A 144,179-nucleotide genomic window follows, 5' to 3' on the forward strand; every position below is an offset into this window, starting at 1 on the left:
ACCTGTTGGAAGCAAGGGTTAACAAACAAATATTAGTTGATGTGCATGCATTAAAGATTCAACAATGAAATAAAACTAACAAACATTTGCTTGAGTTTTGCAACTCAAAGCAACCAAAAACTCAAGTCCTCAAGCAACCTCAAACAGCTCAACAAAGGCACCCATTACAGGCCTTGTTGGTGTATTGGATTGGAGGGATGTTTGGTGTGCTCTCCCAAACACAACTATGTTTGAACCTCTTGATGTGAATGTGCAAGTGTGATTGACGAAACTATGAAACTATGCTATATGAGATGAAGAACACCTCAAAAAATGGCTATGGAGGAAGCCATGTTTGAAAGCATTCAAGGATGTGGAGATGGAATGCAATAGAAAAAACTAAGCTAATTGTGCAAACTAAGCTAGTATGCAAGTGAAATGAAGATCTAAATGCATGAATAAGCTAAATATAACAATGGAAATGCAATTTAAAATCAGCTACCAAGGGTTAGTATGCAACATGAAAATCACTATGAAAGCTCTAAACTCAAACTAGCATGAAATCACTATGAAAGCTCAAAACTCAAAGTAACATGATAACAATGCATGTGGAGGAGATTAAAATGCTTGAGACAAGGGCTCTATTTATAGGCTTGAGAGAGGCCCTGGTGAGGTGGCATCTATATGGCATCCACATAGGTGCCACAAGGAGACACATAAGCAAGACATGCAAGTGGTCAACATTCAAAGTTTGCTCACACATGTGTGAGCAAACTTGGAGAGAGGAGTGGGGGACAAAGTTACAAGAGGTGTGAGAAGTGGGAGTGGTCCTCACAGATGTGTGAGCACATACTTAGGCTTAAGAAGGGATTTAGCAAGATGATTAAGGTAATTAAGTAGGATTAAATGGTGGATAGCCTTAGGAGGATGAAAGTGATGGGTGTAGACTAGGTTTTAGGCTAGGTTTAAGATTAAATTAAATAGGATTTAATTTAATCAAGGTTTAGAGAATTAATGAGATGGAGGGGATTTAAATAAATAAGATTTATTTAAAAGGGGATTTATGGAGGATCATGTATTAAATAAATTTAACACATTAGGGATGGAAATATTTAAATTAACTTTAAATACCTTAGGAAAATGAACTTATTTAATTAAATAAGTAGAAGAATATGACAAATATAATTAATTAATTATAATGTCAAGGGCAATATTAAATAAATTAATATAGTCTTTGGGATGATTTAAAGCGTCTACACTCAGCCTATCATATATATCTCCAACAACTTTCAACAAGGTTAACCCATTTATTATTAATCTAGTAATTATCCACAAGAATACCAAAAGTCTATTTACATCTATCAACAAGAGTTCTATCCTCAAAATCCTCAATCAGAGGATGATCTACACATCATCCCAAAACTTGACCTTCTGCCCATTACCCACTTTCCAGATACATCCTTTGATTAAAACAATTTTAGCTCCCTGAACAACTCCCCAAATAGCAGAAGGAAATAAAACATTAGGATAAGAAAGAAAATTAGACAAAGAAGGAGCATCAAAGAGGTATTTATGTTTTCAAATAGTACTCCACTCTTTATTGTCATGATAAACTCTCCAACCTTGCTTAGCAAGAAGAGCTTTATTCATACTCCTAATAGACCTAATCCCCAAACCACCATCCAGCTTAGGCTTACACATTTGATCCCAAGCAATTAAAGCCATTCTCTTCTCATCCTTAGAACTAGACTAGATGAAGTTCCTTTGGATTTTGTCAATAGTATCAACATATTTAGCTGGAATACTAAAGAGATTCAAATCATATGTAGGAATACTTTGGAGACTAACCTTAAGAAGAGTAATTTTTCCAACTTGACTCAATAAATTACCTTTCCAGCTTGCCAATTTCTTATTGAATTTCTTAATAAGATCTTCCCAAAAAAGAATCTAAAGGATTTGGCCCTAAAGGGAGTCCTAAATAAATACAAGGAAAAGACCCTATGGAGCAACCAAGAATATTAGCAATCTTACTCTATCTCGAAACATGGGTATTGATAAAATACAATGAACTCTTATTCCCATTGATCAATTGACTTGAAGTAGAAGAATAGAGATTAAGGGCCTTTTTGAGGTTCCTCACTTCCCTGACCTCAACTTTTCCCAAGAAAATTGTATCGTCCACAAATTGTTCATGGGAACAAATAAGAGGATGAGAAGAGGGCCATAAACCTTTGATTTCCCCTAAAGAAACCAGTTTCCCAATATATTTGCCCAAGAAATCGGCCATAATAGTGAAGATGATAGGAGATAAAGGATCTCCCTATCTCAACCCCCTAGATGGTTTAAAGAAATCTGAGGAACACACATTAACCAAAACAACAACTGTAGTAGTTGAGATCATTTGCATAATTATCTTAACCATGTTGACACTATAACCAAAATATAATAAGATCTTATGAAGAAAGGACCATTCTACTTTATCATAGGCTCTAGCAATATCAACTTTCATTATAAAGCCCTAATTTTTAGAAAGAGATAAAGAGTGGATATTCTCATGCATAGAGATAGTAGAATTGATGATTTGTCTACTAGGAATAAAACCATTCTATTGCCTAGAAATAAGAGATGAAAGTAGAAGAAATAATCTCAAAGTTAGAACTTTTGAAATAATTTTATAAAATGAATTGCAAAGGCTGATTAGCCTGAATTGATCTGGAGAATCTGCACCAACCTTCTTTGGAATAAGGCATAGGAAAGTTGAGTTAATTTCCTTCAACATCCTCTTAGCCCCAAAAAATTATTTAACAACATCACACACATCTTTCCCAACCAGATTCCATTCTTTCTGAAGAAACAACATGCAAAAACCATCTGACCCTAGTGACTTATCCCCTCCTAATGAGAAAACAACTTTATAAATTTCCCCTTAGGGATAGCACGCAACATTTTATTTTGCTCATCAATAACCAAAGAAGGAATAACATCCAACAACTTTGCTTGTTGAGTAAAGTCAACACTAGGATCTGAGGTCATCAAAGAAGAGAAACAAGAGACCATTTCCTCTAAAATTTTGTTTTCCTCAGTTAACTTCGTACTGCCTTTATTAAGACTTGAAATTCAAGATTTAGCTCTATGTTGTAAATTAGATAAATGATTTTTTTTTGTATTTTTGTCACCTTCATCTAGCCAAATAGATCTGGATCTCTGTCTCAAATAAATCACTTCTTCAGTAACAATATCATGATACTCCACCATCTTCTCATTTTCTTCCATCACTAAATCCATAGAGTACCCTTCCCGCTAAATTCTTTCTTGGATCATTTGCAAATCCTCTTTAATTTTAGATTTGTTATAAAAAATGTTACCAAAACATATTTTATTACAAACTTTTACTTTCTTTTTAACATTTCTAAGTTTAGAAGCCACATGAAATAGAGCTCTTCCTTCAATATTTATGTTCCACCATTTAGCCAACTGATCTTCAAACTGTGGATGCTGCAACCACATTTTCTCAAATCTAAAAGGAAAATTCTTTCTATTATGGATTGTCTTAGCTATAAAAATCAAAGGAAAATGGTCTGAACCAATCAATTGGATAAACTTTAGATTACACACGAAATCTTTAGTCCAATCTGGAGATATAAGAACTCTATCCAAGCTAGCTTGGATACATTCATCACCAACCCTTTTGTTACTCCAAGTGAAATCAATCCCAAGAAGATCTAAATCCATTAAACTTTCCTTGTTTATAAAATCCATAAAATCCAGTCTACCATCTAGCTAACTGACATTTCCCCCTTTTTTTCATGCTCATAAAGTGGAAGATTAAAATCCCCCCAAAAAATCCATCTTCCATAGTAATCATTACTCTTATTGTTAGAAAGAGTAGCCCACAACTTTTTTCTTGCACTCTTGATGTTAGGTGCATACATATTAACAATATATCATTCATTATTCTGGACAACACTCTTTATCTTGACCACCATAAAATGTTTATTAGCATTCAACAAGGTACTTGAGAATAAAGATAGCTTCCACATAATCATTCTCCCCCCCTAAGACTCCTTCTGAGCTACTAGCCATAATACATTAATTATTAAAAGATTTAAGCTTTTCAGCTTTCTCTTTATCCATTTTGGTTTCCTGGAGCACTAAAATATCCAGTTTGTGCTCTCTAACAAAATTTCGAACAATATCCAATTTATGAATACTATTCAACCACCTAATATTCCAAGTAATAATATTCATCATATTTTTTTAGGGGTAAAATCCAAAATAGTTGCCTATTTCCCATCAACAATAATTTGTAAACTTTTACTTTCTCTGGTTTTTTTGGATGTTTTCCTTGTAGGTTTCTCTTGAGTACCAACATTTAGCTTCAGTTTTGGAAAACACATTTCCAATTTACTACTTCGAATCTCCACTCCTTTAGATAAAGTGTTACCTTTCTTCTTTGTTTTCTTTCTTCGAGTATGTTTATGTTTAGGTTCCTTCTTATTTGAATTCACATCCATTCCTTTGGATTCAAGGACATTCTCTAAGGAAATAATTTCTTGACAATAGGGGGGTTCTTGAAACTAAGGTTCATCAACTTGTATATTCTCTAAAGCCAGAGTACTACTCCTTTCCTCAAGAATTTCTCCTTCCTTTGACTCTTCTAATTCTTCTAAATCTTCCCATTCTAACTCATTTTTCTTATAGATAACCAACTGATTCATTGGATCTACAATATTCTCTTTTCCCTGCACATTAAAAATCTCTTCTATTTCCATCTGCTCACTTGAATCTTGATTATCAAGGATATCTTTATCCTCAATCACCTTCTTAGGCATTGCTTTAGGTTTCCATACCCTTTTTTGGATCTTAGATTCTTTCTTTTTCTCCACATTAGCCAACTTGGGTTGATTTTTACTTTTCAAAGGGCAATTTTTTGCCTAATGACCCTATTTTTTACAAACAAAACAAACATTTGAAAGATATTCAAAGATGATCTCTTGCATCCTTTTACCAAGTTTTGAATTCAATTCCACCTTCTAGGGAAGGTTCTTCAAATGAGCAACTTTCACATAGATTCTAGCACACTGAAGTTTTGATATCAAAGCCATGACATTGTCAATAGCAACAAGTTCACTAAAAGATCCAACTATTCCTTTGAAGATATCTTCATGCTAGAACTCTAAGGGTAAATTAGGAAGTCTTACCCATAACAAAGTGGTAAGGAAGAAGGCATTAGATAGATCCATATTTGGCTCCCATTTTTTAATTGTAAGAGTACCATTACCAAACAACCAAGGTCCACCACAAAGCACCATGTTTAAATCTTCCTTATAGGTTAAAAAAAAGGAAAAGAAACCATTCATCATAGGTGCGATGTCAACTTGACCACGAATAACCCATTTTCTTTTGATCATATTTCTCAAAGCATCAATATCAGGCCTGGCCCCTAAAATTTTTCCAACTAGAGTAAAATCCATAGTCGGGACAAAAAATCAATAAATGAATATGGAATAAAGATTTGAAACTCAACTTTCTCCTAGTAGGATTTCAATGTAAATGGAGGAAAAGATGATTTTCCTCCAAGTCTTCTCCCAAACAAAGACGACTACTTCCATTGATCACCTACCAACTCCTCCTTCATCTGGTCCTCTGCCCTACATACATTTGCATTCTTATCCACATTCTCCACAAAATTCCTTTCTTGTAACAGGTTCCTTTTGAGCACGTGACAGTCAGGTAGGGGAACAAAAAGAACATTCTCATCCCCACATCTTGTGGAGCAGGATCCCAATAGTTTGTCTTTTTCTTCTAGGGATCAATCAAACCCTGCAAAACTTGTCGAAATCCTTACTTTCCGATTCCATGTCCCTATAGGGTCAATCCCTACTGCTAAGTTTCCTCCTTCTAGATTCTCGCCTACCAGAGCCCTAACCATTTCAAAATCAAATCAAAGTATTTCATATTTTTGTTTCAGTGGCCCAACATTGTTATAGTATTTTGTTTTACCAAAAAATGATGGCTGATTGTTTAGGTTTGCAATAAATTTCACATTTTTTGCTGACAAAACCATTTTTTAGTGTTCTCCTTACAATTTGATTTTGTTTACATATTTTATTTAAATGTCTAAATTATACATTTAATATTTTAATAGATAGTATATAATCATAAATTTAATATACTTATGTTTTTATTATTATATTTATCATAAGAAATTAAACAATACTATAACTATTAAATGATATGCTTATTTAGGCCATTTATAATACTACTTTAACTATTCTTAATAAAATATTAAAAATAATTAAATTAATTATTATATAATAAATATATTTTATTATTATTATTTTTTGATCGATAAACGATCAAAGCCTTTATATTAAATTTAGATGTTAAAAAGATAGTTACAACGTTCTCCGTTCAAACAGGCATTGGTAGGAAAGAACGAAGTAAGAAAACCTCTAGTCTCGCCCGAGACTGAGGTCCTAAATTATACATAGTTTAAAAGGGGCATTCCCTAGTATATTCCTAATTAATGAGATCTTACAGTGACCAATTATTAGATCTAATATTGATGGTAATAATTTCCTTTGCATTATTCAACTTGTCTTCCAAATTCAGTCTTATGATGCTATTTATGACTGCTTATACCTTCTAAGATAATCTTTCTAGTAAGTTTCATATCAAAGATGCCTTTCTTTCCACAAGTATTAGTAGTATTAGACCAACAAGAATAAATGAAGAGATTCAACAAGATTAGATAGAACCTTTTTCTATAAAAAGTTTAACTCTTTTCTCCTTAGCTATATGTAGTTTATTATGAGTTGGTAGACTACCATTTGATTTATCAATGTTTTAATGTTCGTGTTCTTTTCATATTTGTACGCGCTTGTAGTGTCTAGATTAGTGAATAATCCATGAATGTTATAATGTACTATATTGGGAAAGATTAGGAGAGATATAAATTTTCTATTAAATTATTTTATTGCCTTTTTTATGTTGCTTACTATAGATGGTTGATTTACTTCTTTATATGTTTCCATCACATTTTGAACTTAATTTAAATCTGAGTGTTCCTACATGAATTGCAGTGTGTGGAATGTAAACTTGAAGATTAATATTACCAATTTTTGAAGTTACTACCAAGATTCTGACATTATTCATACATTTATAATAAGACCGAGTTACAGAGCCTAAAATCATCATACAAATATTGAAAAAACTAAAAGAATAGATTTTCAAGGATTAGATCTAGGTATAAGGAAATTTATAAGATTCAAAAATATGTTCCCACATAGCCTTATTGAATTCCTTTCATATTTGAAAGTACTATTGTCTTAACTCTTTTAATTTTAAATTCAAAAACCTTTATTCTTATTATTTTTTAAAATTATATTTTAAATTTGTCAAAGTCTTGATTCATCCCTAAAATGTTCCTCTGTCTTGTTTGCTATGAGAAGCCAATGCTTTCAAGTTCACACACACACACACACACACACACACACACAAAACTTTTCATGTATTTATATACATATATAGGAACGTATGCATATATATTTAAAATTATGAAGATATTATAATTTTTTGTATCCTTATTATCTAAATTATCCATTAGGGCTAATTTAGCTAATAAGATTAAGAGTTACATAATCCATTTTTTTATTAAGATGACTCTTCAATTTCTGGTTAATTTACTAATAATTATAGATTAAGATATTTTCACCATCAACACCCTTATTTGCTAACTGATCTGCCTCTTTATTAGCTTCCCGAAAAATATGCATAATATGAATATCTTTAAAGAGGTCCAGGGGATTTAGGACTTCTTCCAATTTAGAATTTAAAACCAATTTGGTGTCTCCCTTTTCCTAATGGCATTTAGGACAATCTACAAATCTCCTTCAATAATAAGTTTAGATATACTTAGATCCCAACAAATTTGAATACCTTCTTGAAGGGCTTCTAATTTAGTGAGGTTGTTAGTGGTTGACCCTATAGATTTAGCCCTTTTAGTGATCTAATTGCTAGAATCATTATTAACGATACATAATATTTCGACAATACTTGGAATGCCTCTCGAGGCTCCATCAAAATTCAATTTGGTCCATCCAATAAGGGGTGGAATCCAACTACATTTGTTCCTTGCCTCTTTTTTCTTTTTTTTTTATACATAAGCAAGGGGATAATTAGGTTTTTCCAACTTTTTTTCATTAGACCATCCCATTCTGAAAATGATCCTTCCTCTTTTGGTATTTTCCTAAGGTGAGAGTTTAAGGTTTCAACAATACATGCCTCAATTTTATTAGTAATCTCACATACCGTCATATCCTGATCATGAAATATCCTTCTGTTCCTCCTGATCGTGGAATATTCTTCTATTCCTTTCTTTCCATACTTTCCAAAAAAGGATAAATGGACAAATATTCCAAAGTTTACCATAGATACATCTACTATTATTAGTTGGCCAACCCCTAAGTAGATCATCTAGAGATTCTGGCAAGGGTGCAGTCCAGTCTAGGATATGTCGGAGCCATTCCCAACAATATTGTGTATATGAACACTTATACAATAGATGTAATCAATATCTTCATTGTCATTCTTACATAGCACACTTCTTGAAGGTCCCTCAATGCCCATCTTTCTCAATCTATCAACAGTTAGAATCCTATTCTTCGAGGCCGTCCATAGAAAGAAGCTTGCCTTTGGTAGGCAAGAGGAATCCCAACAAAGTTTTAGAGGAGTATTAACTTGTTCCCACCTTTGTGAATGAGTGATTACTCTATATCCATTTTTTACGTTATACCTGCCATCTTTTGATGCTACCCATACAAGTTTGTCATTTCTCACTAATTGCTTTATTTTCCTCTTATGAAACATAATATCTTCATAATTTTAAATATATATGCATATATTCCTATATATGTATATAAATACATGAAAAGCTATATATATATATTTGTGTGTGTGTGTGTGTGTGTAAACTTGAAAACATTGGCTTCTCGTAGCAAACAAGATAGAGGAAAATTTTAGGGATGAATCAAGACTTTGACAAATTTTAAATATAATTAAAAAAAAATAAGAATAAAGATTTCTAATAAGATTAAGAGTTACATTATCCATTTTTTTATTAAGACAACTATTCAATTTCTGACTAATTTACTAATAATTATAGATTAAGATATTTTCACGATCAACACCCTTATTTGCTAATTGATCTGCCTTTTTATTACCTTCCTGAAAAAATATGCATAATATGAATATCTTCGAAGAGGTCTAGGGGATTTAGAACTTCTTCCAATTTATAATTTAAAACCCAATTTGGTGTCTCCCTTTTCTTAATGGCATTTAGGACAATCTATGAATCTCCTTCAATAATAAGTTTAGATATATTTAGATCCCGACAAATTTGAATACCTTCTTGAAGGGCTTCTAATTCAGTGAGGTTGTTAGTGGTTGACCCTATAGATTTAGCCCTTTTAGTGATCCAATTGCTAGAATCATTGTTAATGATGCATCCTATTGCGACAGTACCAGGAATGCCTCTTGAGGCTCCATCAAAATTCAATTTGGTCCATCCAATAAGGGGTGGAATCCAACTACATTTGTTCCTTGCCTCTTTTTTCTTTTTTTTATACATAAGTGAGGAGTTAATTAGGTTTTTTCAACTTTTTTCCATTAGACCATCCCATTTTGAAAATGATCCTTCCTCTTTTGGTATTTTCTTAAGGTGAGAGGTTAGGTTTCAACAACACATGCCTTGATTTTATTAGTAAGCTCACATACCGTCATATCTTGATCGTGAAATATTCTTCTGTTCTTTTCTTTCTATACTTCCCAAACAAGGATAAATGGACAAATATTCCAAAGTTTACCATAGATACATCTACTATTATTAGTTGGCCAACCCCTAAGTAGATCGTTTAGAGATTCTGGCAAGGGTGCAGTCCAATCCAACATATGTCGAAGCCATTCCCAACAATATTGTATATATGAACACTTATATAATAGATATAATCAATATCTTCATTGTCATCCTTACATAGCACACTTCTTAAAGGTTCCTCAATGCCCATTTTTCTCAATTTGTCAGCAGTTAGAATCCTATTCTTCAAGGCCGTCCACAAAAAGAAACCTACCTTTGGTAGGCAAGAGGAATCCCAACAAAGTTTTAGAGGAGTATTAACTTCTTCCCATCTTTGTGAATGAGTGATTACTCTATATCCATCTTTTATGTTATACCTGCCATCTTTTGATGCTACCCACATGAGTTTGTCATTTCTTACTAATTGCTTTATTTTCCTCTTATGAATGATGTTTTCATACACCTTTTTTACTATTGGTTCCACGCCAATATTATCCAAGGTTTTCCATTCCCAACTTATACTGTCATTAATATCTTTTTTGATTTTGTAATTGCTAACTTTACACCCCTAGAGTTTGACTAATTGGTCTTTAAGACTAGTTGGTATACCCATTTTATCTAATGGGGGGTGACCATCCCAATAGTCCTCCCAGAATAGAGCTTCATCATCATTACCAACATTCCAAGTGAGATATTTACTAATCAGGGCTCTGCTTTGAACTATAAAATTCCATCTCTCGTATCCTTTAGGAAGGATCCTCATTCTAAACAAGGAGTAAGGATCGATTGCATTTAGGTATTTGTTATACACAATTTTTACCCATTTTTTATTTCTTTCTATGAATAGTCTCCATGTTAGTTTGGCCCCTAATACTTTATTTTGCCAACTTAAGTTTTTGATACCAAGACCTCTTAATTCCTTTGGTTTACATACTTTCTCCCATTTTATAAGAGCCAATTTTTCCTGATCTTCAAAATCATTTCAAAAGACGCTTTTGAGTTTTGCCTCAGTCTTCTTATTAAGACTTTTCAATAGAGATAAACAAGAAAGATGGTAGGTTGGAAGGGTTGATAAGACTGCTTTGATTTTTATCACTTTATTGGATTTTGTTAGCCATTTATCTTTCCAACCTCCTATCTTCTTATCCATTTTATCAAGAATATTATGCCATCGCTTGTTAGTTTTACTACCTTTTTCTAACTCTATTTCCAAGTATTTACATGAGAATGTTCCTCTCTTATATCCCAAAATATTACAAATCTATTTTTTTCTTTTAGGTTTAGTGTTAATGAAAAAAGTTTCTAATTTTTCAAAATTCACTTTTTGCCCTAAAGCTTCCATATATTGTTGAATGATTGACTTGAAGTTTAGGGCCTCCTTCATTGAACTTTCTCCTGACAGAATGGTATCATCTGCATATTGTTGATGTGTTATATTAGGAACATTCTTAGTTACTGTAATTTCACTAATTTTATTATCAGAGTGGGCTTTGGAAATTGCTCTAGTGAAGGTTTCTGCCATGATGATGTATAAGAACGAAGATAGGAGATCTCCTTGTTTTATACCACTTGATGTGTCAAAGAAGCCTTCGGGAGTTCCATTAATAAGAATTGAATATTTATTTATTGAGATGCATTGGTATATAAGGTTAATTCATTGGTGCAAGAATTCGAAGGCTTCTAATGTTTTGCATAGAAACCTCTAATCAACTATGTCATATGTTTTTTGAATATCCAATTTCATGAACATGCTTGCCATTTTATTCTTATTGGTTGTGTGTAATGTTTCTTGTATAATGAGTATCCTATCTAGAATTGATCTTCTTGGTACAAAACTGGTTTGCTCTTTTGATATTATCTTATGGAGAATTGGTTTCATTCGATTTGCTAAAATTTTGGATATGATTTTATAAGTGGTGTTGCAGAGAGCTATAGGTCTAAAATCCCCTGAGATTTCAAGATCATCTTTTTTGTGTATCAAAGTGAGAATGGTATTATTGATTTCTGAATGTAATGATCCACCATTTCTCGATGCTTCAATGACTTTCTAGAGATCAATTCCAATAATATCCCAATAATTTTGAAAAAAGAAAGCCTGAAATCCATTTGGACCTGGAGAACTATTAGGATTCATGTTGAATAGCACAAATCTAATTTCTTCCAATGATCTGGGTGAATTTAATGCTTTATTTTCTTCTATAGACACCACTTTTGGTATGTTTTCAAGCATTTTTGCTTGTGCTATCATATTCAAACTATCAAAATTATTTAATAGTTTATTTAAATGATCTACAAAAATCTTTGCTATATTCTCAGGATTTTCAATGATAGAGCCTGACACGTCTTTAATTTTTATAATTTTGCTTTTAGCTCTGTTGTACATAGTGCTATTATGGAAATACTTTGTATTACGGTTTCCTTCTTTTAGCCATCTTTCTCTTGATTTTTGCCTCCAAAAGACAATATATTTTATTATTATTATTTAATAAAATCTCATTCATATTATATTTGATCGGTAAATGGCCCAGGCCTAGATTAATTATTGTTATTTGTTGTAATTAATTATTATTTATGTGTTGAGCAAATTTGAACCCAAGACCTTCCACATAAGAGGCTCACAAGTTACCTATTGTGTTGTAGGCTTTTGTCTATCATATTTATTATTGTTAAGTAATAATTATCTGATGGGAAAAAATATTGTAATAGTTGAAAATTTATGTGTAATTTAAATTAAAAGATTTTCGCAAAAATAGAAGCAAATACATGCCCTTGCTAGGTACCGTTGCATTCTCTCCGGAGTAAGAACAGCAAATATCCGACAAAGCGCTCTTGAAACCAAATTCTTTTTGTTTCTTGAAATTTGAAGCGAAACCGCTAAAGACTGCCATAGATCTGACAGAGAAAAGCTGGGATAGGAAGTAGACAACAAATATCAGAATATCGCCATGTCTCGGCTCGTTCCAAGAGCAGGAGACGCAGTCTTTGCCAATGTTGAGCGAGTGGTAAGGAAATCCACCACCGCTGCGTATACTTCCATTGATTTAACAAAATACAATTAAAAATCTGGGCTTCACCATTTATAAAAATTAACGGATGTGTCATGTTCAGAACGCAGAGCTGTTCACCCTTACATACGGTGCCATTGTGCGCCAGTTGCTCACCGATTTTGAAGAAGTAGAAGAAGTAAACAAACAGCTCGATCAAATGTACGTAATTTACTTTTCACGGTTTTCATTGTCTCTGATTTCAGAAGTTTGAAAATAATACATGGTTATATTTGGCTCTGTTGACTGTTAATTGTGTCTAACCGACGAGTATTGATTAAATCAGACCAAACCCACTTCATGGCTAATGGCAGATGCATTTTGGGTTTTTTTTGATTTGCTAAATTTAGGTAATATTTATTATATCAGAGAATTGCCAAGTTATAAAGATTGTGGATCTGAATGTTCAATGTTAAAATGTCCTTCCAAATTCCTTTTCAATATCAATGCTTAAAGCGTTCGGTTATAGGTAATGTGATTTTTTAATAAAATTCTGTTCCATGAATTGTGAATAATTATCACATGAACGTTGACAGACCGTTATATCTGGTTACACCAGCTAAATCTGCACTACAGACTTGCATTCAAAATGGCAAAAAGATAATAAGCCTACCGCTGTTCCAAAGATCTCACAACATTTTCTCATGTTGAAGTTTTTCCTGTTAAATTTCGGTTGAGCTTTTGGCATGGGTTTAACGCAACGTAAGATAAACTTGTACTGTAATCCAGTGTGTGGAAAGCTTGGGCCATTCTCTTAAGATTTGTAAGCCTATGCCAGTCTGGAACGTATCCTATTAACACTGGGCTACGCTCTGATGTTCCTCATTAGACTTTTGTATCGCTCGAATATATGACGGATCACATTAGATTGTATCGCTGCAAAAGTGGTCTTGACTTGAATGTACCTCATAATTTGTACCCTCCCATGGAATTTCACACAAGTCTTGATGTGATACTTATGAAGTCTTGCAACATGTTAGTGCATGCTTACACCGTGAAAGGACATGATATACTTGATCACAATTACTGTAGCGAACTTTAATGTTTAAATTCTTGAATTTGCTCCTTGAATATTTTGGATTGATTATAATGGCTTGCTAAATAGGAATTAGAGTGCTTGCTAGAGTATTAGACCTTGAAATGAGAAAGCGAGTTGTATTCATATGCAACTCACATGTTTGGAAATGACTTTTTGGCAAAGGCTGACAAAGCAAAGTTGATTCTAGAAAATTGCAAGGCTGATTTTCATCTAGCCCATTTGCTAGAACAAGGGCACTGGGAATCCTAGTCCTAGCAAAATGTGCAAGCAAAAAGGCTAGGAACAGGGGGATAAAACAAGTTTGCAGAAACGGTCCTGAAATCAGGCACATTCACACATAAATCAGATACATCCCCAATGGATTCTAAGCATACTGTGAATTTGTTAACACCAACGATTTATGACACTACAAAAATTAACACAGTATATTCAATAATTAGTACTTTATAGTATTTTCAATTATTAGTACTTTTAGTGATTAAATAGATGATAATCAAATAACCTCAAAATGGATGGAAGACTAAGTACAGAACTGCAGTAGTAGTATAGAATTCTGAAGGATTTGCATTTTCCAAATATCAAACTCACCTCCACACTCTAAGCTAATCTCCTGGCTCTAACAATGTGTTGCTGTTGAAATTGAATGGATAGGTCAGAAGCCACAAATGGTCACACAATGAGCCCTCAAACTTAAGCTGAGCTGCACTAACAGGTCTGCAGTTTAGAACAGCGGGGAAAACTTTCAACAACCTTAAATCCAACCAGCATGATCCACCATTTAAATATGGCAATAGGCTGCATTGTTCACTAATTTCACTGACTACCATCACATGAGTTTATAGGCATTCAGCTATAGATGAGATTATTGATTCTAAGCATTTGTTTGGTCTTCCATGAACTGTTATGCTCACGAGTTATAAAAGCAGAATGAAACTTTCTAATTCTACTCTTTTGCATGCATAATCTCCATTTCAATCCCTTCCTCCACAACATTTTAACCCATCACTTGTTGGAACCTTGAACGATGGAGAAATGTTGATTTCAGGCCCTGAAAACACAGTAAGGCAAAGTCTGAAACTGAATTTCAGTCGTCTATACAGCTGAAAGTCACTTTAATCAACAGGGGCGGCACCTTCAAACATTCAAATCTGCATTTTCTGTCATCTACTCATGAATGAACCCTCCATCAATTGCTCACAAGGTCGAGGCATCTCCTTTTGTGAAGGGAAAGATCCTGCAAAACTTAGTGCTTGGCTGGCAGTGCTGATGCCATGCCAATGATTCTTGTATACAGCTTGAAAGGAGTTCAATCCTCATAGGAAAAATTCAAACCTTGCAAAGGTGCCTGAAAATTGCTTGGAAACTGGTTGCCCAGCCACTAGGAAACCATTGGGTTAATGCCCACAAAAAATTCATCAAACTCTCTAAGGACTCTCTAATGTTGATGTGGAAAAGTGTAAGGTATTGCCTAGCACAGGGATGCACAGCCAGACCAAAATACCTCCTGCAATCCACCTGAAAACAATGCCAAGATTGCCCCAAAACCAACAACAACAATCTCTTAAAACTATGATCAGTTTACCTTGAGAAACTTTAACTTGTTTGAAACTCTGAATTCTCAAAACTTCATGAAAAGCAATGTGTTTCTTGTGTGAAAAGTTAAAACACAAACCAACTAGGATGGATCTTTCACCAGAAACCAATTAATATTGATGATGGTTTGCTTCCTCAATCAACTTTGAGAGAATTTCTCTGTTCACTTCAGCAACATCTTGGTATGTGTGCAACTTTAAATAATGAAAATGAGAGCCAAATTCCCTTTACAGCTGGAGGGAAATAAGACTAAAATTCATAGTAAATTATTTTCCCTCAAAAGACTCTTCGATTTAAATTTTTCTTAAAGTCCCCCTTTTCCCTAGGAGTCTGCTTGAGGGTCACAAACATGATTTTAATCCCTCTTTTCCCTAGGAGTCTGCTTGAGGGTCACAAACATGATTTTAACAAATTAAAAAACTAAAGTACATATTTGAATGTTGATATGCAAGGCCCAAGTAAATTCCCATGCCACTTCAGTAAGTGATAGCTTTGATATGCAATGTAGCTAACCCAGTAATAAAGATGATAAGAGAGTCCATGTCTCATCCTCAAGGAAATCGCACTAGCTGTAAGCTTGAACGCTGCCCAGTAAGGATGAACGCAACACTTCAATCTGCCCTCCAGTGGCAGTAACAATGACCGCAAATCAGTAGAATAGTGGAACCCAACAATTCAGGAAAATTATCTTCAAACAACTCCATCTTCATAATAAATCTCACACACGAAACCCTGTCTTGGATGCCGAAATCAGATTGAAGTCACAAATCAATTTACTATGCAACAGCAGTGAATTAAATGCTCAATTCAGATTCAGAACACTGATTCAATTGCTTTACAACAGCAGCAATTGATGCCCAGATCAATAGTAATCAGTCGTCAAGAATTCTCAACCTCCAAACCATCAAGAAACTTCACAAGTCATTAAAAAGCAATATTGAAGAACGAATTCTTTTTCTCCCTGAAGTCTCTTTTATAATGCAACTTGGCATCTTCCTCACACTTTTCATTAAAGAGCCTTCATCAATACACCTTTCAATTAGAAGCTCCCATTTAATAATTTAATAATAATTTGGCCACTAGAATCTCAATAACTCCCAAAATACTTATCCTTTAAATATGCCATCTGAAACAAGAGTCACACGTATTATTTCCCTATGTGACCAAATGTACTTCTCTAAAATAGAAATGGCCCATCTCAATCATCGCCAAACTTGCCATAAATAACAGGTGCATGAAACTAAGCCCAAACGAAGTTCAATCTGAGTCAAACAAAGACCAAACAGGAACATATCGAATTGTGAAGAAGAGAACACCCTCCCATAGCCAAGCCTCTGCCTCAGAAGACCATCTATCCACAATAATTAGCCTACAAGGATCATCAGAATAGGCTAATTCCTCAAACTCTAATGCTGGCAAAAATGGGGACATTACAGAACCCTTGAATCCTTATATGTGTTGGCAGGGTTCGGTTATGATTGGGTTGGTGCCTTCCTTCAACTCAATGATGTGGTCCTTACCATTGTCTGGTGGCAGACTTTTTGGAATTCCTCTAAACACACCTGAAAACTGCCGCAATAAACCACATTGAGGCTTTGTATGTTCAAGTCTTTCTGTTTTGTTGGATTGATGTAGCCCTTTAAGGGCATTGGATGACGGACCACACCAGGGGTATTTCTTTTCATTTCTTTCTTCAACTTATATGCCGAAAGCAGCATTATTTTTGTAGGTCTGAACCTGGAAATTCAGTATTTTTTTAAACCTCACATGAACTTTATAGGCAATGAGCAAAAATTGATATTTCATATTACCAAGTAGTCTTAAATGTTGGATCCCTAAATTATACCAGCAGCATGTAATGGTACAATAGTGAAATGAGATTTCACAGAAATAGTCTCCATGCATAGGATGGCTCTTAAATGCATGTATGACAGTGAAGGTGGGACCCATCAACAACAGTAATGTCAAATGGAGGACACTGCATACTTGAAATCCAGGGCAGGGGATCAGCTTAAATTCAAGAAGTTACGAGTACTAGAGTCAAGCAGAACTACAAATTTTGTTCTTTAAATAAAGCCCTCCAGGGCCTCCAGTAATATGTGTGTGCTTTTGATTTTCAAGATCATGAAAAACAATGGTAAATTATATTAGATTATGTTGAAGTGTGAAAGTGAATTTTAATCCCAAAAGCAATGGTGACCAAACACACAAAAAGAAGAAAAGACAAACATAACTTGGAAAACTTCTATAAACAAACTCTTCTCCAGATAAGCTTGCCACCTATTAAAATAATATCTCCAATGTTATTTTATTTCTATTTTAGTGACCACTTCTTGATATTGTAAATATCCTGTATAATAGATTCGTTCTATTATTTGTATGTTTCTTTTTAGAAACATCTCGATCATAGTCTCTATAAGAACAATTTGTTCTTTGTAAATGTATGATTCAACTGTTTACCAATTACCTCTTGTAATACAAACCATAGAATTATTAGTTTTAAAATTTGTTTTTTTGACTTGCAAGAGACATCATTTTCAATACTTTTAAGTTAGTTGCCAAAGATCAAAGTCCTGGACACACAATTTGCTGCAAGGACAGCACATTAGAAATGGAATATAAATTCCTTAGAATTAGAAACAATTGTTAGCAAATAGAAAAATAGATGTCTATCACATCATTTCTCATGCTTTCCAATGCCATTTAAAAAACAAAATCTCATTCAATTTCATTGTTTGCAAAAGTTATGAGCATTTAAAGATTAATAATAAAGGTGGACTTTGAACAATTACTTTGGATAGAATTTACAAAAGATACCATAGAAAAGTTCTCTGACTCATGTTTTCAATGCTTGCAAAAAATTGAAAATCCGATAGACAATGAAACAGTTATTTAATTTTGAATCAACAATGTTGTTTTATGGGCTAAAAAAGCTTGGGGTGGGGGGTGATGATCTTAGCTAGGCAGTTAAGCTTCTATGAATAATATATTTAATAATATCAAGGGAAGTGATTTTTTTATTAAAAAAAACTAAAATGTGCTTAAATCATAGTTTGAAAAGTAAAAAATCTATACAAATGTACAAATTACTAAAGAAAGAGTCCAATATTTTGTTTTGGCTAAAAGTGTTTTCTTGCACCAAAACATGTCATATTATTCATAATTTTGTTTCAGGCCTTACAGACTCAACTTTGACGTCATTTTAGAGCTACAAGCTCCTTGTATGATATCACTTTCAAATCTCTCCAATAAGGTGTAAGACCTATAAGATGAAACCACCAAAGAGTCACAAACACCCAGATTAGATGAAGACAATTTTGTGTTCCCATGAGGTTCACTAAAATGTATGCAGTATTTTTTTTTTTTGAAATATTAAATAAGAATATTAAATGAAAATATAAAATATGAATTTAAATTCCTATTTCATATTTGACTTCAAGCCTTAGATTGAGTGTATTGAAGCAATTTTCTCTTGAATAATGTGGATGTACAACATAATATCATACCATTAATGATTTTTGAGTGAGAAAAATGGGAGTTATTTTGTGTAAAGATTTGTGGTTCCAAATTTTATGTGTGAATGGATGGATTTATACTTTTTTATAAAAAGATTGGATGGAGAGTAGAGATTACATCAAAGATCAATAGTAAAATGCACTAGTCGTGGAGTTAGTTTGGGAAGATAGATTAGTGAACTTAAGTTGGTGAGATAAATTTGTATTTTGACCTTTTGAGAGGATAATAATGAATTTATTATTTCACTAAAGGGAGAAATTTACAAGGAAGTTGCTAATTTGAACAATGAGTTGAATTGTAAGGAGATAATTAGGAGTTTTATTAATTTGTATAAAATGGACATTTAACCCCCACTAATTAAATAATAAAGAATTATTCAATTAAATCATAGAAATGAATAACTACAATAATTAATATTAATATTGGATAATTAATAATGAATTTTAATGTGAATAATCAATAATATGATTATTGTTAATGAATAATGATAAGATAATTATGTTAGACAATGTCAATAGTCAATATGATTATAAGAGGAATTATTTTAGCGTTCCATAAACTTTCCATTTATCTTCTTTTTGTTGTTTCTTATTCATGCCATCCTTTTTTTTGCACATATACTCTGAATATTTTGCTACCTTTTACATTTTGCAGTCTAATAAACTTCATTATCTGATGTCTTTATTGAGACGTTGACAATACATTGTTGAATAGTTTACTTATAGTAATTTCTGTTGACATGTTACACTGTAGGGGTTATAATATTGGAATCCGTCTAATTGATGAATTCTTAGCGAAAGCAAATGTTACAAGATGTGTGGACTTCAAAGAAACAACAGATGTTATTGCAAAGGTATCTTCTGAACTTTTTTTGATTGGCGATCTTAAAGAAACAGTAGCCACAGAGCTCTGTTTTCAGGAAATGAGTACAACTTAGAACTCTTAGATAGTGACAAATGATAAAACCGAGGGAACAAATTGCAGGACTTTGATAAACAAGGCATTTTCCAAATATTCTGCAAGTAAACCATAGTCAATATTTCACAGAGATTAGAAGCTATTTCTATTATTACAGAGCTTGGGAAGTACATATGGAGATCTTTCTACTATTCTATTCTTTTTGCCATTGTTTAGAGGGTGTCTCACATGAGACAAATATACAGACTGCTACCACCATACTCATGGCAAACACCATCCAGTTCCGACCCTAGATTAACACTGCTTGACAGGAGGATGCAGTTGAGTCTGCTATCTCTTCACAGTTCCAGGCGTAAAACTCTAATCTTTTAAAAATCTGCCTGGAAGCCATTTTATGTGCATCTGAGAAGTGCACATCGCAAAATACCAAAATTGCTTGTAAGCATTGCCATCTTGGAATACAAAGAAGTAAAACATTATACCATGCATATGATCCAGGAATTTGTACATTAAAATATGGCTTTAGGTCTCAATTTGCACAATACATCTCTTCTGAAAGAAAACCTGGGGAAGGTAGATCAACTGCAAATGCTTCCTCTAGATCCAATATTTCTGTACAGGCTGCAGCCTGAAACAGTTACTGTCCTCCCAATACAAATGAATCCAACAAAAACCATTGAACCAATAAGTCTCAGAAGGGTACTTTTTTATAAGCTACCTCCAACATTGTATGTCAAATAATGATTGAAGCTAAAGAGGAGCACTGGAAAACAAAAATGGAAATGAGAGAATATTGATAGTTGGACTTTGACAATTCCCAGTAGACCAAGATTGAGTGCTAGGGGAAGTGAATCTATCCAGGAGAGTGGGATTGGCTGTTATCAATATCACTGTCTTGACTCTTAAATAAGCTCTTCTGAACTTGGCGACATCCATTCATCAGGGATAGTCTAGCACTATTCTCTTCATAATGCCTGTAAGATACGGTCATCACACTGGACGTCAACTTGCATTTCTGCAGAGTCCACATGTTGTCCAGCTGATGATGAACACCCCCATCTATTTATGAATATCTTCTTGCATTGTGAATTTGCTACTTGAGTTTTACATCACTTATTGTGTGCGTTGTTGAGATAGCAAAAGCAACTACTAGTGTCATGTCCATCTAACAGAGACTGCAGCAGATTGGAAATCACCCACTTCAGCAGTTTAGGGTCCTGGATACCCTATTTTGATGATATTGATCCAAGAAGACATGAGTGTGGCATCAAAGTGATATGCCAAATTAAGTGCATTTCAAAACATGTTAACAAAAACATGGTCGAGACTTGAAACCATTGAGCCTAACTTGTCATATGCAATATCATGGAATATTCATAGCACCATTCTTTTCTGGAAACTTGTTCAGTGGTACTGCCATGAAAATCAACTGGCGTAAGGTGAGGAAACATGCCTCCCTTTATATCTACCACACATGTATAATTTTGCACAACAGCATTTAATTGAAAACACTTTTAGTTGCTGAGTTAGTTTCTGTTTTGGATGATTAATCATTTGATTTCTCATATCAGTATACAGAACTTGCATAGTCTAAGGTATATAATCTTTCAATATTGTTCTAGCTTGTTTTTTCATTTTTTATTGTCTTCTACATCTTTCTTGCTCAATAGATGTTGGAACTCTGTATTATTGTGTTGTTTCCTAAATCACCCCAGGGCTCCAAGTCAAGTTTCCCGTCAAGTGTTGAGGGAAATTTCAACATTGAATTGGGTGCCTTCTTTTGTCTCTATCTTTTCTTCTTTCATGTCCCCTCCTATTGGACCCCACTAGCAACCTCCATTTTGTGAGGTCCATTTGATCACCATGGACGATTAGTTTGCATTGCAAAGGGATAATTTCTTGGGCTGAGTTTGTAGCTGCATGCTTAGGTCCATCCTATCTGCTTGTAGCTTGTGGCACCAACTTTCTGCCACCCTTTTGATTTAAAATTATGAGACAACTTGCTTGTTCATGGAGGTAGCAGTCTTCTTGAAGCATTTGGACATCATTGATCAGCTTTGCATTTAGTTGTCTTGGTAATTCCAAATTGGAATTTATTGGGAGATTGCAGTTTTGGAGGTGAATTATCCCCACTATTATGAATTGGATTGGTAGTCTTTGCATCTTTATTGGCATTTCAATCATTCAAAAATTGGGAATTGGAACATCAGCGAGGACATCATTCAAGATCAGTGATCAGACCTTTCCTGGCTCTGTGATTTAAAGCTTATACATGTCAGCAATAACAACGTCAGCAATGCATACATTTGTGATATGATATCACAAAAATAGACATCTGTGGTGTACATCTCTGCAATAGCGGATAAAATCATTTATCCGTGGCATATACATCTGTGATACCAACAACATCATATCATACCCAGTGTATACATCTGCAGCATCAGCAATATTGCTTCATACTTCTGTGGAGTAATGACAATATCATTTCCTGCTTCTGCAAGAGCAAACTTTAGAGATATATATTATTATATACATTTGCATCAGCATCTGCCTCGGTGTTCTCATCTGACATAAATTCACAAGATGTAGAATTGTCAGCACACCAACTTCAGCATATTGGCTTCAACAGCTTGAACATATTGACATCATCAATCTGTGACTTCTAATGTGGAATAATCATTAGAAGACTAAGGTGCAATATCGCTTGAGCCTTTCATAACTCTAATAACACATATATTTGTATGAGAATTGATTGGAAATCACAGAATTGCAGTTCTATCATTGCATATCTTGTCTATTTGGTTCTTTGTATGCTCTGGGATATTTCAGTTGTTACATCCCAATTTCTGGCTCAATTTTAAATGTTCCTTTATAGTCATTGAGGCTTCATGCAAAGTTGAATGATTGGTTAAATTTTTTTGTTATGATATCATGGGAAATTGGAATAGCGGTTAATCATTATAATGATATATGAATTGGAAATGAATGGCTCATATGGTCATATGATCATTTTGATTTCTTCAAATGATGAGTGTTAATGTTTTAGCCCAGAAATAGAGATAAACAGCAATATAAGAGCATAAATAATATATGAAAGACACAAAACATTTATCCTGGGAAATCCCTTCCACTTGAAGGGAAAAACCCAGCCACACCAGCAAAAATTTATTTTATTGATCAAGAAATGTTCATATAACAAGACTTTCACTTGATTCATTTATAACATACCAAACAATCACTTAAATAGATTCCATAAGACTCTTCATCTTTCACACGAAGGTCTCTTTGAGTCCAAAAATAAGACCTTTCACATTTTCACATATACAACACTTCATATTTCCATACACATGCCTCTTCACATGACATATGACACATGTCTTCTTGCATAATATTAACTTAAATATAATCACATATATCTCTTTCAGCTGAAGATGACCATAACAGTCATAACAAACATATTCCTATCTCATAAAATCAGAGATAAAAATCTCTATCACAGCTACAAACACCAATACTCCCTCTTAGCAAGAGAGAGATCTTTATTCAGGTATGCACACATAGCTGCAACCAAAGATGTTATCTCAGCATAACATAATCCACCATAGTTACTTCATAAGCACATTGAATAGAGTCACTCACATGAATTTCACCATGCCTTCTTGTCGAGGGTAGAACAAAGACTTTTATCTCAAAACTTCTCCCTAAGAATGATACATCTCCACCATGCCTACTTGCAGAAGGTGGAACAAGGGCTTTCACCTTAGACTTCTCCTAGAGAAGAATGCATTTGCACCATGCCTACTTGCAGAGGGTGGAAACGAGGGTTTTCACCTCAAACTTCTCCTAGAGAAGAATGCATTAATAATCAAGAATTTCTCTTAATAAAGACTCCCTCTCAGTAGGGACAACTTTAATAATTGAGATTTTATCTTAACAAAGACTCGCTCTCAATATGGACAAATTTAGTAATTGAGATTTTCTCTTAAACATAAACTCCCTCTCAGCAGGGACATCTTTAATCAGCACGATAAGATGGCTGACTATTGCATAAACTTGCAAAGGGTTGGACGTTTCCCTCTGTCATGTAATCTCCCTTTGAAGCTGAATAGTCTCCCTATGAATATGTATTACCAAGGAAATATTCATCTCATTGCTTCTTTCTTGCACCCTACAACCATGAGAGATATTAATAACTCATAACCTAAGTTGCCGGTTCGGTTTCTAGTTCAGATGCGGGTTTGACATTTGGGTTCGAAATTCGATCAAAATTTTTTTGGGCTGGGTTCGGGTTCGTTTTGGGTTCATCTCTACAAGATTTTTTTAAAATAAAATAAAAAATATGTATGTAAAAATATGCTGTAGCATACCAGTTCATACACCATTATGCTAATCTAAAGCAATTTAGCAAATTCAACCACCACATATATTAATGATTTGTTCGATTGGCATGACAAAATGTCAAAATATACCACCATAATACCATATGAATGTTTCAGTTCAAAACTTTAGTCTTTAAAACAACAATGTCAACATTACTAATCATTGAATCAATAATCAGTAATCAGTCATAGACTCATATGTGATCAAATGACAAATATCAATGTATCATCAAAAATCATCAAAGAATTCATTATCATTAGGCAGTTGCTGATTAGAAGCACAATTAGTGCCACTAGCATCAGCAGTCTTAACCGTAGTCTTAGTCGTAGCCTCAAGATCGGCTCCATCAGTACTATGTATCTTAGGATCACCATCTTCAATCGCAAGTGCATCAAAGTGGACTTCCAACTCCACGGCCTTTGGTTTGACTTCCCATTGTTTTGCCTCCCGTTTTTTGTACGTATTCTCTTTGTGAGTTGTGAGCCTCAAGTTTGAATGCACAAACACCAAGTTCTCTGCTTTCTTGGAGTTTAGTCGGTTGCATTTTATCGAGTGGATTGAGTATGTGCTCCAATTCCTCTTAGATGACGATGAACTAGCAACCTATCAAGATTTGCAAATTTACCAACAATAAACTAAAAATTAGAGTTTTGAATATTTACCAACAAGAAACTAGTAATTAGAATGTTAAGATTAAAAAACTAACCTATGATAAAATTTTGATGGCAATGGGCTGCAAGTGTTGGTATTTTTGACCATGGAAGTACCACCATTTATGAGCATCGACATTGTTCTTGTCTTCAAGAGTCTCAATACCACAATCATCAGTGCTCGCAAAACTCATAAATTCAAACCTCATTGCAGGTTGTAGGTGCTTAGGAAAGAGTCTTTGAAGGGCTGCCTTGTACCTTTGAGCAACTTCAGGATCTCTTTATGGGGGAGATCTATTGGTACTCCCCTTGAGGACCGATTGGCTATAGAACCTGGGGTTCAATGCAAAGGCAAGTAGATGCAAAAGGGTAGTCATTTTGTTTCATCTCTCTATCATGATTAATTGTAGCTCCTTGAAGAACTTTTCATCAGGATCTTGCTCTTTCTCATTTATGATATTTCTAATGTCCTCAATCATGGAGTCAATGCCATCATATACCTTACCCAAACAAGGCCTATCTATGTCAGTGTATTGGATCATGCTCAATATAAGCTCGGTGATCTTCAGAAGGTACTCAACACGATCCCACCAAGATTCATTTAGTATCAATCCCCTTATGGCAGTTGCTTTATCACTATTAGATTGCCTCCATACAGTCCAATTAGCACTAGTTACCATTCTAGTCAATGCGTCTTTAACCTTGATAAGGCGCCTCAAAACAATGGTGTTGGAGGCAAAGCGAGTCTCAACAACCTATTCTAAAATCAAAACAGTAATAGATTAAAAATTTGAAAACATAGAAAGTTTACTAAAGTGGCTAGATTTCTAAAACATGTTTAAATTTTAAACAATTCAACTTACGTTCGAGAGCTCCAATTTCGAGAATTGTCTAAATATGGCTTGCGTCATATGGTGGTTTGTGACAAACATTTGGATCTCTTGTGCCTCTTCATACATTTTTTTAATCCACTCAACCTTAGTGCCATTTTTTTTCAGCATTAGGTTGAGTGAGTGCACCGCACAAGGTGTCTAAAAAATGTGTTCATACCGCTCCTTAACCAACAAGTCGGCAGCCCTACAATTCTTCGCATTGTCGGTTATTACTTGAACAACATTTTGAGGGCCAACTTGCTCGATAGCTTGGATGAGAATGTTTGCAATGAAAGAACCATCCTTTACCTCTCCTTCACAATCCACTGCTTTTAGAAACATTGCACCTCTTGTAGACACTGCAAGAACATTCACCATAGGATGGTTCCTTGCATCTTTCCATCCATTTGATACTACTGTCACACCTGTTTTGACCCATGCATCCTTGATGGGCAACATGGCATTTTCTACAAGGGCCACCTCATCATCCAATAAAGTGGTGCGTACCTTCTCATACCCAGGGCCCTTGAACACGTTTGGAGCCACATTAATTGCCCTCACCATCTATTGCCAATACGGTGAACGAACACCATTAAATGACAATCCATTTGCATAAATGCATCTGGCTATGGCTTGATCAACAATGTCTCTAGCTTCATTTTGGAATGATGATTCCAAGGGTCTCGCTACTCTTTTACTTACAATCTGTTGTTTAGGACGCAAGAATGGATGGCCTTGCAGGTGGTTCACTAGGAGCGGTAGTTGAAGACATAGATGATGTTTTTCCTTTATTTAAAGGCCTATCGCTTTCCAGTGGATGTGAAGAATTTGCCCTCCTAGTAGCTTCCTCAGCTTGCTTCTGTTCTTGAATATATTTGTTTACGATTTGATTTGGAAGGAAAGCTTTAAGTAGCACTCCATTTACTCTTGGCTTTCCAGTACAAAATTTGACGCCTTTTTGAGGAATACAACACAAATGTGCTTTTACTCTACTATAAGAGCTACTAAATTCCTCTCTGCAGTGGCTTCAAATCCACACATAACCTCCTCCACCTGGCATTTGTCGAATCATTTGCACATGTCTCCAAAGTGGGGAACATCTGTTGATTTTGAAGTTGGGGTTATTGACAACAGATGCACTTGCAGCCATGATAGAATCTATAATAAAATACACAACAGCCATGATAGAATCTACAAAAAAATAGACAACAAATAAAACATAACCAAAAAAAAAAAAAAAAAGAAAAAAAGAAAAAAAGAAAAAAACTATTGTCAAGTTGTAATGGATTCTTAGTATCTATCAGTAACTTCAAAATGAAAAAACTAAGACTAGTTCAAATCCAACAATCTCAAAACAAAAACAATGAACAATTTCTCTTAAATTTCTACTATCATAGATTCATAGTTAATCTCTCTTAAATTTAATATATATTATATGCTAAGATTCAAGAACAATTTAAGAGAAATAATAAATATCAAATATGAAACTATCATCCATAAACAACTATCAACTATCAACTATCAAATTGAAACTATGATGCATGAACAAGTCACTAGCAATATATTATATTTACCTCCTTTTTGATCTCAGGAGTTGGAAAAGAAATCGTTGACTCTGTTGTTTTATTGAGTGACTGGATGAAGGAGATGTGATTACCGCTGGCAGTAGCAAAAGTAATCACCTCAAATCACAAGTCTTCCACAGCCTCTGATGTTAGAAGAAATCGTTGCCTCAATGCTTTCCGCCTCAAATCACGGGTCTTCCTCTTCCTCTCCGTTTCAAAGTATACTGCCTCTCTGTTTCAAAGCAAAAATCTCTCCATATTGGCGACGGAAGTAAACACTGGCGTAGTCGTGTAAGGCATAATAAACCTTTAGGGTTGGGTTGATTATGCAAAGAAATGAAATTATAATCTTGAATTAACGAAACAAAGTTCAAACGCATTTTTTTGATTATTAAAATATTAAAAAAGTCAAAGTTTTTTGGTGCCTGCCCAAAGTTGTTCCAAAGTCGTTGACATTCTTCTCGGGCTCTTCCATCGACCACGGCATTTGCTGTAAATTCTCCAAAATTCCTCCAGGGTTCGAAATACAGAACTCGTAGGGAAGTCGATAGGAAAAGAACGAATTTGATATGAATGAGAATCGAGTTCGAATTTTGGCGAATCGAATGTCAACTTTCAGGTTTCCTGAGCAAATATGGTAACTTAGCAAGAGACTAAATGATGTTTCCTTAGGAAACAATCTTAAAGAATAGAAACATTCTATTAGAAACAAGAAACTAAATATTAGAAACTTTCTAATATTTACAGGAGATTACAATAGATACTAAATAGAGATGATAGAAACTATCTACTATTGTAATAATCTTAGGTATTTTAGCTGCTAAAATGAAAAAACTCTATTCAAAGCCCATACCCCAAATAAAAGTATCAAAAGATAAAAAAATTGCACCTAAAATTTGCCAATAAAAGTCTTGAACAGGGGACACAAAACTCTCCTAATAATACGGCAAAAAATTTGTGCTAAGAAAATTAGTTTTATTTATTGACAAAAATGCTAAAATATGTGCCCAATTTTAGTAATCTAGCAAAATGCCCCAAAAAAAGTTTTATTTGTAGTTCAGGTACACCATCGGTGTGCAAATTTAATACTCCCTCTTCACAGGGAAGCTGTTTTCCAGAAAACTCATCTTCGTTCTCAAGATTTAAAATTTCCTTTTGATGGGGGCTTTGTCAAAATGTCTGCAACACGCTCATTTGAAGGAACATATTGAAGAATAATTTTTCCCTTTTGAACTCTTATCAATCAGAAATTATAATGAATATCAACGTGCTTCGAATGATCACAAAACATTAAATTTTTCAGATAGTTCCATGCAACTCTGGTTGTCCTAGTACACTATGGTTGGGTCCAATGTTTGCAATCCATTTGTGAAGCCAATAGCCTTGCAACTAGCAAAAGCAGATTCTGTGTACTCTACTCCAGCTGAACTTAATGCAATTATTTCTCATTTCTTGCATAATCCATGATATCATACCTGAACCTTAGTTGAAATAAAACTCAAAAGTGCTCTTCTTATTAGTAGCATCACCTTTCTACTCCCTTCTAGAAAAGCAAGCAACATCATCACTTCATTTCCGACAAAGTTTAACCCAGAACGAGTTGTGCCCTTTAAGTATCTCAGTGCATGGTTTGGAGCAGTCCAGCAAACTTTTCTTGACTCCATAAATATCAGATATAGTATTTATCATTGATTTAATGTGTTAATTGTAAAACAAATACCAGATCTACTATTTACCAAGTACATCAGAGAACCAATCAGCTGCCATTTAATACAAATGGATCCACTAGATCAGATTGCATAAAAATGTCAACTCAAAGTTGAAATCATTGGATTAGCAAGGCACTTGCAATCCATCATATGAAATCATTTTATAATTTCCATTATGCACTTCCCTTGACTTAGAAAGACTTCCCCTGTAGCTTGGCACACTTCTATATCCAAGAAATAAAGCATAAAACTAGTATCTTTCTTTCCAAATTTGGGGGTCAACCTGCAAACTTCTCACTTCTACCTATAAAAAAGATCATCTACACACAAGATTACAAACAGCAGATCATATTTATGAAGCAGATAACACATGTTAGACTTATTTGCAGTTTCACTGTCCTAATGAAGCCCAATCTTTAATTACTTGTCAATCCAAAATTACAAAGCAGAAAGTGCTTGCTTCAGCCTATACATGGCCTCTTCAACTTAGATAAATGGGAATCCCACTCATGCACCTCAAAACCTCTATCTGATTTATATAGACATATTCTTCTATGTTGCCATTCAAAAACATTGTGTTTACATCCATCTAATATTCTGTCTTCACATCTTGGAGCTTCCCCTTTCATTTCCATGGCCACGAAAATAATTCTACTTTTCCACTTTGTGAAAAGCTTTCATCACTTATATATTAGCTATTATAATCTTCATTGAGCATATAAGGTCATCTTTTGTCTTAAAAAGCTCATCCTAGATTTTGCTTGATTTTGCTTCTTCTAACTATGATGATTTTTCTTGCCTTTTCTCCTGTCATAATATACTTTTTCTTTTCATTTTCAACTACATCTGGCAACATAGTTCCTATATTGCCACAATTAAAACATTTAAGAGTATACTTATCTTTGAGCTTGCTAGATCCTTTAATAAATATCTTTACAAAGTACGCTACTGCTTCATCTCTTGAGCTTTCACCTGATGTTGGAACTTTGTTTTCATCTTTTATAAGCTTAAAATCTGACTTCTTGCTTTGATTGTGTACCATTTTGGTCCTCATTTCATATGTCATAAGAATGCTGCGCAACTTGGTCATCTTCAAGGTATTCAAACTCTTCATTTCTTTGATAGCCGAAACTTTTGCATCAAATCTCATGGGGAAGAGATCTCAATATTTTTTGTACAATAATCTCATCTTCAATTGTTTCTTCAAGACCATGAGTAGTGTTCACAACTTATTCACACGAGGAAGGCATGTCAACAACTTTTTCTTCATCTTTAGGCTTTGATATTGCCTCCTGTGGGTTTGGAGCTTAGCCTTTTTCACCCTATTGTCTCTTTTATATGTCTTTTGAAGCGTTTTCCATATTTTTTTTTTGCAAGTGTGCACTGCATGACCACGACTAATTCATTTGCAAGTGTGCATTGCATGACCATGACTAAAAAAGAAATGTAAGTTCAAGAGCTTAAAATATTTTCATGAAAGAAAACTTCTTCAAAGGAGCTTTTAGCTTTGATCTTGAATTGGATTGGATTTCTTGAATTAGGATTTTGGAAGAAGGATGATTTTGGCATGATTTGCGATAGGAGTCGATGAGAGATTTGGGTGGATCATCATTCCTATGTTGTCATTGCTGGCAACCAGATGATCTACATGTCTCATATCAATTATGTCAGTGTTAGATTGATCAAATAGGTTAAATGTTTAAGTGTTGGAAGTAGTATTGAGATGAATGGTTTACAGGATATCGTCTACAAAGGTATTTGAATATAGATCTGAAGGAAAATCTACCAAAAATACATATAGGACGATGATATAATGTAATCTACAATGACACAGAGTGAGGAACAATAAACTGGCAAAGTTTATGGTTTTATATTAGTTAAACTTGTACATTTTATGATGGTGATCAGTAAAAGAAAGTGTTAGCTGTGAAGAGGCCGACATGAAAGCACGAAGTTCGAGTAGTTATCTCTTGCTTATGAGAATTGAAATGGTTTTGAGGTAGACTTGTGGAAACTTGTTTAGGGTTTTTCCATCGCCTTAAGAACAGTATAAATGTGATGAAAGATCAGTGTGCGATAGTTATTGTTGATGTCAAGTGTGACATTTGTGAAGAATATTGAAGTATATGTTGTTAGCATTGAAGGATCTGTCATGAAATAAGTGCAACTTTCAGATCAGCCAAGCTTGTTGATTTTAATAGGTTGACAAGAGAGTATCCTCTAACAAGTTCACTCCTAATAGGGTGTGTAGGATCTTAACAGGTTTGAAGAAGAAATCAGCTAACCAGGTGACACTTAGAAGGACTTCTGAATCCCTTAACAGGGTATATTCTAGTAGATATTATTTGTAAAACTTCTAACAAGGCTTAACACTCTTAACTGGGTGGGTGTAAACCTCCTAACAGGGCTTTATTACTACAGTATTGAAGATTTTTGGGTTACAATTCTCACCATGGTTTTTCCCTCAAAGAAAGGGTTTTCACATGGAAAATACTTGTGTCAAAGTGTCTCACGTGTGAATGTTTGAATTGCTTTGCTACTACTTGATTATTTCATTTGCATGTTTATATTTAGCAAGTTGGTGGTTAAATTTGTTAAATCTGTGGTTACATTGATTCACGCCCCAAACCCGGCCTCTCACTGTTGCCTAGTATTAACAATTGGTATCAGAGAGAAGCTCCCTTGAAAATGCCTACAATTGGGGAGAATCCATGAAGGAAACATGGAGACTGCTATATATGTGAAGAGTCTTGAGGAACAACTTAAAGAGGCAAATGAAGTAATCAAGAGGTTGAAAGAACATGTGATGCATGTTAAAATTTTAAACTAGAGATAATGAAAAGAAATTAACACAGATTAAATACAAAACAATCAGACAATAACAAAGTAATTATCCTAGGAAAATCCCTCCTCAATGAGGGAAACAACCCAACCCACTCAAAATCAGTTCCTTTAATGATATCTTTAAACAAATTCCAAAATCTTTGCTACTGAAGGAATCTTCAGAACTTTATGATCATACTTTGATCATTCTTACTAATACAAATATCTCTTCTATCAATCACAATACATAGGAGACAAGATCTCAGATCACAACATTTATTTACTCATACAAAGAAGACTATTAAACACAATAGGCTACTCATATGCAAGAGGAAACAACTCTAAACAAAACCAAAACAATACAGGTTGACCTATTTACAGATGTAGATGAGCATGCAAAAACTTCATATAGAAAGCTACAAAAACCATAAAACTTCCAATTTGCAGAGTGAAGGAGAATGCGATATTCATTTAGGAGCACACTGAAAACCACTTCAACGTCTTGCTAGAATGAAAAAGGAGTCACACAATAATGATCCCAAGATACAATAAGACAATTACTTTTCGGTTCCCATTCATTATTTCAGTTAGAAATCATCATTGACATACGAGAAGAAGAAAATGGACATAAATAAGATATTGTTATTAAATGAAGGAGAAGACTGCATTAGCGAAGGAAGACAAAAGTCCATGATGAAGTGTCGTCAGCTGGCAACAATAGAGTATGTGGCAAAATAAATTCAGTCATCAAATGGAGAAGACACAACATTGCTGCGAGGTAAAAATGAAACATGAAGAGATATTCCTGCCAACCAAGGAGCACATATGCAACATTGCACAGTAGTAACAAAAAATACATGAGAAGAATGAATAGAACCAGAAATGACATCATGACCACTTGTAGGGATGAGGACCACAACATGATTAAAATAAAGGTTATCACCGAATGACAAAATCAAAAGATCTATCTCATAGCTACAAAATTCAACAATGCACTCTAGGGAAAAGAGGAAAGAACTATGTAATCAATTGGAAGCTTACAACAAAAATGAATCCGATGATGCTGAAGCCCTAGAAGCCTTGTCTCAAGAAAATGAACGACTGCAAAAAGATAAGAACATCCAAAAGGAATTGGAAGCATTGTCTATCAAGATGGGCTAGGAAAAGAAAACAAGAAAAGTTGCAGATGAAACTGAGAAACTGACAAAGGAATCCCTACAAGCAAAAATGGATGAATTCTTCAAATATGACCAAGAGGTTGGTACCTTACATAAATATCTTCATCGAACCAATGAGAATATGTAGGAAATAAGAAGTGGGCTCAATCTTGTGATGATGAGCAATGCAAGTTTGGGCAAAGAGAATGAGAGATTGCAGAAAGAACTTGATGATGCAAACAAGTTATTAGGAAATTCAATGAGAGTTTTGCAAGGTTGGATGAGAAACTATGGAATCATACGATGCATGGTGAAACTCATGGTCTTGGGTATACCAATTATGAAGTTGGAGAATCATCTGGATCCAAGGCGCCTAAATAAGAAGCCAAATCTCCACCAAAGGTGAACAAGACAAGTTCTGGTAAGAAAGCTTACAAGCCTGTTTGTTTCAATTGTCATAAGATACGACATGTTGCAAGAGAATGCAAGTTTATACCTATTACGTCTACATGCTCAATGTTATGAGTTAGTTCATATTGCTAGAGTTTGTAGGAATAAGCCAAACATGTTTGTTGATGGTCATTGCTACAATTACAAGAAGTTTGGCCATAAAGCTAGTGAGGGCAGGACCAGATTAAATAACAGTCGAAGAACACTTATGAATTGGGTGAGTCCATATCAAAATGAGAATAGATGGGATGCTACTTGTTGACAGTCATAACAATGGTCATATGACAATCATTTACTTGACCTTGGAGTTCCACTGGTATGACATGTTTCCATTGTCGTAACATTGGTCATATTGCTAGGTTTTGTAAGACAAAGAATAATGGTAAGCAACTGGTAAATCAGGAAAAAGGACAGGAAAGACAAGCAAAGAGCAACAATTGAGGAAACAAGGAATCAGATGAATATGATTTGAGTCAAGAAGGATTAAAACAACCCAGAAGAGTTTGCATCTCTATCAGGTGCAGAGAATCCATCAACTAACTAAGCTATCATAAGCTTAGGGGAGCTTCATTAACAGATCCTAACATAAATCCTCAAGATGCATATGCAGTAAGCTCTATGTGCATGGTTAGATGCATGATGATGTGTTGTATCATGATATGAAATTTGGTTGCATGGTGTTATGGTCTTTCCTATGGGGTATAAGAATTTATTGCTTTACTGTGATTGGTTAGCTCAACCAGTGAAACAATTATTGCTGGTGAACATCGAGTTATAAAAGGTGGTTAAGTCTCATTTGTTATTTATGCGTTCAAAGAGCTAGAACAGAGATGACATAAGTGATTTACAAGGCGATTAAAGTCATTTCTGTTACTGGGCAAAGGATTTAACAACGAAATGGTAAAGGTTGAGAGTAGTGTTTAAAGAACTCATATAGGAGCCTTAGTTTCACGAAATTAAGAGGTATATCTATATCTAAAGGTTAAGTTTGTTATTGAAGATCAAGGCAATTCCAGGAGTAATTGATATTACTGAGAGACCCCGACCAGCATTTAAGAAACATCTGTTCAAATCTATGAAGGGTGATCTGCTGGGTGCCCTATCCAGTGCATCTTATAGAAATATGTGTAGCATGCTACAAATTTGGAACCTAATTATGCGATTAAATAAAGGAAAGTATCACAATCTTAACCAAATGAAAAGAGATATAGTTAAAGTGATTACTCTATTTCTTTCCCATGAAGGAAAAGCACATTTAACTTTTATCAACTAACAATCATTTCAGCTACTAACTACTATTCCATTTGCATATCATAATCTAGCTACTTGACAGAAGGAAATATACAAGTATACAAAAACAACATATTTATTGAATGAAATGCAATTACATAAAAAAAAGTTACTAGAGAATAAGCAATTGATGACCTTGAGTTGTGTAAGCCTTGGCATCTGGAAGAGAGGAGAAGCATTGCCATGGGCCTAACCTCCCAACTGCGGACCCTTAGTATCCCCACACAATCTCCATTGAGAAAGACCCTCCCTACCCTGGGAGTTGGCTTGTGACAACCCTTATCTAGCCACTGAGCATCCTGGTGTTAGAGTGTCGACTAGTCAGCTGACGAGGCTATGGACACTTTACAAATAGCCTATCTCACAACTGCTAGCAGTCTGACCTCTGGTGATCATGGTGGCTATCATGCCATTAACTACCTTGGCCAAGGATTTTAGATGGGCAACTTAAATGCTCGATCACCCACTGCTCGACTTGACAACAAGAATTTATACAAAGGATATCCATGAGTTAACTTAGTTACTGTGCTTGATCGTTATTACTGATTTTATGTTTTCTTTCATTTCAGGTTTATTCCCGCTTTCTCCTCCTTGATCTCGACCATGCTGGTCCTCTTTACTAAGCAGATTCATTATAAGATATCTGATTAATGACTTCTTATACATTTGCCATCCTTCATGCCAGTTCTGGCCAATGGCAATAAGAAGAATTAAGTCTTCATTCTGATTTTTATTTTACCATAGAGAGTAGTATCACACCTCAGAGATATATCAATCATATCTCCGTATGGGTCAGCACTCATGAAAAAGAGCAAGAAGTATTTTTGAATTACGAAGCTTATTACTGTGTGCTAAAATGTTGTCACACTTCTATGAATCATTACATGTAAGAAAACTCAAGAATGAGCCCTCACAAATCGATCCATAGCTCTCTACTCATAGAGTGCAAAGGTTTGCAATGGAGGCCCTTAGTTTGACCTATTTTTGTGCCCATGCAAGTACACCATGAGATGAGAGATTCAAAGAGGAAAAGCAAGAATGCTAGTCTCCATGATCTTCAAATATGCATGAAAATAAGATCTAATCTATGAAAGCAAAATCTAATCTATAAATGCAAGATCTAAGCTAAAAGCCCATGAGGGGCGCAAGAGAGAAAAAGACAAGAAAATAGAAGTTCTCCACAAAAAGCTTTTGTATTCAAACTCCTTCAAAAATTGGTCTTCAAACTTGCAGCATAACGATAGCATAATCATGGGTGTCTAACATGAGGAGAGGGCTCTCCCTTATAAAAGAAATTATGGAGGTGAGAGGCTTCTCACAACCAATATGGGATAACAGAGCTTGCTCCATGTGAGACAAAATTCCACCAATGAGAAAAGAGGAGTGGTTGAGAAGAAAGTGGTGATCCATGTGAGACAAGATTCCACCAATTAGAAAAGAGGAGTGGTTGAGGAGAAAGTGGAAAGATAAATCCCACTTAGATCACATTTTTAAGTGTAGAGAAATTAAATAAAAAGAATTTATTTTATTTCTTTTTTTCATCAAAAGAGATATTTAAGTGAGATTTTTATTTAATTAAAAGGGAGCAAGTTCTTTTTAATTAAATAGAAGATATTTAATTAAATTAAAAGAGAGGTTTTTCTCTTAATTAATTAAATGTGGATGAACTGTTTAATTAAAAGAGAGGTTTTCTTTTAATTAAATGGGGATTTTATTTTATTTAATTAAAAGAGAAGATTTTCTTTTAATTAAATAAGACTTGGAATAAAATGATCAATCTTAGAAATGAAATAAATCGAATTTGATCAAGGAAATTGATTTGAATTGATTTAATAAAATATTACAAACCATTGATTCAGAAAATTTGATAAATTGATAAATTGAATAATGGGGGCCCATAGTCTAGGCGACCATTTTTGGGTGCATACAATTACAGGTAAGCATTTTGACAACCATGGAATGCTTCAAATAAACACAACTGATTTTGGATTTTCAAACAAATATATGGGTCGGTTCTGAGAAGCAAATGACATAATTGGATTGTATGTAAAACGTAAAACATAACCTGTTTCAGTTCGCTCGATTGAGTAATACAGATAAAGCACCCGCCAGTGCTACCAAGCTTCCAAAAATGTTCAGGGAGAATTACTGAATTGTTTCACAAGCTTCAGCAAAATAGAACACGATTGCTGATATCAATCGCCCTCATACTTCGGATCGAATAGAGACAAGAAGCTTGAACAAGAATGGATTCTGTGGTGAGAATTGCAAGAATAATCTGAATGCCCAAGTGGGTGAGAGAGAGTATATAATACAACAAGAGAACGAGCAAGAGAGGTAAGGCTCACTCGCATGCATGCTTAGCTATGCCAAGACTGAGGTGGCAAGGAAAAGTTCCCACAACCTTTCAAATGCATAATTTAATAAGGGGAAGGACTATAGCCGATGCCATAAAGGTAACAAGAGAAATAAAAAGGGTGGCTGCTCAAGGTAATTAAATAATAAGAGAAATCATAGCCAAAGTTTGAAATAAAAGAGCAAGGGCGGCAACAACACTATTGATCAAGCCTTAGTCTATTAATGTCGCCTCTTTTATAGTCATGCTTGTTTGAGTAGTCTTAATACACACACACACACACACATATATATATATATATATATATATGCCAAATATTGAGATTTGCATACATATATATGTGTGTGTATATGTACGTACACATTTTATACCCACACAAGTATGAGTATAGACATGATACTATTGTACTAAGACATGATCGCCAATCAAGATACATTGTGACTCATCCATAAAAATGAAGGTAATATTTCTTATTGAGTTCTTATAAAGTTTTTAATTCAATTGGTTAGGTCATGGTTATCCTTTCTTGCTTGTCTAGCTGTTTCATCCTTGGTCCAGTTGGTTAGATTACATACTTGATGGTTAAGAGTGGATTCGGATGTCCCCTTCCTAACTCTCATTTTGGCAACATTTCCCTTTCGTCATGCTCCTGCAAAAATGGAAATGGTTCTGGTAATAACATATTTCCATAATTTGAAATAAAATGTCACAATCATTTTCTATTTTCTAAGATATTCATTTTTCAATTCTCATCATAAAGGCTAACTAACATGTCACATGAAAGCAATAACTAACAACCGAAATTCCTCTTCACAAGAATCAAAATATTTCAACAACTAAATCGTTAGATCAATTTCACATGAACAATTATTTCAACAAATTTACGGAACTAACTTCACATGAATTTCCAACGGCTAAAATATTATTTTCAAATGTAGCAAAATTTGGGATGTAACATTATGCATGTGGAAGACATAAGAGCCTACATACATTGTTCAACACACCAACAATATTTGATATGCACAGAGACCTAAGTGATGATAACCTTGATATTAAGGAGGAACACAATATATTGGAGACCAAGGGTTTGACGAACATGATTAATTTCCGAATGAACTTGGAAGATGAGCAAATTAGATATGTTCTAAGTCGAGCATGACCAATTTGTTAGTTGGATCAAACATACAAGATAATCAAGGAATCTATTCAACATTCAGGTTGTGACTAACTATAGAGCAACCAGTGAAATGCCTAGTTTTAGAACTGCTCAATTAGGTGTAGTTACCTGTATGACAAAATCCACCCATATGACACAATCCAAGTGGGATAAGAGGGCAATTACTGTAAACAACATCACTGACAAGATTGCCAGATTCACATTAATGGTCATTGGTTATAAGGTATTCTAGTCAAACAGATTGAATAGTATTCCGGCTAGTGCCTTACTCATTGCATATAAAATGGTAAAGGAGAATATCTCTCAACATTTTATGTGAAGCCCTGAGACAACAGATGAGTTGGCGAAGATAAAAACTAACAAGACAACCCTGTTTAAGTATGGTCTGGCGTTAATTGGGCAAATTTTTTTTTTTTTTTCAAAACTTGTAACGCCCTGCTAGGGAACTCAAGAGAAATTAAACTATAAAGTCACTAAGTTTGCTAAACACTTTTTTTAAAGATATAAAACAATCAAGAGATAACAAAGTGGAAGCAATAACTCACATACATACATAAGCAATACAATAACAGTAACATCTCTCAAGGGTTACATAATGTTGAATCACACATATAAGTTTAACTAAGATAAAATCTGATAAATATACAAAGTCCATGTCATAGAATAACCACATGTACAAAATCACATGAAAGGATATACAAGTACATAAGATGCCACATGGCATGACCAAAATGCATACTAATCCTTTGCACAAGTCTCAGGGTATGAAAAGCTAAAAGAATATACATCATGATAAGATACAACATCCCATAGGATCTCAAATAACCAACATACGAAATACCAAAGTATGACCATAGAACATAATAACAAGATAAGAAGATAGAAGAACTGCACAAGGTACATCTAGCATTGGCATCTAGCTGTCGGATCTCAATGGTATAAGAAACACTACCATCCGACCTCATGGAACCTAAATGGCCCATTGTCATTGTGATGAGGAGATAATCTCTAGTTCCATACGGATAACAATCCAAAAGCATAACGAGAATCTAGGTCAAGGAATCTTCATAACAGTTTATCTCAAAGCTACCAAGTACACAAGTAACATCTAATCCTAGAGGCAACAAAGACACGTTGGAAACCTAAGATGCATGTGGGCAAGTGTCATCACATGAGTTAACTCTAAGGATACCCTGGCAGTCTCTTTGGACTCCGGGCCCCTAGTGATTATGCAATATCAACATCCTTTCTTAAAGACAAGGCATACTAACAAGGCAAGGTCGCAACCAAGCATCCTCTCTACTTCCATCCTAGCCTGTACTAGCACTCGAGGCATGGGTGAGGTAATACACTAACTCTTTTTAATTCATTTAACCCCCTTAATGAAATGTTATCACTTGGTAATAGAATGTGTTGGGTGGATATTTTGCAAGCAATAGTTTTGGGTAAAATCTAGTCGCAAAATAAGATGACCAGCCATAGCATGCGAGATAGTCTCTCCTACCTTAAAGGGAAGGCTTCCCCTTCTCACCGTTCCTTGGATCAACTTAAGGTAAGCAAGAAGTTGAGAGATTTTGTAAAGGGGTGTTACCAATATTCTTTCCTCTTAACTTTTAGGAAAGAATCCATTTACTCGTGGAGCGAGTAATAGACAAGATGAAATCACTAACTACATTTCTATCTAATAGCTGGAAACAGTGATTCAGATAAACCAACACCACCTCAAAGGCTAGTTGAAAGTGTACCGATTTGGTTCTAAGTCGGGTCGTAATTTTATATGAATAAACTTTACTATTGGGGCACAAAGACTTCTAGAGGTAAAGATATCCTAATTATTTTGTGAATCAAGAAAGAGATATAAGCTACAGACAAAGTTTCTAGTCTATATATCTCTACAACCACTCCCAATCAAAGCTTCGGATCCAGTTGCTTTCTAACTCTTTTTTAAACTCAATTATCAAGAATGCAAAACAACATGTGAATCAAAGACAACAAATGCAAATCTTAGTCAAAGCTTCTAACTTGCCCAAGTAACAATCACTCAATCAAAGTTAAGTCTCAATTAATTCTTTGTATTCACTTTTCTTTCAAAATGACGCTACACAAACAAAGTTATGCTTTCACAATTTCTTCAAAGCTCTCTTGCATACAATAAAAGATAGATTTTACAATAAGAGAACACTCCTTTAGATAGGCAAAGTAGTTGAGAAAAAGATGGAGGAAAAAGTGGGCGCAACTCAACCAACTTTGATCGAGTCTAAATGAAAGAGAAATTATTGGATTACATGTCATTACACATGCAACTCGTATTACATGTAATTACATAATTGCATGCAATACATCCTCTTTGATCTATAAACATAAAAACAAAATAACAATCTTAAAGATTGTTCTTTAGTGCCTTGAATTTGATGATAACATCACGCACTGTAGGAAGATGAGAGATCTCCATTGTCTTTGATATGACTTCCATTCTAATTGCATCAACATATGCTGATTTCACAACCTTGGAATTTGCCACCAGAGAATCTTGCAAGTGCTTTACTAAAGATTTATACAAGGCAAACTTGTTCATTGTATGAGAACCAAAATCTTCAGAATTTAAATCAACATTGCTCTTGATTGTATATTCTGAAGTTATTCCTTCAACTGCAACCAAATTACCATGTTCATCAAAAATTTGGCATCCCATTTGTTCTAAGTCACACGTGATCCTAACTTCTATTGCCTGACAATCTTCTAAAGTGGCATGCAACTTTGTTACGAGCTTTCTCAGCATCTCTTCCTTGTAACCCATGAGTCCATGACATTTGTAGAACATTTCATAGGATGGAAGAACGTCACATGTGACCATGGCATCTAAATCAGATTTAGCTATCTCATCCGATTCATTTAGAATTTCTTTCAAAGTATTAGCCTCCTGAGCCAAAGATATTGACAAAATCATGTATCATTTTTTCAACATTTTTGATATGTCCAAGAACTTTGTTCATATCTGTAATGGCTTGTACTTCTTCAGAAATGACTTGTCCCATCAAAGGCTTCACAATTTCTACTATCCTTTTCTCCTTAGGTGTTTGAGATACACCAACTGCATGTTTTGAGGATTGTTGTTGAATAACCTCGTTTAAGTGAGCAACCTCTCGCTTGAGCTGATTTTTCTTCTCCCATAATTCATGATTGCTCGGTGACACATTAGCAAGTGTGTCTTGAGCATCCTGTAAGCAACCCAGTTGTGACTCTTTCCCAACTTCTACCTTGGTGAATTTGTAATCAAAACAAGTAAGTTCTTCAACTAGCTAGTTCACCAATGGCTCAACAATTTCAACAAACTTGGTCTTGTCATAATCCACTAAGATCCTTGAAACAATCTTATCTTTCAAAGATTTGGACTTAGTTTTCTTAATAGGAAGATCATTTGGGGGCACGACAACCTTTCTTCTCTTCATTGTGATCTTACTTAACCATGTGGGCAAACTGAAATTTTCATTTGTGGAAGCTGGTATGATGGAGACCATTGGCATTGATCCTGATTGTATCTCCGTTGTGACCAAGCAATATTTAGTTTGCATAGCTTAATTCATAGGTGCATGATAGGAGGAATTTATCATGAACAACTCAAAACCAATCAGGGATGTGTTAAGTTGAGAAACTTGACCTTCTGTAAGAGTTGGAAAATCCTTGAACACATTTTCTAAATGTTCACATTGTTCAGCTGTTAAAATGGAAGGGGCCTATGAAGATATAGGAAGAGCCAATTATTGACTTTTGAGGTCAGGATGAACGGTGTGAAAACAGTGGAAAATGAATCCACATCATCATCTATCGCACCCAGAAAAGGTGCTTCTTGAATGGATGGTTCCTAAGTTTGTGCAGGTCTTGGAGGAGATATGATCACGACTTCTCCTTCTTGCTCAGATTCTTCATCAAGTTCCTCCTCAGGTTCTTCTTTTGACTCATGAATTTGTTCAGGTGTCTGAGATAATTGAAATCCCTTTTCACCTTTTAATTTGAATTTGAGGAATTTCTTTATATCAGAAGAAAATGCTCCATCTTTACTGACAATTTTTAATTGCGACTTTCTTCCAGGAGGACCAAAACTTCCACAATCCAAACCCAAGTTTGGATTAACCCATTTAAGACCTTTGACTTCAATCACTTGTTAGTGTTTGCCAAAATGGATTGAAATATATCAAGGATAGATGTACCTTCCTTTTGCTACCATTAAATAGGGAAAGGGCATCGTTTATTAAAACCAACTTGATATTCCGGATCAAGAATATTACCATCATCTTCATCTTAGAAATCAGATGGGATCTCGAGCCTATTAAGATCAACGATCTGCTGTAAAGTCAACTTGTAGTAGTCCATTTTCATTATATCCAACTCCGTTTGCATGTCAATCCAAATATCTTTTATACGATGGACATGAGTAAATCCTCTCTTGATTTTTGAATTCATCTCTCTGTAATCAAATTTAAATTTGGCTTTGAACTTCTTCAATGTAACCAACTGGAGTTCTGCTTCCATGGCCTTTGCTTTGTGTACAAAATTTATCATGTAATGACCAATTACCAAGGGCTTAGCAGAAGAAATACCAAAGTTTGGTCTATGTAGAGCATGTTGATCAAATTGAACCTCCATGAGTTGTCTCGCTAATTCCATTAAAATAATATTATTGGTAGCATACCTAGGTAAGGTGTATGGTTCTCCTTTGAAATACCCAACCCTTAAATAAGTAAAAGTTGGAAACTGGATAAAGATGCAACCATACTGATTAACCTTGTCCCAAGCCCCATCTTACACCCTTTTGACAGACAACTGATTATCAAATAAACACCGAAAATGTCCAAAGAAAGCATCCAAAACTCTTTTGTAATGGTATTTACTATTAGTCAGAGTAATCTGATCATAGTATTCCCAAATTGGAATTTTAAGACAATCTCCTTTGCTTGAAAGCCCAAAAAATGATCCCATAGCAGCAACGATATCGGCAAGATAGGAATTCATGTAAAATGGTGCCGACGTTCCTACATTGAGCAATTGCTCACAAAGTGGAGTGCTAATAAGTTCTCCCCAAAAGATATGTTCCTTATTATCAATGATTTGGAGAATGAACTTATACATCCATGATTCAAAATCATTAGAATCCTTGAGACCACATATCCTGCTAAGAAGGATAATTAGGTCTTTGTATTCTAGCTTGAAACTAGATCTCTGAATGACGTTTGGCCATCTTGAGAAGTTGTTTCTCTTGGAATCCAACCAATATAGATTAACATACTTCTGATAATTTCCCTTATTCGCATTCCATATCTCCACGGATGTCTCTTTGGTCAAATCCACACACTTTGCACTCTGTGACACTTTGAAAATATGCTCAATAGCCTCAGGATCAAGGCTTATAGTAACATTACCATCAACATCCTTGATGGTTTTTGACTTTGGACTTAAACGCTTTGCACATCTGAGAACAAATTCCGGTTCTAGGGCAACCATAGGAAAAAGACACCAAATCAATATTACTTCTTATAATGCGTTTCATTTCATGACTAGTAGGAGCTTCTATCCGTCGCAACAAATTGGTCATACCTACATGCCAGATCTCTGTATCTAACACACTATCAAGAATAAATGTAACTTGGGATGGAGTTGCATGAGCCAACTCTTTATCATATTGATATTTCATTTTGCCTTTCGATTTTGCAGATGGGGGCATCCCTTGTGCTTGTGCTGCAACATGAAAATTCCAAAATGTGAACACATCATTAGAGGATATGGCTTCCATAAAAGCATCGATTATCAATCAACAACAAAGCTTCCGAGAATGGATTAGATACTTGAAAGATCTAATGTGATGATCATGAAAAGAGACAACATGCATAAGTGAATAGTTGGAGTACGATTTATAAGGATGAAAATATGAAGTGGAAGTGAGTGTTTATGAATATGTTTTAAGAAATGGAAGTGGAATGCATAGTAATGCGTGCAAATGTAAATTTTTGACTTAAAAAAAAAAAGTGACTTCATGTAAAAATGGGTTTTCAAGATGTCATTGCACGAAATTGAATTAGATGTATATGTGACATGCAATAAGGAATGAGAAGTGAGACTGCATGTAAATGCACATGAAAAGTGAGTTTACAGAGAATTGCATGCAAAAGATGAAATGCAATGTGTTGTGACATGAAATGGGGAATTACATGCAATTGCTCATGAAGTGTAATGGTGAATACAGAGCGAAATGATGCACTTGCATTCGTTGATGGAAGATGGAGTGAAATGAAATGTGATCAAGCTCTTGGGAAAGAACTTGCAACTTCTTCCAAATGAAGAAAAACAAGAAAACAAGCAAGCAAACAAGAAAACAAACACAAAAGAAACACATACCTTCAAACATGTCAACAAGCAAGATACCTCAACATGCAAACTCGAATTTGGAATTTGGGAAAAAACCAAAAGTATGAAAATGAGACTTTTAATCATTTTTAAAGGGAAAATGCACTTTTTATGGCATCTATATCAACAAGTGTGAAACATCAACCTAAAACATGCATCAAATCAGCAAGATAAGCATGAATTAATTAGCAAAAAGGAAAATGTTCACTTAATTGATGATTGTATGCAAAAAATGATGGAGAAAGAAACTCCAACTTTGACAAATTCTCAAACAAGCTTGGATCTCTTCAATATTTCAATGAGGAATTCGAAATGAGCATACAATGAGGCGTTTTTGGATGAGAATGCCCGAAATGTGCCTATAATCTCTCCCAACTTCAACGTTTTCCATGAATGCAAGATAATGGGATGTTTTTGCAGAAAAACGTGTTTCAAATCTGCCCCAAATGATTCATTTTTGCAAATGGAGGGCAAAAACGTGCTTTCAAATAGCAAGAATGTGTATGGAAACTCCAAAACACCCCTTCTTTGCCCCAAAATGTGATCTAAACACCTCCAAATCTGGACTTTTTCTCAAAAACGTGGGTCCAAAAGGCCATGAAGATCAATGCATTGTTGTAAGGAGATTCAATGTTTTTAGCATGAGAATGCTTGGATTTGCAAAAATGCCCCTAGAGGAGAAGATTTCAAGAGATTTCATAGAGAAATCTGAGATTGCTATGCAAAAACGTGTTATTAGGAAGCACATGCATGGGTTGATTTTGCCCTTGGAAGCAAAAATGGGTTTTGGGATGCAAAGACATATGTTATGAGCAAAACACACTTTAGAGATGCATATACATGTTTTAAAAAAACATGTCTTAAGTTTCCCTTTATCCAAACACACCTTTTGGGTGCATTGACACGTTTTAAAAATATGTATCTTGGTCAAAAATGAGTTTCCAAGATGCATACGCATGTCTTCTAAGCTAAATGCACCTTTTGGGTGCAATGACACACTTAAAAATATTCAAACATGACCTCTATAAGGAAAAACACAACTTTTTGGTGCAATGACATGTTTTGCAATTGGCCTCCAAGGCAAAACACACCTTTTTGGTGTCATTGCACATTTTGGCAATATGCATGTCTCAGCTTTTTGATGTGATTGCATGTTTTTGCAATATGCAATTGCATGTTTTTTATGCATTTACATGCATTTCCATTCAAAATCACACCTTTTAGATGCAATGGCATATTTTGAATTAAAATGTGCTTGTAGACATTTTTGCACAACTTAAGTGATGAATTAAGCACATTTTAATTTAATTTTTTAATGAATATTACTCAAATGGGACATAAATAATATTTACACTATATAGTTAATATAGTATATGCAAATATCATTTTAAAAGTAATATTTACTAAAGCATTTGATATAAAACTCAAAAATTGAATCAATTTATATAGGTAATCTAGTCACCTAAGTGAAAAACAAAAAGCAACTCAACTTAAAAATATAACATAAAGTGCACTATAGTTACTTTAAGTGAAAAATTCAAAAAGATATAAAGTAACTTAAAAACATAACATAGAATGAATTCATGTTATATTTTTCAAAAAGTGAATGTCAACTTAAAAATATAACATAGATCAACTCGAAAGGAAACCGAAAGCAATAACTTGAGTAAAACCAAAAAACCAAAAGCCAACAAAGACACACTCAAAAACGAGGAAAAAGGCCTAGAAGGCTTAAAAAATAGAGAAACTAAAAAGACTTGACGCAAGCCTCCAGTAAAAGGATTCATTATAATAATTGGAATTGATTGGTTGATCAATACTAACCAATTAAATAACAAACTAAACTCAAAGAAATGCGAACTAAGTTGAAAAAGTTTCGTACTGTTACTTGCATTTTGTAGTGACAAAATGTAGGACAACAACATGCTCTGTCTGGGGAATGTTACCCGTTTGTTCTTGAAAACAATGAGTGACATAGAATCCAGTTCTCCAAGTGCCTTTATCCACTCCATTGGGCAATAGAGGTAGGCGACAAAAGAAAAAATAAAAATAAAAACCTATGACCTAAAACAAAACTTATGTACAAGAAGTACTTATTTGATAATTATTGAAAGTAATGTTCCAGATGTTGTCCATTGTAGGGCAGTGGCATTGGTGTTCCATTACGATATGCAAGCTAGAAACTGTTTTCGACTACAATTTGATGAATTGTGAAAGGTCCTTGCGAAAGAGAATCAAGCTTGCCATGAATTCCTTTTGGTTCTCGCCTTTTGTCCCAAAGTAGAACAAGATCACCAATTTTAAACTCTTTGTATTTGGCCTTTTTATGAAAAAGAACTTTTACTTGTTGCGGACGAGCAACAAGTTTATCAACCACCTCTTTCCTCCGCTTCTCCAATTGTTGAAGAAAAATAATCCTCTTAACTAGTGCATCTGAATAAGTTTCATCTTCGATAGCTCGTACTAACTTGAGAGCAGGAATTTCTAATGTTATTGGAATCTCAACATTGATCCCATATAGCAACTGAAAAGGAGACATTCCATTTGCTCGTTTAGGAGTAATCTGATCTGCCCACAAAGCATCAAACAAAGCCTTGTGCCTGGTTCTTTGATTCGACTCAACCAACTTCTTAATGATAGTCACTAAATTCTTGTTGCTTGATTTTGCTTGACCATTGCCTTGTGGATAATAATTAGATACATGTGCCAAAGTTATTCCATGATTAAAACTCTAACAATTTGGTATAGCTATGATACCAAATAAGAATTTGCCTTAGGGCAAAATCACCCAAGATCAAGGAACTCAAGCACAAGCACAACAGTAGACCAACAAGGTGTGATCAGAATAACAATATCCAAAATTGATTTATTATCATTCAATGTTTAGTCATCTCCAAATACACTAAGAGTGCCTATATATAAAGGCCTCTGCAACACTTCTAGAATGTCTAGAAGTCAGCATACTGATAAGTCTTACAACCAAGCACATGTACACTAGGTGTGGATTATCCTCCATTTAACATAGGAGTAAGTGCGATGATGAGAGGATAAGCCTAGAAAGGTGTAGCAAGAAAGATTATGTTGTAGACACCATGTGCTAAATTAAGAGTGCAAATAACTGTGTTGTCTACATGACAACTCAGTTAATAATGCAAACTCTAGTGTTGTAAACACCATGTGCTGAATTAGAGTTGCTTACTTTTGTGTTGTCAACATGACAACTCATAAAAGTACCCAAACTCCTAGGTCTCAAACTAAGAAATAATAAAATAATGCATTGACCTAAGTAAACTTAAGTAAGTGTAAATAGTGAATATTTATTTACACCAACAAAAACAAAACTTAGTCACTTCCTTGGATGAGAAAGCAGCTATATTATCTGAAACAATCTTATTCGGAACACCAAAACGTGAAATGATGTTCTGCTTCAGAAAGCCACAAATTATTTCAGATGTAGAACCCTTCACCGGAATTGCTTCAACATATTTCGTGAAATAATTTGTTGCTGCTAAGATATGTGTATGACCCTCGCTTGACAATGGATTAATAGTACCAATGAAATCAATTCTCCATTGTTGAAATGGTTTATCGATCACGACTAGCTTTAATGGAAGAGCAACAAGTTTTTGCTTGCCAATGAATTGCTGACTCAATCAACATTTCTTTAGCCACTGATAAGCATCCTAAAAAAGTGGGCCAATAGTATTGTGCTCTTAAAATCTTATGTGTAGTGACAGGTGCTGAGAAGTGTCCACCACACGCCTGATTATGAAAAGAATTCAATAGTCCTACTTTCTGACTTTTATCAACACATCTAAGGAACGTTCCATCCATTGCACGCTTGTAAAGTCCATTTTTCCCAAAGAATGAAACTTGAAGCTTTTAACTTGAGATTCCTTTGTTCTTTGTATGTCAAATGTGGAGAACATTTGCCATAGCTCAAATAGTATGCCATATCAGAGTACCAATCATCTGTAGTGCTAATGAACAAACAATAGGAAGAGAAGAAGAATTCTCATTTTCTACCTGCAAGGGTTCATTTTCAGCCATAAGCCGACAGAGTCCTTTACCGCAATCTAATTCGGTAGGTCGTATCTCTATATCATTCTCCTGAATCTTAGCTATCCAATTTCCTCTTTTAGTACCAAAATCCTGCCGAGTCAGAATAATCTTGATAGTAGTATTGAGAACTCAAGCAATGATAAGAGAATTCAAAATATAGAACTTGAAATGCTTTACTGCTTTAACAATAGCATAATCATGTGTGCTGTAGCATGTGTTGCTTGCAGTGCACGGCCTTCGACTGTTGCAAGAAAAGAGAGGGAGAAAAGGGGGGTGGTGGCCCTTGCCACCCCCCCCCCCCCCAAATATATATCTTTTAAAATAACTTTTTTAAAGAAAAACTCCCAATTCTAAAATATTGATCATAACAATATTAACACAGTAATATTTATTACCGTGGTAATATATATAGTTTTCAATTTTGTTTTCACAAATTTTTCATCATTTAAGAACAATCAATTTTCAAACAAGGGTTTTAATTCAAGATAACTTTTTTCATAAACAAAATCAATATAATAGACACAAAGAAGACAAAGGTTTTCGAGAGGTCTCCCACGAGGGTGTTGGAAATATTTAGGACTAACAAGGTTACTGAGAGGGGAGGGGTGAATCAGTAAACTTTAAAAAATTTAAACCAATTCAGCATAATAACAAATTCACCATTCGTTCATCTACTTTATTGTACGCATGAAAAGATTAACACACTGATTTGGTGACCCAGAAACCTTTCAATTTGAAAGTAAAACTGGGGTGGGGATGATGCCCAGAAACTTCAATACTGCAGTATAAAGTTGGCCGGTTAAGGCTTACAATGATCACTTCTGGTGATCTGTCCTGTTAGGAGCAAGTAGGACTGCTAGATCCACCTTGTTAGAGGATTTACAAACATACAATGAAGTATGCACTCTGTTAGGAGATTTATAAAAGACTTTTAAGTCTACCCTGTTAAAGGATTTACAAACTGATTCATCTGTTAAGATGAAGCAGTGGATCTGCTTGCAACTGGCTTGCTGATTAGATCTTATGTACTGATCACTTGATGTGATGGATATATCTTTGCTGCTCCTTGATAACCTTTCTGAATACTCTGCTGCTGATTCTCTTTCAATTCGCTCAATTACATTCTTACTTGACTATATTGCAAATGGCACAATACATTACATATATACCATTCCAATATTTACAGCAACAAGGTCGGCTGATCACAAGCGGACAAAACATTACTGAGTCGGCCAGATAGTAGAAAACTCAGGTTCCTCAAACTCACTCGGTGACCTTCTGACACTCGGCATCCATTATATTACACGGCATCGTCATGCACTCGGTAGAGGTAGGGACTTGGTCCATACTAATCACTCTGAGTAGCTTGGAACTTGGTAACCATTGGTGACTCGGTAAACATTGTGTCACTCGGTAGAAACTAACTCCTTCGATTCACTTGGTAAACACTGAAACCCTTCGTTTACCTTCCTGACTCGGTAAACACTAAATCCTTCGTTTACCTTCCTGACTCGGTAAATACTAAATCCTTCGTTTACCTTCCTGACTCGGTAAACACTAAATCCTTCGTTTACCTTCCTGACTCGGTAAACACTACTGAACATACTTGGTAACCAACGAATGCTTGGTATGAACTGTAAGCTGAGTGATGAACTTGGTAAGCATTCAGAATCGAATAAGTGTTGTAACTAATGACAAATGTGTCATTATTCCAACAATCTCCCCCCTTGGCATTAGTGACAAAAACACTTATGAGCCAAAATTTATATACAAGATCTGACAAAACTGACTTGATTCTGCTATGCTGAATATACATGGGCTACCTTACATATAACTCCCCCATACATTATACACAAGGTTTTTATATGAGTTATATGTTTTTATTCATATTATCACCACAATCATTATTTCTTTATTACTTTATTACCTTCTCCCCTTTTGTGTCTGATTCTCCTCTATATATTACTTTCTCCCCCTTTTTGACAATAATGCCAAAGAATAAAGAATGTATTTACATGGAGACACCAAAATGTGTGATAAACTCAGAATGTACCTGAAGAATTAGTTGCAGAGTTTTATCCCAATTTGCTTGCAGGATTTTGCATGTGGAGAGAGCTACTTGAACTTTTGCAGAAAGTTCAATCACATGGTCTGCAACAGAGAAGTTATTGTCATGGATCAATGTTTTTGAATATGCAATGTGTTTCTGCATTGTGTTCATGATGGGAAGGATCATGTTCTGGATTTCCAGCAGTGTAGGCCTTATCCTTCCTTCCTCTTTGAGTAGCTCTGCCTGCTTCTCTGCCAAAAATTTGATCCTGAGGTGATGAGATGAGCTTGAGCTGGGGTCAAGCTTCAGCGATTGGGCACTTATCTTCAAATCCTTATCTTATTTAACTTTTCTCTTATTTCCTTTGTATACTCGGTAACATCACAAAGTTTTGGAAAAAGTGAGGTTACGTTATTAAAAGAATTTTCAATGTTAGACAAAATTGAGGTTAATTCATCTTGTTTTATTGCTAAGTGCTGAGCAATGTGCTCAAGCACCTTATTTTCAAATTTCCTTTTTGCTTTCTCCATTAACTTTTCTTGTCCTGAGATATCCTCATTAAATTTATTCACCGCTTCTTCTAGCTGCAACAAAATGTGTTGAGATGAATCCACATCAACACTTATAGACTCAGTTGTTATGTTTTTAGCACTCTCAATTATGTTGAATTCTCTGTCCCTTTCATTCCTTAGCTGCATTTGCTGTGCCTTTTGCTCTAGACGCTGACTAACCAATCTTAGTTCATTAACTATAGCGGTTTCTAGATTTATCTTTGGAATGACAATTTCTTCATCCAAATCTATATCACCATCTAATACTTTGCCTGTAAGCAACAGTTTCAATGGTGTCTTTGGTTTATCTGCAGTACTTACCTCTTTTCCTTTTGAAGTAGATACAATGGTTGATGATGCAGGACTAGCAGTCAAGACTGGAATGGGACCAACTAAAGGTAAACTAAGAGAAGTGCTAGCTGTATCAAAACTTGATATACTTCCCAAAAATGATGCACTACTAAAAAATGATGTACATACTAATATATTTTCAATTGGAGAACTGACTGGAGCAAAAATTGGGGCCAATGTGGCTGAGGAAGACAAAATTGATAAGAAACTTGGAAGACTTACTGTACAAGCTGCAGGTGGAAGAGATATACTCGGTGAAGTAACTGTTGCAGTGGATGACTCGGTGGCTGATGATGTGCTTTGAAGCTCAGTAACTGAAGAAGTGACTGCCAGCTCGGTAGATGAAGTGCTTGACACTTGCATTGCAAAAACCTGGAGCTGAGAGGAGACCGGAGGAAATTGAGCAATGGATGTCTCTGTTGTGCTCACAATCTTGCTTGAAGATCCTATCTCCATAGTAGATTTTATAGTCTTTGGTGGAGAGTGAGGAAGGGAGGCAATGACAGCTGCTGCAATTTTGACTACATCATCCTCTTCCTTAACATTTTCTTCCTCCTTTTCTTCTTCTTCCTTTTTTTTCATTACCTGTTCAAAGTCTTCATCAGTTACTTCCATGGAAATGGTGTTGCCACCATCCATATCCTCTTCATCGTCACCATTGTCATCATCATCCTTGATCTCTATGGGTTCCTCAGTTGTCTTATGCAGTTTATATGAATCACTCCAGACATCAGTTGCATTTTTAACAACTGGCTCAATGCTTTTTAGCAATATGAGACATGTATTAAATCTCATATTCATTCTGCCTTCATGATCCTTCAATGCCCTTTTGATTTCTGCATCTGTTAGGCTGGGGACCAATTCTCTTAACCTTTGCTCAAAAATGTCTTTAACTGTTTGCTCGGTGTTCTCCCATCTCACCTTTATTTTATCAAACAGTTCAGCAGGAATTTGGGAAACAAATTGGTCTGGGGAGAATTTCCAGGTTCCCAACTTCTCCATTATCAGATCTTCAATTTCTTTTTGCTCAGCAGGAGTTCTGGTTTCATATTTCAATGCTTTGAAATTGTTGATTCCTACACCAATCCTTAGTTGTTTCATCCTTTCTTCAAATGTTAGAGGAGGTTTGCTGAACACAACTTCTTTCTTGCCTCTCCTGGTTCTCCTTGTGAACACCGCCTGAGGTTTGGTAATGATTACCCTACCCTTTTTCTTTGCTGGCTCTGCTTCCTTTTCTGGCTCCTCTTCTTCTTTTTCCTTTTCTTCATCCTCACCGTTGCCCTCCGTAAGCATAAGAGATCCAGTATCAGCTTTCAGCTTTTCTATCTTTCTCTTGCCTTTAGAGATTGCTTGAGGAAGCTTGATTTCAAGCTCTATTCTAACCTTTGCCTCTTCATAGGTTCCAAATGCAGGTAACTTGGGATCCACTGGTTCATTTACCAATGCCTCAATGATATCTCTGGCATCATCAATATTTAGCTCATAGGGCAATGGTTTTACCCATGCCACTCGGGGTTTGATTGCCTGGATGCAGACTCTGTCACAGTCAACCATGAAACAGACATCATCCTTATAATCTTCAACAAGTTTCGGAGGTATCCTGAACCTGTTGTTCATCCTTTCCTTGAAATCTTCAAAATAATTATCCATTACCTTGTCAAAATTGATACCCATTTCTGCTATGAACTCGTTTATTTGATACAAAATTGGAGTATCTTTCCTCCATACAACTGCACCTTTAGATGGAAAGAATTTTTGTACATAGAAAAGTAAACAAAGTAGCAAAGAACCAAATTTACAGGGGTTTGTCTTTGCAGTCCTTATGCTATCCATGTTTTTATTCAATTGTCTTAATAGCACATCAGCTAGGTCAAACTCCATGTTTTTCTTCACAATCTTATATGCCAAATCTACAGCCTCACAGAGTACACTATTCAGCCTGCTGGAACTATACAGTTTGTATGCAATAACACAAATACCAAATTTCAGTTCTATATTTTAAACATTGTTAAGCTTTAAAACTCTGCCATCCCATACAGCTTGGGTTAATTTTTGAAGTTCATCTCGACCTAGGGTTTTGGTGGTTTTGGCTTTGCTCAACATTGGTAAACCCGTGATCTTGTGGATCATCTTCTTCGTTATGAGGATGGGTTGCTCTAACCACAATTGTCCATTATGCATACGGCTTAAGATATACCTTACCCATTTCACTTGGAAACTCCTTGGCAGATGCGGGATATGGGTTAAACCTTTGGTTTCCAAATATTTAAACTCAGGTTTTAGGGTTCCATCCACGCATAACTCGGCTAGGGTACTATCCATATCTAGTGTCCCTATTTCTTGCACAGTACACTTGAAATGAGTACGAATATCATTGATAAGAAGTACCTTTGGAGGGATCTGCGATTGAGCTCCATGCGGGTCGAGTGATTCAGCGATGGTAGGAACGATTTTGAAATTGGGCGCCTTCCATTCGACTCCCTTCACAAGCATTTCAAAACCTTTCTTCGCCTTGCTGCCACTGGTGCTTGCGGATGCCATTGCTGCTCGGTGAGAGAACGATTTCGTAACACAAATTCTTCGCTGGAAAATCGCTTCAAATCACTTGAACTCGCTTGGATGCACTTGAAAATATATTTGCTCTGTGAACTCTGAATTCGCGGTGAAAAATGAGATCAAATTCTGCCTTTTTGATCGAAATCCTGTCATTAATGCTCGGGTACGAAGGTAGCTGAGAATTAGGGTTTTACAAATAGTCACCGACTTACTCGGTAAACCTTGCAACTTGGTGAACACACAAAACCTTTCTTATTTTCCCGACCAAGCTCGGTAAAGTTTGAAAACCAACCTTACTCGGTAGATGCAACACTGTGAATTATGACTTGTATCTGCAATACTGATTTATCATTTCCACTCCTCCTTTCTGGAACTGCTTAGGATATGGCTTGAAGATGCAGTCCCTTATCCTTCTTGATAAGTCTAATTAGGAATGGTGGAGTCACCCACTTCTAGAGTGACATTTCCATCATTTGAATTTTCTTGCTTGGTAGACTTAGGAATCCACTGTTGTTTCATTTGCTTTCGAATATTATCAGCTCTAGTTTTCTTTTCATCTTCAACCTTTCCTATATTCATGCAATTCTTGTCTATATGACCAAGTTCAGTACAAGTATAGCATCTTATGGTTGTATCTTTCTTCCTTAGGTGATGCCTTCTACAGTTTGTTCCTATGTGTCCATATTCTCCACAATAGTGACATCTGCACCAAGTATTGTAATCCCAACCAAATATTTCTTTGACAATTTGTTCTGCTGGATTGAATGATTTTGATCTACATTCAGATGCCTTGTGTCCTTGTTTCTTGCATTTGTGACATTCGCCTTCAAACTTTGGTTTCTCCTTGCATTCATTGGCTTTGTGACCATGCTGATTGCAACTGAAACATTTGCCATTGAATTTACCTTTACCATTACTCCAACATTTGTTAGATGTATGACCTATCTTGCCACAATGATTACAAGTGGGTCTTTGATTCCTTTGGGTACCTTGTTCAGAAGATTCACCTTCTTCCTTGTATCCAAGACCAGCTTTACCTTTTTGCTTATAAAAATTCTGCTCATTTTGCTGATTCAATTGATTCATGTCTGCTTGAGATTTCATCATCCTTTCATTGACTTGTTTTTCAACATTTAGATCATTTTCCAAGCTTTCATTGATTTGCCTTTCAGATCTTAGGTCTCTTCTTAGACTTTCATTGATTTGTCTTTCAATATTCAATTCATTTCTCATTCTTTCACTTTGTGCTTTGAGAATCCTGATTTCTTCATTTGTTTTGGATAGTTGATCTGCTAGATCTTCATGTTCAAGGGATTGATTTTGAGTTTCATTGTCCCTTCTTTCTATTTCTTCTTGCATCATGTTTCTTTGCTCCATAATTTCACAAAATCTTATTGATTGAGTTTCTTGTTCCAATCTTAGCATCCTTACTTCTTCTTGCAAAGATCCATTCTTTTGTAGAAGTTCTTTGATTGCCTTGTCTGCCTCATTAGCTTCATTTGAACTACTTGATGGGATGAGATCTTCAATTTTTGTTTCAGTATACTGATGACCATTCATTTCTTTTGCAAGATCTTTCCTTCTTTTTAGGGATAGAGAAAGATGCTCTTTTGCTTTTTTGAGTTGTATCATGGCCATTTCCAAATCTAGCTTCTCATTCTCAATAGTTTTGTCAAGTCTGAATATCTCCATTGTCCTTGATCTTTGCTCAAGTTGTTTAAACTTTATCCTGAGAACCACAAAGCTCTGATACCAATTGTTGGAAATATTCAGGACTAACAAGGTTACTGAGAGGGGAGGGGTGAATCAGTAAACTTTAAAAAATTTAAACCAATTCAGCATAATAACAAATTCACCATTCATTCATCTACTTTACTGTACGCATGAAAAGATTAACACACTAATTTGGTGACCCAGAAACCTTTCAATTTGAAAGTAAAACTGGGGTGGGGATGATGCCCACGAAACTTCAATACTGCAGTATAAAGTTGGCCGGTTAAGGCTTACAATGATCACTTCTGGTGATCTGCCCTGTTAGGAGCAAGTAGGACTACTAGATCCACCTTGTTAGAGGATTTACAAACATACAATGAAGTATGCACTCTGTTAGGAGATTTACAAAAGACTTTTAAGTCTACTCTGTTAAAGGATTTACAAACTGATTCACCTGTTAAGATGAAGCAGTGGATCTGCTTGCAACTGGCTTGCTGATTAGATCTTATGTACTGATCACTTGATGTGATGGATATATCTTTGCTGCTCCTTGATAACCTTGCTGAATACTCTGCTGTTGATTCTCTTTCAATTAGCTCAATTACATTCTTACTTGACTATATTGCAAATGGCACAATACATTACATATATACCATTCCAATATTTACAGCAACAAGGTCGGCTGATCACAAGTGGACAAAACATTACTGAGTCGGCCAGATAGTAGAAAACTCAGGTTCCTCAAACTCACTTGGTGACCTTCTGACACTCGGCATCCACTTTATTACACGGCATCGTCATGCACTCGGTAGAGGTAGGGACTTGGTCCATACTAATCACTCTGAGTAGCTTGGAACTTGGTAACCACTGGTGACTCGGTAAACATTGTGTCACTCGGTAGAAACTAACTCCTTTGATTCACTTGGTAAACACTGAAACCCTTCGTTTACCTTCCTGACTCGGTAAACACTAAATCCTTCGTTTACCTTCCTAACTCGGTAAATACTAAATCCTTCGTTTACCTTCTTGACTCGGTAAACACTAAATCCTTCGTTTACCTTCCTGACTCGGTAAACACTAAATCCTTCGTTTACCTTCCTGAATCGGTAAACACTACTGAACATACTTGGTAACCAACGAATGCTCTGTATGAACTGTAAACTGAGTGATGAACTCGGTAAGCATTCAGAATCGAATAAGTGTTGTAACTAATGACAAATGTATCATTATTCCAACAGATGGTTCTACAAAACCCTACCTCAATTTGATGCTATAAATTTGGTAATCACTCTTTGCTTGTAAAAATCTCGCTTCCCAAAACCTTCGGGAAAGTCTCGTCATTCAATTCTAAAATTGCTCCTCCAAACCTGTGTGTGTAGAAATGAGCACGAATTTCTTAATAAAGAGTCTAACCCTTCCTAGGATTTCTGGTTCACAAACATGCAAAGGCCTCTCCTAAAAATAAACTTTTATGATTTTAGTTTATTTTACTCACTTGTGCATGCTTTTTGCCTTTAATTAGATTAAACCTTATTTAAGTTATCCCCACTTCGATTTTTTTTTAATAAGCAAGACATTTTTAGAAAACATATTTATTAATTTAACTAATAATAATATTTAAAGTCCATTATTTAAATGCAATTTCTAAATTTTTTATTGTTAAATTAAATAAATATAATTGTGCCAAATTTAGTCTTTTAATTAAATCTTCAAATTTAACTCTTCTATTTAATTAATTTCTCAATTAATTAAATATAATTAAAATTGATATTTCTTTACAATTTTTTTTTTGTTTAATTAAATCCTTTAATAATATTTTTGGCTGATTTAATTATATTTGAAAAACACAGCAGACCCATAAACTCAATAAGAAAGCTTGACTAAAAGACAAAGTACGAATCAAACTCAAAGGTTAAAATCTCGAATTCACGTCATTCTGACGAATTCGGAAAGGTAAATAAATCAGATACTTGTCCTTTATCTTAGGACAATTAGGCTCGGGTTTGAGATTTGGACTTGAGATTTATCTCCCCTCTTTTACCATTGAGATACTGCGATAGGGCACGCTCATCCTAGCAGTTTAGAGAAGTTGATGCCCGGTCCTTGCAATCCGCATAAAAGCTGAACATGTACATATGCATATATATCTATAAGCTAAACAGACAATGGTGGGGAGTGGTACATCGTGTTGATCCCGATTAGCAAGTGACTATGACTCCCTCCCTCAACCACAACAGATACGTCAAACATAAAGTAAAACATACATGTACACCATACACATGCAAGTATAGGGTAAGTAACCATAAAACCACAATTAAATCATCTATATAACTGTCATCATAAAAACAACCGAAATCACTATATGAAGTATACAAAGCATCATCATCAAAAGAATAACCATGAATACATAAAATATCCGAGTATAAAGTAGCTCATCAAATATATAATCCAACCGTGTAAATAGTATCAACCAAATCAGGTAACCAAATACCACTAAATCAAATCATGTAACCATGAGAGCTGGCCTAAAAGAATTCGGCAATATAACAAAAAAGCAAACTAAGGGTAGGCGCTACAAAACTTCTTTCCTAGAATCGGTAAAATGACTTGAGTACAAGGTACACCTGTGCTGGTTCAAATGAAGAATTGCATAAACACTTTCGAAAATAGGTTTAAAACTATTGTTTGGGGATATTTCAAGGACTTTAACAAAAAATGCACGAGAGGGAGAGATTTCCTTAAACAGTGGTAGAAAAGTACAAAGATTCAATATGTGTCATGGTTGACATTGAATTTATGTCTAATGGAAGCTATTGAGCCTAAAACATCATGGGTAATGCTAACGGGATATGAGGTAGAAGATGATGTTTTAACTTGTTATGTTGATTTTATACTATCACAGCCAAGGGATCCCAAAACTACTAATTTTGAATCTTTTGAGTAGAAAGATAAAGAAGTGTATAGGATGCTCAACAAACCAACGATTGAGAAAAAGGTCAGAAAGGAAGTTGATCAATTTTCTCTTAAGCATGGATTTACAAAGGAGGCAATAGGTGAAGCAAGAGCAAGATATGCTGCAAAGGAAGCTCGTAGATCAGGTACAACTCAAGCTGTAGAGGTGGAAGTTTTTCCTAGCAAGAAAGTTGCTACTGGGAGGCAAACCATAAGTGAGACATAAGGAAAGAGAAGGAGACTCTACCAGTGAAGGTAACACAAAAAGTGAAGGAAAAGATGCTAAGGTTGATAAGCCCGAGCCTACCAAGAAGAGAAAGGAAGTAGAACATGCAAAGACTACAACAAGAAGGAAGAAAGTCAAAGCACAAAGAAAAAAGGTTGTTGAATCAGATAAGGAAGAAGGGATTGAATCAGGCAAATATTAACAAGAAATGAGAGCCAACAAGGAGCAACCAAAAGTAGTTGGAGCACCAACTATGAAGTCAATTCAGATTGAAATGAGTAAGTATAACCCTATAGGAATGATATTTAATCAAGTTCAAAAGTGGGGTATACTAGTTAATGTTAAAATATATTATAATTCTTTTAAAAAGGATGAACAGAAGAGATTAGAAGTTGTTGTAGTTTCTAGCATTAACAAGCTAAGTGAAGCCTTAATTGAACTCCAAGGTCAGATTCCAGATTCTTTATATGAAAAGTTAGAGGCAAGGTGGAAGTCTCCCATTAGGCAAGACAAAGAATTCATAGAGTATGTGTTAGTGAAATTCCAACAGGAGTTGTATCCAGAGAAATTCAAAGCAATACTTGGTCAAACTAGGCCACTGTTCAAAACAAAGAAAAGATTGCCTAGACTACTCTATGGTGATACCAAATCAATTGAAGACGAAATTTGAGAAGATATTAAAGAAACATCTGAAGTTAGAGGAGGAAGAAATGATACAAGCTATGGATGAGAAACTAGAGAAAGAAGAACATCTTATTGTTAAAGATGAATCAGATTTGTTGGAGCCACAACCTACAAAGGTGACACATGTTGACTTTGGATGGGATGTTGGTGGTGTACAGGTAACAATTGATGATATTGACACCCAACAAATTGCAAAGGAACCAATGGAAGTTCCTGATATGGAAGGAATAGACAATGTTATGAAGGAACATGATGCTACTGCCAATATTGCTATTGGAGAACAAGCACAAGATACAAATTAGGAGGCTACTGATGATGAAGCAGGAAAAGATGATAAAAAAGACGAGACAGTTCAAGATGAGGAAGTTCAAATTGAAATTTTTTAAAAGTCTTGTCAACTTTGAAAAGTAGTACTGATGATGATAACCTACTGGAAATCAAAGGAACAATTAATTTGAGTGCAATGATCCAAAGGAGATGATGAAATTCGCAATGGCAATCAGGTCCAAAGCCAAGAGAGACCAAAATGTGAACAATGATTAAAATGCAACACCTATTGAATAATTGGGTCAATTGGTGTCTGCCACAGGTGAACGGATGAAAAGTCTAGAAGAGGCTACAATTCAGAGTGTGGAAAGGGAGAATGAAAAGAGATCTCATACTTCAACACAAAAGATAGTGATGGACAAAGGAGCATTGACTATTGGAGTTAATATATTTAATGAAGCACTAAAAGAAGCTTGCAGAATACTAATTATGGTTAATGATTATACAAATTTTGTGAAGGACATAGAAAGAGGCATGAGGGTAAACATGAGCTTAGATTATTGGTTACAAATCTCAATCCTAATAAGGAGACCACGACTAGTTTTGGAGCATTAGTGAGCTTGATAAATCATAAACTCAGAACATTTAGTAGTGGACAGAAGAAGAGAGTCAATAATCTTATAGATTTACAGAGTTGACTAATTCCAAAAGTTGACATTTTGCAAAAGGGAGTTAAGTATGTTGAAATTGTCTTAGCACTGCCAGAGATGAGTACTATGGATGCTTTCTAGGAGTAAGCATATCAAGTCAAAAGTCAGATTGGAATAGTGGATAATCTATGAAAAGCATGGGATTTTGACTTGCAAGTGCTGAAGACCAATTCCAAGGAGGTATTTAAGTGAATTGGAGGCCTTACCGGTAATACATTTTTGCATTTTGACAAGTTGTAAATAATAACTACGCCTTTGTCGTTAACAAAGGGAGAGTAGTATAGGAGAAAATTTTGTGACATATTGTATACTGGGTAGTACAAGTAAGGGGGAGTAATATGTGTAGTATGCTTAGTGTTGATACCCAAAGGAGGAATAAGGGGAGTTTAATTTTGGGTCAGTAACTCAAATTTTCAGTTTTTCTTTTTGGAGACTTAGTCAGATTTCCTCTAAGTCAATTCTCTATTTCAAACTTTCTCGAAGTTTTGCCAATGATGCCAAAGGGAGAGATTGTTGGCATGATGATGCTAATGTGCGACAGAATTAAATGAGAGTTTTGGTTGGATCATCATTCCTATGTTGTCATTTTTGGCAACCAGATGATCTACAGGTCTCAGATCAGCTGTACCAGTGATAAGATTGATCAGATAGCTGAAATGGTTTAGTGTTGGATGAGTCAGGTAAAGTAGAGACAATTTTGATAATTTGAGTGTGTAATAGCATGAAAGTATAATTGATGTGAATGGTTACAAGACCACCTACAAAGGTATTGAAATAGAGATCTGGAGGAAAATCTACCGGAAATACATACAGGATGAAGATCTGATGTGATCTTCAGGAGACGGAATGAAGAACAGTAAACTAAAAGGCTATATGGTTTCAATTCAGCTAAACTGGTACAGTTTATGATGGTGATTACTAAAACGAAATGTTAGTTGTAAAGAGGCTGTCATGAAGACACAAATCTTGAGGATTTATCTCTTGCTTATGAGAATTGAAATGGTTTTGAGTTCTACTTGTGGAAACACATTTAGAGTTTTTCCACTACCTCAAGGACAATATAAAAATGATGAAAGATCAGTGTGCGATAGTTGTTGATGATGTTAAGTGTGAAGTTTGTGAAGGATATTGAACTACTACTGTAGTGGAGATTTGTGGGTGACAATTCCCTGTGGTTTCTCCCTCTAAACAAGGGTTTCCACGTGAAAAATACTTATGACAAAGTGTTTCATGTGGGAATGTTTGATTTGCTTTGGTACTACTTAATTATTTCATTCACATGTTTATATTTAGCAAGTTGGTGAAATTAGTTAAATCTGTGGTTACAATGATTCACTCTCTCCCCAGAGTTTCTAGCATTAACAAATGGATTCTGGGTTAGAACTTTTGAATTGGAATTCTAAGATCAGGACTTTGAATTCGTAAATCTGATTTCATTTTTAAAAATCTAGAAAACTCTAATGACAAATCTTGAAATACATGATCTGCTAATGAAATTTGCCTATTTAGGTCTGATCTTCGTTACATTCAATATGCCTTGATTTCAAACCTCTATTTTGGAAATTTGCCTATGGATTTGCATCACCTGCTTTTAATTTTATTAAGGTCTCGATGGTATTTGCTCTTGCAATCTGGTTTTTGATCTGCTTCTTCAACACTGGTTTTTGCACCTTTTTAGGGCTTATTTATGGAATTTTCATTTGAATCTAGACTTCTGCTGGCCTTATTCGCTACGAATTTGTGCTTAATGATCAGTCATGAATAATTGACCAAGAGCATAAAGGATCTGTCATGCGATAAGCGCAACTTTCAGATCAGCCATACTTGTTGATTTTAACAGGTTGACAAGAGAGAATCCTCTAACAAGGTCACTCCTAATAGGGTGTGCAGGATCCTCACAGGTCTGAAGAAGAAATCCTCTAACTAGGTGACTCTTAGAAGGACTTCTAAATCCCTTAATAGGATAGGTCTCAACTTTTTAAAGCTTCTAACAAGGCTTAACACTCTTAATTGGGTGCAATCCTAACTGGGTGGATGTAAATTTCTTAACATGGCAATTTATTACTACTGTAGTCAAAATTTGTGGTTGACGATTCCCTGTGGTTTCTCCCTCTAACCAAGGGTTTCCACGTGAAAAGTACTTGTGTCAAAGTGTTTCATGTGTGAATGTTTGATTTGCTGGCACTACTTAATTATTTCATTGACATGCTTATATTTGACAAGTTGGTGAAGTCAGTTAAATCTGTGGTTACACTGATTCACCCCCTCGCCCCCCAGTGTTTCTAGCATTTACAAATGAAATCTGGGGTAGAACTTTTGAATTGGAATTCTAAGATCAAGACTTGGAATTCCTAAATCTGATTTCATTTTTCAAAATCTGGAAAACTCTGATGACAAATCTTGAAATGCATGACAAATCATGAAATGCATGAAATTTGCCTGTTTAGGTCTGATCTTCGTTGCATTCAATATGCTTTGATTTCAAACCTCTATTGTGGAAATTTGCCTTCGGATTTGCATCACCCGCTCTTAATTTTGCTAAGGTCTCGATGTTATTCACCCTTGCAATTTGGTTTTTGATCTGCTTCTTCAACACTGATTTTCACACCCCTTAGGTCTTATTTATGAAATTTTCATTTGAATCTGCACTTCAGCTGGCTTTATTTGCTACTGATTTGTGCTTGATGATATCCATGATGAATAATTGGCCAAGAGCATTAATGATCTGTCATACAATAAGTGCAACTTTAGATCAACCATACTTGTTGATTTTAACAGGTTGACAAGAGAGAATCCTCTAACAAGGTCACTCCTAATAGGGTGTGCAGGATCCTAACAGGTCTGAAGAAGAAATCCTCTACCTAGGTGACTCTTAGAAGGACTTCTAAATCCCTTAATAGGGTAGGTCTCAACTTTGTAAGGCTTCTAACAAGGTTTAACACTCTTTAACTGGGTGAAATCCTAACTGGGTGGATGTAAAGTTCCTAACAGGGCAATTTATTACTACTGTAGTCAAAATTTGTGGGTGACAATTCCCTGTGGTTTCTCCCTCTAACCAAGGGTTTCTACGTGAAAAATACTTGTGTCAAAGTGTTTAATATCGAATGTTTGATTTGCTTTGGTACTACTTAATTATTTCATTCGTATGCTTATATTTAGCAAGTTGGTGAAATCAGTTAAATCTGTGGTTACACTGATTCAACCGCACCACCCCCCTCCCCCAAGTGTTTCTAGCATTAACAAATGAAATCTGGGTTAGAACTTTTGAATAGGAATTCTAAGATCAGGACTTGGAATTCCTAAATCTGATTTCATTTTTCAAAATCTGGAAAACTCTGATGACAAATCTTGAAATGCATGATCTGCTAATGAAATTTGCTTGTTTAGGTCTGATCTTCGTTGCATTCAATATGCTTTGGTTTCAAACCTCGATTTTGGAAATTTGCCTTTCGATTTGCATCACCTGCTCTTAATTTTGCTAAGGTGTTGATGTTATTTGCGCATTCTGGTTTTTGATCTGCTTCTTCAACTCTGATTTTCGCACCTCTTTAGGGCTTATTTATGGAATTTTCACTTGAATCTGTACTTCTGCTGGCCTTATTTGCTACTGATTTGTGCTTGATGATATCTCTCATGAATAATTGCAATGATTGAAAATTACACATTGATCTGATTATTTCTTCACCTCTGCCTTAATTCGCCTTATGTCTGCTCTTGTATTTTACCTTTGACCTGCTTTATGTTTTGTAATAATGTAGAAATGACCTTTTTGACCATGCATATATAGGCGCCTATGATAGCAATTGGAATTTCTTGATATGGGCCACCCTCAAATTTTATTTGCCTTTTAGACTACCTCCAAGACCTAGGCAGATATATGTTTTTTAGCTGGAAATGTAAGGGTGCAAAATGGTGCAGGAGCACCTAGTGTATTCATGCCTCCATAAGGGCATTTTGGGGTATTTGCTTTGTCATTATATTCTGTCAAGGGGGGGGAGTCTTAGTATTTAAGTTTTGAGTCATATGATAAATATTGTGAAAGTTGTCATCATTGTCAAAATTTTGTCATGAAATTTTTGCAACCTTGTAGCAACTTTTTGAAAATGTCGTTGGTTTTTGGTAGTTGGAAGTTGAAAACCACTTGGATGGGCATAAATAAGCTTGTTGCATGCCATCCAAGAGTTGGATTTTTTAGTTTTGGAAGAATTGGCTTAATAAAAGTGGAGTTTTCGTGCATTTTCTTTGGAAATCAGTTTGTAATTTGAATGCTATGACCTTGTACGAAATGGTACTGCATCTGAAACTCATATTGATAAAAAGATAATTTTATTTCACATGTTTTTCATTATTAACTGTGTCCTAAAGAAAAGATCATTTGATTGGTGTAATAAGCCAATATTCCCAATAACCCTGTTCAGAAACTAGGGTTTCCAGTTTTTTTAAACAAATCATAAATTTCTTTCCAACTGCTGGATCTCAATGAAAATTGGTGGAAAGTTTGTGTTTCATGTCAATCTTCGAGCTATCCATATGGCGTTTACCACTGATTTGATTCCTGAAAGTTAAACTTGCCAACAGGTCTGAAATTGTTGATATCAGAGTCACAGGAAGCTGTGGAAGTGAAGATCCATGTGGAAGGTCGATTGGGAAGGGAAGCCCAGGTTGGTAACAATTGACTTGGACTCCAATGAATGTGTTTGAAGTGCTAAAACCACAGTTGGCATAATCTCCGAAAAATCGGCAATTTTCAAGTAATTATTGAGTTATCCTGGATTTACTCATGACTCAGCGGGCAGAAAAATCACCAAGTTTTTGTAGAAACTTGCCGATTTTTTCAACTTGGTGAGTTTTTTGGAAAAACACTTTAAATATATATATATATATATATATATATATATTCTAAGTCACAAGGTTCGAGTTCGAGTTCGAGTTTGAGAACTATGAAATTCGGATGATGTTCGACAAGGCAAAAAAAATCAAATAAATTCCACAATAAGTTCGTCTTACATAATTTTCTAAAAAAATATAAATATATGATTATGATTGTAAAGTATGATATTTTTTTACTAATCTTTACAAATAAATAGAATTAAAATATATACAAAATAATTGTTCTATTTAATTTTTACTAATTAAATAAAGTGCGAATATTACAAAATTAAAAATAATAAAAAAGTATTGTAACAATAATTAAATTAATAAATATGCTAAAAATTAATATTTTACTGATAATAAATAAATGTATTGTATACATATAATATACACACGAATATTTTCCTACAATAAATAGACATCGATACAAATATTTTACTCTTAATAAAGAGATAATAGAAATAACATTTATTTTAATAATCTTATAAAAGATTAAAACCTAATAATAAAAACACCATCTACTATTATAATCTTAATAAAGTTTCAAACCTAACCAAATAAACAAAAAAATCGTCGCCCTTTGCTAGAGAAAACGAATAGACGAAGTTTTGGTTGTCACTGGAGAGCCCGTCGGTTGGAAGGTTACGCAGTTAATCAAACGCATAGGTCGGACAGAGCTAAACAGAGGTGAACAGCAGGAGGCTGGAGCGGAACACATCTTTATATACGAGCTTCAGACAACCCTTCCACGGTGCCACGATATTCAAATGTTCAGACAATCCTTTTTCCTTAGGTTCAGATACGATTGGATTCATTTCAGTAGACCATGGGCATCGTTTTATAAGCTTTTTTTGCCCAGAAATCTGATAACATCTCCGTACGAATTTCATGGCGAATTTAGACTTTTTTTTAATATTTTATATGGGTTCACCGAATTTCGAACCTAAAGCCAAAAATTCGGCGAACCCTGTGACATAGTATATATTTATGTTTTTAAATTTTTTTTTTTGTTTTTGTTAAAAACAAAAGGTGAAAAGCCTATATATACTATATAAAATAGAGAATTACAGTATACTAGTAGAGATGGTAAGAGGGAAATGTGATTGTAATGACATATTTACTTCTAGCTTGACATAAACTATTTACTATTTTGCTTCTTGCCATCAACATTCCGCTTGAGGGTGTGATTTTGTACCCACTTTGCATTTATATATATCTAAACACAATTTGTTTCTTTTGTGTTCTCTTTAATTATCTCATTACTCGCATCTTCTCATTGGATTTTGCAAAAAACCTATATTTTAAATTAAATTTAAGTAGGTTTTTAGGTTTTCGAGTTTTTTTGAAAAACAGGCCGAGTTTTTCCAGATTTTATTTTGGTGGGCTTGGCGAGTTGTTGCCAAGTGAGAGCTTTCCAACTATGGCCAAAACAAATGTTTAAACCCTTTGATGGATTTGGTGTCAAGCCTTGGTGCTAGACCTTGGGAAAATTGTCAAATTAGGCCTAGAAAAGTAGGACAATTAACTTTTGACTTTGTTGTTCCAAAACAACTATATCCAAGTTTGGGATATGTTAAATAAGGCCAAAATGGGTACTCATAACTGCTTTTACTTTTTGTGTATGAGCTCTGCATAAGAAGTTATGATGGTAAATCCAGTTAGGGAGTACTACTAGGATGTGGAGGCCTAATGAATGAAAACCCTCCATTTGAATGTTTAAAGATTGAAAGTTTGCTTGTTTAAGGATTATTTGGGGGTTTCCTTCCCTGCCCTACATCAGAAAGGTCCTTGAATGCCTTAGACAAGGTACACGGGGTCAATGGACCTATCCAAAACCTTCCTAGGAGTTTTAGGATTGAACTCAAAAAGCTATAGCTTTACTTGATCTTAGGCATCACAACTGAGCTCCATTAAGGAGTGAATTGCACTCAAACACTTCAAGCACCAATCAAATTGATCTATACCTTCCTAAACCTCCTTCAAGGGATCTTGACTCTCCTAGCTCTTTATAATAGCTAGAACATGGTCAATCAGACACTTAAATCTCCTAAAAACCTAATCAAAATAGGTTAAAGGTCTGTGGGGCCCACTGTGGACTATGATGCCTAAAAAGTATTATGGCATGTTTTTGGGACACGCACATTGTGACCTAATTGCACCCTAGTCCCAATTCTGCCCTGGCATTCAATTTTTGCGTTGTAGTCCTCTAGGATTGGTAAACTCGAGTTGTCTCTTTTCCACGCAGTTGTTCCTACTAGTGAGCTTCTTGGCTTCATTGTAGGACCTCTTGAACACCCTAAATAAACCCTTTGATGAAGCCGAATAAAATTTGTTCCACAGATTAGGATAAATTTGCAAAACCTTGTGGAGATGAAGTATGCACTGTCTTCAGAGTCACTGGGTGACACCACTAAGAGCAAGATCAGGTGGACCCTAAATGGATCCAATCCACGTAAAACTTTCCTAAACTATTTGAAATGACCTTAAGGAGTCCGAATCAACTAAAAACCACAATTGGTCCCATGGGAAACCCATTAGGCTGTCTCGAATGAGTCTGGATTGGCTCCAACGTCACTAAACTATTCCGACATGGGCAAGAATGCAAGATAACACTAGGAGGTGAGTAAATCAATCTCCCGATGTACTCAAAGCATAAATGGTTCTTTTTAATGTACCAATTGAAGTGTTCCTATGATATTGCACGATATTACATGAGTTGATAATGGAAGATTATATACAAGTGTGCCTAGTACCAGCATCGTTGCACATAAGTTACTTCTAAACCATATCACTGTTATATTATTTCATTCCCTTCATAGTGAGGGTACATTTAGCATGATTACATGATTTCAATGCATTTTACATGATTGTTTAGGTTACATATAAGTACGAGACAACTGTTAGATAACTGGGAGTGGGGGGGGGTGGTAGGGGTGAATCAATTATGTTTAGTTATCTCATAGTGCCTTAAAACTTATCAACACCATCAAAACATCATAAACATCAACAACATTAACTTCAATTACTCGGTATATAGATTCAACTCAATACTTAATCCATTCATTCACTTCTTTAAAAACTATTATCAAAACGTTCCTTGCATTACAGATTGCCAGTAAATTTCTAGTTATTACCTAGTGATATCTTAGTTATTACCGAGTTGCAGTAACTGTTAAGACATGTAAAACAACTTGCAACACAAATAACATTCACACAATTAACACCAAGATTTTTAACATGGAAACCCTGTTAAGGGAAAAACCACCTGTGACCGGCAACCCAAAAATTTCACTCTTCTGAAGTGATCTTTGCTAGGAGACAACCTTGTTAACTGTTATATACACTTTGTTGAAGTGACCTTGTTAGAGGATTTCACTAAAAGATCATCTAGACCTTATCACTCCTTGTCCTTGACTAAAAAGAGTGGTGTGATTTAAAGGGACTTACAAACACCACTAATCGATGCTACCTTATAGGATTTCACATACTTGTTAGGTCCACTCGGTACTTACGAGATTTTCTGCTACAATGGTTGAACAATAACAGTATAAAGTGATATGTTAAGAATAACAACTACCTTTGCTTGTTCAAATCTTTGTTCTTGTTCTTTCACTATCTTTTACTCACTCTGCTGGTTCTGAATTACACAAACTTCTTCTTCTCGTCTTCTCTCTGCTCTGCTTGGTTCACATTGCTCAACAATCTCCTCTTTTCTTCTTCAACTTCTCACTTTGATCTCCTTTTAGCAATACAATCAGCAACAACTTTGAACCAACAACCTAAAACTGCCTTGTTTGCCTCCTTAAATAGTTTTCTCAATGCTTCCAAATCCTTCCATCTTTTGCTGCTTTATCAGCATTGTCGATCTTAGGTTTATAGCTGAATTCCTTCATACAATGAATTAAGACACATAGAAAATATAACTTTGCAGAGAACTTTGTGTCCAACCTTATCCTTCAATTTCCTTCATCAAATCCTTCTTGATATTTTTCAGGTATAGATCTTGTAATAGACTTTGACTCTCTCTTTAGACCTTCTCAAACTTTACATATTTTCATCAAAAGTCAGCATCGGATTCCAATTTCTCAATCTCGTTCATCCAACTGTCACTCGGGCAACATATAACTTGGTTAACATTGACTTGCTCAGGCAACACTGTGTTCTTCTTTTACAATTGCTCGGGCAATAGTGTAGCCTCTTGGTGAATACACTTGGTGAATACAGTTTCCCTTCATTAACCTTGTGACTCAGTTAAGCTTGTGATCTTCAATACATTACAATAATATATGATTGTAAAACAATTAAACCAATATTACATAATCATTGTCCAACTCATTCAAGTAACCATTAAATACCTTACATATCAACTCTGTATTCATCATACTTTCATCAAATCCTTTTCATCAATATAATGATATGGTACTTTCCTGAGTTAGCATAATGTCTAGCCAACTAAGACTTTGACATCAATGACAATATGACAACTGATATGACTCTTTTACATACATTCATAGCATCATCACCTAACAATCTCCCACTATCAATTACAACATTAGTTCAAATTTGCAGTCCTTAACAGTGGTTGGCCATGTCACTCAACCATATAGTACTTGTAAGCCCACTCACCGTGCTATGGAGATGAATACATGACCCAAACACAACAAGCATAGATGACAATTTGGGAGTAGGCTTACACACATGCCAGTCACAAAGTAAACACATCATTCACATGATCATAGATAAAGTCGTCATATACTCAAAATACAATAAGTCATGGTTACTACTTAATCTACAATGGGGTTAGCTGATAGGGTAATCAATAGGCAAGTGTCATTGTGTAGCACCAATAGCTCACACGGAACGGACGATCCTTTGATGTTGTTAAGCGGTCCACTAACAATATCCCATCTCTCATGGACGGTCTTATCTTCCCTACTCATCCCAAACCCAACCAAGAACTTAGGCATGGGGTGAAATTAAATATATGTTTCTTACATATTCTTTTACCACATTTCATCTCAACTACTTGCTTTTCAATACTCCCAGTGGTCAACCAAGTGATTACTCATGCTCGGTGACATATTGGAAGCCACTTACCAACCGTTTAATTATTCTTTTTTTGGTCACTTTTTTACTACAATCATTTCGGCCATAACGAAATGTCTCCTCACTAGCAACCAGATTTAAAGGAGTTTGGCCTATAATTGGACCCTCGTAGGACAAGATGTTGAGAGGCTCGTGTGGGTAGTTTCTTATTGTAGCCTATGGTATCATTTGCACTTAATATTAATTATATTTTAATATTTCTTTAAAGTGCAATTAAATATTATTGCGAGAAAAGGTGAATCTTCTAGAAAGTGAAATTAAATATTATTTTTATTTCCTCTAGGAGGCCCACCTCTTGGAAGAAAAGAATAAGTAGGGAGGGAAGCCTCATTGTTAGATATCGAATGTGTTGCCATCTACTTTCCCTAATAACTTGTGGAGCCAAGGGTTTCTGCAGTTTGCTACATTGGTTATTGGGATCAAACACTCCCGTCGATTCACATAATTGAGGTGATGAAAGATCCTCCAAAGGGTTGCAGCTATTGGAGAAGACAAATTAGTCTTTTCATTGTGCCAAGTTTGTGGCCTAGGCCCAGATTTGTGGAGTAAGATCAAAGAAAAATTCTGATATTAATATCAGATATATTGCAATAGGTTTGTGATATTGGGATCATGATTTTGAAAGAGTTTGGAAGACTTTCCTATAGCTGAAGGTGAACAATGCTGTCGCTATAGTGCCATCGCTACAGTGTCGCTGCTTCATTGTCGTCACTGCAGTACTGCTGCTATAGTATTCCCCGCTACAGGAACATCCAAATATTTTGGTCAGTTTCCAGGTTCCCATCGACATATATTTTGCATTGTTTTGATGCTAGTGCTGAATCTTTTAGGGCATTTGTAGGGATTTAGTGATCAGTTGTGGAAGCATTGTAATCTGATTGATATTTCATATCAGAATTTTATATCAGCCAACCGTCATCTTGAAGGGATTAGAGTATCATCAAAGTTTGCATCGCGGGTGTTTTTCCTAATGTCATATTGTTGTAAATGCTTATTTCTCATTTGTAACCAATGCTTATACGTGAAAAAATACAAAATCATTTGCATCTTCTTTGTTAGATATTCTGGAGTTTTGATAAGCTTGTCTGGCATTTAGAAAGAATCGGAATTTAGATCAGCGATATATTCTTTGTGTACAAAGTGTTTGACGAAACTCTTAGGTCAAGAAATCAGAATATTAAATTCAGAATTGCAAGGGATACTACACAAAAGATAGTAGACCGTAGAAAGATTGATGCAAGAAGGAATAATTTGTGAGCAGAAATACATCAGCACCTTTGTTTGGTTTTAATGTTGTTTGTTATAAGTGCAATAAATTTGGGAATTTTGAAAGACATGCAGAAGTAATTTTGTGAATTCTCCGAAGCAGGATTCCAAGGAGAATAGCTCAATGGATGGGAAGATTGAAATTGAGAGAGTTTGGAAAAGGAAGCAAAAAGGAAAAAGATCAGAAAGTTCTCTCATGGCACACTTCCACAGAAGGAGAAAAATTTATGGACTGTTGATAGCGGGTGTTTCAGTCACATAACCAGAGACCAAGAAAATTCATGAACTTCAAAAGTTTTGATGCTGGGGCAGTTACTCATGGGAATGATTTAGTTTTAAAGAATACCCGTAAGGGTATTTTGAGTCTTGATGGAGGATGAACCAAAACATATGATGTTCCATATGTGGAAAGTTTAAAACATTATCCATCTCGGGGTTCAAGCAATGTGAATGTAGTAGGGGCAGAAGCCTCTAACCCAATGTGAAAGTAGCACTGCAAAGACATTTTCTCCCTTATACAAAACATTGATGTTTATATGTGGAAAGTTTAAAACAGTTGCCTGGAATTTTTTAATCATGCCCCTTTTAGATGTCACTAGATGTACTAGTTACACATCCCATTTTCTTTTGGTGCTGCCTCATAGAGAGGCACCATGTTGGGAGCATTTACAGGTATTAGCCCTAGGATCCCATTCTCCATATACAAGACATAGTGTTTTAGTTGAACAAGAGAGTAAGACAGCTGCATAGTCTTCAAGACTACAAATGTTGGAATATGTTTTCTATCAAATATTTGTCCGCCCACTTACTGAGAGCCCTGTATGCATTTTCCAAAGACTGATTGGCTGCGATGACTGCCAATAAACCCGCTGTGAACGTGAAACTAATATTGGAGAAAGAGTCATATATGATTGACAGAGTAGAAGCAGATTAAAGGTTTTGTCCAAGACATGTTTTTCTATGATCTGTGTTTTCTTTGGATGTTAGTCCTTCAAAACAGTTAGAAGAGGCACCATAAATCTTTATCATGACTCACACATGTTCCAGATACTGGAAAGTATACACTTTAAACTTCTTTTCTGCAATATTTCCCTTTCCGTCTTATGTATCTTTGAAATTGTTTAGAAAGACCAGTGATGCTCTTCTGGACTAATATAAAATCCTTGAATTTGTTTTACATTCTGTGCAAATGCTCCAGAAAAAGACATGTCAAAAAGTAGACAAGGTGCTACACAAAAGCCCCTTGAAACATTTTTGGTTTAACTGTAAATACTTGTAAATGTATGTGGAAATAGTCAGATAGCTGGAGAAGAGTGATTACAAATGCTTTTCGAACAAGTCAAACTGAAACCTACAAAATAGCTCTTTGAAGACCTTATTCAGAAATCTATTGAGACATCCTTGAAACAGCCTCCCACCGGGAGACAAACTTTTTGCAAACAGACAATTGGGCCCTTGATAAGCTAGAGCTATCAAGAACCCAAGTTGTTATGGTGAATTTCTTGTTTTTGCCTAGTCTATCTGTTGGACGAACAAATTACTAGCTTCTTCCTTTTGCATTAGGTTTCTGTAAAATGTTATGATAACATGTTATAAATATTTCTGTCCGAGAGACTATTCCTGGGTGCTTATTTTCACTATTTATCGAACCTAACTATGATATATTTAATATTACTAGATTTGGCCTTGGGAATTGTTACATCATGGATTCCCTTATACTGCTTTCTTTTGAGTTGATGAAATGTCTTGGTGATTAACTTTTCTAAACCTTGATCACCATGTATTCTGTATACTCTCTCTTTTCTCTGCATCTTGTAAATAATATCTAAATTGTTAACATGTACTTCTGTTAAAAATTGTGAAATTAGCTTAATATTCTAAATCTACTGTTATGTCTAAATGTTACAACAGGTAGGTTTCAAAATGTTCCTTGGTGTTACAGCAACTGTGGCTAACTGGGATGCAGATGGTACTGAATGCAGCCTTATCCTTGAGGATAATCCTCTTGTTGACTTTGTTGAGTTACCTGAGACATGCCATGGCCTTTATTACTGCAATGTTTTATGTGGAGTTCTTCGAGGAGCACTTGAAATGGTAAGTATTTTATTTTAGAATTAACAAGTTCAGTTGGACAATACTATTTGATAGAAAATTCTGATTATTTATGTTGATATTATAACTCTTTATTTTTAACGTCAAGCATTTTTTTCCATTTCTTTCGGAATATAAGAAAGTCAGGAAGTGCAGTGAAAGAAGAATTCTTTACCATCTTTTCCAAAACATATTGAAACTTATCCTGTATAAAAATGATGAAAGATCATTGTGCAATAGTTGTTGATGATGTTAATTGTGAGTTTTGTGAAGGATATTGAACTATATGTTGTTAGCATTGATCTAGAGTAGAAATTGACCAAGAGTATAAAGGATCTGTCATGCAATAAGTGCAACTTTCAGATCAGCCATACTTGTTGATTTTATCAGGTTGACAAGAGAAAATCCTCTAACAAGGTCACTCCTAATAGGGTGTGCAGGATCCTAACAGGTTTGAAGAAGAAATCCTCTAACTAGGTGAGGAGTTCTAGATCCCTCAATAGGGTAGGTCTCAACAGATCTTGTTTGTAAAGCCTCTAACAAGGCTGAACACTCTTAACTGGGTGAAATCCTAACCAGGTGATTAAAAGTTCCTAACAGGGCAACTTATTACTACTGTAGTGGAGATTGGTGGGTGACAATTCCCTGTGGTTTCTCCCTCTAACCTATGGTTTCCACGTGAAAAATACTTGTGTCAAAGTGTTTCATGTGTGACTGTTTGGTTTGCTTTGGTACTACTTAATTATTTCATTTGCATGCTTATATTTAGCAAGTTGGTGAAATTAATTAAATCTGTTGTTACACTGATTCACCCCCCGAGCCCCTACCCCAGTGTTTCTAGCATTACAGATGAAATCTGGGTTAGAACTTTTGAATTGGAATTCCTAAATCTGATTTCATTTTTCAAAATTTGGAAAATTCTGATGACAATCTTGAAATGCATGATCTGCTAATGAAATTCCCCTATTTAGGTCTGATCTTCGTTGCATTCATTAATGCTTTGATTTCAAACCTCTATTTTGGAAATTTGCCTTTGGATTTGCATCACCTACTCTTAATTTTGCTAAGGTCTCGATGTTATGCCCTTGCAATCTGGTTTTTGATCTGCTTCTTCAACTCTGATTTTCACACCTCTTTAGGGCTTATTTATGGGATTTTCATTTGAATCTGCACTTCTGCTGGCCTTATTCGCTACTGATTTGTGCTTGATGATATCAGTCATGAATAATTGACCAAGAGCATAAAGGATCTGTCATGCAATAAGTGCAACTTTCAGATCAGCCATACTTGTTGATTTTAACAGGTTGACAAGAGAGAATCCTCTAACAAGGTCACTCCTAATATGGTGTGCAGAATGCTAACATGTCTGAAGAAGAAATACTCTAACTAGGTGACTCTTAGAAGGACTTCTAAATCCCTTAATAGGGCAGGTCTCAACTTTGTAAAGCTTCTAACAAGGCCTAACACTCTTAACTGGGTGAAATCCTAATTGGGTGGATGTAAAGTTCCTAACAGGGCAATTTATTACTACTGTAGTCAAAATTTGTGGGTGACAATTCCTTGTGGTTTCTCTCTCTAACCAAGGGTTTCCACATGAAAAATACTTGTGCCAAAGTGTTCTCTGTTAATGTTTGATTTATTTTGGTACTACTTAATTATTTCATTCGCATGCTTATATTTAGCAAGTTGGTGAAATCAGTTAAATCTGTGGTTACACTGATTCACACCGCCCGCCCCCCCAAACCCCCAGTGCTTCTAGCATTAACAAATGAAATTTGGGGTAGAACTTTTGAATAGGAATTCTAAGATCAGGACTTGGAGTTCCTAAATCCGATTTCATTTTCAAAATCTGGAAAACTCTGATGACAAATCTTGAAATGCATGATCTGCTAATGAAATTCGCCTGTTTAGGTCTGATCTTCATTGCATTCAATATGCTTTGATTTCAAACCTCTATTTTGGAAATTTGCCTTTGGATTTGCATCACCTGCTCTTAATTTTGCTAAGGTCTCGATGTTATTTGCCCTTGCAATCTGGTTTTTGATCTGCACCACTTTAGGGCTTATTATGGAATTTTCATTTCAATCTGCAATTCTGCTGGCCTTATTCACTACTGATTTGTGCTTGATGATATCTGTCATGAATAATTGCAATGATTGAAATTGCACATTGATCTGATTTTTTCTTTTCACCTCTGCCGTAATTCGCCTTATGTCTGCTCTTGTATTTTACCTTTGATCTGCTTTATGTTTTGTAATAATGTAGAAATGACCTTTTTGACCATGCTGTTAAGATTATAGCTACTGTCGGATTAATTTAATCGTAAGATACAATGTTGATATAATATATATTATATATATAATATTATAATTATTGTATATTATAAATATATATCTTATATATATATATATATATATACTATATATATATAATACACATGTTATATTGTGATTTATATTGTTAAATGATAATGATTAATCATTAATCATAGACATGTCTCCTAATCTTATATTTATAAGAGATTGGGATCTACATTTGGAAAATACCAATAACAGTGGCAGTTTAATTACATTTGTAGAAACCGATCCATGCTTTCTAACATGGTATCAGAGCTGCAGGCTGCAAATGTAGAAAATAGAAAAGATGTAGAACAGTTATGAGATAATAATAAAAAACAATAGAGAAGCTTGGTTCATTACAGTGGTATCATAGCAAACATCCTGCCAGCGTGTAAATTTTTATTTAAGAGTACCAAATCATAAGAAAATATATATGTATCAAACAGGGGCAACTCCATTTAAAGTCTACAGTTAATATATATGTATGAAACACCGGCAACTCCATTTTTGAATGAATATTGGAACTGGAGGCATCTCACAGACAATTTGACAGCATCAGACTATTAACATCGATATCTTTCCTAAGCAATGTTTAAGGCGGTGATCAACTTGTGTGATGACTTGGCCATATGATCTGGCCCTTTAATTCTATGGGGAAGTCATTGCTTCGATGGGCGATAAGTGATACGATACGCAGGAAGGGAAAAGAAAGACGTGCAATGTTATAAAGAAAATGTCACAGAAGATACAACATGGTGTAATACAATTAAAATTTGCATAGAGGAAAGCATACTTTGCACGGAGAAATCTATGAATACTTTTGGCATTAAATACATATCATTTTATAAAATGGCCAGAAAAAGGCGGTAAAACAAAGAATAATTATCCTTGCAGTACACATATCTTGGCAGATTAATCTGTAAAGAAGTCGTTCAGTCAATTAAAAAAGGATGGATGGAGGTCAGAATTTCTCATGTTTTGGAGATGGCGTGTGGGAAGATAAATCTCACATGAATTACATCTGTTTTATAAATTGTTGTAATTCCGGCATAAAATCCTTCGAAGTTGGTAGTATGAATTTTCCAACTTGAACTCTGCAGGCTCTCAACATATAATTGGGTCTGTAAATTATAGCAATTGAAAGACCGGGGAAAGGAAGTTTGTAGTAATGGAGTGTGCAACCATCTCTGCACGGAGTTTATAGTAATACTAATCATTATGGCCTTGCTGATATTGTACATTCCGAAACTAACAATATATATTGTGATCCATTAAAATTAATTTGTCATTTTGACCCATATTGAATATAAGTGAAAAACTGAACATCATAATGGGATATCAACTGGTATGTTTATTACCATTGTGACCATTCACTAGTATCAGCATTGTTAAAATATATTAAATTAAAGAGTAGTGCAAATAAGGAAATATTCATAGTAGATTAGCCAAGGGAAAGAAATGAACAAGGGCGGGCATATCTAAAAGACAGAATAACATTACCAAGCTTCTCTGCAATTAGAAGCACCCAGGCGGCCATCACAACCTGAAAAAATATAATTGCACAAAAAATGGAGGATTGAGCAGTTGGTATAGGAACACACACATCCTGCTATCAATTTCCATCAGAACTCATGGCGATGGTGTGGAGTCAATTCATTTTTAACGTCATCTTTGCAATCTCATATGTTTTATGATATTCAATGATATACGCAATGATCCAGTGTACAGTACCAACATACATTGTTTGGCAGTACTTATAACCTTCTGCGATACCTCCACTTATAATAGCTCCACATATTATTCAAGCAAATTCTTGCCCTCTAACTACTAGTAAAGTGTATCTTCTAGTTCTCGTTCACAAGTGTGGTAGATGTAGAGCATCTCTTAGTGTATAATTAACTGATATATGGGTCACAGCTATATTAAGGTCCTTTAGACTCAATACCCGTTTAGGAAGTTAATCGCTATGCTGGGTCATAGCAATTGTGAGTGATCTGTAGATGATAGACATCAATTTAATAGGTTTGGACTCCGAATAGTGATGATATTATATATCACAATGAAGACTATATTGAGCAGAAGAAAGATGTACAAATCTGTCATCTACGTACAACATTGACATTTCATTAGAGGCAAATCATGGAAAAAGATGGAGCAAATAGTTGATGATGATAGTGGACATGTAGCAACAAATCTATCAAGACCATATTTTAAGGAATTGATATATTTTCCATTACTAAATATATTGTTGGTTCAATTGAAACTTAATAGTTGAGATATGGCATAATTCCTATTACTTAGTTCAAGAAGTGGTAACTCACCTAGAGTAAATATAGTAAAGTAGTTGCCCCAATTTTCAAAGTTGATGATACATACGGTTTACTGGTTGAGATATCAGAATCGATAACATTCGGATATGATGAACACATACATTATTTAGTCTTTGACTTAGTAACATCGGGCAAGGATATTAAGGGTATATTGTAGAAATGGCCATGTCATTGGGCTCACACAATAGAGTATGATGATTCAACAACCATACGAACATTTTCATGCAAAGATGAGATGTTCATATATTGTATTTTGATGAATCCTTAGAATGCTACATCTTTTGTTTCTAGCTAAGAAACTATATGAAGGGATAGTGCTTAGAGTTGAGAGGGAGTTACAACTTAAATGATCTCTGTGAGATTATTTCTGGTAGGACGCAGCTACTTGAGAAAATTATAGGAAGATCCTTTGCATTGCATATGTCCTTATATTCAACCTGAACTAGAGCGGAAGGATCATCCGAAGAGGGCTGAATATGAATATATTTCATCTACACGTGAAAGTGAACTAGACTATTTTATGGTTCAAATTAATAATAATGAAGTATCTAGGAATTCTACATTGTGGGGGGGTGATGATTACCTTAACTAATGTTTCATTCCCTATTGGAGGCATTTTTCTTGTTTGATGTATATGGATCTTCATTTGGAGCAACTTGTATCAAGAACGTTAATGTGCAGATAAGTATTCATTATCTTTGATTATTATATTTACTTGCTTATTATTTGTATTCCTACACATACTATAAGAGTTAATTACCTTGATCTTTTCCTTTGTGTCTAAGGATGCTCTTGCGGGAAAAGAAGGTTGATACTTTACCAAATATAGTGTAGATCACGAATATCTTTGATGATTGGGATTATGAGTATCCTTTCATACCAAGAGAGAGTTCAATACTTTTTCAGAGACAACCGTATACAAGGAGCTCAAAAGATTGATACTTAGACAAAGTCTAATATACCTGTGTATGACTACATGATTGTGATGGGCCTACTCATGTACATCACAAGGAAGTAATAACTTGTCCCCTGAAGGTTGAAAGATTAATATCAGATTCAGAGGGAGATCGACAAACATCCTTGGGTGAAGAGAGTCTCAAAGGGAGTAACTACAAGACCTAACTTCCTAGGATCATTGTTCAAGAGGGAGAATTTTGAGGTGCAATCCTTTGTGAATGATATCTTCTCTATGAGGGAGAAGTTGTAAGTAAAATTTATTGTAATGTATTCTTCTCTGTGAGAGAGAATTGAGGTGAAAGCCTTTGTACTACCATTTGACTTGGTTCATGGTGGTCACTATTTCGCATATGACATGTAATGAAGGTGACAATCTTTCATTGACATATATAAATAGAAGGTAATCATTGTAAGATGACAGTCTTATAAATGGTAGACGTGTGATGATCTTTCATATGTATGAGGTCACTATTGTAAGGTGACGACTTTATCAAAAGTTGATCCATCTCCTAACACCAAAATGTGTTGGAGCAAGTGTTATCTTGGTTCTTCGGGTTGGATTTTGCTGGACACCCTGGCAACCAACTTGTCGTGGTTCTTTGGGCCGGATTTTGCTAGACACCTTGGTAATCAACTCATCATGGTTCTTCAGGCCGGATTTTGCCGAACACCATGAAAATCAATTGTTATGGTTATTCAGGCCGGATCTTGCCGAACACCATAACTTAAATCTGTCATAGACCACACATAAAGTGGTGTTTAAATCTTGTTTTATAATTGCTTCAATTCTTTTTTGCTAAAGAGGGAGTGTTGAGAAATTTAGCCTTATAGTGAATTGAATATCATATTGAGATGATATATCTGCATATGCTTGAGAGCATAATGTGTTCCATTACAAATCCTCCCTAGCTAAGAGGGAGTGTTATAGCTACTGTCGGATTGATTTAATCATAAGATACAATGTTGATATTATATATATATGTATTGTGATTTATATTGTTAAATAATAATGATTAATCATAGAGACATGTCTTGAAGAGACATGTCTCCTACTCTTATATTTATAAGAGATTGGGATCTACATTTGGAACATACCAATAACAATGGTAGTGTAATTACATTTGTAGAAACCGATCCATGTTTTCTAACACATGCATATATAGGCGTCTATGATAGCGATTGCAATTTCTTGATGTGTGCCACCCTCAAATTTTATTTGCCTTTTGGACTACCTCCAAGACCTAGGCAGATATATGCGTTTTAGCTGGAAATGTAAGGGTGCAACATGGTGCAGGAGCACCTAGTGCATTCATGCCTCCAGAAGGGTATTTTGGGGTATTTTCTTTGTCATTATATTTTGTCAAAGGGGAGTCTTAGGATTTAATTTTTGAGTCATATGGTAAATATTGTAAAAATAGTCGTCATTGTCAAAATTTTGTCATGAAATTTTTGCAACCTTGTAGCAACTTTTTGAAAATGAGGTTGTTAGTTGGGTTTTCGTAGTTGGAAGTTGAAAACCACTTGGATGGGCATAAATAAGCTTGTTGCATGCCATCCAAGAGTTGGATTTTTTAGTTTTGGAAGATTTGGCTTAATAAAAGTGGAGAGTTTGTGCATTTTCTATTGAAATCAATTTGTAATTTGTATGGTATGACCTTGTACCATTCACATTTGAAACTCATATCGACAAAAAGATAATTTTATTTCACATGTTTTTCATTATTAACTGTCCTAAAGAAAAAATTGTTCGATTGGTGTAATAAGCCAATATTCCGAAAAACCCTGTTCAGAAAGTAGGGTTTCCAGTTTTTTTAAACAAATCATAAATTTTTTTCCCACTGCTGGATCTCAGTCAAAATTGGTGGAAAGTTCTTTTTTTTCATGTCAATCTTCGAGCTATCCATTTGGGGTTTACTAATGATTTGATTTGTGGAAGTTAAACTTGCCAAAAGGTCTGAAATTGTTGATATCAGTCATAGGAAGCTGTGGAACTGAAGATCCATGTGGAAAGTCGATTGGGAAGGAAATCCCAGGTTGGTGACAATTGATTTGGACTCCAATGAATGTGTTTCAAGTGCTAAAACCACAGTTGGCGTAATCGCCGAAAAATCGATGAGTTTCGAGCAATCGCAGAGTTTTTTGGGACCAGCGAGTTTTCCCCAATTTAATTTTTAAACTCTCTTTAAATTTTTTTTTGGTGAGAATAACAGTTTTACACACTATTTAATATTTTGCTAGTACAGACAGATATTATATCTGATTAAATAAATAGATAATTCTTTTATTATGAATATGTTAGCTTGAATCGGTGTAATTTTGGAAATACAATTTATAATTTGAGTTAAATATGTAATAATTATGTCTAATCTATTAGGGGACATTACACCTGCTTCCTATTGAAACAATGCATTGGAGGATGTCAATTTAAGCTATTAAAACTCAACATTTAAAAATGTAAAAACCAGTTTTGCCTTTCTGCTTGTCTAGCCCATACTGATTTCAGAGCTTGTCTATCAGAGGGTGATGTTAGACACCAGTGAAAATTGTCCTAGGAAATTTGCGGGCAACAGCAGGCCATGGTAAAGCCTACCTGTTAGCAAATTAGTACATAATACTATATTACGGCCAATATTATTGTATGAAGAAATTAGCAGGCTGTTAAGAACATGTTGTGTAATAACATGTCAACATATCCGTGACCATCTTTTGCTGGTAGCCAAATCCACTAACAGCCAATTAGATCAGTTTTTGTATTCATAGAGGATTCTTATTATTCATTTTGAGAATTAATGTAACATGTACACTGTCCCATACAAAAGAATTGATTGGAATTTCGTACCTCTTCAATAAACTTATTATTAAGAACTATCCTTGTAAGTATATTCTAGTGGAAGGGACGAGTCACTTAGATGTCTGATATCAATATTGCATGTTTGAAGTTTATACAAGTGTGGAATACTACTCCCTGTACTCCCTCCTTATATCTTTTAAATAATTAGAATAAGATTTTTATTTATTTATTTATTTTAAAATGGTGGCTGAAGCAAATACTTTAAATTTTTTATCCATTTGGATAGCAATTACAGCGAAGTATGCAAGTCTGATTATAAATTAATTTTTAACGGAAAATGTGGACAAAGGAACATATCCATAACCCTAAATAGAACAGGTGTAGGAAGTATTTTCCTTGTGTTCATCATTTAGAACCAAATGTCTTGTGTAAGAAAATCATAAGAGTTGATTAGTGGTGCAAATGAAACATTCTGAGTACTGGGCTACAAATATATTTTGCAGGTATCTATGAAGACTGAAGTCAGGTGGGTTCGGGATATGCTTAGGGGGGACGATGCTTATGAGTTGAAGTTGAAACTTCTAGAACAAGTTGCTGAAGAATATCCATACAAAGATGAGGAGTAGACAGCTGATTGGTCACTCCATACCAGTTAGAAAGTTGTGTTTTTAAAGATACTTCTGTCCAAAAAGTTTGAGACTATGCTTCAGTATATTATAGTCAGAGCATTGTATCTGTGTTATTTGATGAACCATGCTCTCCATTACTGCTAGAGCAGTAAATTTTCTTAAATTATTTTGCTTTAATGTGGAACTCAATAGATAGCCCTTCAAATGTATTCAATAAAGGTATTCTTCTAAATCTTCACTTCATATAAAATTTTATGTAGAGACTTCTTAATGATGCATGACTAACATAGGCCTAACTTCACGAGTGTATGCCCTCACAAAGATGCATTGTCGGATGCTTTTATTTTTTGAATACATACTTTTCATCTCAAATGCCAGACTTGGCAAAGCTTGCATTGATGATATAATTTGTCTTTGAGAAATCTGTTCATTTCCTTTTAGGAGTTTCCAAGGAAAGATTCCGTGGGTGAAAAAATTCCCTTCTCAAGTGAGTCTTCACAGAGAAAAATTCACCCCTGATCTGGAAATGGGCTGATAGCTCAGTGGCAAAATACCCAGGCATGATAATGGGTGACCCCTGGTTTCAAGTCCTAACGAATCTGTAGAAAGCTACTTATAAATGAGAAAACCTTGCAAGATTAAATGCAAAAACAATTAATATATCAAAATGGTATTCTTTGTAAACCTATTCTAAGTGTAAAGAAAATAATAATTTGAAGGATGTTTGTTGAGATAAGAAAGGGAGCTTCTATAAAAACTTCAATAAGAATACAGGAAATTGGAAACCTATTTCTTTTGGAATAAGAATAGATGCTGTAAAAAACCTTTAAAGCAAGAAACAAGTGTTAAAAAAATTGATTACAGGATTTAAGAGAAGTAAAAAATATTTTTAATTTTTAATTTTAAAATTAAATTGATTTTTTCAATTTGAAAATGATATTGACTTTTTATTCATTGCATGAATTTTAACTTGGTACTTGCTTTTCACGTACTACTGAAATTTGAAACCAAGCGAAAAGTTGACAATAGATATATCAAAATTCCTGATGATGGCAAGATAAAAGGCAGAAGCTCCCTTCTGAAAATATTTATCTCAGACGCATTACACAATTCATTTAATGTTCTCCATGTTTTTGTTGGATGATATAATTTTTATTTTTCTGATTTTGTATGTTGATGTAAAATGGCTATTTATTTTTATTCAATAGATCCGGGGTGATATATTATACTGCAGTAATCCCTTGTGCTCTAATTCTCCACTCTTCACTTCCACAAGCAAGACCACTGATCTAATGCTTGAGCTGTGCTTATATCCACTCATAACTAATCTTACTGCAATTTATCTGGCGCAGTCTACAGAGGAGCTTCAATTTGAAATTGAATTGCAACTAGTAGGATATCTATTATCTACTCACGATTACTTGCATTACAATTTACCTATTTGATGAATACAAAGAAGAGCTCCGATTTGAAGTTATCGTACAGTTGAGTTGATATGATACAAAACACAGAATTGAAGTTATGTATATTACCACATAATTCATTGTGATATTTTAAGATTCAACTTTGTAGTTTTTGAACCAAACTCGTTGATCCATGAATCATGAGTAGTGGTTTACAAGAGCCCATCTCTCATTAGAATAAATGGAACACATAACACTCATTGCATCTAAATGAGAATAAATGGAACACATAACACTCATTGCATCTAAGTGATGCTCACAAAGGTGAAGCACCAAAACTTCTTGGGGTTTCACCCATCCAAGTACTACTACTACAGCTTAAGCACACTTAACTACAAAGATTCCTCTATGGTTAGGCCCTTTTTTCTTACAATGCTATTTGCAAAACCTTCAACAAGTGTTGTGTCTTATGAACCACTCATGAGAAAGCCCCTTAAACTCATCAATTGCTAAGTAGGAGGTATTCCCTAGAGCAAGTCAAATTGTGATATTTCTGTAGGATTCAATTGTGTAGTTTTTGAGCCCAACTCATTTACTCATGATTTATGAGCATTGGTTGACAGGGACCTATTTCTCATGGAATACTTCATACCCATTGCATCTAGGTGATTTTCACAAAGGTGAAGCATGAGACTTCCTGGGAGGTCCCCCTTCCCATCTTTCAACTGCTTTTGTAGAACCTTCAACTATTGTAGTACCTTGCAAACCATTCCTTAGAAAGCTCATTAAGCTAATAAATTGATAAGTGAGATGTTTCCATAGCAAGTAGATTTGTGATGTTTCTATCAAGATTCAACCGTAGTTTTCGAGTAAAACTCATTGAACCATGTTTCATAAGTAGTGGTTCACAAGTACACATCTTATGGGAATGAATGAAACATTGAACACTCATTGCATCTAGGTGAAGCACTAAGACTTCTTGAGGGCTCACCCATCCCAGTCCTACTCCAGCTTCCATCCCAGTCCCACTCCAACTTAATCACACTTAATTGCAAAGTTCCCTCCATGGTTAAGCCCTTTTTGCTTGCAACCCTATTTTAAAAACCTTAAATGAGTGTTGTGCCTTATGAACCATTCATAAGAAAGCCCCTTAAGCTCGTTGATAGTTAAGGAGGAGATATTTTCCATAGCAAGTCAAATTGTGATATTTCTATCAGGGTTTGATGATGCAGCTTTTGAGTCAAACTCATTGCCATGATTCATGTGTAGTGATTCACAAGAACCCATATCTCATGAGAATGATTGAAACACTTAACACACATTGAATATATGTGAGGCTCACAAAGGTGAAGCACCAAGACTTTGAGGGGTGGGGGGATTGCCAATCTCGATACTAATCTAGCTCAACCATGATTAACTACATAGTTTCCTCCATGGTTAAGCCAACTTTTCTTGTAACCCCATTTGCAAGTGTTGTGCATTATGAACCATTCATGAGAAAGTCCCTTAAGCTCATCAATTGATAAGTAGGAGCTCTTTTCCTTAGCAAGTCAAATTGTGATATTTGTTATGAGGATTAAATTGTTTAGTTTGTGAGGCGAACTCATTAACCCATGATTCATGAGTATTGGTTAAGTAGAACCCATATCTTATGAGAACGGATGGAATTCTTAACACTCATTGCATCTAGGTGACACTCATAATGGTGAAGCATCGAGACATCCAAAGAGGTTACTCATCTTATTACTACTCTAGCTCAAGCACACTTAACTAGAAAGTTTCGTCCATGGCTAAGCACACCTTCCTCACAACCCTACTTTTCGAGCTTTCAGTACGTGTTATGCCTTATGAAGCATTCATTAGAATGCCCCTTATACTCACCATATAATAAGTAGGATATGTTTTCATAGCAAGCCATATTTCTATCTGGACTCAACTATTTAGTTTTTGAGTAAAACTAATTGGTCCATGATTCATCAGTCGTAGTTGACAAGAATCCATCTTTAATGAAACTAAATGGAACAGTTAGGACTCACTGCATCTAGGTGATTTTCATGGAGGTGAAGCACAAATACTTCTTAGAGGTCATCCATCCCAATACTACTCCAAGGCACACTTCGCTATGTAGTTTCCTCCATGGTTAAGCCCATCTTGTTTGCAACCTAATTTGCAAAACCTTTAGTAAGTGTTGTGATTTGTGAACCATTCATCAAAAAGCCCCTCAAGTGTTAATTTATAGGGTTGTTGTTGCACCAAAAGATTGACTTGTAGAAGACATAAGAGGATGTTAAATCACATCGCAAATCAAATGAGGTACACTAATCCACTACCAACAATCACTTCCCAACGTTAGTCATTGTGAGTCGTAAGGATTTGAACCTGTGACCAAGCTCTGATACCAGTTGGCGAAGGATAGAGAGTTGCGAGATAGTAAAACCACCAGTAGGCTGGTGTACCGGTCTAGAATGATGTAGTCAAGGTCACAACCGATAGACAAGCACAAAAGATATTGTATTATGGTTCATGCACAGAGAATCATCAAGGATGTGATAGGAGGAAACGACAGTCAGATAGATGTGACAAGACCATAGGTTGGAGCGACAAAAGGACGAAAGGGCGAGAGTCTAGATGTAGGCTCTCTAGAAGATAGACATGCCTACAAATAGGCACCTATGTATAGGTAGTCATAGGTATTTTGTGACATGCTTGTCTACAAAATTCATGATTTGGGTGGGGTATTTTAGGGTTTTGTTACCCATTCGAAAAGGCTGTATATATTGTGCAAACTTCATTATGAAGTAGTTGTTGAAGAGCATAACTGCAGAAGAGAGTAGATAAGAATAGAGAGCCAAAGTAGAGAGCAAAACAACATATTGGTGCATAAGCACAAAGAAGGAAGAAGTGAATGTGAATGGTTCATAGGGGCAAGCCAAAACATAAGGAGAAGATAAAGATATCTTCAAGGAAAACATAGAGGATCTACAATCCAAGGTGTGCCACACTTTAGATATAAACCTTAGTTTGCTTTCTTATCAACTATTGAAAGCCTCTAACATGGTAGATTTGTAAGTCTTTGACCAACTCTAGCAGGGTATCTCTCAGAAATAGATCTTAAATCCTCCAATAAGGTAGCTTTAACAAGCTTTTGTAATCCTAATAGATTATGTACATTCCTAACATGATGTGCTCTTAGAAAGAACAATTGTAGCCTTTAACAGGGCACTGTTTTAGTTGCAAGAAAAGGCTAGTGGGTATATTACTCCCACTATGGTTTTCATCCTCGTATCGAGGGTTTCCATGTATAAATACTTGTGTCATTGATGTATGCTCTTTTATGTGATATTGCGTAGTTTTATTGCATAAATTCTATCATCACCTTCTTAGTTAATGGACTAGTGGTTAAAATAGTGAACAAATTAACTATAGTGATTGGTTTTGAAGTTTGTATTGATTCAACCCCCATCTCTGTATTGGTTGGGACCAACAAAAACATGTTCTTTTTAGTTTTTTACAATTATAACATATAGATATAAAATATGAACAAGATATGAAAAATAACATGTAAAATATTTATAGTGGAAAACCCCTAAGGGTTAGAAAACACTTTGAATCTGAAACTTTATTGGCCTATTGGGAAAATCTTTTAGATAAGATAAGATAAATTTATTAATGTCCAACAAAAGACCAATGAGGGTCTAAGGGACTGAAAACATTACAAAGGGCAAACGCCAGCAAGGGGAGCACCAAAAGGTGTCCGCAAAAAGAACGTGAAAGAAAAACAATGAAAGAACCAAGAAAAGGAATAACAACAACTAAGAACTCCTCATAGGCGACAAGTAGTCCATAATGGAAAGGTGGACATTAGAGCAATCAAATACTTTGGAAGGTCGCTGCTGAGTGTGATCTCTACGGGGTCTCACAGATCTGGTGTGAACCGAGATAGTCGAGGGAGGCTACTTCAATCCTCAGGTAGGGACTGTAGGAATGAAGAAAGAGGTGATGAGCTACGTAAGGGTCGATGTTGAGCAAAGGTGGCGCTGTATAGTGTGCTCGCAAAGCCACATGGTCTCCTGAAGGTAGAGTGCAAGACAATGCTGGTCAATATATCTGAAGAATGAGGGAAGAGATCGACACTCTTTGAACAAACAGTAGAATCTCCCTCGGATCTCATAGTAAATGAGACAACGAAAAATAAAGTGAGACTCGGTCTCAACCTCCTCGAGGTGACAAAGCCAATAGATCCTGTCCTCCTTGCCAATCTAGTGATCAGTTTGAATACATAGCCGATGAGATCTCACTCTAAAAGATCCCAAGGAGATGTGAAGAGCATGAGTCCAATGACGAGTGAGGTACTAGGGGCGTAAGATGAACCCGTCCTGGATATCAAGGAAGTGCTCAACATAGAAGACCGTACGCGGGCGGAGCCCCCCTAGGGGATTCCTCTAGGTCATGATAACATACTGTCCGTAGATGTCAAGTCTAACATGCTCGTTCAACTCTCGCTGAGGTGGAAGAAGATGGGTTGGAGCATCCGGACTGAAAGGGGGAAGACGATCTAAACTAATACCAATTGAGCCTAATAAGGCAAAGACTTGGGTGTTCTAGCAACGAGACTTGTGGCCAGAGTTTGAACCCGCAACCTCCATAGAGGAACAATAAGCCGAGTAGGAATATCTGTGACGATCGTTGAAGGAATCAGCAAAGCTCCGGAGTCAGTGAAGAAGCCAAACTAAATCAAATATGGTCCCCAATCTGAAAGGGTGAGCACCAAACACTGCCAGAACGATGCTGTGCGGTGTGGACCGGTGACATTTGATAATGCGCCGAAGGAAAAGAGTTTGGACTCTCTCAACAGAGGCCTAGTCAAACTCCAAGAGGGAGGGGCCCCAAATAGTAGAGCCATAGGGGACAGTTGGCTTGACCAAGGAGTCAAGAAGGGACATCTTAGTTGTGGTGTCTTGGACATGGTGTCAAAAGCACTGTTGCTCAAGAATAGTGAGAGAGTTGAGTCCCTTGTTGACTCTAGGCTCCATGACTCGTCTCAGGCTGAACCGAAGTCCAGAAAACTTAACCCCCAAGTAAGTATATGAAGATGCAATCTTGATCTTGGTACCCTAGAAGTAAAAATGGAGGTGTGATGTCCTCAAACAATTGAAGACCATAACCTGAGTCTTGGCCATATTTACAACTAGCTCACGTGAGTTACAGAAAGAGGCCAAGCCATCAAGGAGCCGTTGAAGACCATCGGGGGAAGATGCTAAGAGAATCACATCATTAACAAATAGGAGAATATAGATCAACACTTGATGTAAGTAACAACCATCGCTAGGGACCGAGCAATCATGAAGAAATGCCTCAAGCTCATCGATGTAGATGCCAAAGAGAGTGGAGTCCTGAATCTGCCCACAGTTGACTCATATTACCTCATAATAGCTGTAAGGAGAATCTCTGAGATCTCAATGTCCCTAAGATGCTGAAAGAGAGCCACCAAGGAACAGAGTCAAAGGCTTTGTGAAAGTCAACAAAACAATTGTAAACTTTTGCTGAGTGGTGGCGAGCTTCCTTAATGATGGCCTGTAAGGTCAAAATGTGATTAGTGGTCTAAAAATCTGTACAAAACCCAACCTCACCTCTAGGCGAAAATGTTACTGATTGAGCTCTCTGGATAGGATACTATTTAGCATAGCCGCATAGAGCTTGGCGAAGGTATGCCCAACCATGATGGTCCTGTAGTTCCCGAGGTCGGAAGCTGGCCTAGATAGATAATATGTCATCACTAAGAGTTGGGAAAGCCGACACAAACCACTCGATTAAAGAGCACTGTAAGAAAGGGATCCAGGCCAGAGATACCCAATTTGAAGAATTCAACTTGGAATCCTTCCTTAACTGGAGTTTTGTTACTGTTCATAACTCTAACTGCCTTACAAATGTGGGAAAAGGGAGAAGAGGTGACAACTCTGGGAAGAACCAACACAATAGTAGAAACACCAATTTCAAAGATCTCTAATCCCTTACACATGAAGCATCAACTCGAAGAATAAATGAAACACAAACTTCCAAAATGAAGAAATGAAAATACAAAATTAGAGGATCATCTCTATTACAAAGTGAATCATGAATCAAGAATTCAACGTCTAGTTGGAAACATAAAGAATGATATACAAGAAAAATTCATCTCTCTCTCTCTCTCACACAGACACAACACAGACACACAGACACAAACACAGACACACACAGACACACACAGACAGACAGACAGACACACACACACACACACACACACACACACACACTTCGCCGAATTATACAAGTCTTCTTACCATAAACACACACACACACACACACACACACACACACACACACACATCGCGGAATTATACAAGTCGTCTTACCACACACACACACACTCACACACACTCACTCTTACACTTCGCCGAATTATACAAGTCACACACACACACACACACACACACACACACACACACATCGCCGAATTATACAAGTCTTCTTACCATAAATTGATTAGATTATGAAATGTATAATCAATCTTAAACCAATAGGTTTTAATGCAAGATTATGAGTCAATGACCTTCAAACTATTAATCTTATGGAAATGTTAAAACCTTTGTTTCCCTTCAATACATCAAGTAACCAACCATGTATTCATTTCCCATTAAATGATATGATTGAATGCTGATTTCAATCACCCAAAAAAAAGAATGTAACCTTTTTCAAACTTTGATGAAATTATGTAATCAAAATCATTTGACATATAGAAAATTAGGATCAAAACCACTACCTTATTCCTTGTTGTTTTCTTGACTTCCTACAATCTATTTGATCTGCACCAAATTCCACACAAATCTTGCACTTTCTATTAAAACAACAAGTTGAACTACTTAGAAGAATGTTTCCCCATTATACAAATTACAACAATCACTAATTTTGAGATGGTTACCCCCCCTAAACTTCCAAATGACCGAGAACTACCAAAGCTAGTTATAACCATCTGCACATGTTTTGGTCAAGAATAATTTTCTCAATCCAAATACGTGTTTAAAAAAACTTACACCCTTTTTAGAGGAGTCAATGAACTTTCCAAAAGGGAATAATAGTTGGGCTCAAACTCATAATTTGACCTTTTAGTATTCAATTTGACCAAAGCTACTTTGATTAAGGATTATAACTAATTTATCATTTAATTTTAGCATTAAGTGTTAACTACATAAAACCTTACCAAATGACTTAAATTATTTAATCGATGCATTTAGACATTGAATATGCTATTAACCATACCAAATCATGATGTTAACCAAATCAATTCATTTTGCAAATGACCATTACAATTATTTGTTTATCAATATCACAATTGATTGAGAGATCTACAAGGTGCATGACTTGTATGCATTATTGAATATTAGAATATTTGGATAACTAAGGGGGGGTGGGGGGTGGGGGGAGGGCAGGGGGGGGGGGGGGGGGGGGGGGCGGGGGGGGGAATCAGTTATCTCTAGGTCCAGATGTACAAACTAAACACTTAAAACTTCACCAAACTTAACCCAATAATTCACTAAATAAAACTGTTCACAATAATCCAACTTATTCATTTGTTTTTAGCTCTTTGTTCTATATGCGTTGAATTGCATAAACTTATCAAAGTCAACAATTAACTTAAACTTGAAAACAATAAGTAGCATAAACACATAACACACGTCCACACAATGTTTGACACCCGAATTTAACGTGGAAATCTAGTTTAGGAAAAACCACTAGTAACATGTTACCATTTTTTCACTCTTCTGAAGTGAGCTCTGTTAGCAGCCAACCTTGTCAAAGGTTACAAAACACACTATTAGGTGTGACTTTGCTAAAGGATTTTATTCACCCTGTTAGGGGAGGCCTTGTTAGAGGACTTGAGAACATTCCATTAGAACATTACCTTAATCAGATGATTTATAAATGACTATTAGATCAACCTTATCAAAATGATTTTACTATTGCCACAATGGTTAGAAAGTAATAATGAAACTTTGATATGATAACATACAACTCACTTTGCAAATTCAGATCTGTGTTCGACTCAACTCTAGTTCATTGATTGGACTCCATCATTCTCATCATCTCAGATCTGCTTAACAACTCTTCAAGCAATCCTTTACATTTCAAACTTCACACTTCTCCTTGCAAGTCTGTTCACCATTTTACTTTGCAAATATCTAGTCCAACAACCCATAAAACATATCGGATACCTCCTTAAATAGGTAGCTTTGATATTTTGCCACTTAATCACAATTCTAGAGTTTAGGGTTTACGATTAGATGCAAAATATTCAATGAATCTACCCATCTTCTTGTTCTTTCTCTCTTCAAATCTTAACACTTGATTGCTCAACCAGTTCTTTCCTTACATTAAATAATACAACTCATCAATCCTTATTGTCAACATGTTTTGCTTATTCCAAGATTTCAAATATGTCGACCACAAATCTTGACTATCTCACAAACTGTTCTTTTCCTATCTCTCTGTCATCACTATGTCTTTCTACTCAATCTTCATTGGATCACTCGGTCATCACTAAATTGTCTCGTTTGGTCAATACTGTTCAACTTGGTCGACACAATCACTTGGCAATCTTTGTCACTCGACAAATACAGATACTTGGCAATGCTAAGTTCTTCAATCTTTTGCTTCATTGATCATGCGACATTGATACTCAACCAATCTGAGCCTTTTGACTTGTTTCAACTCTTAGCTTCATCCAACTGTCTTCTATACGACATATATTGATTAAACAACACATTATCTTGTCAAGTACTAACTTATCAAGTGCCCATTGGAATTCCATCTCACTTACACATCTCAACTCAACCTTTTCACCAGGTCATCTCATGATTTCTTCGTTTCAAATCCTCTTCATCAGTACACTATTAGTGAATGTCTCTATTGTAGGTTTGATATTTGGTCTTACCAATAGGTCTGACATCAATGACAATATAATAATGTTCCAATTAGGCTCTCAACAGTTGTAACTCCAACAATCTCCCTCTCTGGAATTGATGGCAACACCTTTTTACCTTGCAATATGTTACCATGCAATCCAAAAAATAATCATGTTAAGTGTTCAACTATATTGCTCCCTATATGCTCAGTAGGTAAATTTTCTTCGTTTCATTCTAATTCTCATCTAATTTGTTGCTATAATAACAACATTCTTCAACTTTCTTTATGTCATATGATCATCCATCTTCATCTTCTTTGTATGGTAACTGCCTACAATCTTCATTATCTCCCTCTTTCTTTATGTCTTCATTAACAACAATCTTCATCTCCTTCTTTGACAACAATGCCAAAGATGTCTCAGTCACCATAGCAACATCAGGTACACTATCACCCATCTTTTCCATGTAGATATTATCATTCACACTTGTAGATTTTCTTCTTCTATCATCAAGTTCATTCTTCAAGATCATCACTGCATATCATTTCACACCTTTAGGCAGATCCTAAAGTGTGATCTTCTGCATCAATGTGTTTTATATTCTGATAATAACATTTGATGTAATGCCACATTTCTCCTTGATTAGCTTTAGAGAGGGGAATGATCCGTAACTCATCTCTCAAGTACTCATGCTTCCTTAAGTATTGCCTTAGTAAATATGTTAGCTATTTGTTCCTTAATGTTCACATATTCAAGCCTCACTTCTTAGTCTTGAGCCAACTCTCTCAAGTAATTATACTCGATCTCAATATGTTTTGTCTTAGTATGCATCAAAAGATTCTTTGAAATGTTTATAGCACTTGTATTGTCACAATAGATTATTACAAGATAAATAATCTCTTCCTTCATACCTTTCAACAATTGCTTGCACCTTCTGTTAGTTGTTCGGTTGTGCCTGTCTCGATTAGTAATCCACTTGTGCTTCATTTTGAACAAGATTTTGTTGATGAGATCAACTCATATGTGGTGGATTACTCCAATACGACTGGTATTTTTCATTTTAGGGGTTTTTGGCCCTCCCTTTCAGATTTGCATGCTTGGATTTCCAAATATTGGAAACCAATCATTTCAGATATAGTGTAGATTTACCCTGGTTTTTATTGTAAAATTTGCTAAAATTGATGACAAAAATGCCATCCTGGGTCGTGGTTTCTCTTGGGAGGAAAGGTTTCCCCTGATGGCCAAACCTTGGTTTGCGACATTTAATCCAACTACTGAAACTTTATATAAGATTCCTCTTTGGGTGACATTATCGAATCTCCCCTTTTATTTCTGGCAAGACTTAGTCCTAGAGGCTATAGGAGATGCCCTTAGAGATTTCATATTGGTTGATTCAGTTTCTTCCAATGTCTTTAGGACAAAGTATGCTCGCATCCTGGTGGAGATGGATACCTCCAAGGGGCTCCCAACAATGTTGAAGTTGGCTTCTCCAAATGGTTCTTGGATCCAGTTGCTTGATTATGAGGGTATTCCTTTTAGATGCAGGAAATGCCATAAGACCGGCCATCTTGCTTTGCATTGCTCCTTTGACAAGGCTAGATCGAAGAAATCACCTTCTTGGTGGTTGGGGGTTTCAAATGATCACTATACACACTAGTACATTTGAGGCCATTTTTCGAACAATATTGGTCAAAATTTTGACCGAATTCAACCAACCCATTGGTCAAAATTATTCTCGTCGAAATTTGGACCAATACGTTGGTCGAAAAATTTCACAATTGCTAGCACAATTTATGCCAAGAAATGGTTGAAATTTTGACCAATGCCTCTACAAGAATTGGTCGAAATTTCAATCAATTCTTGTGGAAGCATTGGTCGAAATTTTGACCATTTCTTGTGGAAGAAATGGTCGAAATTTCGACCAATTCTTCCACTAGCATTGGTCTAAATTGCGACCAATGCTTGGATGAAATTTTTTTGAGGCTCACACTTGTTGAGGTCCACTTCAGCAATGGCCCTTCCTATGAAATTTGCTGTCTAAAACCTTTCTAATGACATAATGTGTTATGAGATCTTCATCAATGGGATGGAATGTGAATCCAGGAGGTAGTTGTGCATCACCCATATCATGACTGTAAGTAAAGTTAAGAGCCTTTATTATTGAATTCTCTTCCCTATCACCCATATTCATTTTCTTTGCTATGCATCATGATAGGGAAGAGAATTCAATAATAGAGGCTCTTAACTTTAGTTACAATCATGATATGGGTGATGCACAACTGCCTCCTGGATTCACGTTCCATCCCACTGATGAAGAGCTCATAACACTTTATCTCATTAGAAAGGTTTTAGAGATCAATTTCACAGGAAGGGCCATTGCTAAAGTGGACCTCAACAAGTGTGAGCCTTAGGGAGGGTTCAATTCCCTCCTTTATTATTCATTATGGGTATAATCCCACATACCCGTTTGATCTCGAATGATGATATGTACTAAATGCTGAGTGTCTGTGCTGAGTGCTCCAAAACCATCCATTTCATGCCTTCATCTGTACACAATGTCTTTGTAATTTCTTTCTACTCACACGCCCATTTCATTTCATATGATCCTCTAAAAATTGTGTCACTCTAAGCTCTCAACTGTTTCCTCTTGATTAATCATCTCATAATTGCTGAATGGGAGCTTTTGGATAAGCTATAGGCATCCATCAAAGTATAAAGGATTTTGTTAGACGTTGTAGATGAAGTAGTAGCATTTTCCTTGGGAGACATGCTTGCAAAATGGAAGCATATATAAGTCATGTGAACTGTTTGATAGGATGCTTGAATGTAATGTGGTCATCAAAAGCCATGGTTGCTGGATATGCACAAAATAGATATATTGAGAGAATATATTTGTTTAAGTTGCAACTACCTTGGTAGACATGCATGCAAAATGTGGAATCATAGGTAAGGCATTTGAACTGTTTTATTGATTGCCTCCATGAAATGTCGTCTAATGGCAAGCCAATATTGCAGGATATGCATATTGTCCCAGTAAGAACCAGCAGCAATATCACATTCAAAAATCCAAGAAAATCCATAATGCATACTAGTTCTATTTTACTTTCAGGTTTACAAAACTGAAAATCCTTATATAAAAGGAAAACTATTTTAGATATGATTATATACTCTATTGAAGCATTGAGAATTTGGCATATTGTATAACCCAAGGCAAGTACAGACAACAATCTATTTTTCATCTTCCATCAAAGCCCCACCTAAAAACTATGATGTTAGAAAATTGATCATACACAACCTAAGCAGGTGAGTTAAAACCTAGGTTATAGGTTATAATAGTTCTTAAAGGAAGCAACATAATTTGCCAAAAAACCTTTGGTATATATCCTTTACTTATTGTTGGTAATGTTTACACCGATTAGCATGATTGATGACATTTAGAAAATGCTTATGCTGCATTAAACGAACGAGCATCCAAGGGTAATGCTAGTTGAAGCAAGAGCACATTGTGAGTGATACAAGCTTCAATATCCCATAAAGCATTAAATTAACATGACTAATGACATTTGGAAATGGCTTATGCTGCATTAAATGAATGAGCATCCAGGGGTAGTGCTAGTTGAAGCAAGAGCACCTTGTGAGTGGTACAAGCTTCAATATCCCACAAAGCATTAAATTATTCCAGTTGCAAAGGCATCTTCAATCAAATTTCATGTTGAGCATTAATGGGCAAAGCATCATCGTACGGAACAAAGAGTAACATCTGAATGAGAAAAGAGAAAAATGCAGAGTCAACCCAAAATGTGAATAGTCAAGAAACAAAATGTTGGAAAATCAATTTCAATTGGTTTTTTATAATGAAAAAGGTGAACTACTAAAGGGGCCAACTCTTGGTGAGGAAAATGGAGGCATGATATTCTTTTTAGTAGATCATGACCCTTGAACAAGAAGGAAATACTGAGCAATTTGGATAGAGAGATCAATTGATTGCATACAAGGTTAACAAGACCTGCAATATATTTTTTAATCTATATCATTGCTGCTCATTGTTTCTGTGTATTTAAATTTGACATAGAACTATGGTATTTCACTATTTTGCATCTTTATAGTGCATCGGGGCTATGTGTATTAAATATGGATGTAGGCTGCAAGGACAAAGACTGCCATTAATTTGGTACAATATCCTTGACTACATCATCTGTTCATTAGTGCAACTAATGACCTAGAGAGTTATATTATTTCACATTCAGAATATGTTCTCAATTTCCAAAAACATGATAAATGTCAAAGACAGTATTGGTTAACGTGTTTAACTAGAAATCAAGATACTCTGGAAATAACTAAATTTAAAACCTTCAATGCACATTATGGTTCAAGTCCATAACTGTACCCTGAAGCTATGCAAATGAGACACAAGATTCATGATAGTATTTTGGTGTCAGTGTGTGTTGTGTACTATAGTAAAGACCAATTTTCCAATTCCAGCTCTTTAGATGAGCAAAGAATATCAAATTATCACAATATAGTTGTACTAGTTTCATTATTATAGAAAACACCGACACTACTCTGCAGTCTAATTTCAAATTTATCAGCTGCCAGAATAATCAAAGGTCCATTTCATGGCTACTACGAAAGAGACTACATTAATATTCTATAAATCTAAATCTCCAAGAAAGGAATATTTAATCCTACAGCATCGAGATGTTGAACCAAACTGTAACAAGAATTGACCCCATAGCTTAACCTTCCAACATAAATAAAGGTAAGTTTGTTGAAAAATTAGGCAGTTGAAACATCTCAAGATCTGTTAGTGACATCATCTATAAGATATTATGTATTTGAATTGATTTTCTCAAATAATGATGCACAATGCACCAATATAGAAAATTTACAATAACAACCCTTGTAATGCAGGAAATTTCGGATGCGGCAAGTGAATTTGATAAAACTACAACATAAAAGACTACAAAAACCAAGCCATGTTGGTTTGAATTAAATAGACCACTCTACATCATTGTAAAAAAAAATACTGAAAAAAATAAAATCAGCAAACTCTACAAAGAACCTAGGGGACAAAAAAAGCAATTATACACTATCAATGCAAGATATAAAGGACATCTTTTAGGTTCAAATCATCAAACGGAAAAAAAATGATCAATTTGTTACAGTAACATGCCTATTAACACTCTAAACAAGGCATTACAGGTCTAGAGGATGTATGAGGCTCTTCTAATTTTTCTCATTAATGTGTTTAGAAAGAATAACTTACTTCCATTGAAAGGATGTACCCCAATCTTTGCAAGCATAGCACAATACTCTATTTCTGATCTACGAAGAAGAGGGTAGTTGTTTGCAATTATAATAAGCTTTCTTGCAAACCAATAAAACATATAGTGGTCAGTAACCTGTCATTTACAAAAGAAGTGTACTTAGAAGCCATACTCATTACATCTGAATATCCCATTCTCTTCAACATCTGGACATGCGCAAACATAAATGTAAATCCCATGGACCATAAGTTCTCAACACTCACCACATAACTCATAAGATCTCAAAGTACTTAATGTTTAATTCATCTTTCAAAGTACTTAACACCATAGCTTCCACAATCACTAGATTACATCTTGCACATGATTAGCATAAAATTTATTTTGAGAAATTCATATCCCTAAAACAATTTCGGGATTAAAGAAATTTATATATTTGAACATGATTTCTTTAAAAAAAAAGTTTGAACATGAATACAATAAAGCTGTATGATAAAAGCTTAGTATAACCCATGTTGAAAATGTTGAAAATTTTGTGTGCTGAAGAATACTTATAGCAATGGAACCCTTGAAAAATTTACACGTATTTGATGTCCAAGCTATAAACAAAAAATCCGGAACAATGGATCCATGTAAAAAATAAAATATGAATGTAGAGGGCTTGCCAAGTCATGGACTGGATCAAAATTTTCCCAGCCAAAAGGGATCATCACTTTCCTAATCAAAAATATCCTCATTTCCATCTCCACTTTGATTAAATAAACCTTGCAATGCTGAGCCTATCTGCTCTGCATCAAAGCAATCAATGAAATCAGATGTGGTTTGTGCTTCAACCTCCACTTCTTCACATCTCTCTCCCAATGTAGAAGCTATTAAATTGTTCTTCTCAATATCACTACGTCCTTCTTGATTAGCCATATCATGCCAACCAATCTGTGGAATACATTCAATGGGTTTTGCAGTGAATGGCATTGTTGAAATATTGAAAGAAGGAGCTTCATGAAATAGGTTACATCCAGAGATGAAAAATTCATCAACACCAATGTGAGTTGGATATAAATTTTGGCTGTTGGAAATAAAATCTCCATTAAACTGAGGTGGGCTCAACATATTGTTTTGAGAATTGAAGATAACTTGATTGCACCTTTGTTTATAAAGAGGATCTTGTGGAGTGCATTCTCTTTTAACACAACTTGTCCCCTCATGTTCTGAATATCCAATTGGGATTTAGTGGAATGAGTTCATATTTTTGTCCTTGTTGTGGGAAGAAGTACGAGTGTATGCACGAGCACCCACAATAAATTCTTGTGTACAGATGTGACAAAGAAAGCGACGCTGAATGGATTTGCAGTGCTGCCAATTGTTGAGATAGTGGAATGTGCAACTGTGACAAGTATTGTAGAAAGGGCAGAGAGGAGGTTTGCAACATCTAAATATATCACATATGCATTTCCTCACTCCATCTGTCAATTTACATGTAGAATTTTCCAAACATTGAATTATAAGATTCATTGCATCTTGGTAGCCCAATTCTTGGGCCTTGAATGTTTGCAGAAAAGTTTGTAATGTATCCATGGCTTCTTAAATGGTTTACTGATCCAAAACCCATCCTCTGGAGCTGTACTGATCCAAAACCCTACCTTTCTAGACCCCATATGACCGAAGCATCAAAAAAGACATGGTCACCTGGGCATGTCCAGGGGCTATTTGGAGGAAGAAGAGATTCTTGGCATATGTTTTCAATGGACTCCAACAACCACCATGCAACTCCCAAGTTGACCGTTCCAGCTACTATTGTACCAATAAACTGCATTTCAACAAAAAAGTGTGTTAGGATGCCATCACTGCAATGGAATAGTTCATCAAAATTTGAGTGATACCATTATTGCCATTACAAGTGTGTTAGGATGCCATTACTGCCATTACATTAAGCTTCAGATTAGTAATATTTGTTTACAAGTTTGAGTGATACCAACCTATGATCCAGGGGATCTTAAACATCAACTTTAAACTCTTAATCACTTATAATCCTCTCAAATGGTAACTTTGAACTCTTACATCAGAGATATTTTTTAACAAATTTGAGTGATTCCCTATGATCTAGGGAGCTTAATCAGTAACTTTAAACTCTCATATTAGAGATATTTCTAACAAATTTGAGTGATATCCTATGGGATATCAAACAACAAACTTTTACTCTTAACCACCTTTGATCCTCTCTAACAATAACTTCAAACTCTTACATCAGAGATATTTTTTTAGCAAATTTGAGTGACCATTAAATTAGTGATAATTCATTGTGTATCTTGTGAAAAACATATTGCTTCTAGTTCTAAGTTGATATACAAACATATATAATGAATCTAGAAAGGAGAGGGTATTATAGAACATACCTGCACAAGAAACATGGAGCGAGGTGGAATTTTCATATAATGTCCCAACTTGAAGTCCAACAAGAATGAAACTGCTTGACTCATACTCATGTACCCATATACCTTGAAGCACACATTTGCAATGGGCTTTCTAGGAAGAATGTATCCCATTATGTACTCTATTATTATGTTCAGCCCTGGTGTTTGCACATTAACTAAAATTAGAATCTTCCATGAATTGAATTAGCAAGCATAATTATTTTTCATCAATATGTTCCAGTTGTACCTGATTAGTGGTGGTGGTAATAACACTGATGGACAAAGTGAAAAGGGATGCTAAAGCACAAGCCAGGATTAGACCCCACCATGGAAGCTGCACCTATTCCTTGTAAAAATCACACAGTGTAAATGAAACAACCAAAGTAGCTGCAAGGAGAGTATAGAATCACCATTGTGGGATGTCTTCATATTTATGCATCAATTTTGTATGGATATCAAGTGGACTGCTTCTAGATGCTATGGCCCTTTGCCATATTTCCCTAAAGAGAGGACATCATAACAACACAAACAATTTTTTGTGTCAAAAATAAAAAAGCAAAATAATGGGTACCCTTCAAACACAATCAAACCTCTAGCCTCTTTACCAATACCCTACCTTCCATAGAAGAGAGAAACATGTGTGACTGTGGAAGCTATGGTGTATACTAATGTATAACAATGTTTTTCTTGAGGAAATATATGCTCTTCAGTAAGATATAAAAGGAAATATGAATTAGATGTGATCTATGTGTGCTCCAGGCAGATGGACATTACCTTTTGAAAATCATTCAACAGGGGCAAGCGTGTTCTTAATAGGTATATTTATTCTTTATATGGCTCTACTCTTTGATTATAAATAATATACTTCTTTTCTCAAGCAATACATCAAATTTACAAGGGCTGGTATATTACATAGTAGTAGTCAGCATTGCATGGTGGTCATATTGGTGGAATATTTTTTGTAAATATTAGAAATTCAAAGCTACAGTACACAAATTGTTTGTTATTTAGTTTCAGAATTACTCCATGCTTTATTTTAAAATAATCAAATGCTTTTCACAAAGAACTTGTGCAAGTAACCAACCCAGTATGACTCCTAACTCTCATGTAGCAAAGGACAGAGTTTGTGAAAACTATAGAAGCTAATCCTTAGATTTTATTTGAAGGACAAATTAGTTGGGTTTTCATAGCATAAAATAAAGCAAACTATTTGACAAAATTTCTCAGAGTTCAGGTTACAAAAATTTCAATATGAAATAGAACAACGTACTATAGTGGTATCAAAGCACAAAAAATTTTGCTAGTCTGTGTGTAGTGATTCAGTATTGGAGATGGCTAATGCGGGAATAAGTCTTTTAAGCAGTTAAGTGCAATAAATTGTTCAAAGACGTTAAATCTGCACCTTCAAATGAGGTTCTTGAAGTGAGTATTATGCTCTTCCATTTGGGAACCCATATGCCCTCTGCAAAAAAAACCGGTGGTTTTGATCATCCCACAGGAATAGAGGACCCAAGATGTCAGTATGCAAAAAAAGTCTAAAATAATCCCAATTGCATTGCTTTAGTTTGAAGAAAATTAAATTTGGGTTGAGAAATCTACCTAGCCCTTATGTCAATATGAAAAAACCTTGAGAACTTTTGTGTAGCCATCCTTTGAGAGGCCTTGTGAGGACAAATACTTTTAACTATCATTCATATGTAAGTGGTAACATATGTGCTCCTCACAGCTGCAAGATTGAGGCCTCTTTGAAACACAATATCTGCAGGCCTCCTAAAAAAAGATGCTTCAAATCATTGTGTAAGCAACACTTGTAAATCATTAAACTTTAATTTATTTGCTTGGTCATCATACTTGCATAAAAGAGACTGTGTTCCTAACAATGCAGGAAGGACTTTGTAGCTTACACTAAAGTCTGCTTTCAAGAGTTTGGAGATAGAGTGAAACACTGGATCACTTTAAATGAACCTTATGCCTACACGGCTATGGAACCATTGAAACCATGAACCACAAAGAAAAATAGTCATTGATTCCTTTCACTCTCGTCCTCTACAGAAACCATAGAAACCATTAAAGTCTGACAGTGAGTTATACTATTTAAACTATACTATAACATAGAACATATGACAGGCTATAACAATAAAATATATAGAACATATGGCAGACTATAACAATGAAATATATTCATCCCACGACAATTCATGTCAAATAGGATCAATTAAATCACATGTTAAGCTTTGAGTTGACTATATAATAATCCATCACTCAAATCTGAAAGAAGAATCTCAGTATTGGACCAGCCTACATCACAACTCCACAAATCCACCACCACTATTCCTTGAACAATACAATTATACAGACATGATTCCATGAAAGTTGTGAAACTTAATTGAATAGTATCATAAGTGTACAACCACAAGCCACAACTAAGCCAAGTAGGCATATATACCTTAGATGTCTCAAGTTTAACATCACAAGAAAATTTCCATGTACCCCGCCCACCCTCTGGTTGCACAAATTCCTCCTAAATTTTGTTTTAGCCATAACCCAAAAAGATCAAAAGGATGATTCACAATCCACAATCTTAACAAAACTAAGATCCTGGGAGAAATAAACCATATTATCTACATGAATGGCAGTTTTCTTTATCATCCCTATATCCTACGTGAACCCACAACTACCTTAATAAATACAATCTAAATCAATCAAGGATGACCTCCATCAAGCACACTATAAAAATTCTTTAGTCAAAGCCATTCCTTTTGTTGTATCAACAGAAAAATTTCTCCAATCATCCACCTTGATTGAATTGGTTCCATAAACAATTGTGTTCCTACATGTTATTCTTTTGAAAGATTAGAGCAGTCAAATATAGTAGCTTTAACCCATACATACATCACACAGACCAATTTTGATCAATCAAGGGTAACTCTCATAATCAAACACATCAAAATTTCGTCAAGAGATCCCCCATCTATTTGTTCAACTCATCTTTGTCTAAGTTTCTTGACATTCACTTTATCTTGGGAGCTTAAGTTCCTTTACAAGAAACCTTGCAGAGAGTGTTGCATTAACCTTTAAACAAATGTGTAGTGTAGCCTTTACCTTCCCAATTTAATCCTTAAATTAACCGATATCTTGATTTCTGAAGAAAGAACTTATCTTCAAAGCAGTGGGTTAAGGATTTTACTGATGATAGTCTTAATGTAACAAAAATTTGTCTAGATTAAACCACTTAAGTTCCATAGCAACATGGGCAATACAATAGAGGATGAAACATGCCTTTCCCTCAAATCTAAAAACCAATAATTATCTCATAATGGAAACATTTATGCCAACTTGGTTTGTATCTCAATTACAAGAAAACCATCCAACATTTATGAAACAGTAAATGCTGCCACCAGAATCTCATAATGGAAACATTTCCAGCTAGTTCATTTTAGCTCTCACGAGATGATTATGTTGCTTTTTCTGTCTATTCTGAAAACCTCACATTTTAGTTCTCCAGAGGCAATTAGATTGATCCTCCTTATTCTAAACTAATTCACTTTCCAGTTCCACTCATTGCTCTGTAGCATCTTCTGTTGTAATACTTTGTTTCTTGTTGAAATTATATGAATACAAGCTAGGCAAAATTGCCACGTCTTCATTCTTGTAATCTAGTATTTCTTTGAAATGAGTAGCTAAGAGTTACAAGTTTCTTCACACACATTTGTTATTTTATATTATTATTCTGCATTATTTTCTAATGAACAATACTAATCATTTGTGGATAAAAATGGGAAATATGGGTGTTGCAAGTGGATTGTTTAGTAGGATGCAATTTGTGTATGCCATTTACTAGCTGTGTCATTGTAAGTCAACAAAAAAAAACCAAAGGCTTAAGACCACTTGAAATATTTATTTATTATATGAACAGTCACATCTCTAAAACATTCCCCTCAACCCATACACAACTTCTATGGAAAATCTCAGTGTTGTAATTTGTCCTTAATTATTGTACTTTTTCACCACACATATAAAAGTCACAAGGGGAACCAATCATGCTTGTAATTTCACAAGCCTCATCATAACATATGAATATTTCTATCTGCTTTATTATTTGATTTAACTACATAAGCACTTTGACCAATGTATCGCAATGGGTTGCCTACCTTGGGCTTGCAAAGTCTGTGATGTCCCTATACTTAAACTAATAATACTAAAGAAATTGTGCACTTTGTGATCAAGGGGTGGTAGTCCTTGAACAATAATAATAGTAGAAGTTAGAATAATTAAAAGTATCTGCACATATATGTTAATAGAAGAATAAGATGTGGAATGCCACAAATTCTTAAAAATAAGACGGTTTCCCTAATTGCATTAGGAAGAATAAGGGTTAGTTCCATTTGATGATCCCCTTCAAGAAGGATGGTGAACATCCTATACATCTTCATTTTCATTAGCATCAGACCCTCTATGTTGTGTGGGTAAGCCATGAAAAGGACAGTCAGCATGACATCTTCAAACTAGTCATCATGTAATTTGTAAAGCAATAACCATCACAAGATTATCCATGATCAAATGGTGAAGGATCCTCAGCATGACATCTGGTATTGAGCAATCATTCCTAGATGAAGGAAAGTACTCATATTAGAGAATCACAACTGTGGATAAATTGTCATTTAGAACTATTTTCACTAGTAGCTAAGATATCAATTTGAATCATACATGGAAGAAGTTGAAGAGTAGTCAACATGAAACTCCAATATAAAAGTAGGTATAATTGCACCAATTAGGAACCAGAAAAACGGTAGATAATTTTGTTCATGGTCTCAAGGAAAACAAAGATTGCTTGACAATAGCAAGAAACAACACAGATGACTTAGAAATAGTCTATCACAATGAAAAACATATTTTGCCCATCATAACACTAGCAGTACTCTACTGTCTCATTTTTGGTAACAGAGACCAACACAAACATCAATATGAACCTGAGGTTTATACTGAACAAATGCAAGGTATGTAGTGAACTCTAGCCAAAGTGCACTCAAATATTCAGACTTCCTTGGTGTATAGTGATTTTTTTTTATAATATTGTTTGACTTTTTTCTGATTTGTTAGAGGATTCATGTGCAAGAATATATATAATAAAATATGCAGGTTTCTATGCCAAACTAACTCCAATGTGGACAAATATCTAATAATTGGGATTTAAACTAAGCAAGAAGATAACTGAGATAAATAAGCAAATATATTGGCCTGACATTTATTTATTCTAGCACAAATAAATTCTTTACAAGCACGCACAAGTTTGAAACTAGCTCAAAGATTCAACAATTACATTGATAAGAATATGAAATATGATTCAACAATTACACTAATAAGAATATGAAATATGGAAACATTCTGTGTTGTCCAGTTTTTGGTTGATGGACAAGACCACAATACACCTATAGAGGGACCAAAATAGACCAAGCACAGCAAGGAGAGATCTTATTTCTCCTCTCAATAACTTGGCCAACGCAAATAAAGAGGTTCAACCATCATAGAAGTCAAGGCAATTGATGCAAGGAAGAACCATTGATTATGCTCAAACTCCACATTAATAAAGTAATCTCTGACAGTTAATCATCCAAATTTGAGTCCCTAGCCTCAAGGCCTAGCAAAGAAGTGCTTATGCACTCAAATAGGGATATCATTTTAATCCAAGAGCAATTGGAGTCTTTCCTGTTACAGAAAAAGGGAAAGTTCCATATTTTATGTTATTTGATGGATCTTGTTGAAGCATAGGTTAGGTCTAAGGATTTTCTTCATTGTGTATGATGAAATCTATTTCTAATTTTTGTTTTAAACTAGTGTAGACATTCCTCATACATAGGATGATGATTCCAAGAAAAAGTTCAAACACAAACTACATTGTTATGGAATTTAGAGAGCCTATTTTCTACATACATTTAGTGGAGTTGTGATAGATACCCATCAAAATCTGAAAAAAATACATTTGAACTTGTGGAATTAATATATTGATACTCTTTTGAATCAGTCTTGTCATGTCTGAGTATGATGTTATAAATGGTAATTAGGATATTTGTGAATACCTCTTTTTCAGTAATTGTGGATACCAATGGATATGACTGGGTCTCTGCGATGACAAAAATTATACACAATATGAGTTCTGAATTGACAGATATGATGTTGCTTTCTACTTTGTCGCTCTAATTTTATATCCTTGGTAATGGTGGCATCTATAGTGGCTACGATGTCTCTCTGGAATGAATATAATTGAAATTATAATTCAGTGTAAGAAGCAAAAAAATCAGCCTACGATGGCTCAATTGGGATGTAGATTGGTCAATAGAAAGCCAATGACCTTTGTTTTGAACCACTTTGAGTAAAAATGACTAACAAGGTGTTACAAGATACATCTAAACTAATGTCTCCCTTTAAAATACAAAGATTAAAGGTAAAGTCGTGCCTTGTCTTTGAGATAAAACATTTTGATCCTCTCAGTTTTTTACTAATATCAGATTACTATAGACTATAGGGAAATTTGTAGAAATTCTACACAACAAATAGAATGCTTAAGAGTTTAGAACTACATCAAAGCCCACAACTATGTATAATACGATTCTGTTATGTTAAGACAACATTCAAGTTGGTTGCACATAAATTAATCTATAATTTAAAAGAGCATCACAAGACTTAAGGAAAATTACTTGACCACACCCTAAAGTCTTGGGTATAAAATTACCTGAGGTCAGCTTTCAGATCATCTAAATTTTCATATGAACTAACTTGTCTATATACCACCTACTCAAAAAAATTAAAATGTTCATTTTAGGGAACTGATTTGGTAAGTTACTACATTGGGCATGCTAAAGACACACCTTTACTAAAAAATTGAATATGTTGTGACCAGTCTTGGTCAAAAAGTACCTGCACAAGGCCAATAAAGCCTATAAGTTGCAATGTCTTCTCCCACTCTGCAATCACAAAAAAATGGTAGCATTAATCTTGTAATAGATAGGATTGTAAGACTGATTCAAAATCTTTAAGCCAGGAATTCACAAAGATCCTAATTACCATTTATAACATCATACTCAGACATGACAAGACTCATTCAATACAATTTTTCCCATACACTTGCATAGGCTTAAAGGTGGCAAATGGGTCAAACTCTATGCTCATCCACCTCCAATTAATTCCTCTCATGCTTTGATCCTTCTTTCTATTCTTTTCAAAGTCCAAATCCTATTATACTCTGCATTTATCATCACTACACAACCTACCCACTTACAAAAAGCTTCAGGCTCTACAATGCTTACATCCACAACTCCCTCAACCACTTCTGTTTAATGCTTGGTTGACTCAGGGTCATGATTATAATGCTCAATTTCTACCAAAGACTATGTCTTTGAATAGATAAATCCATTCACAAAGAAGAAGTTATAGACCTTATTTTTCCAAATGCTCTTGATTTTATAACTTCCATTAACAGTGAAGTCTGGGTAATGCTTCATTGAAATAGGACTCAGAACTACAAGAAATGGCTCAAAATACTTTTGTTTAAAGCTATCCCATATGAGAGTAGATAAATTAGATGGATGTTTCGCTAAAGTGACATCTCTAGTTTGAATGGATATGTTTGGTTTGGAAATATTGTGGAAACACTTCTCTTTAACACATTGTTTCAAACACTTGGCGTGCACCCTTAAATTCCCCACATTTTGGGTACATGTCGATGAGAGTATTCTCTAAATAATCTTTAAACTCAAACCCATTCTTTACTATGCAATCAAGAACTTTCTTACTATGGAAAAGAAAATCCAGATTTGCACAAATCTTGAGAACGAGGGTGAATGTAAAAACATTTGGGAAAACCCTTGTCCTCAACTTGTCTATGGGATTTATATGAGAAAAACAATTAGGGGAAAATAAATTCTCATACAACGAAACCCAATTTAGACCATATGAAAATGTGGGAAATTTTTTTTGAAAATGATGAACACCCAGGGTGTAGCTATGGTGGAAAAGGTGTGTAGTGATATCATTTTTTTTCCAGAGGGGTCTAAATCATGAAATATAACATACCCGTATCCATTTCTCTTCCAATAACCTGTTGGTTTTGAGAGTCCTGCCATGGCCAAAGAAGCCTATATTTACGGATTTGCTAATTTTGCAAGGGGTACATGATGGATTTATACAAAGTCATGTGTGGTGGCACATGATAAAATAGAGACTAACATGGGATCATGCATGCTGGTACACAATGATACCAGGTGCTGCACGTAAGTGCACATGCTATGGAGAAGAGCACACAAGTTCTGGAGATTTGTGAGGTGTGCTCAGTGTTCCCTGAGGCCTGGATGGTTGCACCACAATCAATAATAGAAATCGGTAACCTAAAGAATAGTGAGAAGGCAAGGGCATTTAACACAATTATGACACCTGTACACTTGCTCCCTTGTATCTTGAATAATGGGCCTAGAGGTAGCATCCAACCCACCTAAATTATTTGCCGTAGATGCCTTCTACTTCCACCTCTGACACATCTATATATACTTAATAAAAAATAACATTAACTGTTTCTAAGTTTGCTCCAACTCCTTTAGGCATCGGTTTACTATGCTGCATCCACAATTGAAAGAGATTCACCTTGTGAGGGAAATTTCACTTAGTTTTGACTTGAACAACATTAAAATATGTAAGCCAATTGAAACAAGAGGAAAACAAGGAAGAAGAAGTAGATGGAGATGAAATAATTTCTTCAGATGAATCTCTATGCTCATCATTAGTAGAAGTAGAGGTGGACGCTATGGAATGCAATTTGAGCTTTGAGATGAAAAACAAAAAGAAAATAATGGGAAAGTAAGGAAGGGTGTGTATTTATTTGGGATTTGAGCTTGAGCGTGACTGTCAAGAGGGACAAATTCTGTGTATCTATAGGAATAGTGCTAAAAATGCGTGGAAGGAATACTAAAACATGTTAAGCAGACAAGTCAAATAGGATACAACGCGTAAATGAAGGACCGTGAGTAATCTTGCTACCACTGTGATGATGATGATGGGATATTTGTGGCATTTTCTTCTTGTAATAATAGCATACCCATATTAGCTATTGGCAGAGATAGAGAAGGTCTAGAAAAAATGACTTCAAAGCCACAAAAAAAAACAATTGTTTCACTTCAAACCTTAGCAAAAAACAATGATTTCCGTACTTACCCTTTGCGATCCATTATATTCAAATTGAGAAATCACATGCTTAGCGACCAATCCTCATCATCGCCTATTCTCCCTACTTGGGGTTCATATCATATCGATTTGTAGGTCAAAGAAATGCAAAAGAAATTTATCGAGAATACTCTCCCGCGTGCACGTCAAGAATACAATGATAATGGACGTTAAGAAATTGCCTTTTTACATATTAAGCTCATGTTGGTCGGAATTTTGACCAACACGGGCATGCATTTAAAAAAAAGAGATATGTTTCCTTGCATATTCTGACCAATTTGACCCCATTTTATTAGATGGTAAAAAATTTTGGTCTAAAAATGGGATCAAATGTACTAGTGATGGTTCATAAAGTATCTACGGAGGTGGATGGTTCGGATAGCTCTTCACATATTGATCTCTCTTTGGTTGAGGATTCTGTTGCTATTTCTGATGATTCGAATGTTGTTCCTACGACGGATTTGAATCAAAATGTTGTTTCAGACTCATCGCTTGTTAATGTCTTTGTTGTTTTGATTGTTGTCCCTTTGATGGCTTTGGGTCATAATGTTGTTGCTGTCCCTTTTTCTATTGCCGACTCTATCTAGAACACTATTGATGAACGATTTTTGGGGGTCAGTAGGGATTGGTAGAAGGCTGCTGGGAAGGTAGAGGATGGTTGGACATCAGTCAAAGGAAAAAAAGGCAAATCCTCCATTCCTTCATTTGTCTCATAAGACTAGACCAAAATGTAAATCTTGATGGTCTATGGCTTCTTGGGCTGTTTGCCCTCTTGTTGGGAACTTTGGTGTGTCCCTCTATTTTGTTGGGTGGTTTTCCACAATTGTATTAAGATCCTCATTGATATATCTTTCCTGTCCTTTGTTAAAAGGTTTCGGGTCCTTTCAAAATCTATTTTTACTTAATCAAAACAATTGCTTGATCTAAACAATGTTGGAACAATTTACTATTGCAACAACATATTCAACTTCTAATGTGGATTGAGAAATATAGTTTTGCTTCTTGCTTGTCTAAGAAGTGAGTCTCTTTCCAATAAAGAAAGAACCTCCACTAGTGCTTTTTCTATCATCAACATTTTTAGCCCAATTAGCATCAATGTAAACCTTCAGCTCAAATTTATCATTCTTCTTATACCATAGGCCATAGTCTGTTGTTCCTTTCAAATATCTTAGTATCCTTTTCACATCCATCATGTAATTCTCTTTAGGAGTAGCATAAAATCTTACAACTATTCCAACTGCTAATGCAATGTTAGGCCTTCTATGAACTACATACTGCAATGTCAGGCCTTCTTTAAAATCATCATTCTTTGAAAGTTTGTGTCCAGTAGCCATAGGAGTTCCAACTAGTCTTGAGTCTTCCATACCAAAAGTTTTCAATATTTCCTTGATATATTTTGATTGTGTAATGTAGATTCCTTTCTTTAATCTGATATACTTGTAGGTCAACAAATAATTTTATTTCTCCAACATAGACATTTCAAACTTTGCCTTCATGTCATCCACAAATGATTCGCATAATACATCTTTTCCTCCAAATATGATATCATCCACAAAAATTTTCAGCTAACAATATCTTGCTCTTAGATTCACTTTTCAAGTACATATTTTTGTTGTCATTTGTTCTTGCAAAACCAATTCTTACCAAGTATGCATGCAATCTCTCATACCATACTCTAGGAGCTTGTCTTAAACCTTGCAAAGCTTTATGCAATCTGCATACCATGTTTTTCTTGCTAGGCTCAACAAAAACTTTAGGTTGCTCAATATAGACTTCCCCTTCAATTATACCATTTATAAACACAAACTTCACATCCATTTGATAAACTTTGAAACCTTTGTAAGAAGCATACACTTGAACAAAGTCCTTTCTCCTTCCAACCTTGCAACTGGAGCAAAAGTTTCTCCATAGTCAATTCCTTTTTCTTGTGCATATCCTTTATAAACTAATCTTTCTTTGTTCCTTATGATTTCACCTTTCTCATTCGTCTTGTTCCTGAATACTCACTTTGTTCTAATCACATTCTTATCCTTTGGTCTGGGTACTAGAGTCCATGTCTAGTTCTTTTCAATTTTCTCAATCTCTTCATTCATGGCAACAATCCAATCTTCTTTCTCAAGTATTTCCTGGACTGATCTAGGCTCATACTCACACAATAGACATGCATCATGCCTCAATCTTTTTTTTTGTCACAACTCCTGAATCTTTGTCTGCAATGATTTGGTCTTGTGTATGATTTCTTCTCACATATGTTTTTAGGACATGCTCTTTTCTTCTTTGTTCTTGATGATGTTCACTAGGTTCACCTAGTTCAACATGTTCAATCACTTCACGTTCTTCTTACCGTATTTCTATCTATATCTCAGGTTCATTATTTTAATGGTCGACATTCTCTGCCTGTTTCTTAGCTTCTATAGTCTCATGCTTGGTAGGTTGTTATTGCTCGGTAGGGCCTTTCTACTGTGACTCGACAATATTCACATTTTGTGTTTCTTCAGCTGGTATCTTAGGTTTATGAATGATGTTAGGTTCTCCTTCATGGACATGTACAATTTTTGTTTGTAGTCTTCAAGTTCTTTCTTACATTCAACCTCATTCTTCTCTGCAAATGCATCGACTCTAACATTTGCACTTTCCACAACTTTATTAGTGTTAGAATTCAAATTTGTATGCCTTACTCTTTGTGGAATAACTTAGGAATATACCTTCATCACTTTTAGCATCAAGCTTTCAATTCCTTGAATCTTTCAGAATATAACATTTGCTTCCAAAAGCTTTGAACTAATTTACGTTAGGTGCATGTCCATAGCATAGCTCAAAAGGTGTTTTGTTTGTACCTTTCTTGACTTGTACTCAGTTTAGTGTGTAGACTGTAGTGCTGAGAACTTCAATATTCTTGCACAATCCATTATCGATTTATTCCTTCTCTCAGCTATACCATTCTGCGGTGGAGTTCTAGGTGCAAACATTTACCTTTTGATTCCTCTATTATTGTACAATATGTTAAACTCTCCAGATATGAACTCTCCATCTCTATTTGATCTTAAGCATTTCAAACTCTTACCTGTTTCTTTCTCCACTCTAGCTGAATACAACTTAAAGATTTGAAATGTATCAATTTTTTCTTTAAGAAACATTACAATCATCATTCTAGAGAAGTCATCAACAAATAAGATGAAGTTCTTATCTCCACAATAGCTTTTGTACTCCAATAGGACCAGATAAATCGTTATGAACTAATTTCGAAATGTCACAAGAAGAATTTTTTTTCTCTTGAAACTAGACTAAGTCATTTTTTCCAATTGGCATTGTTTGTACATCAACTTATTTGGTTTACTCAATCTTGACAATCCTCTTACTTGTTAATTATATAGGATCATTTTCTAGCAAATGTAATAACATTGCTATTTATTTATGTGTTCCAAATGCAGATTCAAATCTATATAAATATGTGTAGGGGAGACATGTCTTTAGGATTTATTAGTTAATAACTATTTAGACAATATTAACATTAATATAAATAACCATATATATATATATATATATTTAAAATACAATATAGTATTATATATAATATTACATACATACATACATACATACATACATACATACATACATACATAAGAGTATTTTTCTAAATGATAATTTACCATCAACAATGTATCTTATGATCGAATCAATCTGATTGAAGCTAAAAAGTTAACACTCAGTCTTAGCTAGGGAGGATTGTTATAGAACACATTATGCTCTCAAGTATATGAAGAGATATTACCTCAGTATGATATTCTAGGAATGACATATTTAAGGATATCAACATATATCCATCAACTTAGATGTTATCTTTCAATACAATTCAAAGTATGATTCAACAAGAAATATCAATCATATGATATTTATCATACTTATATTCTTTTGGTATGTGCACTGGCATAAAAAAATCCTTGATGCCTACCAAAAGAATCTGTTATATCCTAGTAGGACATGAGTTATTTGATTTTTGGCACTCCGAGACAACAACTTAACAAGAAATCACAATGTCATGATCTCATGACAAGTATCATGATATTCGATGCTCTGGGACAACAACTTAATGAAGTTTGATCATGATACATTCATTATCATGACTTTCAATACTTTGGGACAACTTAATGAAGTCTGTCATGATAACATGTTTACCATTTATAAGATCATCACCTTTTATTACATATCATATGTGAAATAGTAACCACCATGAACCAAGTCAGAGGGTGGTACAAGGGCTTTCACCTCAATTCTATCTCATAAAGAATAATGCAATACAATGAATTTCACCTAGAAATTTTCATGGAGAATAATTTATTAACAAGGAATTGTATGTTGAAATTCTCCCTCTAAACAAAATTCTTGAGAAGTCAGATCCTCTAGCTACTCCCTCAAAGTTCAAGGATGCATGTTATGACATATTAGACTCCTTCTAAATCTAATATCAGTCTTCTGAATTTTTGGTTACAAGTCATCAGTTCCTCATGATGTACACAGGGTTAGACCCATCAAAATCAAGCAGTCATGCATGTATATTTTTAGACTCCCTCTAAATATCAATCTTCTAAGCTCTAATGTTGTTTTTGAAGAAGTGTCAGACTCCCTCTTAATGGAAGAGCCCCTTGTTTTGACTTTACTTCATAGTCTTGGATGTTATCACCCATTAAGATGCCTCCACAAGATTCCTAATACATCATTCTTCTTTTCCTAGAGGAATATCTTCGTAGACCAAGGAATAGAACAAGAGTATATCAAGGCAAATGACTGTTATTATTCATAAGTAATAGACTACAATAAACAAGTAAATATAACACTTATCTATATATTAACATCCCTAATACAAATTGCTCCAATGAAGGTCCATATGCATCAAATAAAAGTAAATAAAATAGCTCCATATTAGTATTTTGTAAATAATAGGAATGGAATATTGGTTATTATTCCTCCCCACAATGTAAAATTCTCATTCTTATCTCGTTGAACAATTTTTTATCAAACTTCTTTATGCTTAATAGATTTCAGAGTCTTAGTCTATTTGTACTATGAGAGGGACTTGATAGGAGCAACCAGAGTCATTTCCATGTCAATCCCTATGCCACCTTCTGGTTTTTTTTTTTGAAGGTCTCCCAAAGGTTCACATCATTAATATTGGAGTTAAAACCTTTATTCATATTCAAATAAATTTTCTGTAGCAAATATAGGTTCCATATAAAGTGAATCTCCTCAATGCACCTTCTTGATTTATTTACTCATAACATTTTATGAAATATTTAATTAGAGATCCACAGACACAATAAATTAACTTCAATCTTTGAGAGAGTAAGAAACACCCAACTTCTCCACAATCTTCTTCTCTATAACGAGAAACACATTCTCAATATTGTCTCCCTGATGGTTGCTAGAGCTTCTAAGGTCAAATATTATTTCTTTTCCTATAAGTGTTCACAGATGTAAGGTGGACCCACAATGACCAGGCTAACACTCTAGAAATCTTAGCCTGCAACACTATTATTTTATCAATTCCTTGAAAATCGTAAATCCTTTTGATTTGTATATTTTGTGCCTTTTCCTTTATCCCAATCTCGTTATGTTGAGCGGTAAAAAAATTCTTTATACCCACATATATCACTGAGCCTGCTTCAATATTCAGATTATAGCTTAAAAATTTAAACATAAAATTTCCTGCACGTGGGTGGTCCCAAAATTTTATTCTATACCATATCTTCGAAATGGCTTTATCATTCAAAATATCCACAGAAGTTCAATGTCTAGAAATATCAAGAATCTTAAACAACTATATCAAACTGAGATGCTTGTTCAACATTATGTACAAACAAATATTGAAAGTGTCACTCATGTCTCTTTTCCAAGAAACATGTGAATGTAGTGAATTGAGTTCTCTACCCAACATACAAGCCGATAACTTTAGTATTATCTGATTTCCCTTATTAATAGTGGCACTTTAAGTCATTGGAAATATAAATAGAAATATGCAACATAAGGTTTTCCACATAATACTTTGCAACCTTATTCGATAATGTTAAACACTAAACATAAGGAAAGTGGGAACCATCTTCTATAATCTTGGCAAAATAATTGTTGAATAGTTCATCTTAAATAAACTTTAGAATATATATTGGGTTCCATCAATATTGCCTCGCCACTTAATTGAATCCACTTTTCATTCATAACTTATGCCAAATAATACTTCATTTAATATGTTCCACGGTACTTAAATTTAAGTTGATGGAATTCTTTTAAGTTCCATCTCTGTGAATTTGTAATGGTATCTCTTTTGGTCATTCTGTTGAAACTTCTCATATTTTGTCTATGCTTCAACATTTTGCACACATGTTTATCAGAACCGTTGCAACTACACCTGACACAAAAATCCACTCCTATATTACCATTCTTGCTTTATAAATGCTAGTCTTTCATTATTATCAATTTCTTCTTATGTCATCATTTTTGACATTGCTTCTAATAAGTCCTTGCTTTATAAATGCTAGTCTTTCATTATTATCAAACTCTTCTTATGTCATCATTTTGACATTGCTTCTGATAAATCCTTAGATGCTTTTATTGATAGTGATGGGCAAATAAGATGCCTGATGGAGATAATTTGAGGCATGGAATTTTCTTCGCACGATAGGCATAGAGATAATTTTTTTGCACTATACCACAATCTTCCCTGAATTATAATGCTTATAATGCTTATAATGAATTATACATAGAGATAATTTTTAGGCATAGAGATAATTCTTATAATGCTCGATATTTGATTATATTGATTCTCATTCCTACATAAGACAATATGTTGCTCTATGTATTGACCGGTGAGTCAAGGTATTTGCAGAACTTAAGAATGAAATAGTATGCCCAAGTTTTGAGTACCTTTTCCAAATGAATCTATAGATTCCTTCAATGATAATGCTAGTCATCAATTATGATGTCTGATCGCAATTTGAAATTCACAACAATCCCCCAAACATTTTTTCCAATTCGTTCTTCCTATTCCCAATGCCATCATATCCCTCAAATATATTTCTTGCATTATATCAAATCGTCATTGTCGTATAAGCTTCCCTTTATTTCTTTAATTTGAAGACTGATCAATTTGTTTATTATTTCCTATTCACTCCTGTTATTGCTGTTCTTATTGAAATGTAGTCTTCAGTTGTCTGCCAGATATCTTCGTTGTATGTATTCTTGTGTCTGAATATCTATTTCTAATTCTGACGATTGATTCTTGAGGTGCTGGTGTATTCTTTCCAGATTCTTGATATCAAACCATTAGTATTCTTCTATTTTAGCCTATGTTTTGGGTATTGCTATTTTGATTACAGATATCTAATAATACGCAGGAGTAAGATGTAGTTCTTTATTCATACATTCATCAGACTTTTAGAATATTCTTTTCCTTTTAAGTTTTAATTTCTTTCTTTTTCTTAACCATGTTAATATTATATGATCGTTTTTTACAAATGTAATAACATTGCTATTTATTTCTGTGTGTTCCAAATGCAGATTGAAATGTATACAAATATAAATATGTGTAGAGGAGACATGTCTCTATGGTTTACTAGTTAATAACCATTTAGACGATATCGACATTAACACACACACACACACACACACACACACACAAGAATATTTGTCTAAATGATGATTTACCATCAACAATGTATCTCATGACATTACTCTTCTTTTCTTGCTGATTTCAACCAAATTGTCAAAATTTACATGACATAACCTTTTATGCCATAGCCAAACATCTTCATATTGTGCAAATAAGCATGTATCTTCAGATAGATCTAGATAGAAAAAAATTACCTCTTGTTTTCTCTCTACGTCCAATTAGTTCACCGATAACATCATATATCTTTGACTTCTTGTTTATAAATTCAACCCAGTAGCCCGAATTGATCAAGTGTGCCACACTCAACAAGTTACATTTCAAACCATCAACCCAATATGCATTATCTCATTTGCTTTTTATCATTCAGAATAAAAGGTCCTTTACCTTTCACATAACATGGTGCACCATTTCCAAACTTAACACTATTACCATTATACTAAGTCAACCTTTTAATCATACTTGTATCACCAACCATATGATGTGAACATCCACTATCAATTATCCATCTGCCATTTTTTCTTATGTGTGAAATTAGAGCAATATTTTCACATTTTTCATTTTCATTAGAATCATCTTTCATAGCAACAGACACAACTTCTTCATCATTTTCATCAGTACTATTCTACCAGAACTTTCTTCAGCAATGTAACAAGATTTGTTACTTTTGCCTTTCTAATCTCTGTTACCTATGCCATCTCTGTTATCTCTTTTGTCTCGGTACCTACTATCTTTTCTCTCATCTTTATCCTCTCTGTCAGAACATCTTGCAACAATATGACCAACTTTATTGCATGTGAAACAAATAATAGGAAGTTTACCTTTGTATTTACCTTTTCTTCTAGGCATCCTCTTAGCCAAAAACACCTTAAGTTTATCAAGTTCTTCATCTGAGTCACTGTAAATATTCACATGTTTTCTTTTCTTATTTCTAGAGCCATCAAGAGTCATTTTTGCTTTGAAATCACTTTCAACATTAGTAAGGGAGTAATTATCAAAATTAGTCAACTCAAAAGTTGTGAATCCACCAACTAGACTATCCAATTTGAGATCATTACTAGGTGTGCATCTCAATTCTTGTATTGCAGATACTCTAATAACATAAATAGGAAGTAAAGTTCTTAGTACCTTTTTGATCACTCTCTTTAGATACTTCGCCTCCAACACTTCTGATAGAATTCATCATTTCTTTAATTCTTGCTACATATTATGCTATATTCTCACCTTTATTCATTCTCATGTCATCAAACTTTTCTCTTAGACTTTCCGGCTTAACTCTAATCACATTTGTGTCTCCTCCATGAATTAGTGACATCTTGACCCATACTTGATTTGCGTCTACACAATCTTTTACTTCATCAAATTCAAAATAGCTTAGAGAAGATGCAAGCTCAATCATCATTTGGTTATGCTCTTTCTTCTCTTTCATCTGCTCAACAGTCATAGGTCTAAGAAATTCAATGTACTCATTTTCAAGATAGTAAAGTGCATAATCCCCAATACCTGATAGGGGCAACTTCATCAAACTTTGTCATGTTGAAAAATTCTCCTTCCTTAGCTTGGATATCTCTCTCTTTCACATCCTGATCTTTAGGTTTAAGTCCTTCAAACTTTCACACAAGCACCAAGAGCCATGATACCAAATGTTAGAATATTTAGAATAACTTAATGTGGGGGAGGGGGTGTGTAAATTAGTTATCCAAATGTATAAATCAAACACATAAAATTTTAACAAACTTAACCCAATAATTCATTGAACAAAATTGTTTACAATAATCCAACTTATTCATTCCATTTTAGCTCTTTGTTTTGTATATTGCATAAACTTATCACAGTCAACAATAAACTTAAACTTAAAAATAATAAGTAACATAAACAAATAACAAACATCCACACAATGTTTGACACCATAATTTAATGTAGAAACTTAATTTGGGAAAAATCACTAGTAGCATTCTACCACTTTTTCACTCTTTTGAAGTGAGCTTTATTAGGAGCCAACTCTGTTACAAGTTACAAAACACACTATTAGGTGTGACCCTATTAAAAGATTTAATCATGCTGTTAGGAGTTTCCTTGTTAGAGGACTTAAGAACATTCCATTAGAATGCCACCTTGATTAAAGGATTTACAAATGACCATTAGGTCATCCTTATCAAAAGGATTTTACTACTACCACAATGGTTAGAAAGTAACAATTAGAAAGTAACAACAAAATTTTGATTTGATAACATAAGAATCACTTTACAAATTAAAACAATTATCCCCAAATTCAGATGTACAAATAAAACACTTAAAACTTCAACAAACTTAACCCAATAATTCATTGAATGAAACTGTTCACAATAATCCAACTTATTCATTCCATTTTAGCTCTATGTTTATATGTGCCGAATTGCAAAAACTTATCATATTCAACAATAAACTCAAACTTAAAAACAATAAGTAACATAAAAACATAACAAACATCCACACATTTTTGACACCAAGATTTAACATTGAAACCCAATTTGAGAAAAACCACTAGTAACATGCTACCACTTTTCACTCTTTTGAAGTGAGCTTTGTTAGGAGCCAACCCCGTTAAAGGTTACAAAACACACTGTTAGGTGCGGTCTTGTTAAAGGATTTAATCACCTTGTTAGGAGTGGCCTTGTTAGATGACTTAAGAACAATCCATTATAATGCCACGTTGATTTAAATATTTACAAATGATTGTTAGGTCAACCTTATCAAAAGGATTTTACTACTGGCACAATGGTTAGAAAGTAACATTGAAACTTTGATCTAATAACATACACCTCACTTTTCAAATTCAAATCTCTGTTCGACTCAACTTTGGCTCATTAACTAGACTCCATCATTCTCATCATCTCAAATCTGCTTGGAAACTCTTCAAGGAATCCTTCACATCACAAACTTCACACTTCTCCTTGTAATTTTGTTCACCACTTGTCTTCACAAATTTCTAGTCCAACAACCCATGAAATATACCAAATACCTCCTTAAATAGGTAGCTTTTATCTTTTGCCTCTTAATCACAATCATAGATTTTAGTGTATATGATTAGATCCAAAACATTAAATAAATCTACCCATCTTCTTGTTCTTCTTCTCTTCTCAACACTTCTATAAACATCTCTTTAACTCTCAGCCTTTGATCGCTCAACTAATCCCTTCCTTGCAAAAAAAATACAATTCATCAATCCTCATTATCAACATGTTTTTCTTATTCCAAGATTTCAAATATGTCAGCCACAAATCTTGATTCTTACACAAACTATTCTTTTGTTGTCACTCATTCATCACTATGCCTTTTTTCCCAGCCTTCACTGGATCACTTAGTCATCACTAAATTGTCTCGTTTGGTCAATACTATTAAGCTCAGTCAATATTGTCACTTGGCAATCTCTACACTCGATAAATACAGATACTCAATAATGTATAAGTTCTTCAATATTTTTCTTCATTAACCGTGCACCACTGATACTTGGTCAAGCTTATCCTTTTGACTTGTTTCAATTGTTAGCTTCATCCATCTATCTTCTTTACTACATATATTAATTAAACAACACATTATCTTGTCAAGTACTAACTTATCAAATTTTCATTGTAATTCCATCTCACTTACACATCTCAACTCAAACTTTTCACTATGTCATCTCATGATCTCTTCTTTTCAAATCCGCTACATCAATAAAATCATATGACACTCTACGGTGTTAGTGAATGTTTCTCTAGTAGGTTTGACACTTGGTCTTACCAATAGGTTTGACATCAATGACAATATAATAACTGTTCTAATTAGGCTCTCAATAATTGTATCTCCAACAATTGACATCAACAAAATCAAGCAAAGACCAAATATCAAAGGTTCAACATAGTCCCCAACTTTTTCATGTACCTATTATTTGTATCACCTATAAACAATGTACTTGTGAAGAGCACTTATATAGTCCATCAACATATCAGCGATAAAGGTGATATACCAAGGTTCCAATGTGAAAATGATAAAAAATAATGCTCCCCTAAAACTTATCTCATGCAAATTAACTTTGAGATTGTGTGTGTGTGTGTGTGTGTGAGAGAGAGAGAGAGAGAGAGAGAGAGAGAGAGAGAGAGAGAGAGAGAGAGAGAGAGAGATCTTTCCATGTTAACTCAATTTGTTTTTAAATATCCATTTAACACCTCTTACATTTGTATTTTTAGGTCTAGGTACTAAATCTGAAGTCTTATTATTTTTAATTTTATTTTGTTCCTCTTTCATAGCTTTAACCCAAAAATATCCTTACTACCTTCTTTATTTGTTTTAGGTTCAATTTTAGATAGAAATCACTAATTAACACATTCATGAGATGTAGTTCTTGTTCTTGTTTGAAAAACTTCTTGTTTGTCCCCTATAATATGTTCTTGAGGATGATATTTCTTCAATCTTGCTCCTATATTCTTTGGACTTGTTTGTTCTAGTGTCTCTATTTGATTTTTTTGTCTCCTCTTCACTTTCTTCAACTCTAATAGCTAATTTTTAATTCGTTGACATTGTCTTAATGGAGAGTATTATCCACCCTTGTTTCATTTTTATCTTGCACAATTTCATCCACTTTCAATAATTTTAATCAACTCTATAGTTTGATAAGGATATTCTAAAAATATTCCTTCATCACATCTTGAATCAAAGATTCCACTACTATCATCATAATCCTCAATGAAACATCTACTTCCAAAAATTTATAGATCTCAAGAGAAGCAGGATGTCCATACCATAACTTATAAGGGATGTACTTAGTTTTTACCCTCACTTGTGCCCTATTTAAAATGTAGATTATTGTGAGCTTCTTTCCAATACCTGTTTGGACCTTTAGATTCATCTAACATATCACTTTCCATTTTTTTCACTATCCAATTCTTTCTCTCAACAACTCCATTTTGTTGAGGTGTCTTGGATGTTGCACATTGCCCTTTAATGCCACATTGTTTACAAAAATCAAAAAACTCATCTAAAGTGAACTCAACACCTTTATCTGATTGTAAGCACTTAATTTTCATACCCGACTCCTTAAAATTTTAAATATCTCTTGATTTATGCTCTAGGAAAATAACCCATGTAATCCTTGTATTATGATCTATAAAAAACATGAAATATTTTTCACTATTTAATGACATTGTCCTTATAGGACCATAATGTAATGGTTTGGAAGCAAAATATTCTTTTGAAAAGAAAGATGCCTTTTTTTTTGTTTACCATGTTAGCATCCTTCTAAAATGACATTAGTTGGCTTACTAATGCATGCCATACCTCTTACCTTTTGAACATACTAACTTCTCAAAGTTCAAATGCCCATGTCTTTTGTTAAATAAACAACTTTCATTCACCTATTCAATAAGATAGACATCTTCATGTTTATTTGCATTTGTGACATCTTTTAAGTTGTATACATTCCCTTTAGATCTTTTACCCGATATGACCAACTATCTTGATTTAAATTTAAGTTGAGAACCATGATCATCAAACACAACTTCATATCCATTATCACAAATTATACTTTTGTCCTTCAACATAATACATAACATGAATAGTTTTTTTTCACTAAGCATCAAATAAAGAAAACCTTTAGTTTTCCTTGAAGAATCATCACCAAAACTCACACAGTCAATTTCTCATATTTTGTTATATCTCCTATCACATGTATTGAACAACCATTATAAATTATCTAAAAGTACTTTGTTTTATAATTTAAATCAATTTAAATAAATATTTGCTTATTAATTATGCCTCCATTTATTAGTTTCTTTAGCATCAAAATCTTTAACAACTTGTAGACTAGTATATGATCGATCATTTTGAAATGACTTAGTTCTGCCATTTCTTATAAGATGACCAACAATATTGCATTTATAACATATTAGACCATTCATTTTAGGAAAGGAATAACAAAAGTTAAACTTTGAAAAATTCCCTGAAATATATTTGTAATCAATTATTCTATGTCCATATTGATGACACATGAATCAATACCCATCGAAGAAAGAAAAAAACCTTCTTGAAGATCTTTTACCCATGTATGAAGAACTTGATATGACGTACCTTTTATCATTAAAAATCTGATTGAAATACACATTTAATCTATATTTGAAGTGGTAATATTCTGATCTATGTCCTTACTTTCAGGTTTGAATATCTCAGATAAATTTTTATCTTTCTTGTCACTAGAACATTGTCCACGATAAAACAATTCATATTAGATTATCAATTTTGTTTGATTCCTTAATATGACATCCAATATAGTATTCTTATATTTTTCTAACTTTCTATTATATGATACTACTTCATTCATTAACCTTGTACATTCCTATTTTTTTTAAACTTAACTCTTCCTTAGTGACAAAGATAATTCTATTTAGTTCCTCAACTTATAATTTCAAATTTGTAACTTGTTGCTTTACTTCTTTAATTTATTTTTCAAAATTCTCTTTTTCCCTTTATCAATTGATTTTATTGAGCACTTAAATTTCTTTTTAATTCTTTGATCTTTTTAAGTGCATAAATAAATTCACATTCTAAATCAACTTCAACACAACTATCACTATCTGATTATGGACAAGTAGTTTCTATAGCCATGAATAAAAAATTCATTTTTATCATATCTAGAGAAACTATTTCAATATCTAATATAACAACAATTAAACTGTTCTTCTTAAAGAACTTTATTTTGTTATTAAATTTATTTTTGCTTTATTTCCCTTTCTCATCATGTACTTCATTATGATTATCATAAGGAAATTTGGATGTAAAGTGTCCTATTTAATCCTAATTAAAGAATTTTATATGATGTTTAACTTTTTATTTACTTAATCCTTTCTTTAATTTCCTTGAGAAATGTGCTTCTATAACGTCAAGGTCTTCAAATTTTGAAGAGACTTGCTTCACTTTCGTTTGCACCTTGAATGCTACTTCTTTGCTTGTAGATCTCTACTTGCCAAAATTTATCATTTCGTAAGTTACAAGTGCTCCATGAATATCTTACATTGTATACTTGTCAATGTCTCTAGTTTCTTCTATGGATGATATCTTGGAATAAAATTTATCAGGATGAGATCTCAAAACTTTTTTTTTTCAATATCTATATCATCAAAATTTTCAGCAAGTCCTCTTATGCCATTTGTAGGTTTATCTATCTTAAGGAGACAATCCTCTTTTCATCAAGATTTGTTGTTAAACTATTAGGAGCATTATAGCCAATACTAAATGAAGCCCAAACATCAAAATTAATTGATAACAAATATGTTTGGATAATAACTTCCCAAAAAAATAATGCGACCCATAAAAAATAAGTATCTTTGAAGAATTATCATGATCCATTGTAAATAAGTAGTCCACTCAACAAAAACATACAAAAGTTGTTAAACTTGGTCTAGGGAACCTTGACTTGATACCACTTGTTAGAATACAAACACCACTAAGAGTGAGGGATGGGGTGAATCATTGGTTCCTTAAAACTTATTCCTTTTAACTTTTTACAATTATAAAATTTAATTATGATATGAAAAAGATATGGAAAACAATGTACATAATATTTATAGTAGGAAAACCCTTAGGGTAAAAAACTTCTTTGAGTATAAAACTTTACTAACCTTTTGGAAAAGCCTTTTAGAGTTAGAAATTTGGGAACCTCCAACACCCTATCTTAGAAATACCAATTTCAAGGAACTCCAATAGTACAAGAAGCACCAACTTCAAAAATGAAGAGATGAAATAAAAAATTAGAGGATTATCTGTACTATACAAATCATGAATAAAAAATTCAACTTCTAGTTGAAAACATAAAGCATGATATACCTCTCTCTCTCTCACACACGCGCGTGCGCAGAGAGAGAGAGAGAGAGAGAGAGAGAGAGAGAGAGAGAGAGAGAGAGAGAGAGAGAGAGAGAGAGAGAGAGTTTTATATATAAAATAATACAAGCCTTCTTACCATGAATTGATCAAATTACAAATTGTATAATAATACTTAAATCAATAGGTTTGAATGCAAGAGGATGAATTAATGACCTTCAAACTATTAACTTTCTTGAAACGATAAATCCTCTATTTCCCTTCAATACATCAATGAACAAAATACGTATTCATTTTCCATTAAAGTATTTGATTAAATTTTATTTTAAATCACTTAAAAATTAGTGTATAACCCATTTTCAAACATTGATAAAATTCTATAATAAAAATTAATCCATATATAGAAAATTAGAATCAAAACCATTTACCATATTCCTAGTTGTTTTGTCAACTTCCTATAATATTTTTGATCTTTAATAAATTTCACATAAATCATACACTTTTCTATCAAAACCACTTATTGACATTATTCAAAGAATGTTTCCCCTTAATATAAATGATGATGGTCACTATTTTTGAGATGGTTATGACCCCCAAAATTCTAATCAACTAGAATTTGCTAAAAGAAGTTAAAATTGATTGCACCTATTTTGGTTTACAATGTTTTTTCTTCAGTAAACATGTGTTAACAAAAAACTAACTAAAACCATTTTAGAGGAGTTTGATATCTTTCAAAAAAGGTATAATCATTAGATTCTAATAAATCATTTGACCTGTCAAAATTTAATTTGCCCAAAACTATTTTGATTAAGGATTATAACTGATTTATCATTTAATTTCATTATTAAGTGTTGACAACATAACACTTTACCAAATGAATCAATTGATTTTACCAATGTATGTAGACATTGAATATGATATTAACCATATTGAGCCATGATGTTAACCAAATTAAATCACTTTGCAAATAACTATTATAACTGTATATTGTGTATCAACATCACAACTAATTGAGAGATTTGCATTCTATATTTTATGTACCAACAGTACATCTGTCTGGGAGATCTGACATGTATGTCCTAATGACACCAGTGAACAAAACTAGAGACCAAATACAAATGACTCAATATATATCTTACATTGACATTCTACTAGAGGTTCACCTTGAATTGAATTGTCCACACAATTAAATGAATGACTACTTTGAAACCTATTCTATTTTTTTTGATGGATAGATCCCACTTCATTTTTCTTTGATTTTGTATCATTTTTTGATTTAGAATTTCCTTTTCCCTTCCATAATTGGTCAACGTCATCATCTATGGAATTCTCATCCCAATCGATTACATCTTTTTAGCTAGTCTAGGCATTTATTTGAAATTATTCTTCAAGCTCATCATGATCTTAGATATTGGGTTTTCCAACTTCCTCAAAACGTCATGTACTTGTAGGTTAGGAGTCTTGTAAATATACTAGTGATGATGTAGGTTCTAGATTTTGACCACATAATTTTTCACCACAAAAGTATGATGATAAGGCTCTGTATTTTAGTGGCCTCTCTTGGCTTTCTCTACATACACGACTCTTGCTCTTATTCATGTTCAACATATCAAAAAAATAAAGGACAAAAAAATTTAGATTTTTGAAGAAGTGACAATACTATATAACATATATTTATCTAACTATAATTCATTGGCTATACAACCTACAATATAAAATGTATGTGTCATCATGTCTGAGGTCCCCTAGGTAACCAATGAGCACTAACTTGTACCCTCTCAATAAGAGCAAACTCAAACTTGTAGATAGATCGAAGTGAAAGATAGGGTGAATAAAAAATTATATGATAACATTGTACACTTAAAAAATTAATCATTCACCTTTACGTCAATTTTAGTCAGTAATGCACTTAACAATCTAAGACTTTTCCATTGATTAGAATTGAGAGATAAAAACCAAGTGAACCAAATAGGATAAAATAACACCAATATATAAATGCATTATACCAATCTATATTGAAAAATTCACCAAGAAGCTTGTATGGTATACACATATTTGGCAATGTCGACGTAATAATAACACTTCTTATATAATTTTCAAGGCGATTATGGGTTGTCCAATAAATTGCTATGAATAATAGAGTTGGAAAAAATGCCTTTGGTTTTGTGACACACATCTTCAAAATGCCAGGATAATTTAGACCTCTAAATAAATCTTTATAATACCATGGGAAATTTAGGACCTCCAAAATTTCTCTTCAGAGATTGCAGATGAAAGATTCGATTTGTCATGTCCAAATTTTTTTTGATACAAAGTATCATCAAAGAAAAGGAGAAAATTTCAATAATTGATGGGCAATGGGTGGTGGGCACGTGACCGTTTTAAAATTTTTTTTGGGCATCATAAGTTGTGTAATATAAAATAATTTATTCACCAAGTCCTGGGTCATTGATGTGGGAGATTCATCAATTGGAAAATATTTTCTAGTAAAAGTAGGCTAAAATGGAACCATGGTGTTACACCCTTTAAGAGACCTTTTGGGAAATTGTTAATTTTTTACGCCTATTGGCTGCAAATGTCCTTAAAGGACATTTTGGTCCATCTTTGGACTTTTATACAATATCCTATTACAATTTATTGATCAAAGACCCATGTACCTTTTCACCTTTCCTCTAATTGGATGGATCCTTGGGGTAAGCCTCTTTGTTAACCATTATACTCCTAGGGAAAAAGAAGACTCAAGTCCCTTGAATGTGTAACTGCTGCAAATCTCCTTGCCATCATTTGATTTCTTCTTCCATCATCCATGTGGCTTATGAATTGGGAAATCCATTCTATCTGACTAGGTTTTCCAAATAGGTATGGTTCCTAGTCTTCTTCACCTCTCTTTTCTCCAAAATACATTCCATAATAGGGGTATGATGCATTAGCATATGAGAAATAAAATCATTTTTCTCCTCATTCATTATGTTGCTATCTCCATCTACAATGGGAGCACCACTATAGGGAACTAGGTTTGCAAAAATGAGGACTCATGAGAAGGAAACATCTGATGGTAATTACACCTTGTATGCATTATCCCCATATTTCTATAAGATCTGACAAGGACCAATTTTTTTCACCATTATTTTAGTATGAATCCTATTGGGTATTCTATTTTTATTGTGATGCACCATTACTATGTCTCCAATCTAAATTTGTACATCCCTCTTCCTCAATCAACCTTTTCCTTGGTCCCTTGGGGATACTTTTGTAAACTTATCTTTAGCTTCTCATGGACTTCCTTCATTTTTTCTAAAAAATCCCCAACATGGTCACTCCTCTTCTCCAAGCTTGTTAAGTCCCCCAATTTAGACACTCTTCTTGGGTGTATACCATAGAAAACATCAAAAAATGCCTATTTTATGTGCTTCTATTGACAATGCCATTATAGGAAAAATCTGCTCACGAAATGACCATGTCCCAAGTCTTACCATGTTCCTTTTTAAGGAACCTAAGAAAATTTACCAAAGGTCTGTTGACCAACTCAATTCAACCATCTATCTAAGGGTGATATGTTGAGATAAATGAGAGATTTTTTCCTAGTCTTTTCTACAAGGTACTCCAAGAATTCCCTATGAATTTTTTCCCTATTAGATACTATGTTCAATTTTATTGTTGGTCTCTCTAAGTTTTTTTGTCTATTAGTGTCAAACATTTAGTCATAAATAAGATAGAGTTAGCTGGTCATCACTGTGACCGAGTTACTCTATATAGGCTGAGTCATGTAAAGACTTGTAAATAATTATGTATAAGCTGAGCTCTATAGGAGTTGAGAAAGTCTTTGGTCACTGAGAACTTCCATATAATCCAATTTCAATAAATGTCAAGTAGACAAAGAAAATAGATGTGGAGTCATACATAAGGAGATGGGTTAGTTAAGGATGAGTAACAACAAGAAGAACAATTACGACCGAGTGTCAGGGATGTGTCAAGTAACATAGAGTGAAAAAAAATGTTTGAAATGGTACACAATTTGAGGTACACCTTTTTGAGCTGACATGAAATTAAAATTTAATTATTGTAGAGTTTGTTAGAATGGTTGTTACACATTTTTACATGGATCATCAATCCCTATAAAGGGAGGACAACCAATCAAATGAAGAGACAAAAAGGGAAATATCTAGAAGACTCTACAGATATATTTAAAAAGGAAGATGCAAACCCTATTTCATAAGGATGAAAAATGTGAAGCATGTATGAATAGAAGGGAAAGGAAGTGAAGTATTGTGCAAGGGAGTTAGGTTTTGGAGGTTGCAAGCAAAAGTTGTGAAGCAACAGAGTTAGAGTTCTAATGAAGCAAGTAATGATAGAATAAATATATATTTGACAAGAGATTAGATCATATATTGGAAGGAATAGATCCATAATCAACATTGTAAGTGCAGACCAAAGGATTAGGTGCTCAATTAGTTTTGGTAGATTAAATAAAGACAATTCTCTTAACAGAGTGGTCCTGACAGGCCTTTGTAAATATCTTAATAGAGTCCTTACTTCATTGTAAGTGTTAAATCCTTTAATCATGGACGACCTAACAATCTTGTAAAGATCCTAAAAGGGAAAACCCCTCACATGATAGATCACCAAAAGTGATAAAATTTGTAGTCCTAATAGGCTAACTTTGTTACTGCTGTGTGAAGATTTGTGGGTGTTATCCCCGCCCTAGTTTTACCTTCACCTTGGAGGGTTTTTGGGTTACCAAAATATTTTGTGTTATGTGTTTACATTTCATTGATGTGATACATAGTTCTAATTTATTTCAACATTTGATATTTCAAGTATGTTATGCATAATCTAGATATGCGATGGGTAATCTAATGAATATAGTCAAGTTATTTTGAAGGATAAAAGTTTTATAGATCTCGGTTAACCCCCTGTCTTAGTATCTTAGTTTCCTAATAAACTTCCAACAATTGGTATCACATCATAGTTCTCTTCAAAATAAGTCTAACTACTTATGAGTTCAGATCTTGGAGATGGAGGCTTACAAATTAGGAAAGATTATTGACAATCAAATGATTGACATCCAACTCATACTACAACAACTTGAAGCAACAAGAGAGGAATTGAGGAAATCTCAAAGGAAGAGAAAAGATATGGCTATTAAACATAATGACACACTTTATCAAGAAGTTGATATTCAAGGATTGCTTGCTGATGGGAATTCCAATGAAAGTGATACAACCATTGTAGATCTATTGTAGAAGTACAATATTCTGAATGAAAAAGTCAAAGGATTAAAAAGAGAACATGAAATCCAATTAGTAAGAATATGTGAAGTGACTAAACATAAGAATAAAGCTGAAATAGATGAAGCTATGGCTGAGGAAGATAAAAGACAAATGGCTATTAGACTTGAAGAAAGGTCATCTGATGTAAATAAAATTATAAACACTTAGCTAGACATGATAAATCAATTGATACTTGCAAATGAGGAACTAAATAGAAAAGACACGAAGATAGAAAAGATGAGATCATAGAGTGACCAATTGAGGAATGAGTAAATATCTGAGAAAGAAGTTGTGGAAAGGATGAACAAGCCTAGTGAAGCAATACAATACTTTGAAGAACTGATGACATCACTAAGGTCATCTAGTAACACCTCTAGATTAGGACATATAAAGCAACATTTATCTACCAAAGAAGGTGAATCATCCAAGAGTGGAGAGCTAAGGAATGCAAAATCAAAAGACAAACCTACATGCTATTATTGTGGTAAACTTGGACATATTGCAAACATTTCCAAAAAGCAAGAATGGTATGCAAAACCTTAAACCTAAGTTTACTAGTAACTATTTTTATTACAAAAAAGAAAGGAAATCAAGCACATGAATGTAGATCAAAGATGAGAAATACAAGTACTGCACTTAAATTTGAGGGCTATTGCTACAAGTGACAAAAGTGTGGACATAGAGTATATGAATGCATATCACATGAAAAATCTAATTGGACAACCATAAGGTAGAAAAATACACCTAAGAAAGTTTTGTTCACTTGTCATAAGGTTGGACATGTGAGGAAGAACTGCAGGACCCGGGCACTAGTACCAAACATAGGAAAAGTGGATGTTGAGAAAACAAGGAAGGAGATGAATAAAGCCTAGAAGAAAAAAGAGGAAGTTGGAAGTAGTGAAACAAATGAAGTTAAGATCACCCAATCCAATGGAGAAGGTGATCAAAACCCCTCAAACTGATCAAGAAAGGTATTTAAGGATCTATATGACTTATTTTACATAAGTTCCTACCATAAAATGTACCAAAGTTCATATCTGCATGAGAAAAGATGCATTAGAACAAATTTATGAAAAAGATAATGCAATAGGATCATTTACATTTTGGGTGCCGAGCATTAGTAATATTGTTTGTATTGACCGAGTATTGCAATATGGACTGAGTACCCCCAATGACCAAAATGATGTATAGGTTGAGTTAGATGTTATTGATTGAGCTATATAATGAAGACCAAGTTTAGAATCTTAATGACGAGTGAGACAACTAGATTCCACCTAACTAAGTATACAACATTTATTGAAGCCCTAACTTGAGTGAATGAAGGTATATATGAAGAATTTGAAGGCATTTTACACACCTTGCATTCATATTTTGAGAGCATAGAGTGACTTGATCAACTTGTGAAGCAATTTTAAGGCAAATGGAAGTGGATCAGTAGTGAAAGTGTGATTGAGTGTTGATTTTTCAGTTGTGCCGAGATGTTTAGGAAGAAATTTTTTAAAACCCTAAATGTAAAATGACATCATCATCATTTGCAACAAAGAATAAAGGAGAAGAGATAAGAAATTCTCAATTGGTGAAGAGTGACACTTGTCCTCCACCTGAATACCATGCTATACTTGAAATTGCCATGAAATGAGATCCAATGGGTGTGTTATCATTGATACCACCTACGGTTATTATGATTCATGATGTATGAAGTTGTTAGATGTGTAAAATTGGTGAAGTTGGAGATTATGAAATTCATGTGGCATATCAGAAACTGTGTGATGAAGGAGTAGTGAAGGATGAGTTCAAGATTGTTGAGAGGAAAGGGTTAACGTATGCCCTAGATTTTCTAAGAAATTTAAAAATTGAATGGATCAAGGCTGTATGAGCTGAATTCATGATATGGAGTTATGGCTAGAAGATGGGCCAATCAATATTACAAAGAAGATGATTCATGCTGTCACTAGATACCCAAGATTTGACAAGAAGAAGGCAATGCATTACCGGAGTAAAGAATAAATTGAGGCAAACATGAAAAGCATAGTGGAATGGATGGGGCATGTCTATTTCAAACATCATTGACCCATTAATTGAGTTTATAGTGAGAGTGATATCTCATAAATTTTAGCAGTCAAGCTGACTAAATAGTGTGCTATATATGGCTACTGATCACACATAGAAAATTGTGATGAAAGATCATGCATATAATCTTGCCGAGCTACAAAGGTTGCAATTGGAAGATAATATATTATCAATTAGGAAATCAAATAATTCAATGTGTAAGTTTGGATCATTGATCATGTGTATTTTCTTTTATACTCAGAGTTATTTTCCTGCTATTGGAAATGTTGTATGGGAGCAAGGCAAGCCTACTACTAGGAAGATCAATGAGTATATTGAAAATTTGGAAGAAAAATTTGAGAATGTTCTAGATGAATATTTTGAATAATTCAAGGAGAAAAAGAGAAAAAGATTAAGGATACCAATATCTTTGGTTGAGAAGTACTGTAATGACATATGTTTTCTAGTTGACACCGATTACACATATGTACAGGTAGATAAGTCGAGGGCAACCTGGCTTAAACCTTTTGGTTATGAAATTGACATTGATGATGTGAGTGTATAAATTACTACACTACTTAATAAAGAAATTAATACAAAGGTTGAGCCCTTTGGAAAATATGAAGAAGAAAAAGATAGAATAATTGTAGATATTAAAATTGCTTCCACTGATAAAAAGAGAAATAAGATGATGAAAGACCTAGAAGGTAAACTAGGAACACAAACAAAAAGAAAATAACCTTTAATGCTAACAAAATGTCTTGGAGAGGATCAAGACAATGACAGTGATGCAGAGGAAGAGGAAGAGTGTGTAGAGAAATAGGGTAAAGCCCTAGCACTTGTCACCCCATTGGAAAAGAAGGCCAAAATAGTAAAAATCATTGAGCCTAAGGTGAGGAAGGATTTAAAGAAGATAACATCTAAACCCCTCTCTCCTCCTACACCACCAAGACCAAGAACTAGGGCAACAACAATAGTCAGTGCTAAGCCACAAAAAAAGAAAGGTGTTGTAAAGATTACTAAACTGAGTAAAGGTTCAAGTGGTACAAGTGCAATCAAGAGAAAAATGCCAGCCACTAAAGGTCAGGCAAAGAGAAGTAAGTTGATAAAACAAAAGGATGCTAAAGAGGAAGATGCAAAGAGAACTGAATTTGATGAACCTGGTCATCAGAGTCATTGTGCATACAAATCCTAAAACTATTGATGAGGTATATGACAATATCAGAAACTGTGTAGGATTATCAAACTTTAGATTCTTAAAATATGATACAATGAGTGCCATAGACAAGTCTAGAGTAGAGGAAGCCATAGTAGATATGATTACTAAGTTCAAATTGACACCTTCATAGATAGGAAGCAAGATTCCTAGTAATTTGTATAGTATAATTGATGGTAAGTGGCAACAGAAAATCGTAATTGAAAGGGAAATAAGAGAAGGCGCATTAGCCAAAATTATGCTCAAGCTAACAAATAAGAAAAAGACACCATTTTTGGAGAAGTATAGGAATAGATTTGTTTCCACATTTAGAAGATTCATGATTTTACACAATAAAGTTGAGGTGGTTGTACAAAAAAATGAATTATTGTGGAAAAACATTTTTGGACTAACAATAGGAGGGGATAAATAGAAGAAGATAGTGGAAACTGTAACAATTGAAGATGATCATAGTGATGAAGAAGATTTAGGTGTACCGAGCCTGTAAGGTAATATATCTCCTATTCATGCTACTACACCAGATACTCTTGTAATTAAAAAAAAAAGGACTATCCTAAGATAGGAGAAAAATAGGTCCATGATGTTGATTTTAATGAAAAAATAAAATAGACTAAGCAACAAATCCTACTTGCCTCGTTCGAGGAGATAGAAGAGGAGAAGGAAAAAGAAAAGGAATCAAATGTAGTATTGGTATTTCTACCTATTGTTGTTTATTAGTGTCAAAAAATTAGTCATTTACAAGGTAGAGTTAAACGGTCATCACTACAACCGAGCTACTCTACATAGGCTGACTCATGTACATAAGCATGTACCAAGATCTATAGGAGATGAGTAAGTTTATGGTCATCGATTATTTTCTATATGAGGCGAGCTCATCAGCAATGAAGAAAATTTCAAGCATTCAAGTGCCAAGTTACATAGTATATGCCGAGAATATACAAACTAAGCAACAACGATGCCAAACATCACAAAACATTAAAGACTGAGCAATGCAGGTTTACATAAAAGTTAGAAATGGAACAAAATTTGAGGTAAAATGTTTTTCAAGCTGACATGGAAGGAATATTTAAATTTTGTAGAGGTTGTTACCGATTATTTAATATGTGTAGAGGTTGTTAATGAAGTGGATTGCATATCCCTATGCTGTGTCATCAACGATTGAGATGGAGAGGCTATTATGGAAGAATCTAGAAAACTCTTTATGGAATTATTTAAATAGAGAAGATCTTAAACTAGATTAGAGTGTGGATGCATGTGTGAGAGAGAGAAAGAGAAAGAGTGGGGAAGTGTATGCATGCAGACAAGAAGTAATATGAAGTGAAGGATCAAGATCAGATTAAAAGTTAGTGAAAGGTTCTGTTATCACTTAAGAGAGAACATGACCTAATTATAGTAGTGAAGGTGAAGAAAAGTATTATCCGATTAGAGGAGAGGACTAGTTAGCAAGGAGAAGACTCAAAATCAACTTACTGAGCATACAGAGAGTCAGGTACTGAATCCATTCTAATTGACTTGAATCAGGATAAATCTCTTAACAAAGTAGTCTTAACAGATTTTGTAAATATCTTAACAATGTCCTTACTTTGTTGTAAGTGTTAAATCCTCTAACAAGGTGAGACCTGGTAGTCCCTTAATCTTTTAATAGGGCAAACCTCTCACAGGGTAGATAATATATTATGATTAAATATTGTGACCATAATAGGTTATATTTTTTACTGTAGTAGTGAAGATTTTCTAGTGTCATCCCCACCCCAATTTTACCTTCACCTTGGAGGGTTTCTAGGTAACAAATATTGTGTTATGTGCTTATTTTTATGCATGTGATAGATTAGATTTACATGTTACAACAAGTTATCATTACAAGTTTTACATGCATAATTTTACTAATAGATGTGAATGAATTGGTGCAAATTTTAAAGTCTTTAAGATTTAGATTCACCCCCCCTCTCAATATCTTGTTTATTCTATTTATACCTCCATCAATCAACAATTGGTACCAGAGCTTTGGTTATCTAAGAAAAGCTTAATCTCTTAAAGATTAGATCTTAATGATGGAGGATTTCAAATTCGACAATGTTATTGACAATTAGGTGATTGAAATCCAACTCATACTACAAAAACTTGAGAAAGAAAGACAAGATATGAAGGATTCCATAAAAAGGAGAAAGGAAATTGCTCTCCAGATAAATTTTTTTCCTATGAAGAAGTTGAGACTAAAGGATTGTTTGAATCAATCAATCCAAATGACAAGGCATCTACAGATCTACTTAAAAAGAATAAAATTCTGAATGAAGAAATAAAAGGTTTGAAAAGAAAACATGAAATCCAGTTAGTAAGATTGTGCGATGTAACTAAACAAAAGAAAAAAGCCGAAGAAGACATGACTATGTATGAAGAAGACAAGAGGGTAATGGCTACCAGACTTGAAGAAAGGATATCAGATGTTTAGAAGCTCACAAACACACAATTGGACATGATGAATCAACTTATTCTTGCAAATTAGGAATTGAATCACAAGGATGTGGAAATTGCAAATCTCAAATCATAGGACATACTGAAGAATGAACTAAAAACTGAGAAAGAATCTATGGAGAGACTCAAGAAACCTAAAGAGCCAATGAAGTATTTTGAAGAAATTATGAAGTAATCTAGCTATTCTAATGGGTAAGGAAATTTATGCACTGAACAAGGAGAATCATCCAAAAATGGAGAACTGAGGAATGCAAAAGACAAACCAACATGCTATCACTATGGATAACTTGGTCATATTGTGAACATTTGTTGAAATAAACATGGTATGCAAAATCCTAAACCTAAGTTTACTAGTTACTATTTTTAATGGAAGAAACAAGGACATCAAGTACATGAGTGTAGGTCAAGAATGATGAATGCATCGACTACACCTAGATTTGAAGAATATTGCTATAACTATCAGATGTATGTGCATAGAGAATATGAATGCAGATCACAAGAAAAACCTTATTGGACAAATTAGAGGAAGAATTATGCACTAAATAATACATGTTCCAAATGTCATAAGTTTGGACATTAAAGAAAGAATTGTAGGACTCAAGTACATTCCAAAAATTAGACAAAAGACAAAGGCAAAGGCAAAGTAGACATTGAGCAACTTAGGAAAGAAATGAATAAAAAATGGAAAAAAAGAGCAGAAGATGGAAATAGTGGAGATAATGGAGATGAGGTCACCCAATTCAATGGAGAAGGTGATCATGTCATCTCAAACTAAGCAAGAAAGGTATATCATATATCAGTTCCATACATCTAAATGGTCCAAAAGTTCATATTTGTATAGTAAAGATGCATAAGAACAAATTTATGGAAGGTTTCTGAGTGTCAGTAAAATTGTCTATGTTGATCGAGCATTGCAATATAGATCGAGCACTTCAAAGGTGAAACGATAGAGATCAAGTGATATGGAAGAGACCGATATGTAAATTAAAAGACCTAGCTAAAAGACATCAATATCAACTGAGACAACCTGCTTCCACCTACCTGAGTACAAAACATTAATGGAGACCCTAAATTGATCAAAAGAAGGTATATATATATATATATATATATATATCATATTTTGAAGATATTATCTCATACCTTGCATATTTCAAGAGCACAAAGAGCTTTAGCAATTTGAGCGACTAGCAAAAGATCTCAAGAGCAATTTGGACAAAGAAGCTTGAACAAGTGGAGATTCAAACTATGCCGAGTAATTTAGAGAAGAAAGAACACCAATGCCTATCAACAAACATTGCAACTTAATTAGTTGCTAGAATGAGTCAAGAGGTTAGTGAAATCCAATTGGTGAAGAGTGGTGCTTGTCCTCCACCAAAGTTTCATGCTATTCTAGAAATTATGATGAAAGGAGACTCAATGGGCGTGCTATCCTTGATACCACCTAAATTTATTAGATCCATGATGTCAAAAAATTTTACAAGTGTAAAATTGGAGAAGTACAAGACTATGAGATTGGATAATCTTATGAGAAGTTGTGCAATGAAGGTATCTTGAAGGATGAACTCAAAGTTGTTGAAAGGAAAGGGTTAACTCATGCCCTATAATTCCTGAGAAATTTCAAGATCAAATGAATTAAAGTTTTTTTGAGCAAAATTCATGACATGAAGTATTAGCTATAGAATGGACCTGTGGAAATCACAAAGGAAATGATTCAGAGGGTTACAAGCTATCCAACCCTAGAAAAGAAGAAAACCATGCGCTGCCTGAGCCATGAAGAAATTGGGCAAAACAAAGGAGCCGAGTGGAATGGACATGGTCTATCCATCAATAATGTTTTTGATCCACTACTCAAATTTGCAGTGAGGGTTATAGCTCACAAATTCTACCAATTGAGCATATTGAACAGTGTGCCATGTATGGTTGTGGATCAAGCATAGAAAATGGTAATGAAAGATCATGATTATGATCTTTCCAAGCTACAAAGACTACAACTTCAAGAGAATTTGTCATCTATAATAAAAGAAAAGAATTCAATGTGTAAGTTTGGATCCCAAATTATATGTATTTTCTTTTATATCCAGAGGTATTTTCCTAGTATTGGTGATATTTTTTGGGAATAAGAAAAACTAGTGAGAAGAAAAATTAACGAGTACATTACTCAATTAGGAGAAAATTTTGAGAATGCAATGGATGCTTACTTTGATGAATTTAAGCAAAAGATGCAAATGAGGATGAGGATACCTAAAGAATTGATCATCAAGTACTATAGTGACATATGTTTTTGTGTGGATATAGACAACACTTTTGTATAGGAAGTAAAGCCAAGGAAGGCTTGGTTACCAATTTTTGATTATGAAATAGATAGTGATGTAGTAGTTACAAACATTGAGGCACTATTGAAAGAAGAGATAGACACTCAAGCTGAACCTTTTGGAAGGTACAAAGAAGAAAAGGCTAGAATAACTGTAAACATTAAGATAGCTTCTTGGGAAAAGAAGAGGAAGAAAATGATTGAAGATCTAGAAGCTAAATTGGGCACCCTAGGTAAGGGAAAATAACCATTACAATTGACACAAGGTCTTGGAGAAGATGATAAAAATGATAGTGGTGATGAGGAAGAGGAAGAAGAAGAAGGTGATAAGGGAAAAACCCTAATTTTTGTCACTTTAGTGAGAAAGAAGGCTTAATGAACCAAAAAGAAGCCAGTAGTGACATCCCTCTCTCATCCACCACCAAACAAGCCAAGGACTAGGGAAATTGCTAGTACCAAGCAATCTGCAAAGAAGAAAGTAGCAGAGACTATAGAGTCTAGTACCCCTAAAACCAAAAGAAGGAGATCGTTTATAGGAGCACCTACAAGGAGAGGTATGTGAGAACCTAAGAAGGTCAATAGGATTATCTTATTTTAGATTTGAAAGCATGATACAAAGTATGATACACTAGATAATAATGATAGAAATAAAGTTGAGGAGTCTATGGTAGAATTGATTGCTAATCAGAAGCTAGGTCCTAGTAAAATTGAGAAAAAGATACCCAACGATCTATCTGAAAGATTAGAAAGGAGGTGTCAGTAGGAAAAATGAATAAAGAAAAGGATAATAATTAACATAGTAGTCAGAGTAATACCTTACCTGTCCCAGGATCAACATAACACATTTTTGGAACAATACAAGAGTAGATTTTTTCCAAGGTACATAATGCTTTTGATTTGCAAAATAAAATGGAAGCTATAGCATAACAGACTGAGTTTCTTTGGAAAAGCATTTTTAGATTAACAACAAAGAGCACAGAGATAGACACTCTAAACATAAAAAATGATTATAGTAGTGGAGAAATCTCAAGTGTGTTGAGTCCACAAGGCAACATGTCACCTATACATGCTGACACCCCTGACACTCTAGAGGCCAAGTAGTCAAGGCTCATACGTACAAAGGTAGAAGGTGAAGAAAAATAAACAAGTGTAGATAATAAGATTGTTTTAGCAACTCATATTGAGGAAAGTAAAGAATCAAATAAATCTGAAACGAGTGCAACTATTGTTGTCTCGAGCATAGATGCACAAGCATGATGAAACTCCCTCACCAACTCTCAAAGTAGTGTTGAGAAACAACACTCCTTCATTGAGAAAAAGGAGATCATTAAAAGATGTTTCACCAGGTATTAAAGTTAGTATGAATGAAATAATTAAGATGCCACAATTGGACCTGGCAAATCTCATCTTGGAGAAAACAATTTTGCTACAAGAAGTTTTGGCAAAGAAGAAAAGGAAATAAGAGCTAAGGAGAGAATTTAAGAAAAAGTAGGTATTATATGAAGTAAAACATATTTTTGCTAATGCTTTTGAAATTAAATTTTAGGATGAAGAAGCACCAATCATCAACCAACTTGTCAATATAGTTGATCAAGTGAATGTTTTAATATGGAGTTAAATGAGAAACTGATGGATTGGTTAGCGAGAAGATTTGAAAATAAGGTTGTGGATAAGGTTTCTATAACCATTTCTGATCAAAAAGTTCAATTACAAGAGAAAGTACAGGTTATGCTAGAACTAATACAGAAGTTACAACATTTGTACAATATTCTATCAAATGTGTCAAGATTGACCAATAACATTCAGGCTCAAATAAATCAAATTCAGGCTGAGATGAAGAGACTCAATAGTATTATTTCAGAGTCAATGGATCAAGCATTGATCATTTCAATAATCTACTAAATGCTAAAGGTACATTGGCTAAGCTTTAGGAAACTGGCAACAATATGAGATCTAAATTGATCTTTATTCAAGTAATGATGATACCTCATTTGGAGGTCATGCATAGAGAGATGAAGTCAATCCAGGATCTTATCATAGAAGATCACAATCTTTCAGTGGGTGATAATTTAATTGATCTAACTACAAGATTATAGCTGCAAAATCATATTTTGGAAGTAACAAGAACCACATGGAATCATACACTATCCATGATTACCAGAGTTTATAAGGAATTCATTGAGCAATATGGATTACTTCCACCTATTCCAACCCAAAAACAATAACATAAAGTATTTAAAAACAAGGGCGAAATTAGATTTTTTAAAGGAAACAAGGGGAAATAGATTTGAAAAAGGGGGAATGAATTTGTTATTCATTTTAACATTGTCTGCTCATTATTCATTGGCATGAGTCATAAGACTTAGGGGGAGATCTCATTTAGCATATTGTATTGTAGAGATGTATATATGACAAAGTGTTCTTTTCACTAATGTCAAAGGGGGAGATTGTTGGTATTTCTACCTATTATTGTCTATTAGTGTCAATCACTTATTCATTTACAAGGCAAAGTCAGATGGTCATCATTGAAATCAAGCTACTCTACATAGGCTGAGTCATATACATAAACAAGTATGTACTAAGATCTATAGGAGATGAGTAAGTGTATGGTCATGAGTATTTTATATAGGAGCCAAGCTCATCAAGATTGAGCAAGTTTTAAGCAAACAAGTGCTGAGTTACATTGTATATGCAAAGCACATACAGACTGGGAAATAACAATGCCAAGCATCAGAAAGCAATAAAGACCGAGAAATTGAGAGTTTACATAAAAGTTAGAAATTGAACAAAATTTGAGGTAAAACATTTTTCAAGGTGACATGGAAGGAACATTTAAATTTTGTAGAGGTTGTTTCAGAACATTTAATGTGTAGAGGTTGTTAATGACATGGATTACTTATCCCTATGTTGTGTGATCAACGATTGAGATGGAGAGGCTATTATGGAAGAATCTAGAAAAATATTTACAAAACTCTTTAAATAGAGAAGACCTTAACCTAGATTAGAGTGTGGATGCATGTGTGAGAGAAAGCAGGAGAAAGAGTGGAGAAGTTTATGCATGCAAACAAGAAGTAATATGAAGTAAATAATTGAGATCAAATTAGAAGTCAATGAAAGGTTATGTTATCACTTAATAGAGAAAGAGACCTAATCATAGTAGTGAAGGTGAAGACAAGTATTATCAGATTAGAGGAGAGGATTAGTTAGCAAGGAGAAGACTCAAAATCAGCTTATAGAGCATACCAAGAGTCAGGAACCAAATCAGTTCTAATCGACTTGAATTGTGGTAAATCTCTTAATAAAGAAATCTTAATAGATCTTTGTAAATCTCCTAATAGAGTCCTTAATTACTTTGTTGTAAGTGTTAAATCCTCTAATAAGGCGAGACTGAATAGTCTGTTAAGATTTTAATAGGGCAAAACCCTCATAGGGTAGATCATATATTATGATCAAACATTATAACCATAACATGTTAACTTTATTACTGCAATAGTGAAGATTTTTGGGTGTCATCCCCACCCCAATTTTACCTTCACCTTGGAGGGATTTTGTGTAACAAATATTGTGTTATGTGTTTATTTTCATGCATGTGATAGGTTAGATTAACATGTTACAACAAGTTATCATTATAAGTTTTACATGCACAACTCTATTGATAGATGTGAATGAATTGGTGAAAAGTTTAAAGTGTTTAAGATTTTGTTTCACCCCTCTCTCAGTATCTTGTTTATTTTGTTTATATCTCCATCAATCAACAATGTAGAACAATCTACTACAGGTCAAGAGGGACCACATGTCTCAGGACCTCTAGGAGAGGGAAACAAGGAGATAATGCAAAAAGAAGATGAGACAGAAAAAGAGAATGTAGTTTCACAATTTGAGTCGAGTGTATCAGCTAACACTATAATCCCACCAATGCCAGAGTCTATATCTACACAAGTGCAAGACCTTTTAGATAAACCCATTTCAAGTACTACTATTTATATCTCTGGCACTAAAATACAAGTTAGATCAAGTGGTGAAACCCTCTCACCTACTATGACTCTACCTGTGTCGAGAAACAATACTCCAAAGAAGGAAAAATGAAAGAAGAAAACAAACAATTCTCTAGGTACTATTGTTACCTTGGATGAAGTTATTGAGCTACAAGATTGGGATTTAAAGAATCTCACATTTGAGTTGATTGTCATCTTGTAAGAAATTCTAGCAAGAAAGAAAAGGCAAGAAGAGATGAAGATAGAGAAACAAAAAAGGAAAGTGTTACATGATATCAAGGACATATTTTTTGAAGCTTTTGATATAAAAAAACATTGATGAACATTCCCCCATTGTCTCTCAGTTAGTACAAATTGTTAAAAAGTCAACATTGAGGATATTGAAGAAAATGAAAAGCTAATGACATGGTCTGAAAAAAGTTTGAAAAGAAAGTATTGGAGAAAGTTTCTATTGTGATTGCAACAATAAAGGTTGAATTGATGAAACTTGTATAAAATCTAGAAGAACTTGTGAAGAAAATATAAGATCTGTAAAATATTCTTTGTAATGTGCTTAGATTTACAAATGAGTTTCAAGAAAAAATTAAGAAGATTCTGGTTGATATGAAATTATCAAGAACTAATATCTCTTAGTTAACTGGATCAAGCTCAATGCATTATAGTAGATTATTATTTACACAAGGGAGCTTGGTCGAGCTACATACAATTGATAGTAGAATTTGGGCCAAGCTTATCTCCATACAATCAATGTCGATACCTCACTTGGACATTATGTAATGAAAGTTGGCTTCAACAAATGATCCAGTTCAAAGAGATCATAATATTTCTATTGTTGATAGCTTAAATGATTTACCTATAAATTTGGAGATAAAGATTC

The 144,179-nt window shown here is 34.5% G+C and overlaps 1 protein-coding gene across 1 annotated transcript; it reads left to right on the top strand.

Moving 5' to 3' along the window:
* The first annotated feature begins 12,587 nt into the window (after positions 1-12,587).
* Positions 12,588-83,508, top strand: LOC149556381 (Transport protein particle (TRAPP) component). Its single transcript, XM_089830672.1, has 5 exons — positions 12,588-12,837; positions 12,944-13,041; positions 19,781-19,880; positions 74,051-74,233; positions 83,151-83,508. Exons 1-5 carry the CDS (start codon positions 12,781-12,783, stop codon positions 83,271-83,273), a joined length of 561 nt encoding a protein of 186 aa, XP_089686798.1. The 5' UTR covers positions 12,588-12,780; the 3' UTR covers positions 83,274-83,508.
* Positions 83,509-144,179: the final 60,671 nt, after the last annotated feature.

This window comes from Cupressus sempervirens, chromosome 5, assembly GCF_028749045.1.
Source record: "Cupressus sempervirens isolate cs-2001-9-10 chromosome 5, ASM2874904v1, whole genome shotgun sequence".
In the NCBI taxonomy this organism is placed as follows: Eukaryota; Viridiplantae; Streptophyta; class Pinopsida; order Cupressales; family Cupressaceae; genus Cupressus; species Cupressus sempervirens.

What these genes read in the sequence shown, in the direction of transcription:
- LOC149556381 (XM_089830672.1), top strand. Translation starts at nt 12,781, where the DNA reads ATGTCTCGGCTCGTTCCAAGAGCAGGAGACGCAGTCTTTGCCAATGTT. An exon ending in TTGCCAATGTTGAGCGAGTG is followed by an intron (nt 12,838 to 12,943) that starts GTAAGGAAATCC and finishes TGTCATGTTCAG; the next exon opens with AACGCAGAGCTGTTCACCCT. An exon ending in AACAAACAGCTCGATCAAAT is followed by an intron (nt 13,042 to 19,780) that starts GTACGTAATTTA and finishes GTTACACTGTAG; the next exon opens with GGGTTATAATATTGGAATCC.